Genomic DNA, 144179 nt, shown 5'->3' on the forward strand with positions numbered 1-144179 from the left:
GAGGATCCATGAGCATGTGGTAGTTTTTCAGATACCGAACTTCTCAAAGCTGGTGGATAAAGCCACTGTAGAGGAGTTGAGCATGTATAGAGGTGCAGAAACATCAGAGCGGAGGAAGAGACCCATGCCTCCCAGTTTCCATGCAGATATTAGATAGGATTCATGGGGGGGACACATAGATATTGCGGGTAAGAGGCTAGATAGGGAGGATCGAAGACGTTAGGGCAATTTGTCAGCCCCTGTTATGCTCGGTGCAATATGAGGCATTAAGTTGAATGTCGGGGCAGGGGTGTTAGGTGCTATAGGTCCAGCAGATATGACCATATAGCCTAGGAGAGTCAGGGACTGCCGAACAATACACCCGCTCCTGATCAGAACCAAAGGAACAATCCGGTGCCTCGCGGCGGCCCGGCACGTGTCTACACACTTGCCTCAGCTGAGACAGAAACTGCTAAAGGTGCAGGTAATGAGCTTATGTTTGGGATAAGCAATAATTTCATTTAATTTTAAGTGATGCAAAAGTTCACATGTTGGAGTATATTAAATTGTGTGAATGTGGTTAGTTAATGAACTTCTAGGTTGGTGAAAAATAATTCATTAACGAATTTCGAGGAAGAAATTTTGTAAGGGGTGAGAATGTATGAACCCGAAACCAGAAAATAAAATAAAAATTAAGTAAAAATAAAAGGGGAATAAATAAAGGAGAAAAAAAATAAGAAAACGGTGACGGACAGGACAAAACCGTCGATGATTTAGGCAACCCCAAAAAAAATCGTCGCTAGTTTCCTTCATAAATGCTCTCAGGATTCTCTAGCTCAGGTTTTCCGTAGACGGTGTCAGGGTGGCCAAAAAAATTGTCGACAGTTTAGTCTTCTACGGGAATTTTAAGAGCCAAACCGTTAATGGTTTCATCAAGCATAGAAAAGTCGTCGACGATTTCCTGCAGGGCAGCTCACCTATAAATAGAAGTTCGCTCATTTTTTTTTGGAAAAATCATTTCCTCTCTCTCAGCTCCGAATTTCCCTCTCTCTCTCTCTCTCTCTCTCTCTCTCTCTCTCTCTCTCTCTCTCATCCCTCATGTGACTCTCTCTCATTTCTACATGCACCTGGAGCTATCCTCGCTCCCGGATCACCTCTCTCTTCTCTCTCGAGTTGGCGGATCAATTTCGGCGGCGAGTGCAAAAAGATAGGGTTTCACTTTCCAATTCGTTTTGGGCCATTTTCATAAAAATAGGTAAAGGGAGTAAGTCATACCAATTTTTATTAATTTTGAAACTGTTAGTTTCGAGTATAAAAGTCGTATATTTATAGTATGCTTTTCTGAACGGTTTAGGCATTTTTCAAAATGATGATTTTGAATATAATTTATATTTGGGGAAAAACTGTGCAGCATGAGAATAACCCTTTATAATTAAATGGTTGTGAATATTGTTCATTTGAGAATACTGTCTGCTTATGGAAACTGTTTGTTTGTGAGTACTACTTGTTTGTGGATACTGCTTGATTGAGAATACTACCTAGTTGTGGATTCTGTTTGGTGGTGAATAATGTTGTAAATGCATTGGATGTGTAATGTGATTCATCTAAATTGTGATATAACGTTGGCAGTGGTATGAGGAGGTCGTTATATCGCACCTGATATAAATTACCATATAATGTTGGTAATGGCATGAGAAGGTCATCATTAGTCATTTATATAAAGGGGGTAAAATGTTGGCACTGGAATGAGGAGTTTGTTTTAACGATTTACTATGAACAAGGTTGTGTGTGTGGAATGGTAACCTGTGTGGTTGTGAATCCTGTGTGGATATGGACCCTGTGTGGGTGTGAATAAAGTGTGTAGTATTCTGTGTGGATGTGTTGTGGCATTGTATACGTAGATTTTCAGATATGTTAGTGTTGAATGTATGTGAGCTTATGTACATGTATTTAAATTCTTAAATAATTAGGGCGAAGTAAAATGCTCTGCTAAAGGTGAGTACCCTAATAAGAATCAATTGTAGCCCCACCTCAAACAAAAAGAGGAAAGTTACAAACGGTATTAGAGCAAAGGGAAGGTACATGTATGGGTGTGTAATCTTCCCTATCCTCAGGAACTTTCGCCCATAAATATTTATGTATGTGTGCATGGATATGTATTCTCTGTTGTGGTGGATTAAGAAACGACTATATTTTATATATATTGAAATTAATCTTCCACACACTGTTATAATTTACTTCTTCCTTATTTTATATCCTCTTCGGGCACTTGGATTTTATGTGCCCCTTTTTACCGCACTTAAAACACTGCACATCCTTCCTCTTTCTGAATTTGTACTGAACCCTATGGCAACTCGATCCAGCCCGAGACTTGGCTCTACGACGATCCTGATTTTTCTTCACTATAAGCCCTTCACATTGAGTATTATCGTCGCTGACATTCTTCCTCTGATGGAAACTCAACAGAGCACTCGTGATATCCTCCAACTCCAGGGTTTCTTTCCCCAAATCAAAATTATAACCAGGTTCTCATACGTTAGAGATGTAGACAGGGAGTTCAACAACATCAACGCTTTGTCTTCATCCACGAACTTCACATCAACCCATTTCAGTTCACTGATGATCTAATTGAAACCGTTGATGTGTTGATTCAGATCTGAATCCTCTGCCATCTTAAGCCAATAAAGACATTGCTTAAGACAAAACTTGTTCGATAAAGACTTGGACATGTATCGGCTCTCCAGTTTCCGCCAAACTGCCGTCGGCGATTCCTCATCTATAACATGGTACATCACGTCATTGGCCCAATGCAATCCGATAGTAGCCACAACTTTGGCTTCCAACCCCTTCCAACTTGTGTCATCCATGTCATCCGACTTCTTTCCGTAAAGTGCCTTCACTATACCTTGTTGCACCAACATGTCCTTCACCCTCCTTTTCCAAAGTCCGAAATTCCTCATTCCATCGAACTTACCGACATCAAACTTTGCCGAAGAGATCCCAGCCATTGCGAACCAGTAGCTCTAATACCAATTGTTGGAGTTGAACATGTAGCGGAAGCACGCTCAACTAAAACCAACCATGAAAACTCAGATTGATTTGGAATAATTGATGCAAACACACAATGATAAATATACAAATCAAGAGAGCACAAAAATCACAATCACACACACAGAGTAATTGAAAACAAAGAGCAAAGACATAAGATTTAGCGGTTTGGCAATGTTGCCTACGTCCACGGGAGCAACGACTGATTTTCCACTATATGATCGTTCAATTAGGGTTACAATAATATGTATTTACATCAAACCTATGCGCACAAGAGGCTCTAGGTCAAATCCTCGAGGAAAATCCCCCAAATCCCATTACACCGAACCAAATCGTCAATGGTTACAGCCAAACCATCGACAGTTACAGCCATACCTGTAACGACCTGATATTTGACTAGGTTTTTTTTTATTTTTATACTATGACATTTAACATGCTCTGATACCATACTGGATTAAACCTAATCATCAACCTAGGCAGCGAGAAGCAGAAATCAAATAAACATAACCATGTGTAATTATATACAATACCAGAGTGCTAAAGTGTTTCCCAAAATATACATATAAGTCTGTTTTTCCAAAATACCCTCAACTGGCTAGGGCTACACAAAAATACTCACACTACTGTCAAGGCAATACCGAGGCCCCTCTATCTGCAAGTCTGATCTGTTCGCCTACCTAGATCACCTGAAAAATGTTAAAGTAATTGGGATGAGCCAACGCTCAGTAAGACGAAATATGCTATTACTAGTGTGTGGAAAATGAGTTACTATGATATGAAAATCTGTTTCTATAAAATCATGTATAACTGGATCTGTAAATACAGTACAAGTGATAGAAACCACCACCATTACCATGTTGCTTAACATATCAGTATTTTAGGTTACTATTTAAAATACTTCTAATGTACATAAGTATATTCTCTATCTGTGTAAATCTGTATATACATAATAATAACTGAAAACTTCCCTGTGGATAACTGTGTGTCATGATTTAACCCCTCATGACAGGGTTGTGCGGCCCGTAGGCAGGATCTACCATGGCTGACCGAATAGGGTAAACCAATATACTCCCTCGGTTTGATTTACCCTCCTCAACCCATATCTGATGGGTAGCCTATCCACGTCAGGGCACTATATGATCAACCTACTACCACGTACTATCTAAATAGGTGGTTGCACCCTAAATTGAATATCTAGAGCTACGGTACCGTGCTCTGTAACTGTATGGTCCAACAGGGTCTGATACTATATAATATATCTCTATATACAACTATCTGATTTACCATGATTCTGAAATAACTGTATTAGCCATGACACTGTAATAAACTGTAATTGTATCATCTGTATTTCTGAACTGAACTGTAATTTGTAAGTCATGGTACTGAAACTGTATAATCATGGTACTGATAACTGTATAATCATGGTACTGAAAACTGTATAATTATGGTACTGAAAACTGTATAATTATGGCATTTTGCAATTACTATAAAAACATAACCACTGGTTGTATGTGCTGTAAATCATATCCTGAAAATACTGTAAAACATGTTTCTTTACTATACACATATTCTTAAGCCACACAGAAATTTTAAACATATTATACATAAATGATAAACTGTATAAATTTCTATCGTGAATAATCATCTGATAAAAACGAATAGTTTATACTGAAACATAGTAAAATTGCCTAGCATAACATATTTCCCTTACCTGATTTCCGCTTAAATCCCCCTACTATAACGGGTCCAACACCCGCAGGGTTCTCCACTTAGCACCCTGAAAACCATAAATCCCAGAAAAAAAAAAACATTACTATTTCTACATCTATTACATTTCTTACAACTATTGGAAACTCAAATTCTGAATAAAAGACCTTACCCTAGATTTGAGATGAATTCCAACTTCATCCCACCGACGATTCGCTCCAGCGGACTTGTAGAGAACTTCGCCAGGAGCGCCGTGGTGGCATCAGATTGTCATTCCAGCGACTGACGGGGTCGATATCGAAGGAAGAAGAGGGAGGAGCCGAAGGGGGTAGAGAGAGAGAGACTACGGCAAATTTCTGTGATTAAAATTAGTTTAGGACTATTTATACTATGGGCTTCGTCAACAAGCCACGTCATCTCATCGATGAGTCCTTAAGTAATTTCGTCGACAAACCTTACCCTTCGTCAATGAAATTCAGAGTAGCCCAAATTCTTCTCTCGATATCTTCTCGTCGACGAGTCGTAGCTTCGTCGACGAGGTCCTCTTATACACTCATCGACGAACTCCTTGTGTTCGTCAACGAGGCCCTGTGGAAACTCTTTCGAGTTATTCCATCCAAAATGCAATGTTGTCGACGAAGTCAGCTGCCTTCTTCTATCACTGTTTCCATTTCTCGCCCTCATTATTATTTAAATACTATTATTCTTTGGGTCACTACAATATCGCCAATGAATACAGCCAAACCGTTGACAGTTTCATATAGAGAGAAGTTCCCCTAAAGACTGCTTTGTTCAATATTTCATTATGCTTTCCCGGTTCATGCGATCCACTAAAATATGAACCACATCTCCAATAGTTTTAAACACTAAGAGCATAATCTAGAAATAAATAACGTGGTCAAAAAAATTCAATGAAACTCATTTCCAAAGATTCTCAAGATGAATATGTCCATAGTTTTCCTAAGACAAAGGATGCGCCAAGTCCTGAGACGGCAAAAGGCTTGGGGCATTCACATCAAGAAATACAGTTGAGGTTTTCTGCATCATATCAGCACTTTATAAATCGTGGCATCAATAGCAAAAATTGAGGTTAAGATATAGCAAGGCTGGAGTTACAGAGTTTTGTTCTCCCATAAGGTAGGTGTCAGAATCTCAGATAAAAAAAGGTTGTCATGCATTGCATGCACAACATCAGAAATGATAGGAAACAATAAGCATACATATCATCATATCATACACACACTCATTCATGACATATATGTATTCTTACATAGGCTTTGGATATCCATTTCCATTCCTACTTAGTCAAATCCTTATTCCTCATGAATTCAAATAGTCAGAGTTCTACTTTGGAACATGGGGCATTGTTATTGGTGTAGTCCCAAGAAGGGGATGAGATGGGTGTTTAAAAAATTTAACCTAATGCTTTAACAATTTTAACCACGGTTTGAGCAAATGATATAAATACACAAATGCAATCAATATTCACATAAATATGAACAAATATGAATATACTCAAATTAAAGAGATTAGGGAAGAGAGAATAAAATCCATGTTTTTACAAGGTTCGGCAATCCTTGCCTACGTTCTTGCCTTAAGCAACCCATTTGAGGATTCCACTATGCACTCCTTCAATAGGTGGAGAAACATCTCTCTTTTAGTAGGCGAGGATGTCTTTTACAAAACTCCTTCAATAGGCGGAGTCGCCTCTCTTCTTATGTAGGTGAAGTTTCCTCTCTCCTTTGCTTGGGCGGAGCACCCCAACCCTTCACAAGGCCGAGTCGCCCCTTTCCTTTCAGTAGGTTGAGTTACCTCTCTCCTTCAATGGGCAGAGACGCCTTTACAAGTGGAATCAATGAAAATGAAGTATGAATAGTACTCCTTAATTAAGAGAATAAGTACATTAAGAATACCACACTAATACACTCTCAAAAGATTATAAATGAAGCTCAAGGAGTAACTAGAAGGTCTCCCTTTAATCAATGATTTTCAAGAATGAATTTTCAGCAAGAGGGTAAGTGTGCACTTGAAAAAATGAACTAGAAAAGCAAAGTGCTTGAAAAGGATTTTCAATCAAGATAAAAAAAAAAACTTAGATGTGTATAATGAATGCATATATCTCTTTTCTTCTTGCTAAAATAAGTTAAAAACCTTGTATTTATAGGCAAGATGGTCTACTAGCCATTTTATGGCCGTTGGGCTTTTAAATATAATTTATCCTTTCGAACTAGCTGTTTTATGGCCGTTGCATCAATCTACGTGATTGTTGATCGACCGAATTGCTGGTTCGATTACCCGAGTTTTCTGGGCAATTAATTCGGTCGCCCAGATTTCTGAGCAATTTCACCCGCGAACACCTTTCACTATTTAAAGCATAACTTTTGCTAGAGAACTCCAAATAGAGTGATCTTGGTATCAAATGAAAGCTAAGAAAAACTCTCACTATTTTTGTGTTGAATACTTTTGAAGATGGGATGTTTTCTATAGATAAAATTGCTTATTAATGCGGCAGTAGAAAAAAATAAGTGGATTTGAAAAATCTTATTTTGAGGTTTTTCATTCCAAAAATGATTTTAACACTTTGAAATAATTTTTGTACATTTATAAAATGATTTTCAATGAAATATAGAGTGTCTAGGGTCGAACTAAGGTCACCTATAAGTTTCTTCACATAATCAATGACAGTGTACTTACATAGGTCCTATTTGCAAAATATATGAAATAAATTCTTTAAATTCTTCAAACGTGGACTTCATGAGCTCCACAAATATCTTCATAGTCTCCAGTGTACGCTTCATGACTTTCCAATTTGCATCTGTTATTGTACTTAATACCTTAATCCCTATAAACATACTTAGTAGCACAATTAGATGCCTTGGTTTGTCATTATCACAACAGGATGAAACCTAGAAACGCCAACAATCTCCTCCTTTTTGATGATGACAAAGAAGGAGTAAAATGAGGTAACCTTGACAAGACCCCCCCTCACAATATGCATAAAATAAAAATAACTAATGTAAAGCATGTAAGGTATATTGAGATTAAGACTATAATTTTTCAATTTATACTCATTTAAGCTCAATTAGCTTTCAAAATGTATTTTGCTCATTGTTCTCACAAATTTAATCATATTATGGTTTTGCTTATAATTCTCCCTATTTTGACATAATTAAAAGGTGTCATCTAAACATGATATCTTCAAAAATTACAATGTGGCTTTAGAAGAATTTTCAACTATTTCTTGTATATTTTGACTTTTGATTTTTATAACATAAACTTAAATTTCATAATATTTCTAATACCACATGTCATGAATGCTTTTAATTTTTCATCTTGCAGCTAGAACTTTTCTTTAGATATAATCAACAGATACGATTTCCATGTTTGTTCCAAGTTCTTTTCTTGCCATAAAATGTCCATTTTGTTCTAATCTCACCCAACTTTTGATTTCAAAGCATAAGATTTCCATTTTTCTTCTATGCTCACCTAGCTTTTGATTTCAAAGCATAAAATTTTCAATTTTTTCTTCAACACTCACTTAGCTTTTGATTTCAAAGCATAAGTTTTGCAATTTTTCTTCTATGCTCACCTAGCTCTCAATTTTGTTTTTAAGTTCTCCCCTTTTTTATCTAAGTCCAACTATTTTGCATTCTGCTCAACATTCTCTCCCTTTTCGATCCAAGATTATTTATTTTTGTAGTTTTGCTCTGAATTCTTCCTAAGATTATTCATCTTGTATTTTTGTTCTAAATTCTCCCCTTTTATCTCAAAAAAAAATTTAACATTTAACTACATTATCTTCCAAAAATGATAATATTGTTCTAACATAATTTTCAATCATGTTTTGGAGTAATGAAGTCATTTTAGATGCATTTTCATTTAAGAAATGATTACAGCATTCATCGAGTCATAGGTATGATCCAACCGGTATAACAAGCCATATGTATTCATAAATCCATAAAAGTTCAGGTCATATATAAAGATATTCTATTAAGTTTCTTCCCCCTAAGATTAAGCTCATTCTCCCCCTAATATTAAGTTCTTATTCTTTTTGCTTTCTCCATAAGATCATTCATTTTTCATTTTTGTTCTAAATTTTCCACCTTTTTATCTCAAAATAAGATCTCCATTTTTCAAAACTTTATTTAGCTTTCAATTCTCCCTATCATTAAAAGGAGTCTTATCATTATTTGCATTTAACCAAAAGTTTGAAGCCTAAAACACTTTCTTATATAATCAATGCAAATAGTCTCCATGTTAGTCCAATAATAACCAACAATTATAATCTTTGGTTTTGGGTTTCCCATTTATCAGTTGGAGCGCTTCATGGGAGTTAAATCAATCCCTATATACAGGTCAAACCTTGCTACAGAGACTTGCTTTGTAATATGATGCACTATTTCTAAGACTTTTTTAGTTTAAACACTTCATTTGTTTTCTTTGCCTAATTTCCTCAAATTGAGTATTATCCCTTTAAATTTTGAGTGTTCAAGTGAGGAGAGAAAGACCTAAAGATTTATTTTTCAGCGTGGGGGTAAGGGTTTTAAAAACCCGAGTAGCATCAATTTGATAAAACTTAAAAAAGGCAATATAATATGCAAATGGCTTTTAAATTTATCTACTAGTGCGTATGTTTCTTTGAAATTGATACCTTCTTCTTGGTTGAAGCCTAGTGCAACCAACCTAACTTAGTTGCAGCCAACAACACCATTCTAATAATATGAAGCTCTAATTGATTGATCAAAGATTGAGAGCTTATAAGGGAATATGGATAAATACTCTTAAAGAATAACTTAATGATGAATTCAGTAGAGTATTCAGAAGAGATTTTTTTTTTCCTTTCTTTTAACCATGTCACGACATCCCAGAGCGCGTGTGCCCTAGGGTGGCGAAATAAAAAATGACGTCTAAATTTTCTGGAAAAACATAGGAATAGAGTCGTCACTAACCTTTTAGTGTGGTTAGAACACTTAATTACTATTCAGTTAGGGGTTGAATGGGTCTACGTTACCAAAACTAAGGTCGGGAGTATGTGAAGCCCGAAAGAGCTTGTACCCTTTTTAATTGCAATCATAGGGATAAAACTCGAAAATATTTAATAAAATACACTGCCAAAATTTTGAAATCTTATAGGATTTTTCTAAGTATGAAAATACTAGTTTGGGAGGTTTTTAGAACTCAAATGGTGTCGAAAAATGATTTACAAGTCTCAAAACATTTTTTTCGATTTTTCTTATTTTTCTATTTTTCTAAATTTTTATATTTTCATATATTTTGTAGTTTTTTAAATAACCAAAAAAATGAATAAATAAAACAGTGAAATTCAATTCAAAAATAATTTCAAAATTTTTTCCTAATTTTCTATTTTTATGATTTTTCTGTAGTTAACCGAATTTTCAAATAGCTAATAGAGGAAATAATATAATACTAATACTATATATATATATATATATATATATATATATATCATAACACGTAAGTATCATAATACTCAAAATTTCAATGATAAAACCAATCAATCCATCCCTAATAATATAACCTAGATATACATATATATAAAAAAAAAACAAAGTAATGAATATACACCCGCAATGGAAACCCTAAATATGCATATATTATACATTAAACGTATCTTCAACTAAGTAAACCCTAAATACGAGTATAACACCAACATTCAAGAAAGTCTAATATGAATATCACACATTGAAATCAAGACTATGATAATAAAAATCTTATACATATTACAAGATAACCACCCAAATCCTAAGAATACATATTACATATTAAAACAATATAAACTTTACAATATGAACATTAATAAATACCATCATGATAAAATCTTACAATATGAATATTACCCGAATAACAACCACACCCTAAAAATACATATTAAACATATAAAAACCCTAAATACATACGATAATGACAAATACCCTAAATATTAAACCTATAATACAACAAAGAAAACCCTAAAATATTTTAATAAGTACAACGAAAACCAAAAGAATAAACATGTATATTTAAATGTAAAAATAGTATAATCCCACAACCATAATATTAACACTTTAATGTGTAAAATAAAAGCTTAAATATGAAAATTAAATATATATTACACTAAATAAAGCATTATAAGAAGAAAATCTAAACATTGAATATTAAATATACCTGCATAAACAATGAAAACCCAAACATTAGATATCAACACAAACTAAAACAAGAAAAGAAAAAAGAAAAAGAAAAGGAAAAAAATGCATGCATGTGTGTGCGTGTTGCTGTGTGCGTGCATGTGTGCGTGTGGTGTGTGTAGCTGACACACAGGGGCTTACCGCAAGGGTACCGCCGGAGTTAGGTGGTGCCATCCGACTGTGCAAGTGAGGTCTCTCCGGGAGACGGTGACAGCGAGGGCAACGACGGTGGGAGCAAACAACGGTGACGGTGTGGTGGCTGGTGGTTGCCGCTCTGAGAGGCGTTGCAGAAGGTCTCGGGTCTGCTGGTGCGTGGCTGGACAGAGGAGCTTCACGGGTCTGTGCTGCAGCAAGAAGGTGGCTGCTGGAATGGATGGTGGCGTCTCGAGTTCCAGCAGGAGCTGCAGCCAGAGAAGAGTTGCTCACGGTCGGCTGCAGTGGAGATCTCTTGGGTCTGTGGTAACAGCAGCAATTGGGAGTGCTGGCAGCAGCTGGAGGGGAACCGAGGGAAAGGAGGGCTAGGAGAGAGAGAGAGAAGCTGAGGAAGACAATTCAGGAAGAAATAGAGGGAGAGAAAAGAAGAGAAAACAGAGAGAGAAAGAGAGAGAGAGAGAGAGAGAGAGAGAGAGAGAGAGAGAGAGAGAGCGAGGTCTGGAGAGACAGCGAAAGGAAGACAATGGCATGGGAGAGAGAGGGAGACAAGGGAAAGGGAGACGCAGGGAAAGGGAAAGCGAAGGGGAGAAGAGGGTGCACGGGGGCACTGCTGTAGCAAAGTAGGTTTTTTTTTTGTACGCCCCGACTGTGTGTTTTTGGGATGGGAGAGTCATGCTCTTTTTTTTTTGGATTCGTCCGGGTGTCCACAACCGTCAACGACGCCCGTTTTACGGTCCGTCGCACCAGTCGTGACTAATCCCATGCCCACGTGACAGCAGCCCCACACCACCACGTAGGAGGTAAACTCAGGCGCTTGCCGCAGGAATCGAACCCGGGGTGGGAGAAATCCCTGACCTCGTGAAAGGCAATCCCGAAATCTGCCCTTGCCAACTGAGCTCAGCCCTGGGGCGAGTCATGCTCTTTTATAGGGGAAGGAGGAGAGGAGCCATAGGGTTTCCGCCTCTCCTTTGCTTCTTGCATCTATTTTTTATTTTTTTTTTCTTTTATTTTTTATTTTTTTATTTTTTTTATTTTTTGTTCTTGTAATAATAATAATAATAAAATAATAATAATAAATAAGTAGTAATAATAAGATTTAAAAATAATGATAATATTAATGATAATAATAATAATAATAATAATAATAATAATAATAAATATGATAATAGTAAAATAATCATAATAATAATAAAGTAATAATAATGATATTTTAAAAATAATGATAATATTAATAATAATAACAAAGATAATAATAATAATAATAGTAAAATAATAATAATAATAAAGTAATAATAATAATAATATTTAAAGATAATAATAATAATAATAATAATAATAATAATAATAATAATAAAAATTTTGTTATATTGGCCCCGGGTAAAAATGGGGTGTCTACAAAACCAATTACATTGCACAAATACTTTGAATTTCATGGTTGAGTGTAGGTTTCTTTATCATAAATATAATAAGATTTTTCTTGTGATAAGATTGTAGAAGTATTACATATGTTTTTATAGTGAAGAACGAGGAGTTACCCTATATAAATATTTATCAAGTATTTGATAGAGGGTTGAGAGCTAATTAGGGAGTTTGGACTTTTTAAAAAAGCATAACATTTTCATGCTTGTGGATTAAGCATGATGAGAATGTCCTTACTATTTTGAGCATTTAAGAGTATATGAATTTTTTTTATGATCAATGCTAAGGTATTTTTCACAGATTAAGCATAGAGGGAATATTTTATTACAACTTGAATTCCTTAGAAGATGCCTCTAATTTGATTATAGTGGGATGTTGTTAATTTAGGTATAATCCCAAGAGGAGGGGTGAATTGGGTATTTTAAAAATCTTTAAGATCATTTACCACTTAATCCCTATTTCTATATTTAACAAATTAATTGCAGGGGTTTGAAATTGGTTAAAATTATTATCTCAATAAATTCTATTTTACCCAATTAATCATTAAATGCTTGTGAGGCTATTGAACATACATACATGCAAGATAGGTAATGAAATGCGTTGCAGAAATTAAACGGAGTAAAGGAAGAGAGAAGGCAAACACAGTTTTTACGAGGTTCAGCCAACCTGACCTACGTCTTCGCATTGAGCAACCCACTCAAAGATTCCACTAAATCCCTGCTCCTTTAACTGAGACGGAGCTTCCCTTACATCTGCTACTTACAAGAGGCACAACTCCCTGCTCACCCAGTTCACAACCCGAACCGTGATTACAATATAGAATTTCAAATCTGCAAAACAACTCAATATTGCTTCTAACAAAGCTAGTGAGTACAATGGAAAACCTAACACATATCCATATGATGAAACTTGAAGCTCGGTATGTATGTAACGATGTAATCGTTATATGAATGATATGCTTCACAAAATTTCTCTTTGATCAAATCTCCCAAAATAATTATATAAGTAAATGCTTTGGAGAACTTAGGGTTTTAGTTCAACTTACTATGCAGGAATACCAAATGTGATCTTATTAAAAAATTTGTCTTGAATATTATAAAGATCTAGATCAATAAGTTTTATTCCAATATCCAAAACACAATATGATATTTGTATGTGAATATGTATATATATATATATGACATGTGTTCCAAAGATCAAAAACCTAATATAATATTTTTTAGAAAATATCCCTCAATAATATATATAGTTATGAGCTATAAGGATATTTAATGAAGTGATTTTGTAATATAAAAATGTCGAGTCTTTAAATGAATACACACTTGAATAAAAAATATTTAACCATTGGCAAAACTTTTCTCAAGTAGTGATCTTGTCAAAACAATCTAAATGTACATAAGTTCACTCAAGATCAATCTCTTAAATAATATTCAATAAAAGATTTTGAAATAAAAAACTCTTTGAGAATAAGTATTGATAAACAAATCAATTTACCAAACCTATACCAAGTTGAATGCACAATAATCGCTAGAATGCCTTTTGAAGATCAATATAGCCTTAGCTCAAATTTGAAGTATAAGCTTTGAAATCCCAAGCAATAATTCAGTAGTGTGTTCAATCCTCTCCCAAGTGCTAAACGTTCAATATACTCAATCTTATGCCAAAAGTTGGGGCACTAGGGTTTAGATGTTGATTATATAGGTAACTGTACCCTTAGAATGAATCTTAACCGTTGGATCAATTTGATTAAAAAATAACTCTTGTGTTCTCTCACTAAAGATTAAATTTTTAATCTTCCCGCAGGTTCAAACGACCGAAAAGTAGGGCTCAGACAACTGAAGTTCCTTAAAGCTTCGAAAAATTGAACTGGACACAGGGTTAAACGTCTGAAGTTGGGGTTCAGACTTCTGAAGTTGCGAGTTCAGACGACTGAAGTCAAGGTTCAGTCTTCTGGTGTGCTTCTGTTTGTTTCTGTGTTTCTCCAATAAATCTTCAAACGACTGAACTTAATATTTAGTCTTCTAAAGAAATTCTTTAGACGACTAAACTTAAACTTCAGTCTTTTGAAGTTGAATCTTCAGATGACTGAGCGTATACTTCAGTCTTCTGAAGTTGACACTTCAGACTTCTGGGCAGGGACTTCGGTCTTTTGAACAAAGCACTTTCTGGTTTTTTCATTTTAGTTTCAAAAATTTGTTTTGCTCCCTTTCTTTACTGTTTTATAAATTATTTTTCGAGATTTTAAAAAAGTCTCTAAGTCCATAAATATCCCCCAAAGATTTTCATGAGATGCATGAATCCTAAGGTAAGTCTAGGATAAATTTTGAGCTTCGAATTAAATCATATGGAATATGTAAATACATTCAATTCTGATACTCATTCCTATGACGGTCTTGAACTTGCCACTTGCATCTTCATTCTTCTACTCTTTTAGTTCCATGGATTGTGCCACGATGTATATACTTTAATCTTCATGGCTTCCATGACTTTCTAGTCTTCCGTGCATGCTAAATATTGTTCTTGTTCACAATCTCAATGCACAGATCAAATACCAAGTGATTTGTTATTATCAAAACGGGATTGAACTCATAAAGTCAATAGATGTCTTTTAGGAAACACTGGCAAATTTTTGCTTAAGAATTGACCATGATAATCAGTGCTTATAATCAAATTTAGGAAGGTTTTACTAGTAGAGTTTGACAATCTGAATTATAAGTGATGACTGATTTTTCATTTTTAAATTTTGATTAAACATTAAAGTTCCAAGATGAGTTTAGGGTTGTATGGTATACAGTACTTACAATGTTATGATTAACTCCCCTAAATCTCAATTATGTGTGATGGACAAAATATGTTATACTTTAGACATTCATATTTAAGCGTATATATAGCATTAATAATTATCTAACTAAGAAAGACACATTTCTCCATCGGAAGTGGATTTTCTAAAGCATGCTTCTGAGATTTTATTTTAGGGATGACCTAGGTTATTTATCCCATAAATACAAGGTTTCAAAGAAAATTCCTTATTGTAATCCTCTAATAGGCTAGTTAAGCCATTAACCTTTACTTTGGACATTTTGGAGGAATGATGTCTTTTGGATTTATGTAGAGACAACTGTCCCAATAAATTAGATGCTTTTTCATTCCTTTCTAGTCCTAAGCATGCTATCTTATTCCTTGAATTATAGCCAATACTTTCATATATTAACCAATCAACAATGATATATACAGTTAAAAGATCATATTGGATGTATATTTGAATTTCTCATGTTGGTTTACTTCTCTAAAGTCCTCAGTATAGTAAATGCATATACTATGATTTGATATCTTAAACACTATCCACTATCCAAGTACTTAGTCATCACTATCCCCTTTTACTTTGATTCTTATTAACTAAATAATCCTAAGATCTAAGGAAGAACAATTCTAAAAATTATGTAATTCGTTTTGGTACACATTCTTCCTTGGGTTCTAAGGGGTTTGTTTTCTTGACAACCCATACCATTTTCATTTTTTTGCCTCTAGCACCTCTAAATGGGCAAGTGTAATGAATGTGCCATTTTTTTTCACAATATAAGCATGTTTTGTTTGAGGGATTTGGTTTGTTAATCCTATTTTTGTAAAAATAATCATGACAATAGGAATTAGAAGAGGAACCCAAATCCCCTTTGAAAAAATTATTTTTTTTAACTCCTAAGGATTTATTTGAGCTATCCTTTTCACTTGTAAATTTGGAGATTATTCTAGAATAATCTTCCACCTTTCCCTCTAAACTAGTGATTTTCAAATCCTTTTCTTTTTCTAAGGTAGCATGGGATTCTTTTAAATCTTCTAATTATTATGTCAAACTTTTATTTTCATTTCTCAAAGTTATGTTCATTTTTGACATCTTTATTAGAATCTTATGAACCTTAAAGAACTCCTTTTGTATTTCTTCATAAGATGGCATGCTTTCATCAATAGATTCATCACATGATTTATCATAGAATTCATCACAATAATCATCACATGAATCATTAAATAAGGTAGAAGGATGGATGTCTACCTCTTCATCATTTATGGTATCAAGCAACAATTTGCCGCTTCTTGATCACTTGAGTTCAGATCATCCCAAGTGGTAGCCTTCCTCTCTTCGGTTCCTTCATATGTATTTTCTAGTTCTTCCCAAATTTCCTAAGCACTTTGACATTTCATGATTGTATTAAATTCATTAGTATCTAAAACACAGTATAAAATATTCATGACACTAAAATTGATTTGCATTAATTTAATGTCATTATCGTCCATTTCATTTTCTAGTTTGGGAATTTCACTATTATTAATAATTTTCATTGGCACAAAATTCTCTTGAACAATTACTCTCCAAGCTCTCCAATCCATTATTTGCATAAAAATGCTCATTCTTTGTTTACAGGAGGTGTAATTTACAATACAAAACATTGGAGGCCTTGTAGAGGTTTGTCCCTCACAAAACGAGAATACACCAATATGTTCCATGTGATCTTTATACAAAAAGCGGTTAAGCTTATTGTAACCAGACTCTGATACCAATTGTTAAAAATGGTGTAGTCCCAAGATGGGGGTGAAGTGGGTGTTTAAAAAATTTAACCGAATGCCTTAACAATTTTAACCACAGTTTGAGCAAGTGATTTAAATACGCAATTGCAATCAATATTCATAACAAATATAAACAAATATAAATATACTCAAATTAAAGATATTAGGGAAGAGAGAATAAAACCCATGTTTTTACAAGGTTCGACAATCCTTGCCTACATCCTTGCCTCAAACAACCCACCTGAGGATTTCATTATGCACTCCTTCAATAGGTGGAGAAACCTCTCTCTTTTAGTAGGCAGAGATGCCTTTTACAAAACTCCTACAATAGGCGGAGTCGCCTCTCTTCTTTACATAGGTGAAGTTTCCTCTCTCCTTTGCTTAGGCGGAGCACCACGACCCTTCACTAGGCCGAGTTGCCTCTCTCATTTCAGTAGGTGGAGTTACCTCTCTCCTTCAATGGGCAGAGACACATTTACAAGTGAAATCAACGAAAATGATGTAAGAATTGTGCTCCTTAGTTGAGTGAATAAGTACAATAAGAATACCACGCTAATACACTCTCAAAAGATTATGAATGAAACTCAAGGAGTAACTAGAAGGTCTCTCATCAATCAATGATTTTCAAGAATGATTTTTTAGCAAGAGAGTAAGTGTGCACTTGAAAAAATGAACTAGAAAAGCAAAGTGTTCGAAAAAGATTTTCAAACAAGATTTTAAAAAAAAAAAACTTGGATGTGTATAATGGATGTATATCTCTCTTTTCTTCTTGCTAAAACATGTTAGAAACCTTGTATTTAGGCAAGATGGTCTATTAGCCGTTTTACAGCTGTTGGGCTTTTAAAAATAAATTATCTTTTGAAAACTAGTCATTTTATGGCCATTGCGGCAATCTGCCGCAATTTTCAAACGATTGAATTACTAGTTCGGTCACCCGAATTTCTGGGAAATTAATTTGGTCGTCGGGATTTCTGGACAATTTCACCTGCGAACACTTTTTAGCATTTGGGGCATAAATTTTGCTAGAGAATTCCAAAATGGGGAGATCTCTGTATCAAAAGAAATCTAATAAAAAATCTCACAACTTTTGTGTTGAACATTTTTGAAGATGGCATGTTTTTTATAGAGAAAATTGTCCATTAATGCGGCACTAGAAAAAATAAGGGGATTTAGAAAATCTTGTTTTGGGTTTTTTCATTCCAAAAATGATTTTATTACTTTGAAATAATTTTTGCACATTTATAAAATAATTTTCAATGAAATATAGAGCGCCTAGGATCCAACTAAGGTCACCTATGAGTTTCTTCACATAATCAATGATAGTGTACTTACATAGGTCCTATTTGCAAAATACATGAAATAAATTATTCAAATTCTTCAAGTTTGGACTTCATGAGCTCTATAAATATCTTCATAGCCTTTAAGCTTAGTCTAAATATGCTCCATGTTCATAGCTAAACATCATCGTCTTGTATGCTTCATGGCTTTCCAATTTGCATATGTTATCGTGCTTAATACCTTAATCCCTATAAACATTTTTAGTAACACAATTAGACGCCTTGGTTTGTCATTATCAAAACGAAATGAAACCTAAAAAAGCCAACAATTGGTCCTCAGATCTAAGTGATTTTCAAAAATGATTTTCAAATACTGAGGTATCGATCCTCAAATCCAAGTGGTTATTGCAAAAATATTTTTTGAATACTGGGGCATTGGTCCTCAAATCCAAGCAATTTTTGCAAATGTATTTTTCAAATACTGGGGCATCACACCCACAAATTTCAAATAATCACTTTCAAAGTTGACCTGACTATTTCATTCATTTGAGTTGTCACATTTAAATTGCCTGACTATCCCGTTCATAGGAGTAGTCACATCCAAATTGTTCTAATTATCTCATTCATTCGAGTGGTCACATCCAAATTATCCAAACTACCTCGTTCATTCAAGTGGTCACTTCCAAATTGTCTAAATTGCCATTCATCCAAATTGTCTTGATTACTATTCATCCAAATTATCTTGATTATCATTCATCCTAGTTATTTTGACTATCTCATTAATTCGAGTAGTCTTGTATCGGTTATCTCGTCCATTCAAGAGTTATCATCGAAGTTATTTTGACTATCTTGTTCAGTTGAGTAGTTAATCTGGCCACCTCAAAAAGGTATGTCGCATTGTGGGTTCCCAAATCTAAGTGGTTCCCTTCTTTTGACTATTTTGAAGGCATGTGGCATTGAGAGTTCATAAATCCGAATAGTCTTGGCTGCTTCGTAGGCATGTGGCATTGAGAGTTCCCAAATCTTAGTAGTCACGTTCAAGTTATTTTGGCCATCTTAGAGGCATGTGATATTTATAGTTCCCAAATCTTAGTGGTCCCATCCAAGTTATCTTGGCTATTTTGGAGGCATGTGGCATTTAGAGTTTCCAAATCCGAGTAGTCCCCTTTCATGTTATCTTGGCTACCTCGGAGGCCTGGGGTATTGAGAGTTCCCAAATCTGAGTAGTCATCTTAAAAATTGTTTTGGCCATCTCAAAGGCATGTGGCATTTATAGTTCCCAATCTGAGTGGTATCATCTAAGTTATTTTGGCTATTTCGGAGGCATGTGACATTTAGAGTTCCCAAATCTGAATAGTCCCCTTTAAAGTTATCTTGGCTACCTCGGAGGCCTAAGGCATTGAGAGTTCCTAAATCTGAGTAGTCATCTTCAAAATTTTTTTGACCATTTCAGAAGCATGAGGCATTAAGAGTTCCCAAATCCAAGTAGTAGCATTCAAAGTTGCTATAATCATCCTGGCTTTGATTGAATATAGATTGAGCTAACATCAACAAGTCAACCTGGAATCACATGCATCTTTTCTATTTATGGCCTGATATAAAATTTGTGTGTTTTATCTTTATAGGCTTGTTACTAAAAGATAATAGAGGACGACTCCTACTATCATCTCAAAGCAACAAAGCTACAAAGAGGGGTAGTTGTAGACACCCAATTTTAATAGGGCACCTTTTTAAATATCATTCATGAAATAACATAATACAAGGGTATAGGGATACAGGGAAATACATCAAGGCTAGGAAAATGCAGGGGTATAAGGAAATACATTACATGGAATACATAAATACATAAAATACAAAGGGACCGAATAAAAATTCTGTGCATAAGAATATCCCCAAAGCATCTTCGTAGGTACTTGCATCCAAAAATAGAAAGAAGATCAAGCAGTAAAGGAAATAAAATTGGAGGGATTCTGTAATTAATTAGAGAAATTTCAAAGATTGAAATATATCACATCATATCTTCGGCCAATGACTCATAAAGAAAAAAAGAATCAGCCAAATCACACAAAGAATAGGATTACTTGTTGTAGGAAGGAAAGCACATGCGAATAATTGGATGAAAGGAAGGCACTTGGAAAGGAAAGCCCTATATGTTGCCTGTCTTAGCTAAAGCTCCAATCCTATAAATAGGGGGTTCACTGAAGGAGAAGAACACACCAACATATCGAGGAGAAAGAGAGAACTCTAAAAGAAAAAGAATGGAGAGGCAGCATTGATTGTGAGTTTAAGGATTGACTAGCGAAGTCTCGAGGGTAAAAACCCTAGAGAAAATAGAAGGGTGATTTCCTACCCTTCTTATGGAAGAAGGCAGCACAGCCCAGTGCCCTGCAACCCGAAGGCTTCTCTACCTACCAGAGGAGACAGATGCACAACCCAGAGGACCACCCAAATAGAGACGTAAAAGCCTAGAAATAGGAGAACACAGGGATAAGAGGACCCAAAGGAGTAGAAGACACCAAGTTAGTATGACTATTTTTGGCTTTACTCTTCTATAGTTATCATATATTATAGGTACTTAGTTGGAAGAAGGAAGGGTACATCTCCTATGTAGGTATGCACACATAGCATACTAACCATAGACCCAACCAATAGCCTCACTCTGCTAACCCAAGCCCAGAAGCCCCACTCTAAAGGCCTAGAAGCTCCGTAGCCCATCCATGTTTTAAAACTAGCCCATAAGATCAGTTAAAAAAAAAAAAAAAAGCCCTACAGCCCATATGTAGGAACCCGAACCCAAAAAATATAATAAAATGAAAAAAAGGGAGAAATAAAGGAAAATAAAAGAAAAACAAGGAATTTGGTAAGGCAGGACCAAAACCGTATATGGTTTTCTAAGCAGGAGAAAAATCGTCATCAATTTTGGGTCAACAGGGCGAGTCAACCACAAAACCGGCAACAGTTTTGTGGAGACAGGGGAAACCGGCGCCAATTTTTCTCTGGGCTTGCTCACCTATAAATAGGTTTGAGCTCATTTCTTTAAAGAATTTGAAATCTCTCTCTCTTCACTCTCCTAGGGTTTTAAAACTTTTTCATCATAAAGCCTTTCCGAGCTCATCTTTGCTTCCCGGTTGTCTCTCTCATCCATCGTCTAGCAAATACACGTGTTTTCACTAGTTGAAAGTTCTAAGGTTTTGTCGTTTCGAGCTGTTCGGGTATGTTTTCCGTAAAAAGGTAAGGGAATTTGTTTACATCAGTTATTTTTTAAATCTAATCCGGTAGAACTGTAGCTTATGATATTATGTATGATATGACTGCTTATTTGAAAAATTCCACCGGTGGTATTGCTGGTTTTTTTGATTTTACGGTTTTGGTAAAAACTAGGGTACGACCTCCATTTTTCCTAAAACTCATTTCTTTGTATTAAACCTAAAGTAAGAGGTGCTTGGAACCCTTGTTTTCAGTTTAAATTATATTTTACGAACCATATGCTATACTTTTGCTTACTAAGCCAAATGAGTGTGACATGAGATGTTAAATGGAAATATACTGAACTGAGAAATATGATTATGAGATATGGGAATTGGAGTTCCAAATTGTTATCAGGAAATGTAGAAAAGATATGTCGGTTAAATATCGAGAGATGTAAGTACCAAGGTTAAACCAAGAGCTGTGTGTGCCAGTTTATACCAATGAATGAAAGAATGAATGAATGAATTGTGAAAAGTATTGAAACTGCTTAAATTCTTTATGAATGAAAACAAGTTATTGTGCTTTCGATATAAATTGTATATATGATATATGAACCGCTCGAGAAAGCTTGTTACCAAGAGAGCACGATACCGTTGCTAGCATGAGAGATACAGTGCAACCACATGTTATTCTTGAGTGTGGGTATCTAAATAGTTGACTTGATATGAAGGGCCATTGGTTGACTTACAGATCAGGGTGGTGTAGGTCAAGTCGGACTGGAGAAAGTAACGTGACTAGCCTAGTGACCCTAAGTCTAGATCAGAGCATTATAAACGCATAACCCGTGTCATGGGAGAAGTAAATGGTGTAGTTATGATGTTTCAAAGCTGAGATGAATTCATTATGCATATACATGATTTAAAAAATAAAATGGGTGAAGTTACAACTTTGAGTACCGAGCCGAGGGATCGTACAGTGTATGGGCTATACCCTACTCCAACCTCGGGGACTCTCGCTTGTAATGAGTCGAATTATCTTATGCAGGAATTATATATATATATATATATATATATATATCTCTTCTATATTATAGGTTTGTGAATGATTTAAATGTGTAACTATTTTCTATTGGAATAAACTCATGTAGCCACACACTAATGTAATATGATCTACCTTACTAAGAAGTGTCTCACCCCAATATACAAATCTTATTTCAGGTCCTATAGGAAACCGATTCTAGCATTCTATAGGGATTCTGGAGCATAGTTGTTTTTGTTAGTTTATGTAAGTTCTTGTATATGTGTTGGGCTTTGGCCAGGTTGTCTTTTTGGGAACTATAATGGCAGGTTATGTTTTTAGCACATATGGATGTACGTGAGGAAACAGTTAGAAACTCTGGTAAGATTTATTAGATGATGTATGTTTATGTTTTCCGTTGTGTATGATTATGTTGATTAGTATGGAACACTTGATTTCCCTTATTTGGGCGGGTCATTTATATGTGGTATCAAAGATACGTATGTTATGTATGTATGGTAGCACTCCGGGCCCACTTATAGGGTTGGGGTGTTACACCATAAGCCTGGTTTTAAAAATCCCTGAAGCCTATGTTTTAAAACCAGCCCATAAGCTTGATTTAGAAAAAGCCCCAGAGGCCTATGCTTTTAAAACAAGTCCAGCTTTAAAAAGCCCTGAGGCCCACAAACCCAATTTTAAAATAGCCCACATGCCCAATTTTTAAAAAGGCCCACGCCCAGTTTTGAAAAGTCCTGAAGCACACATTTTTAAACAATCCCTAGGCCCAGCTTTGAAAGAAACCCTAGAGCCATTGTTTTTAAAACTAACCAGGCCTAGTTTGAAAGAAACCCTAGAGCCTGCATTTTTTTTTTTTAACTAACCAAAAGCCCAGTTTTAAAAAGAACTGAGAAGGCCCATATTTTTAAATAAAAGCCCAAATAGACCTTGAGCCCCAAGCCTCATTCCCAAGGCCCATCCAAGTCAGGCCTAACAATGGGCCTGAGTCCTCCCATTCCCAAATCATACCTAGCCCCCCTCGAGACTGGGTGAGTTAGCTCACTCGCCGAGCCAACCCGAACCCCACTCACTAGTTCGAGGATAGTTGACTCACCTTGAACCCCATTTGACTCAGAATCGAGAACCAAGCTCAACTCAAAGCACTGAACCCCAAACCCATAACACAAAATCCAAAAACCCCCAATCTAGGCACAAATCGAAAAGCTGAGGGGTAAAGGATACTCATCTAGAGTTCCTAACAGATCTGAGAGCCCCCTTACCCTTTGTATAAATCCAAACCTGTAGAAAAGATCATAAATTATAGGTTAAATCATTAAACTGGGAAAAATAAAGGGAAAAGCTGAAGAGAAACAATCAAACAGATTTGAGGGATCAGATCAAAGAATAACATCACATATCTGAAAGAAACTTGCAAATCGAGGAACTCTAAAAATAGGGTGGGGAGTAGGCAAGAGAGTGCTTCGTAACATAGGTGGGGAAAGGGACAAATAGAGAACAGGTAAGGGTAATAACAGAGAACATGTAAAGGTAGTAAACAAATAACAAGGAAGGAGAATGAAAAGAGAATAGAGAAGGTTCAAGAGAGAAGGGAGAGAACTAGAGAGAGAGAGAGAGAGAGAGGAAAGTGAAAAAAATAGTAAAAAGGAAAAAATGGCTTTATATTTGGAGATAGTTGGCCACGTGTCACCCCCATATGGTGACATGTGGTGACACGTGGCGCAGTCTAGACCAAGGAAGGTGGGGCAACGTGGCTCAAGATCAACCGTCCAATATGTGTTTTCTCTAGATGGTAAGATATTCGCCACGTCAGCAATCTGTGTTTCAAGAATAGAGTCAATCGAGTGTTGACACGTGTTAGGGTGATGACGAGAGTGATAAAAAAAGGAGAAGAATAAAACGTGGGCTAGGTGTCACCACAGTGGGTGGACACATGACACCCACTAGGTTGACTCAGTTCAAATTTAAACCCTTATTTTATTTTATTTTTATTTATTTTATTTTTATTTATTTTATTTATATTTTTAATTAAACTTTTTTATTTCAAAAAATTAGAGAAATTACAAAAAAAATTACAAAAAAATATCAAGAAAAATAGGAAAGTATTTTGGAAAAATATTTTGAAGTCCAAAAAAATAATTTTTTTTCAGTTATTTTGACTCAAAAAATGTAGAAAAATCTTAGAAATATTTGGAAAAATGTTAAAATGCTTAGAAAAATCTCCACAAAATTTTGAAAAATATGGGTATATTTTTTTAAAAGATATTTTGGATGATTTTCTTGATATTTGTGTGGGTGTGTCCTTATGATTTTAAAAAGGGCAGTAAGGTATTTTTAGACCTTGCTTGTTCGGCTTTGAGGGGGGTTTTTCTAATAATATCCCCTTTTTTGGAGGTCTTATTAGACATTTATAAGTCACGCCAGATTTTTTAATCTCCTGTTAATTTTGTACATTTATTCATTTATTTGTTTATTTATTTTAAAAGGAGTTAATTAAAGGGTTATTAAATTCAATTTGGGATAATTCTTAATTAATTGGGTACCATTCATAGAACGGGTATGTAGGGGGTGTGAATACCTTTCCCTCACATAACCAAACTCCCGATCCCAGTTCTGGTATAAGCAGATCGAGACTATTGGTTCCTTGGTCTAGGTTTAGTTTAGTGATTAATTAGATGAGTAGTAATTAGGACTTCTAACTGCACCAAGAAAAAATAGGTTAATGGTGACTCAAAATTCAAAATTTTAAAAAATCTTATTTTATTCCCTCGCCTCCTTGGGGTCCGCGCTCCCGAGACGTTGTGAGAGATGTTAATATTTGGATGAATATTAAATTAAAAGTTAGCTTAAAACCAACTATATCCCTTTTATTAAGATGCATATAAATATGACTTCATTTAAATTTATGTGGCAATAGTCTTATGACTGTAAAAGATTTGTAACGTAAAGTTGAGTGTGGGATTATTGAAAAGGGCTCTTTGATTGATAAATTTCTTCCTTTAAATTTTATGTATGTTAAAAATTGCAACGCTTTGGAAAGTAGTTGTAAACTTACAAGTGTAGAAAAAAAAAACGTTCTTGCACGTTACTTTACCAACGAGTTGGAATAAGATGCGGGTCTCCATTCAAAAACACTATATTAGACAAGTTGTATCCTCAAAATATATGAGGCAATCATTCTTTGTGTATAAAATTAGAATAATAAAAAATGAGCATATATTTAATAATGAAGGACCACATAATTAAAAGAAAAAAGAAAAATATTTCACTAGGTTAGTAAAAAAAGTGTTAATTTACATCTTACTATCTTAATTTATATTAGTTTATACTTATATATATTTAAAAAAAAAAAAAAAGCATCATAAGAAACATGCTAATGGTCAAAGATTGAGAAACACTTATTGAAAGTCTCATGTTTGTATGTTGGATATGTGGCTCATATTGAGTGGAATGCATGTGTCGGGAAAGTATGGTGAAGCAAAGAACAAGGAAGGAGGCTGCAAGAAGGAACCGTCGATGGTTAGGTCGATAGTTGCATCGATGATTAGGTCGACGGTTTGCTCTCGGTATTAAACCGTCGACGGTTTGCCTGAAATTGTCAATGGTTTCAGTCTTCAGGATTGGGCCTTGGTATTGAACCGTCGATGATTTGCCCAAAACTGTCGACGGTACTGTTCGGTGCAGATCATAGATTTTAAATCGGGAGATCAGTAGATTGGGAGATTTCAGAAGATTTTCCTCCGGGGATTAATACAATAGTGTTTTAGATACAGTTTAAGTTTTCTATATGCATAGGGTTAGAATATAAACAATATTTTGTAACCCTTGATGTAAACTTCGACTTATTGATAGTGAAAAACAGCCGCTTGCTCCTGTGGACGTAGGTACATTGTTGAACTACGTAATTTCTTGTGTCGTGTATTCTTATTGCTTTATTTTATTCTCTTTATGACTGTTTATTTCCATATTCATTCATCGTTGGTTGTTGCATTGCTTGTTTTGATTTGATTTGTTGGTTTTCGCTCCGCATTGATATACTACCACTTTTTAGAACATTGTATCTTTGAAGGATTGAGAAAGGCGTGTAATGAAAATAAATGAAATAAAAAGGTTATTTGATGGTAAAATACTTATTATTTTATTACATATTACATAGATTTAGAAAATCAATTTTGTAACGTCCCAAAAATTCAGCTATATTTTTTTTTCCACATAAAAATAATAAAAATAATTCTGATACCATAAAACATAAACTAAATTAATCCATACCCCAAAGGAAACCGGGGATATACCTGTCCATACATACATGACAACTATGCAGCGAAACCATGACTTATTCAACCTTATATACAATACTAGAGTTTTACTGTCACAAAAAAATACACATATACATCCCAAAAAAGACCATAAATATCCTAGGGTCATACCTCCAAAAGTCCATCCTGATTTCAACCCACCTACTTACCCTTCAGTCAAGGTAGCACTATCAACCTCCTTTATCTCGGAGCTCGGTCCGCTCACCTGCCTGGGTTTTCTAAAATGTTTGTATTGCTGCGGTGAGACACCTCTCAGTAAGGGAGACATACTAATATCAGTGTGTGACAACATGAGTATTATTGTGTTACATACATTTACTGTACATGATAAACTGTATATAATAAGTAAAGAAAATATGTACATAGTTTAATTGAGTTTGAAAAGTCAGGTAAAATTGTTCTATATAAATCTGAATAAATTGTAAATCAACATAGCATACTGTATCATACTAAATTTCTGTATACATATAAATCATCTACTATATCCGTATATCGCTAAAATTATACCATGGATGGATAACTGTATATCATGAATTCACCCTGTATGATTTGAGTTGTGCGGCCCGTGAGCTAGACTTAACTCTGGTTGGCCTACCAGGCTAAGTCAAACATGACATAACTACGCACGATTGCCCACCCAACCTGGTTCGCCCATCTTGCTCTCCGCAACACTTCTCGGGTCGGCACACGGTGGGTATCCTGGTCTCTGCAACACTTTGGCGCTAATCGGCCTCTGACCCAACACTTTTTGAATAGTGTGGTTGCACTGTCAGCTAACGCCAACCTGGTCTACTCATCCTACTCTCCGCAACACTTCTCGGGTCAACACACAAGGGTTACACTGTCTGATTTGGCTAGCTAGCTACGGTACCGTGCTTTGTAATCTGTTCTGGTGCATCAGGGATCTGATACTATATAATACTATGTCCGTATATTACTATTTTACCATGATTCTGTATAGACTGAAATATTGTGACGTCCTCAAAATTTCTCCATTTTTTTTATAAATATCTATATATCCATACCTAAGCAGCGAAAATATAAGTCATACAACCACATATACTATACAACACTAGAATTCTGTACATATAGACTATAGCCATAAAACATTTCCCTCCGGTATCATCTACCTCAAAAATACATCTCTGTGCAAAATTTACCCTACAACTAGGGCAACAAAGTAGTCACTCTATCTGCGAGCCTGCTCTATTCGCCTAACTGGCTCACTTGAAAAATGGTAAAGTAATAGGGTGAGACGACGCTCAGTAAGTGGAAATAAGGTATTATTAGTATGTGGTGACCGAATCGTACAACTATAACATTAATATATAAAATTGCATGATCTGACAAATCTGTAAAACACATGTATAATAGCTTAAAACATTTGTATCATCTGAACTTTCTGTCATTCATATTGTTATATCATACTATATATGACAAAAGCTGTAAAATTGTATACATATACATATCTATGCTCTTTCCTTGGGACTCTATATGTCATGATTTGACCCCTCATGACAGGGTTGTGCAGTCTGCAGGTGGGATTTAACCTGGTCGGCCCTCTAGGTAAGTCATCATACTCTACGCTACCTCAGCCCGACCAAACTGCATCCACTCCTAAGCTTGGGACTGGCTGCTACCTCGTCAAACTGGCCCCCTCAACCCAGTGAACTGGGGAGCTGCATCCTCTCCAAGCACAATTTGACGGTACCCACACACTATCTAAGATATGTGGTTGCACTCTATCTATATTAGCAACGGTACCGTGCTCTATAAACTATATCTGTCTGTAATCTTCCCATAGGGATATGATACTCTATATATATATATACTCTTTTTACTGTTTTCATTATGTTTCCAAAATAACCATAACACTAATAATCTGTATTGTAAACACTGTAATATCTGTAACATTTTGATACTATAACTGTATAATCTGTCTATATACTATAAGTGTTATGGCATTTAGGAAGACATAACATTCTGTAAATACTATATATACTGATCTAAATAAACATCTGTGTATGTATATATATCCATCTGTGAAACTATTTGAATAAAAGTGTATATGTACATGCATCTGTCTGTATAACATCATATATTGGGAAATATATATAAAATTCTACATCAAATAATATCTACTCAGGCCACACATACTTTATAATCTCATATTTTGTAAAAATAATATAATAATTGGTATATAACAGTAAAATTTCTATTAATATAATCAAATCTCCTAGTATAGCATATTTCCCTTACTTAGTTCTTGAAAAACCCTTACTGAACTCTGGCCCTACACCCGCACGGTTCTCCACTCAACACCCTAAAAACGACAGCCCCCAGAACAAAACATCAATATCTTCTTGCATACAACATTTCTTATAATTGCAGGGAAAACATATTCTGAATAAAACACCTTACCCTGAATTTGGGATGAATTCCAAACCACTTCCACCAACAATTAGCTCCAGTAGTTTGGCAGAGAACTTGGCCGGAAGCGTCGTGGTGGACTCAGATCTTCAATTTGGCGAGAAATGGGGCCAGGATCAAAGAGAGAAGGTGAGAGGTGCGTTTTTAAAAGAGAGAGAGAGAGGGTTTGCGCTGAATTTTCATCAAAAAATTCGGGTTTCAACTATTTATAGGGCCGAATTCATCGGCGAGACACATCATCTCATCGACGAGTCCTTAAGTAATTTTGTCAACGAACCCTACCTCCTCGTCGACGAAATTCAGACTGCCCAAAAACCCCTCTCGGTATCTTCTCGTTGACGAGGCGTGGCTTCGTCGACGAGGACTACTTATGCGCTCATCGACAAAGTCCCTGTGTACAAATCTTCCGGGTTATTACATTTAAAGTGCATCGTTACAAATATCATGATTCTATAATATCTGTAATAATACTGTTTCATGATTTTGTATAAAATATGTCATAATAATAATATTTCTGAATATCTGTTATAAATATAACTAGTCATGGAATTAACGTCGACTGAATATCACGGCATCTGCGCCGGCTGAATATCATGGCATCTATGCCCGTTGAATAACACAGCATCTGCGCCAACTGAATATCACGACATCTGCACCGGCTGAATATCATAATATATTGAAAATATAATTTATGTATTGTTTATAGTTTTTCTAAAAATTGTCGTCAATTCGTGCATGTACTGTGAATTCTTAAAATATTATGACATACGATTATTTACAATAAAACTTCTACTCATGCCACACACAAGTGAGTACTATTTTGTAATATATTATCTAGCCTAGGAAAACATATTTTGCTAAAAAAATAATATTAAATCTATTTTCAAAGTTTTCTCAGTTCAACATAAGTATTCCCAAAAACTATACTAATTCATATATATACCTTTATGAATCAAATACTATATATTCAATGATAAATTTACTGAAAATACCTAACTTAATCTATTTCCTTACCTGGCTTATTGAGAGGCCTACCAACAACCCTAAATCCACGTCCCATGACGTTCGAAACTCAAAACCCTGAAATTACATTTTCCTCAAACTAATCAACTCAACCACTAGAATATTTCTCATTTAGCATTTCCTAAGTCCCATATACTCCAAATTAACAATTAAACCCTAAAATACCTTACTTACCTTGGTTTTATAGTGGTGCCCCGAAACCCCAAATCGTGATTCCGCTCCGATTAAGTTGAAGATTTCCTCCTTAGATCCTTGTGGTGGTTCCTGATCATCTAATTGGACTTAAACAGAGCTGAAATCAAAAGGAGAAGGGAGGGGGTTTCGCAGGAGAGAGAGAGAGAGAGAGAGAGAGAGAGAGAGAAATTAGGTTTTGATTTAACAAAAATGGCTCGTAGGTTCTTTAATTTCAACACTACAGAGAAAATCGTCGACGGTTTTCTGTACCCCTCACAAAACCGTCGACGGTTTGGGTTTTTAACTCGCTCTTTAATCGTTTTAGTGTAACCGGCCCGTAGTAAATACAAAACCGTCGACGATTTTTTGTGCCCCTCTCCAAACCGTCGACGATTTGGTTTTCACCAAACCGAATTTCCTCCTTTTCCCGTTTTCTTATTATTTAAATTTCTCAGGTCTCTACAAATTTGGTTTTATGCCTGGGAGATCTACCACATAAGGTATTTATCTTTTAAGAAGATCAATGGAAAAGTTTAGGGAAAAGAAGAGGGAAATTTGATATTTATTGACCTTGAGAAAACATATGATAGGATACCTAGGGAAGTTCTATGGTGGGTTTTAGAAAAAAAAAAGTATATGTAGTAGGTATACCGATGTCATTAAAGATATGTACGATGGAGTAATGACTAGTGTAAGGACTATAAATGGAGAAATTAGAGAATTTCCAATCATTATAGGTGTACATCAAGGATTTGCTTTGAGTTCTTATCTTTTTGCTTTAGTGATGGACCAATTGACTAAGAGTATTCAAAAGGAGGTCTCATGGTGTATATTGTTTGCAGATAATATTGTATTAATTGACAAAAATAGGGACGGAGTAGAGGCTGAGTTAGAATTATGGAGATAAGCTTTAAAATCTAGAGGCTTTAGGATAAGTAGAAATAAGACAGAATATATGAAATGTAATTTTAATGATAGGCGGAATATTGGAGACAAAGTTAAAGTTGATGATGAAGAAATAAATAGCACTCGTAAATTTCGATACCTTGGATCTATTATGTAAGTTGAAGGAGAAATTGAAGATGGTGTAATGCATAGAGTTAAAACAATTGGGTAAAATGGAGAAGTGTTTCAAGTGTGCCCTGTGATCGTAGAATACCCTTAAAATTGAAAGGGACGTTTTTATAAGACGACTATAAGACCAGTTGTGTTACATGGATCGGAATGTTGGGCAACGAAGAAACATAATATCAAAAAAGTAAAAGTTACCAAGATGAGAATGCTTAGATGAATAAGTACTATAACATTGAAAGATAAATTAAGGAATGAACATATTCGTGGTAAGTTAGGTGTAACTTCTATAAAAGATAAGATAAGAGAGGGACGAGTAAGATGGTATGAACACTTGTAACGTAGGCCACATAGTGCATTTGCGAGAAAGAGTGACTTAGTTACTGTGGGGGGTAGTAGAAGGGATAAGGGTAGACTTAAAATAACTTAAGAAGAGATAGTGAGTAAGGATTTAATATCCTTAAATCTATCAAAAGAAATGTTCTCTGATTACATAAATTGGTGGAAAATGATTCATATAGTCGACTCCACCTAGTGAGACTAAGGTTTGATTTTATTGTTGTTGTTGTTGTTCTAGATTTTATTATAAAAAATATATAATAAATATTTTTATTTTTACATTATGTTTTTGGTAGATGGAACGTGAATGACTTTGTATTTTTTTTTTCACATATTTCTTTATTTTAGTAAGTTTAATATATTGATTTTGATGTCGAACACTTTGATTGATATTTGCAAATTTTAATATCAAATTGATTATTTTGTTATTTAAACTCCAATCTTTTATGTTGATTAATTATTTGAATTATTACTAGTGCAAATAAATGCAAACTGATTTGAAGATTGTGCATATGAAAATTTTTCTTTCACGTCAAAAAACACTTGTTATGTCCAAAAAATTAAGAAACTATTACTAGGTTTTCAATAGCTGACAAATCACCAGTATTTTGATTTTTCATTGAATTGAAATAACTATCGATGACACCAAAATTTGTGAAGTTGTTTTTCATGGTTTGCATATATTTGACGTCCATGGATTAAAAATAATTGTAATAAATTTTAGTTCGCTCTAAGAAGGTTGTTTCGAAGTATATAGAATTACATTAGAATTTTATAACTTAAATATATATATATTATCCAAAAAAATAAAAAAATACTAATAATATTTCAAAAACCCATATTTAATTACACAACTTAAATGTGACAATTTAACATAAATGAAAACTAAAAGGCCACTTTATTAATTGTTTCACATTTAATCTCACATATCACTTAAAAATGACACTATTTAATAATAATAAATGGCTCTCACATGATTTTTATTGGCTTACTTAAATTAAAAAGATAAATTTTAAATAAAAATAAATTATTTAAAAATACTTGAAAACTTTTTCAAAATGGTATTTTGATTTTCATTATTTAGATTGAATTTTACGCCAACTTATATTTAAACTAAAATTACAAAATGTTTATAAAGTAGTCATATAATTCATATAAAATTGTTAAAATGGGTTCAAAATCAAATCATTTAAAAAAAGAAAAAGCAGAATTAACTTTTAAATATAATATCTTAATTTGATATTAGCACATTTCCCTATAAAATCAATTGTGCTATAATTAAAAGAACTTTATGCTTAAATATAAAATATGATATTTTATAATTTTTTTTTCAAAAATTTGACCCTTGCAAAGCTCACTGAGTCTTTTTTTAAAATGCTTTTTTTTTTTTTTATAAAAAAAGTTATGTACAGTAATGGTTTTATAAAAAAAAATATATAATTTGCTCACTATGGTCTAATTCTTGGATAAAAATAAATGTATGAATTGTGTGATTATGATAATTAAAAGTAAAAAAATAAAAATAGGGAAAAGGAAAAGCAGGGAGTGCTGCCTGACATATCTCCGCATATGCTTCTTTGCTTTGTCTTAATTTCAATTTTTTTTTTCCGTGAAAATGAAAAAAATAAAATTATTTCATTTTATTTTCCCTCCTTCAATCTTCTTCACAGAAAAGCTCCACTTGTTTCTCTGCAAATCCGCCAGTCACTCTCTTTCACTCTTTCTCTCTGAGTCTCTGTATGTTCAAATGATCTGCATGTCTCTCCTTCTCCATCTTTGAACTTCCTTGCACACTCTCCCTCTCTCATGGACGGTCCCTGCGCAGAAGATTCTTCACAAAGCCTCGCTACAGACGACGGCCAACGAGTATACTTCGTGCCTCACCGGTGATTCTCTCTCAAGTCTCAACTCACTTCCATTTATGTTTTGGTTAAACCAACGGAATTTAAATCCAGCTCGATTCGATTCGATTCGATTCGATTTGATTCGATTTGGATAGGTTTTCTTCTTGCTTTTTGTTGTTCTTGATTTGGGTTTTATTGATGGAATCTATGCTGAAGGTGTCTTGTTGTATCGTGTGAATTGGGTTTCAGGTGGTGGAAAGAGGCGCAGGACCCTGCATTGGGGGATTCGGATGCGAAGAGAGGGGTACTGTACACAGCATCATCGGCGTCTACGTATATGGGGCCTATGAAAATCATCAACAACATTTTCAACTCGGATCTTATGTTTAATCTCAGGAGAGAGGAGGATTCTCGGCAGAACAATGACAATGGTGAAGTGGGGGTCTCCGGCCGGGACTATGCCTTAGTTCCCGGGGAAATGTGGCTGCAGGCCCTGAAATGGTGAGTGTTTAGATTCCTTTTTTTCACCTTTTTCTTTACTTTCTAACAATTGTCTAGTTTTGGTCACGCAGAAACTAGCGTCTGTTGGGTACTGCCATCTGTGCTTCAGATGCAGTTGGTTTTCAAGCTGCAAGCATGAGTTTTGGGTTAATTGGGTTATTGAAATTAATTGAAGCAGACAAAATAAGATTTTTTTTTTTGGCGCAATAAATGAGGGGGTTTTTAGCATATGTTGGATGCTAGATGTGATCTAGATGCTATTGATTTACAGGCAGGATCATGAAATTTTTGGGTTAATTGGGTTTTGAAATTTGATTGAAATAGCCAAAATAAGAATGTTGTTTTGCAATAGATTTGAATGGCAGCCCCTCGTTATTAGATGCCATTGATGCATCAGGTGACATTGCCTGGGAATTGGAACGGGTTGCCAATGAGTTGCTAAATGGGCTTTTGAATGCTTAGGAATTGGAATGGGTTGCTTAAAATGGATTGTCAATTATCTCTTCACGATTCCTATAAAATAGATAGTATATATTTGATTGAAAAATAGGATGGTGTTTGTTAAAATGATTCTCAAGAGACAAAGATTCTGCCTGTGCTTAATATCACAATTCTTGATGAATCTCTATTTACTTTTAATCATAATAAACAATGATCAAATGTTTACTTGGAAGCCAATTGAAATCAAATAACTGGGGATTCTTTCAATTTGAATAGCACATTTTTTTTTTCATGCCAATGTTTGTATTTCCAGGAGTAGAATATTTTTGCATGTGAGTTGTTGTTTGTTTTGTTTTAATATTGCCTATGCTTTTGAGCATTTGTTTCTGTTAGCGTAAGCTTGTGAGTTGAGAATTTCATTTTGGATGTATTTGGGCGTCTAATGGTATCTAAATAGCTCTAGTGTGTTTCTTGTGGCAGTTGAACATCATGAAATACAAATATCCATTTAGCCTTTAGAAAATATAGGAGACACATCCCATTTATTTATGCATCTGGAAGGCCAAAATCCCCCCCCCCCCCCCCCAAAAGGGAAATCAAGGCCTTTATCTTGTTGGTTTTGCTTAATAGAGCCAATACCAATAACTTGTTGCAGAGTAGGAGACCAATGAAGGAATTTGCTCCAAGTGTCTGTGTTCTTTGTCATAACAGCTCAGTAACAGCATCCCATTTATTTCTGCGTTTTGATTTTTCCTAGAAAGTGTGGAATAAACTATTTGGTTTAATGGAGAGATCCATTCCTTGGTGTTTGCTGGTTTGGGAAAAGATCCATTACTTGGCGTTTCTTCGGTATGTTGGCAATGAGTATTTTAAAGGAGTGAGCCTCTTCAGATATTCAATGGGATTGGTGTTACTGCTGGCTTTATTTTGTGTGCTGTGTTTTTGGTTTGTTTTATTTTCTTTCTTGTTCTATTTTATTTGCATTTCCTATCTGGTTTGCCCTGATTTTTTCTAGGGGGATGTCTTATTCTCCTTTTTGCATATTCCTAATATTTTAATGAGATTTCATCTTTTTCTATAAAAGAAAATGGAGACGCATCTTCATGAGAACTCAATATGAGATGCTTTCTTGAAACATCATTCTCAAGTTTTTCTTCACTGCCTATAAGTTGTGAGATTATTGCCATTTTTCAATGCATTTCCATTGTGAATAATGATGGAACTGGCTGATTAGTAAGAGCTATCTAGAACTCTAGATGCTCATTGGCTTATCAGTTTGGTAGGGCCTGTTTAGTTGTGAAAAACAACATTCATTTTCCATTTCCAGTTTTACAAAGAATTACAAAAATGCCAACGTGTTTCCTGTTTTCCAACAATTATCTGGAAGAACTTGGAAACAATAAAAAGATGTCTTCCAACTGTCCCATACAAACGATGAACTGTTGGAAAACGAAGAGACATACTTGTAATTCTTTAGAAATCTAGAAATAGAAAATGAGAACTGTTTTCCACCCTTAGGTTTTGTAGTGGCTCTTGTTTCTTTGCCTTATTCCTGCCTTTTAGAGGTGCGACGTATGCCTCTGGATGCAGCTTGTGGAACATTGTTAGTTTGGCTTTGACACACTAAACAAGGTTTTTATTCTCTTCTAACAAGTATTGTTCTTCTGTCCTTTTCAGGCACAGTAATTCTAAAGTTGCTATGAAGGAGGGGAGAAGCTTCTCAGCTGCAGAGGATGACATGGCTGATGTCTATCCATTACAGCTCAGGCTTTCAGTTTTGCGGGAGACAAACTCACTGGGGGTAAAAATAAGCAAAAAGGTTAGCTTTGTTAAGTGATTATTTTTTTTTTCTTTTAAATTTTCATTCCCTATGGTCTATTTTTATTTCCAGCTTATGTAATACTTTAATGGCCTATGGATGTTCTGTTATGTATGATATTTATACAAGTTGGCTCCTTAGACTGTGCTTTTCATAATTTTTGTTTAAAACATGGTTTTCAACTTTAATTTGATCTAATTTTTAAAATATTTTTCAAGAAGAGGGAGCCTGAAATTATGGAAAACATACATTTTCCCATTGAAAATGTAAAATTTAAGAATGAAAATCCATTGGGAATTGTGTTTTTTAATAGTTTATGGATTTATAATATACAATGTAAGTATGTGGTCATATATGAGGTCCAAAATGCATTTATGATGTGTAATCTTTGTGACAATCCTTTTGAGAAATTCTTTTGGGAATTGTCCTTCTAGTATGACAATAAACTTTAGTCTTTTAGTGAACCACATGGAAACAAAGTTTGGTATGTTGCATTCATTTTATTCATTTGAAATTGGTACATTGAAGAAATTCTTTTGCAAATCATCTTTCTAGCGTGACAAAGAACTCTAGTCTTAGTATGTACCATAATATGATCTTGCATTATTTTCTTAAAATTTAATTGACTTGAAATAGGTAGATATACATTGGAAGATTTTACTTACTAGTTGAACATGTTTGCTTTATAGGAAGTTTATAATTGTTATGCAGTGTTGATGCGAATGGCGTAGCAGAAACACACAATTGAATTCGGAAACAAGTAATGCACTTGCTCAATGATGAATATACGGAAACAAGTAATCACTCACAAAGAGAATAAACGAAAGCAATAATCAAAGACACAAGATTTACGTGGTTCAGCACTGTGCCTACGTTCACAGGAGCAGCGACTGAATTTTCACTATCATAATGTCAAGCTTATATCAAGGGTTACAAAATAATGATTATAAACGAACCTTAAGTGTACAGAAACCTTAGAACCTATCTAAATCATTCCTGTAGCAATCCCCGGAGGAAAATTCTCCAAACCCCCCAATCTTTTGATCACCAAATTCAAAAAACCGTAACCTGCGCCGAACGAAACCGTTGACGGTTATAGGGAAACCGTCGACAGTTACTGCAACCTACTTCCTTGTTCTTCGCATTACTATGTTTTCCTCGGCGTATGAGTTCCACTCAAATATGAGTAACATCTTCAACAATCTCTAACTTGGCAAATATTCACCACTTAGGAGAAATCTGAGAGCAGAACCCGCTGCTCCACTCGAGATAGTAGATTAGGACCGTCTCCCGTCTAGCACCTGGAGACGTTGATGAAGTCCAAGCAATGCTTGAACTTGTTCGTTGTGACAGTTTTCGTCAACATACCAACTGCATTCTCATACGTGTGAACTTTCTCAAGTAGAAGTTCACTTGAAGCAACTACTTCCTTGATCCTGTGAAACTGCACGTCGATGTGCTTTGTCCTCGCATGATACACCTAGTTCTTAGCCAAGTAAATGACACTCTGACTATTACACTGCAGCCGAACTCCACCTTGTTGGACACCCATCTCCTTAACCAATCCCGTAAGCCACAACGCCTCCTTGGTAGCTTCAGCCACTTCCATGTACCCCGACTCAGTAGTAGATAAAGCAACCATAGACCTCCAACTAATAGGTCCTCCCACAAGGGTAAATACGTACCCTGTGGTAGACGTCCTGTCATCAAAGTCTCCTGCGTAGTTAGCATCCAGGTACCCTAGTACTGATGGATCACTTTGTTGCCTATTGAATATGATGCCATATCTGGTTATATCCCTTAATTACCTGAGAATCCACTAGACCGCATCCCAATGCCGTCGACCCGAATTCGAAAAGGACTTGCTCACCACGCTGTTAGCCTGTGCCAGGTCTGGCCTTGTACATACCATGACATACATCAGACACCCCTCTACACTGGCATAGGGGACCTTCGACATGTTACGAATCTCATCATCCGTCTTAGGGCACTGGGCGGTAGACAGCCTGAAATGACTCGCCAACGGTGTGCTCACCGGTTTAGCATTAGCCATGCTAAGCCTCTCAAACACTTTCACCACATAGCCGCCCTGAGATACCTGTAGTCTCCCTAGAGCTTTGTCCTTGCGATTTACCTCAGTCATGTCTTTAGTAGCAATCAACATGTCGTCAACATAAAGCAGTAGAAATATGAGACCCATCCTCAGGACTCCTCACATGGACGCAACAATCGTACTCACACCTCCTGTAGCCAATATGGATCATATAGGCGCCAAACCTTTTGTATCACTGCCTCGGAGATTGCTTAAGCCCGTAAAGTGACTTCTTTAGTTTACAAACTAAGTGTTCCTGTCCAGGTTGGCAAAACCCTTCTGGCTGTGTCATGTAAGTCAACTCCTCCAAATCACCTAGAGGAATGCCGTCTTTACGTCCATCTGCTCTAGATGCATGTCATATTGTGCCACCAGTCGCAACACTACCCTGATGGAAGTATGCCTGATCACGGGAGAAGATTTCATCATAATCAACTCCCTTCCTCTGTGAGTATCCCTTTGCTACCAAGTAAGCCTTGTACTTCTCTCTTTCCTTTTCTGAAACTGCTTCTTTCTTCCTGCACACACCTTGCACCCAATCGCACTTTTCGTAGTTGGAAGCTTCAGCAAGTCTCACGTCTGGTTCTTATGCAACGATTTCATCTCCTCTACCATAGCACCCATCCAGCTACCTTTCTTCTGGCTGTGCACGACCTCTTGAAAGGTAGTAGGATTCCCGCTACTAGTGATAGGTGCATAAGACACTAGATCGTCAAAACCGTACCTGGGGGGTTGCTTGACGATGCGTCTGGGTCTGTCTACAGCTATACTGCGACGCGGCTGCTAGTCATCCAAGCTAGAACTCCTTGTGTTATGAATTTCATCATCTTCACCTTGAGTTTTTGACTCCACCTGCACCGCCGGCTGATCTCTCGAGCTAGAACTCCTTGCATTTCTGCCCTGAGTCTCCAACTCCACCTGAATCACATGCCCGTTGCTGTTGTGATTTTCTGGCACTTATTTCTTTATTTCCTCATGAGTATGCCGCAACATGGCTTTCTTATTGAAAACCACGTCTCTATTGATCACCACTTTATTTGCCACTAGATCCCACAACTTGAACCCTTTCACACCTTTCTGATATCCCAGAAATATGCACCGTTTAGAATTCGCCTCAAGCCTTGATCTCTCCTCACAAGGAATGTGCGCATAGCCTGGACACCCAAATACTCTCAATCCGGAGTAGGCTATCTCGTTACTTGTCCACATCTCCTCAGCAACTTTCTCATCTTGTGATGTCCTTGGTGATCTGTTTACCAAGAAACAAGCCATACTAACTGCATCAACCTAGAAATTCATAGTGAGCCCAACATTCAATCTGAGGCACTGAGCCCTTCCAGTTAGGGTTTGGTTCATCATTTTCGCCACACCATTTTATTGTGGTGTCTGACGTATTGTAAAATGTCTCCTTATGCCATGTTGCTCGCAAAACTCTTTGAAACTCGATTTCGTGTACTCAGTTCCATTGTTTGTCTTGAGGAACTTAATCTTTCTCTCGGTCTAGTTTTCCATCTCAACTTTCCACAGTTTAAACTTAGCAAACGTCTCGATTTGTGCCGCATGAAGTACACCCAGACCTTCCGTGAGTAATTATCGATGAAACTAACGAAATACACGTCCCCCTCGTGATGCCACTCTCACTGGCCCCCAAATGTCCGAATGAATGTGGTCCAGTATTCCCTCCATCTTGTGCGTGACTGTCATGAACTGAACCCTATTATACTTCCCAATCACACAGTACTTGCAGAAATCCAACTTACATGATTTGACCCCCTTCAAAAGATTTCTCTTGTGAAGTTCTTTCATTCCACGCTCACCCATGTGCCCTAAACGCATATGCCACAGAATAGTACTATCAGACTCAGACTTCGCAACTGCTGCTCCACCTACAACTGTAGTACCCAGCAGTGTGAATATATTACCCGGTACTCTTTTCCCCTTCATCACGGTCAGAACGCCCTTGTTCACCTTCATTATCTCACCTTCAGATTTGTAACTAAACCTGTTACAATCTAAGGTGCCTAATGAAACCAGATTCTTCCTCAACTCCGGTATGTGCCTAACATCACATGATGTCCTCACCCGACCATCATACATCTTGATTCTGATATTCCCTGTCCCGACAACTTTGCATGCAGCATTCTTTCCCATCAGATTGGAACCAGAACTCACCAATCTGTACGTAGTGAACCAGTCTTTGTTGGACGTCATATGATAAGAACACGCCAAATCCAAGATCCAAGAATCTGCGAACTCATCCAACGCAGATGAAACTGAGAGCATATCACCGTCACTGCTCCCAAAGTCTCCTTCTACTACATTCGCCGTGTTTGATGACCCTTCTTTGTTTTCAGCATTCCCATTATTCCTATCTGTACAATCGGGTTTTATGTGCCCCTTTCTCCCACACTTAAAACACCGCATATCCTTCCTCTTACTAGAATTGGACCGAGCCTTATTGTTGCTCAATTCACCTCGAAACTTGCTCCTCTCACGATCCTGATTCCCCTTCGCCACGAACCCTTCACCTTGTGAATTCTCATCGCTGGCCTTCTTCCTCTGATTGAACCCCAACAATGCACTCGTGATATCCTCCAACTCTAGGGTTTCTTTCCCCTATGTTAGAGTCATAATCAAATTCTTGTATGTAGGAGACGTAGGTAGGGAATTAAGCAGCATCAGTGCTTAGTCTTCTTCCTCGAACTTCACATCAACTCGCTTCAGATCACTAATGATCCAATTGAATACGTTGATGTTCTGAGTTAGGTCCGAACCCTCTGCCATCTTAAGCCAATATAGTTTTTGCTTAAGATACAACTTGTTCGTCAATGACTTGGACATGTACCGGCTCTTTAGTTTTAGCCAAACCTCTGCTGGCGATTCCTCATCCATGACGTGATACAACACGTCATTGGCCAGAGATAACCTGATAATAGACACAGCTTTCGCTTCCATCTCCTTCCAACTCGTGTCATCCATGCCTTTTGACTGTTTTCCGTAAAGAGCCTACACCATACCTTGTTGCACTAATAGGTCCTTAATCCTCCTCTGCCAAAGTCCGAAATTTCCTGTTCCATCGAACTTGCCAATGTTGAACTTCGCTGAAGAGATCCCAGCCATTACAACCAATAGCTCTGATACCAATTGTTGATGCGAATGGCGTAGCGGAAACACACAATTGAATCCGGAAACAAATAATGCATGCACTCAATGATGAATACACGGAAACAAGCAATCACTCACAAAGAAAATAAACAAAAGCAATAATCAAAGACACAAGATTTACGTGGTTCGGCAATGTGTCTACGTCCACGGGAGCAGTGACTGAATTTTCACTATCACAATGTTAAGCTTACATCAAGGGTTACAAAATAATGATTATAAATGAACCCTAAGCGTACAAAAACCTTAGAACCTATCTAAATCATTCTAGTAGCAATCCTCGGAGGAAAATTCTCCAAACCCCCCAATTTACTGATCACCAAATTCAAAAAATCATAACCTGCTCCGAACGAAACCGTCGACGGTTAATGCAGAGAGCTGAATCTTGCAGACTGAACTGAAACCGTTTGACAGTTATTGCAACCAGGTTCCTTGTTCTTCGCATTACTATGCTTTCTCCGGTGTATGCGTTCCACTCAAATATGAGTCACATCTCCAACATGCAGCATCCGCAATTGAAATATGGCCTAGGGATCTTTTAATCTAGTAAGTAAACCTTTTTCTACATTGCTGGAAGTATGTGGTCAGATTTTCTCATATTTTTAAGGGGATGTTTTAAAAGGCCCGCTTATAATATCTTTAATTAATAAGGCCTCATATTTACTGTTATTGCATTGGTAGCAAGTTTAGCACAAAACTTTTCTGAATATTTATCCATCAAATTGTAAGGTAAACCATTGCTTCAGCTATCGTGATTTTCACTTGCTTGGACATCAAACTAGGTAAATATTTCATTATTTTGTGTGGGAAGAGATTTTTCCTTTTTTATTTTCCCTGAACAGTTGAAACTGGGACTTAGTTCGAAACAACTTCAACTGTAACTTCAGTTATCATCGTGTCAAGTTGGGGTTGGTGAAGCAATATTTTCCTAAGGGAGGGTTGGAAGTGAAAAAGGTCTTGTTAATTTCAACCAAGCCATCCTAGGGTACAACTCTGAGATTTATGGGGAAGAGAGATGCTCTTTGGAGGTCGGTTGTTCTTGGTGGATTCTTTCTTCTGATGTGATTCTAGGAAACAACACTGGAGATTCATGGTGACGAGGGATGCTCTTTGGAGTTGGGTTGTTATTGGTGGATGCTTCTCTTATGATGTGATGAATTCTGTGGAGAGGGCCCTCTTAGTCCCCACTTATTTTTATTATTTTTTTTATGCGTTGGCTATCCCTTAATAGACTTTGGTTGGGGAATATTTTCAATTGGAGAGTATTGTGCACTTGTGCTTTGTGATGCCCTATTTTCTTAAGAGATGCACATTGAGACGGGGAGGAGTTTAGAGCATTCTTTCTAAGGCTCTGTGGGGTCGTAGTAAGGGAAGGGTTTAAAATCAAGCTTGTTGCAAGTTGGGTAGCAGTGGACACTTCTTGGACAAATCCTTGATGAAGCTATGCTTAATGGAATTATGATATGGTTCATAGGGATGAAATGTTTTTTACTTTTTGTGGAAAGCTCTGTTGAAGGTAATTTGGAAAATTGAGGAACTCCTTAAGGTTTCTTTCTTAACACGGGAAGCCATATGGGAGTTTATTTTGACCATTGATGATTTACTGTGTGCTCCTTATGGAAGAGAGAGAGGGAGTATGCAAGTCTTATGTTCCTTCATTGCGTTATGGCTGGAAGTCTTTGGGAGATGGTGTATAGCCTTAGTATGGGTTTGTGCAATGCCAGTAAGAGTATATTTTCGCTTGGAAATGTCTTTTTGTGAAGAAAGACGAGGAAAAGGCTTGGAGTTTCATCTTTAATATTTTTTTTGGAGACATGAATTAGAGAGCTTCTGAAGGATAAGAATTATATTACCTAGCTTTGAAAGTCAAACAGATCAAAATTTCTTCAATTTTGGGAAAATGTTTTTTTTTTCTTGGTATTTCTAGTGTTTTGATTATAGTAATTTTTTTTGACAGTTTAGACTTACAATTGATGGGGCACATTGTGGTATTCTAATTATAATTTAGTTGGTGGGGATTTTTGTTGCTTTTTTTGTGATATTTTTCTTTTTGGGTGCTTTCTGATGCTTATATCATTCCCCACTGTTTAGTGAAACTTTCTTCTTTGCTGATTGAAGAAAAGCTTTTAGGGTGTGTTTGGTTCAGTGGCTAGGCTAGGCTATGCTAGGCTACGGACCCTTAGCCCATGTTTAGTGCAACACATAATGGGATGGACTGGCCAAGAGTGGGGGTGGGGGGGCAGCTTAGGCCATTTACACGGCATAGGGCTTGCTAGGTCTCGCCCACCGGTCAGAAGCAGCTAGGCCAGCTGGCTAGCCCGAAAAATCTAGAACAAGGACTGCCCTTCTATTTCCTTGCGTAGTCCAAGCTTGGCGCTGCCATTCTATCTCTTTTTTGTTGGCCAGTTGTTGCAGCCCTTCGACCTCCAATCGTCTTCTCCGGCAATTTTTTCATGAGTTCCTCTACTATTCTTTTTTGCTCAACTTCTCATTTGCTCGCCTCCGGTTGTCTTGTCTGGCCATTCATTGCCACACCTCTTTCTCTCTGTCTATCTTATTCTCTCTCTTCTGCTCAGATCTGGTTGATCTCCTTGTTTCTCACAGTTGAGCAAGGCCAAAGGAAATGTAGAGAGTGCTGGGAATTCCCTATTTTTTTTGAAAGTAATTTTGTACTATTTTGGAAAATGAATACAATCAGGAATTTAAAAAATATATATACGTATCTATATTCAATTTTACAGGTTGCTTAATCAGAATTATAGTTTCTCAGAAAACGAAAATTTAAAGAAAAATAAAATTATATATATATTTTCATTAAAGGGCATTTTGATCTTTTAAATCATTAGCTTATCCAATGTGTGTTGCCACAGACATATTATGGTATGCAATTGTGGCATACTCTCTTAGCCAGTCGAGTCTTGTCCAGTTCTATCCTGTGAACCTTAGCCACTGAAACAAATGCACCCTTACTGTATAATTATTAGGGTCAATTGTTTTAAAAGACTCCATCAATGGTCTTCTCAAGACAAGGCATCCTGATAACGCCTCAAGGCTTATTCTAAAATGCCAAATCCCAAAAAGGCCTAGACAGTAGACTATAAGGCTTACATTTGTATAAAAGGCACACCTTTTGCACCTTTTCAATTGAGGCTTGCACATTTTGGGTGTGCAAATCTTAAGTTAGGTTGGGTTATAAAATCTTAATCACATATGGTTATATGAAAGGAATGTCCTAAAATGAGTTGATCTCTAGAACTCCTGAACCGCAACCTTTACAAAATAATTAAGAGTTGCATCATAGATCATAAAAATTGTTAGATTACCACTTCACCTAAAAGCTTAAGCTGTTAGTTTGTTGGCCAACAATGTATATAAAGTTTTAACACTCCCCTGCACGTGCAGCCGAACAGCACATGGAGAGATAAACAAATGAGAACAAACAAGAAATTGCACCCAATACAGAGAATACAATAATTTAAAACACCACATAATAAACCTGGGCAACAAGACTTGGAAGGTAGGACCCTAGGATCTGGCTCTGATACCATATTAGATTGCCACTTTACCTAAAAGCTTAAGCTGTTAGGTTGTGGGCCACCAATGTATATCAAGTTTTATCAAAAATAATTTGACCTTTGTAAAGTTACAACTATCTCTTAACATTATTTACTTAATGAATTCAAAATAGTGTTATTTGAATGGCCAACAAGTAGTTTACAAATTATATTTAACTTTTTAAATTTCATTTGTAATTTTCTTAATTTTTCTTTGTTTTTAGAAATATATGTATTTTATATACACATTTTTATCCAAAAAATAAAATTCTCAAAAACGGCTTATGCTTCAACACCTTGCCTTGTATGGGTTGAAACACCTCGCCTTGTGCCTTTACATTTTAAAACCTTGATTAGGGTCAACCATATTGTTTGAATCTGCCTGATCATCCTGTTTATCAAAAGAGCATGAAAAGGTAATTTGATCATCCTAAATTAATGTTGTGTAATAGTAAGGAGGTGCAATGAACTGCTCGGTTGTGATCCCGTATTTTAACTAGTCACTACGTAGCATGTAGAATGTGGCAAATGAGTTGAGTTCTAAACTTTGTTGGGATCTCATTTTTTGGTGTTAAAATAAAAAAAAAAAACAACACTGCTATATTGACATGTATTTTGGTTTTTCATCAAATATGGATGACCAAAATAAGTTGCTTTTTAGAATTTAAGATACGTGGGTTACATTTTTAGTTCATATGTTTTAACATACAAGGATTTCACAGAGATAAATATGATCCAATAAAATATATGATTGTTACTTAGGCATTGCCAATTGAAGCCTAATCTAGTGATTTAAATGTGGATTGAGAACGAGGTTATAAAGTTGTGAATAAATAATTTTGCGGTGGTATTGCAAAATTTAAGACAATTTGGAAGGAAGAAGAAAAGCTAATTTTTCTTTTTTATCTTAACTTATATGTGTATTTAGGGTGTTAATATGCAAATATTTCACCAAGGTTAATATGCATTGTTGTATAGGCATTGCCAATGGAAATGTATAATCTTGCACTATTAAATGTGGATTGAGGTCTGGATTATAAGTTCGACTAAAGTGTTGTGGATGATTGGGTTAGGAAAATGACGACTTGTAGCAAGAAGTAAATGATAGTGATCTTTGTTATATTAGTGTATGATTGTTAGATAATGTTCCTACTCATAGAACTTGTTTTACATGTCATAAAAAGTTTTTTTTCATTTTTTTTTTTAAAGGACAATGCAGTTGAGCTCTTCAGAAGAGCCTGCAAGATCTTCAACATTGAGTCTGAGCTGGTAAGCAATCTAAGTGATCACATTTTTCCCTTTTAAATTTGACCAACGTATAATTTCAATCATAAATGAATGACGTTTAAACTTGTTTTATTCGACAGTTACGCATTTGGGATTTTTCTGGTCAGACGACACTATTTTTTGCAAATGACAAAATAAAGCTTCCAAGAGACTGTCAACGGCAGTCAGATCAGGAGGTAAGTGGCAGATGTTTTGTTATGAGTTTATCATGTTCTTCTCATCAATGACTGCATGTTTTGTTATTAACTTCTATATGCATTGAGAAAATGTACTCTTACATCAAACCTAAATAAAATACTAGTTTCACTTGCTCCTTTCTTGAAAATACTATCAAGAAAACCATGGTTGTGGGCCAATTAAATTTCTCTACCATAATAGCTTGAATCATAAATGGCAGCTGATGCGCATTATTTCTTTTAAATTATGAGCTTTATATATATTTGGAATTTGGTTAACCCAAATGATTATGTTTTGAATGAGAAAACTGTGTTGAAAATGAATATAGGAGTAGTTGATTCAGTGATCTTAAAGTTACTTTGTTATATATACATCTTTTGGATAAGGTTGATCACCAACCATAACACTGTTATCTTGTTTTTCTTGATTCAGAACCAAAGCTGGCAGTACGTATACTGTTTGTGGTGCATGCATAAATGTAGCTATTTTATTTGTTTGACATTGCATTTGAGAACTGAGCTTTTTTTGCTTCAAAGGTGCACTAATTTTCTGAAATTGAAGTCTGCAAAGGGTCTAAATACTTTTCCTCTGTTTCCTTTTTTTCACCCACCATTCCTTTCCTAGGTGTAAAGTTTAAATAAGCTGATATGAAACTGTTCTTGCTCAATGTTACTTATTAACGCTTTATTTGTTTTGTTTTATTTTTTCTTGTTGGTGCAGCTTGTGGCTTTCTTTTCATGCTAGACCATTCCTGCACAAGAAAAAATGATTTATTAATATCAGACTATCAGTATCAAAATTTAGCTGAGCTGATTACAAATTTTTCGCTTTTTTTTTTTCCAAAATCGTAATCCAAGAGAATTCAGCAGTTTTTTAACAGTTGATAAACTGTAAAAAGCCAAAATATCTTCATTTAGTTTTTTTTGTTGGTTTTCTAGGAGATGTGCTTTGCTTTCCTTTTCCAATCTTCAGGATTTGAAGTTTGTTTCCGTGTAGTGGGTTGTGGGATGTAACTTGGGTTATGAGTCAAAATAGGATGTAGGATCTAATATGGGTTACGATTCAAAAGTCTCATTCCTATTTCTACCCAATTGAGTATGAGAAGGCATTTCATGTACTTGTTCATAGCCTGTTACCAGCTCTTTATTTTTTTTATTTTTCCTTTTGGTCATTCTGTTGGATAAAAATTGTTTGCTTCCTTTTGGAAATTTTTTAACAGCTTCTCCAATCATAAAATGTATAAGCAAGTTACCTTTTTGTAATTTTTTCCTTTGCTTTCCTTGGGAGGGCAAAAGACACTCACCTCTCCTGAGGTTTGGCAAAAAGACAGGGACCTCCCCCGAGGTTTTAAAAATTCCATTGACCACCCTTGAGGTTTCAAAAATGCCATAAACCTCCCCTGAGATTTGCTAAAAAGACACAAACCTCCCTTTGTATTTTCAAAAAGACCAATCTTTTTGCAGGGAGGTTTGTTTCTTTTTGGTAAACCTCAAGGGAAGTCCTTGGAATTCTTGAAACCTTAGGGGAGGTTAGTTTCTTTTGTCCTTCTTGGGAATTAATGTAGGAAAAGTAACGAAGTCAACTTTCAGCATCTTCTTGAGCTTCTTGTTGATGTTTGGTCAGCACATTTAATACCATTCTTGATATCCTGAAAGTATACTTAAAATTTGAAGTAAATTGTTGATATCTCAATATATAGTCGGTATCTAAATTTTGTGATTTTCAGTCTGAAGAAAAAATAGCTACTGTGGGTGTTGTCAAATGATGTACTATGACTGATATATTGATAATATCAAAGATATTTCAGTCTATGGAGGTATTGATTAGTATTATTTAGTTCTATCAATTGATTGATCTAAGAACTTCCTCCATGTGTCTTTATTCTTTTTCTGTGCAAAGACAACAGAGGGATTCATGGCTTGTTTCACATATTTTAGACATGCTGGTGCTCAATCAACAGCAGGGTTCATGTTATAATTTTCTAATCAATTCACTGCAATTGGTCTTTTGTTTGATTCTTGTGATCATTTTTTTTATAATGATAGTTGTAGTTGCTATTTTGCCTTATAGCCAAATCACAAGTGCACATAGTTTTGAAATCTTTAAAAAGAAATTGAAAAGTAAAGGATACAAAATGGAACTACAAATAAAAAAAAAGAAAAAATTAAAGAATTTTCATTTAACTTTTTGCTTCTTAATTTGTATTCCTATTTGACTCTCTGATTTAAGAAGTGCTTCTTCTTTTATTTGGTGAATGCAGTGCTAGTCTTCTCTTATTTGCAGAAGCTACAGTGAGGGTTGGAAGATCGCAGAGGAATAAGGGTTTTAAGGGCACATGAGCATTTATTGGTGGTTTCAATGCCTCCAAAGGGTAGTACATGAAAATAAAAAAAATGAAAAACAATTGAAAGGGATTGTGCTCTTTATCTCTTTTATATAGTAGATGACAGAATGCAGAGGAATAAGGGTTTTAAGGCACTTTAGCATTTATTGGTAGTTTCAATGCCTCCACAAGGGTAGTAATGAAAAAAAAAATTAAGACAATTGAAAGGGATTGTGCTCTTTATCTCTTATATATAGTAGTCAATGTGTAAGCTAATAAGTACTGTTAACTTATACCACCTTATACGTTGCCTGCATATTTATTTATGGGCATTGATAAAGCTTGATATACATTGTTGGCCCATGACCTAACAGCTTAAGCTTTTAGGTGAAGTGGTAATCGAACATGGTATTAGAGCTGTGGTTGCTAGTGGGTCTTAGATTCTAGTCTTGTTGCCTGCATTTATTGTCTAGTGGTTAAAAATTATCTTATTCCCTGTAATGGGTGTTATTTTTAATTGTTTATCAATCAATGTGCTATTGGGCTGGATTTGAGGGGGAGTGGTAAAGCTTGATATACATTGTTGACCCACGACCTAACAGCTTAAGCTTTTAGGTGAAGTGGTAATCTAACAAGTATAAATTTAACTAGAATTTGACAAGTAATAAAAAAGGGCGGCCTGGTGCACAAAGCTCCTGCATATGTGGGGTTTGGGCAAGGGGCGGACCATGATGGGTCTATTGCATGCAGCCTTACCTTGACAAGCATAAACTTGTCAAATGTGCACTCTTTGATTAGAGTTATATGAATTATTTCTTTTTAATGAAATCTGTTTGAAAGCAGCCGCTCTGTGCAAATGTACTGATGTATAGATCTTTCTATGGTTTATCCCTATTAGGACTTTGCTTGCCAGGACTAGTATTGCATAGTGACAATTTTTTATTTTTAAATTTGATTGAATCTGTACTTTATAGTTGTCTATTTGAAAGCATGGCTGCTAAGTCAACCAGTCATAAGGCCAATTTAAATTTAGAAAAGAAGAATCTGATAATGTAGCTGATTTCACATTGATCAGATATTTAGATGCCATATATTGATGATAGACTTGAAATTTGGCACCAATTTTCAATTAATTAAAGATTTTATGAAATTTCATGTAAAATATCACACCTTCGCTGTAGTCACTATAATGGATCTGGATCAGCCTAGTTATTTGCCTGACCTGGTTATGAATTGTCTAATGAGGCTTTTAGGTGTCAATCAAACCTTCGCTATATTCACTATAATGGATCTGGATCAGCCCAGTTATCTGCTGACCTGGTTATGAATTGAGCCACAGGCCATAGGTTGGGTTCATTCTAAATATTCACTATAATGAGGCTTTTAGTTATCATTGAGCCACAGGCTGTAGGTTGGGTTCATTCTAAATATTTTTTCCCCCAGTTTTGAATATTGTTGAAGAGGAAGAAGCATTAGCTTCTACGAGCAGCCACCAGGTGACCATCGTCACCACAGGCTGCTGGCAGCTTCTGTGGCGTGCTGCACCTCATCCAGCTACCTCTTGCCATTGCTGAAACAAATGTCCAGATTGAGAAACCTTCAAATATACTGACACACCACAGTCACCTCTGCTGGAACTCTTGCCAACAGGAGCATCTGCAGAGTTTTGCATGAGCAGTTTTCTGAGCCCTAGTGCAAGCAGTGAGTGTCTTCAGAGCCCTACCTGATGGACATGATCTCGCCGATGGACCAGATCTCGCCGAGGCCTTGCTGATTCGAGCCACTCCAAGCTCCAAGGAGTATTTGCCACTTCAGGGCCCTAGCCTGCTGGGCCTCCCAGCTTTGTTCTATTGTTCTTCGAGGCTTCGAGTTCTTCATCTTCGTGCTGCAAGAAATCGTCAATTTTTTTAAACAACATGGGCTTTATCTTTCATTTGCGAAACAACTCTCAATCTTGCATGAATACGACCATGGCTGTGTTAGCAGGAGGTGATGTTAAAGCGCTTGGTGCAGATCGAAGGAAAATCCTTCAATTTGATATTGGATGAGGAGGAGGAGACCCCTTTATTGTGTATGTTTGAGAACAATATCTCTCAAAATATGTGGGTTACATTCATGGAGGCAGTTTCCTAGCTTGCTGATGGTTTATCAACTTTCATTTGGCTAGAAAGGGGCTTCAGAAATGTTTGTAAGGGAAATCTTCGCTGCTGGATGGCGAGTAGGTGGACAAGGGTGGGGAAGTTTTGGAGTTCAGGGCCGAGAGGGAAAAGGTAAGAATTTTCCAGTGTTTATTCCTGGAGGCATAAAAGGAAGGATGGAAAATTTTTGCTAACAAGTTCTACGAATTTGTGATGGAAATTCATCTTGATTTTGAAGAAGCAGGTGTTGCAAAGCACTTCAGCTCCTGGATTTTGGAGTCAGGTGGTGATGGAAAGAAAGAAAGGAAAAGGCTGCTCAAGTAGTCTACAATCAGAAAAATTGTCTTCGGTGCAGGGGTGACTTGTGATTGAAGGAATTGGGGGTGCCGTTACCAGATTACTGTGCCGCTCAATTGGAGGAGAATGTCCATAAGGTGCAGGGATCTTGGGTTTTGGTAGCCGCTGCTAGTCTTGCAGAGGAGGCTAGGGTTGGAATCAGGGACGATGAGGTTATGAAGTCTGAGCTGGGTTCTGGTATTCATCTTGGATTTGGGCCAGATATGTGAGAAAGGTGTTTCTTCCTTTTTAACAAAGTTTGGCCTCTTAATAGAACAGGTCCAATGTTTAAACAAGAATGTTATGGGCCTTTCTTTGGATTCAAAAGAAGGCTCATTCAACAGGCACTTTCACACATGGGCCTCCTCTCTAAAAAGGCCAAGTGCAAGGATATGGGTAATCAGGCCCTTCCCTTGTCCGACCATGTTACTGAACAGCTCTATTATCGTAGCCAAAATTCAATGAAGCCAGATATGGGAGAGGCGGGTATCCAGCCAAATGCTAATGAAATTCAAAATCTCTCTCCAGTTCTCAAATACAAGCCTAGAATGGATCAACATTCAGAGCATAATCAGGACAAGTTTAGCTTGGTTTTGGAAACTGATCGTGATGGAAATGATGATAATAATAACTCCCAGATTGGTTGCTGATTCTGGTTTTGCAGAAGGATTAAATGCTGGTGTCTCTTGGAACAATAAAAAAAAGAAGCTGGATTCAAAGGAAACTTGATGTTTCTGGTTTCAACTCTGAAAAATCTAGGAGTCCTAAGGTGCATGCTAATCAGAAGGATGCTCTAGCGGGTGCAGAAATGAGGAAATTATATGAAGCAAAGAGAGCATTCGGTTGAGATAAGGCCAAAGATTATAAGGAGATATTTTGAAGGAGAATTGAGTATTGTGGAAGATACACTTGCTAAGATGAAGGATATAGAAAGTGATGGAGTTAGCAAGGAAAAGGAGGCTATGATATAATTGATAAACTGTATTTAAAAATGTGTGATGCTGGTGGAATTGAAGTGTGCTTTGATGGGGGTAAGTTCAACATGAAGAAGGGTCAAAGGGGGCTAGCAAATTTAAAGTGCTCAGTGAGCTACGACAAAAAGAGATTGAAAAGGGGTTTTCTTGGTTAATTGTTCTATTTGTTTATTTTTTGTTTTATTTTAATATTTTTTAATATATTTTAAATATTTTTATTTTGTTTCTTCTTTTTATTTTTTTTGGGTGGACTTCTTGCCCACTTAGGTTGTATTTGTAACTTCTCTTTCTCAATCTAACACACCTTTTTTACTATCAGAAAAAAAAACAGAACAAGTATTGTTGAGAGCTCATTCACTGCTATTTTTTTACTGATGTTAAAATGGAGGATCTTTCTCTCTGATTGGCAGCATCATTAGGCAGTGACCTGTTTGCCACATAGGATATTAGGTCAATGGCAGCTTCTAGGTTGATTCAGTTCTATTGGGCATTTTCATACCACTACACATTTTGATTGTTGTAACTTGCCTAATGATTTTCCTTACCATTTTCCTATGTCATGTATATGTTAATTGATGTATGGGCATTACTTTTTTGTCACTTTGGGTCAGATTCTTCTGGAGTTGCAAATCTATGGGTTGTCAGATTCTATGAAATGCAGAGAAGGAAAAAAAGATGAAGTGGCATTACAACATCCTAATGTTGTAGGTTCTGGGGCATCAGTTATGATTAATGGCAACTCTAGCAATGTGAGCTCTTGTTTTCCTCGGACCCATTCTTTAGCAAGCGCTGGTGAAGCTGGTTCTTTGGGGTTGACAGGATTACAGAATCTTGGAAATACTTGTTTCATGAACAGTGCTGTCCAGTGCTTAGCACACACCCCAAAACTTGTTGACTATTTTCTTGGAGATTACAGTAGAGAAATAAACCATGAGAACCTCTTGGGTATGGAGGTATGTTATTACTTGTTCCATGCTCGTTTTAAGTAGTGGTGTAGCTGGTTTTTTTTTTCCCCACTGAACTTGTTTCAGTGAATTCCTTACCAATGCTTGGAGTATCTGCTTTTTCCACATCATTATTTGGTATTAATTTCTTGGCTAGGGCGAGCTTGCTTTAGCATTTGGAGATCTTTTAAGGAAGTTATGGGCTCCTGGAGCAACTCCAGTAGCACCAAGAATATTTAAGTCAAAGCTTGCTCATTTTGCTCCTCAATTCAGTGGCTTTAATCAGCATGATTCGCAAGTCAGTGAAATTCTTGCTCTCTGAAGAACTGTTTTATCTTTTCTTCCTTTTCTTTGAAAACAGGGGTTCATAAGAGTTGTAAAATTCAAACATGCATTCACACATGTATGTATGTATGATAATATTCTGAAATTAAAGAGTTCTTTTACTGTAGGAGCTTCTTGCTTTTTTGTTGGATGGACTCCATGAAGATCTGAATCGTGTAAAATGTAAGCCTTACATTGAAGCTAAGGATGGAGAAGGTCGGCCTGATGAAGAGGTAGCTGATGAATATTGGCAGAATCATTTGACTCGCAATGATTCTATCATTGTTGATGTATGCCAAGTAAGTCTATTTTTCAGGTTTTCTCTGCATCATTATTCTAAATCTGTGTATGCAATGAATGTGGAAATTTACTACGGCACACATATGTAATGATCTTTATAGCGCTTCAGTTGTACTTGGCACTGCTTTTCAGAGTCTGGTATATATATATGCTTCATATGGTTTTAAAATTTTTTAAACTTGAATGCATGAAATTTTCAACAACTTTAATGATTAATATCTCAACTCATATACAAAGATCATAAGCATGAAAATTTTACCAGAATTTATTCGTTGAAAAGTTTTTGGTTCTATGCTATAGTAAATGGGTGCGTTGTAGACCAATTAAATGATCAGGGTTGGATCTATGAACATAAATCTGTTGGCAAATATTGGTCATGACCTGGGCACTTGTACTAACAAATTGAATATGCATACATGTTGAAATTCTGTTGATTGCAATCTTTGTATCAGGTTAGAGTTTGGGAAGTTCGTGATAAATTGCCTTCATGTATACCTTGAGCGGATTTGGATTCAGTCTCTCCCTCATTCCCTTTGCCATTTTCTGGGCTGTGTGGAGAGAAAGGAATAGAAGAGCCTTTAAAGGAATTATTGCTCCTATTCAGGCTGTCATGGACCATTGGAATGCTATGATCTCTAGCTAGCATTCTGGGCTAGTTGAAAGGGACTCCTTTGTAATCTTTGATTTTCTTGTTACTTTTCAGAAGGGGTGTTTCTTTCTTGTTGTTTCTTTATACTTGGGTGGCATCCCCTTGATGCCTCGTTTTATAACTTCTCTCTGCTGATAAAAAAAAAAGAGGGTTGAAGCAATATAACTTGTTTATGATAATTTTATTAGATTTACGATCTCACTGGCCAAAACTGTTATGCTGCAGGGACAGTATAGGTCAACACTAGTTTGTCCTATTTGCCAAAAGGTTTCTGTTACATTTGATCCATTCATGTACCTGTCATTACCTCTTCCTTCAACAACAATGCGGACTATGACTTTGACAGTCGTGAGTACTGATGGAAGTGCTCAGCCTTCTCCATTTACCATTACAGTGCCCAAGCATGGAAAGTGTGAAGATCTTATTCAGGCCTTAAGCATTGCATGTTCTTTGGGGGTTGATGAAAGTTTGCTGATTGCTGAGGTATATTGCAATTGTCGTACTCCCATAAAATTTTCTCACATGCTAATGCAGTTCAATTCGTACTCGACATATTTACATCTATATATTTCAATTTTGATCTCTTTAGCCATGAATTCTCTGCAGATATATAACAGCCGTATTATACGTTATCTAGAGGAGCCAACAGATTTGTTATCCTTGATTAGAGATGATGACCGATTAGTTGCGTATCGGTTACCTAAAGATATTGAGAAAGCCTGTTTGGTCGTGTTTATGCATCAACATATGGAGGAGTAAGTTAAATCTGCCTCTTAGTTTGATAATATTTAGTTTACAGTTTTCCTACTGAATTTAATTTTCATTGGCATGCTACCAACTACCAACTTCTAGCTCTTTTTTTTTTTTTTTTCATTTTTCTTAATTAAGAGAGATATGTTTTAAGATAGAAGAAAATGGAATTACAAACTAATCAAGTTATAATTTATATCCCATTAGTAGAGGTGGTCTTAAATGAAAAAAAATTGGGGATGGAAGAAAACAATATATAGCACATCTTACAATATGGCGTCTCTGCCTTCTCAAAAAAGAAGGGCAAAAATTGGGATTAAGAATTTATTGGAAATAATAGTTCCTTCTATTTGAGAAAGTTTGATTTTAAGATTCTATTAGCAAGAACATAACATATCTCCATGTGTTTGATGTTTGGAGCTGAAAATAAGATGAGGAGTTTGGGAGATGGGGGGACTTTATCAGCATTTCATTTTTGAAGAAGGAAGAATAACCATTAATCCTAAACAGAGGAGATTCTTGCAATCAATACATATCATTTTATAATGCATTGTTTTTATTATTTAGTAAAATTTGTAGTAACAATATTATATGAAAATTTTCCTGAAACCTAATTTATGTTTTTCAAGTTTTTTGTAGTATATATTTGTCACTTTATAAATTCAAATCGGTGGCTGGTGTGAATAATTATTGGAAGGTAATATATATTCAACTTTTAAAATGAAATGACTGTATTTGAAGAAGAAAAGATAAAACATTGGGATAAAAATTTAAATGCAAGGATCATGAGCTTGTAGCCTAGTGGCTCGTCTCCTAATTTCCCATATGGAAGGTTTGGGTTTATATACCTTTTTTCATTTTTGATAAAAAAAAAAGGTATATAAAGGTCAGATTAAGAGAGAAGGAAAAACAATCAAGAGAGTACAAGAAAAGTTCTCAGCTAAAGAACTAGAAAAACAAATCTAGAACGAAAAAAGAAAAAAAAGAGAAAATAACAAAAGGTTTTGTAGACACCTCAATTTGTCCAGGGCTTATATAACAAAATTTAACAAATTTCATTTCATGAAAAAAAAAAAAATACAATAAAATGAAATACAGGAAAAATGAAAATATAGGGAAAATTTTGAATACAACAATTTTACATTGAAAAGAATAAAAACAAAAAAAAATACAAAAAGGAAAAATAAAAAAAGAGTTACTCTCCAATTCCATGCTGGCACCTGCATACACGCGCAAAGGAAGGAATTAGGAAAATCAGCAATAAAGATTGATCAATTTGTTTCTTAATATGATTGATCCGCAATAAATATTGAGTGACCTGTTTCTTAATTGGATGGATCTGTTTTTTTATTTGATTGATCAAATTTAAATGCTCCCGAGGCGCACATGGAAGGAAATCAACAATAAAGATCAAGTCTCAATGCTCCCAAGCCTATAATGGAAGTTTTTCTTGAGAAGGATAGGACACACATGGAAGGTTAAACAATTACGAAATCAGCAATAAAGATTGATTGATTTGTTTCTTAATTTGATTGATCTGTTTTGATTTGATTTTAAATGCCGAGCAATGCTCCCGAGCCTATAAATAGAGGCTTTCTAAGGCACTCAATGACAAGATAAGAAGACAGACAGAGAGACAAAATCATGGAGAGAAAAAGTCATGTGAGCCATTGTGAGAATTCTAATTGAGGGTGAGTAATAGAGAGTGTGAACTGGAGATACTGCGAGGGAGGAAAAGGAATTCAGAAAGCTATTGAAGGAATTCAAGAGGATAGGGGAAATTGCAAAGTTGGAGGAATCGAAGGCTTAAAGAGGAGATTCAGGCAAAAAGAGTGGCAGAAAAGAATCGAAGATGGGTGAGAAGACTGAAGGAGTTGAAGAACTAAGGTTGGTTTTGTTTTATTCTCATGTTTTGTTTTGCTCAATTTTTGTTTTCTTAAATTAAACAAATCCAACAATTTAAAAATGCAAAATTTTGTTCTGAAATTGACCTGACTCAGTAGATTAGATCCAACCCATTGACTTGACCCTTCGGACTGGGTCCAACCCATTGACCCATAACCCATGACCTACTACCCGGAGTTGACTTGAAAGCCCAAGACCCAAGTCCAATTTGGAACTGGGTCCATTGCTCAATTCCCTTAATTAGACCCGAAAGCCCATCAAACCAAGCCCCTAGGCCTGCCCCGGTTAACAAGCCCAAAGCTCAAGTCTCAGACCCAATTGGCCTTCAGCCCCACCATAGACTAGGCCCAAGCAATCAAACCAAGCCATTAGGCCTGGCTTGGTTAACAAGCTTAAAGCCCAAGCTCAAATCCCACGACCCATTAGCCAAAGCCCAAGCCCAAGGCCTAAGTCTCGGACCCAATTGGCCTTTAGCCCCACATAGACTAGGCCTAAGCAATCAAACTAGCCCAATCACAGATTCGACCCAATTGTACCTAACCTGACTCAACACTAAAACTAACCAAAGCCCAAATTAAACCCGGACCAAACCCAAGCCCAAGCCCAAACCTAACCCAAGCCCCTAACCTAACTCTAACCTAGGGTTAAACCTAACTTAGGTCAAGTCAATGAGCATGTTTGGCTTATGGGAAAGTGGTGGAAAATTTTGAGAAAAAAGGAACATTCAAAGTAAAAAAAAAAAAGCAAAGCACACTTCTCTTCACTAGCTGCAGGTTTGGTGCTCCCTTCTCTGGTTCAAACTTGCAAAACCAAAAAAGGGAGGTGAGAACTTAAAGCAAGAAGTAAAGAAAAATAGGAAAGAAAGAAAGAGTAGGGAGAGAGAGTCTGTGAGAGAAGAAGAAAAGGAACTATAGAGAGATATGGGATAGAATAGGAATCAAAAGAGAGAGAGAGGGTCTTCGAGAGGAGAGGAAAATAGAGAGAGAGGAAGAAAGAAAGAAGAGAGAGAGTTTGTGAGGGAGGAAGAAGTGAGAGAAACAAAGAGAAAGGAGGGGAAAAAAAGGAGAGAGAGAGTCTGTGAGAGAAGAAGAAAAGGAACTACAGAGAGATATGGGAGAGAATAGGAATCGAAAGAGAGAGAGAGGGTCTTCGAGAGGAGAGGAAAAGAGAGAGAGAGGAAGAAAGAAAGAAGAGAGATAGTTTGTGAGGGAGGAAGAAGTGAGAGAAACAAAGAGAAAGGAGGGGAAAAAAAGGAGAGAGAGAATAGATGAAAGGGGAAGAAAAAAAGGGGGGTTTTTATATGGGAGATAGTAGAACACGTGTCATCGTCCGTATGGTGACACATGGTGCAACCAGAACCAAGTGTATATGGGAGATAGTAGAACACGTGTCATCGTCCGTATGGTGACACATGGTGCAACCAGAACCAAGTGTTTGGAAGGCGACGTGGAGCAATCTCAGCTGTCCGATCTGTGTTTTCTTTGGACGGTCGTACTGATGCCACGTTAGCAATCCGTGTGAAACTTTTCGAGCTACTTAGGATTTGCCACGTGGCAAGGTGACATCAGCCTGCTGCAAAAAAAAAAAAAAAAAGAAGAGAAAAATAGAAGGTTGCCACATGACAGGGTGACGTTAGTGTGACGCCCCGATTTTTCATACATTTTTTTCCCCCCATAAATCATCAATAATAATTAAATCATACACATCAGATATCAAGCATCACATCGGCCACGTCAACAACTCTGATGCCATGCACACAACCCGACCCACATTGGGTACCGAGTAAACGGGCACTTTATTCACATTAACCTAACAGTGGAAGACATAATGTACATACCATCCAGAATACATTACCCAGAGTATCAATATACATATTCACACATTTCTATCATACCCAAAAACAACATAACTCTAGGGAAATTACACCTCCCTAGTCCAAAACTCACTTTGTATATCAGGGTATCCGCTCCACACTATCTTGGAGCCCTATCACCTGGTCTGTCTTAGTTTCCTGAAAAGTTTAAATAATTTGGGTGAGGCACATCTCAGTAAGACGGAATAAATTATTTATAATGTGTGGCAATATGAGTTCAATTATAACACATTTTACTTTTCAAATCATCAATTCATCTGAGAAAATTCATTGATATATATACTCATAATCATATAGATATAAAACACAAACTTTTATAAGCTTTAAAATCATTTCTCAAGCTCTTTCGTATACAACCCATATTTACTAGCGAAGTTTGTGAGGATAGGGGAGATTGCACGCTACATGCAGCTCCCCTATGCTCTGATATCGTTTGTATCCTTACCCGATTAACTCGGGTTCGACTACAACTGATACTCATTAGGACACTCATCTTACTCAGTAAGCCCTCAGGCGGAGAGTTTTACTTCGCCTCAATTATTTATGTTATTAACTCACACATATCCATTTCCATTTCCATTTCCATTTCATTATCCAGCACATGAGTATCCTTGGTACTAGTACCAACATCGCGTCTGTAACTCATGGCTGCCTTGAGGATCTCTTTTCCACGCCATGCTTCCCGCCTTGGTCAGGGTTGTGCATCCTGAAAGCTGGATCTAACTGCGGTTGGCCTACCCAGTTAGATCAAAATAGAAATCTATCTATGCGTTTGCAATACGACTGACCAACCTATAGCCCTGATCCGGACTCAGGGGGCACAACAACTCTACTAAACGGCTCAGTCGACTACCCACACCACACTCTCCACGAGATCATGTGGTTGCACTAATACCTCACTAGCAATTGTATCGTGCTCAATATCACAACCCATCATTATAACCATCCATCAGGGTTATCATTACCACATAGCCACAATCATTATGCGATATTGACATTTCATCATTTACATTTCAATGATCCCATTGCAGTTTTCGCACTTTGCAATGTTCACATTTCCTAGAATTTACAATCAGTATTCTCAATTCAGTATTTATATTTCAGAAATCACATTTCAAATTCCATATTTCAATATTCATATTGCAGAATTTACTTTGCAATATTTCCATTTTTAATATTCACATTTCATCTCATACCAATATATATATCATTTCACACATTTTAGCATTTCTCAATAAAGCATTTCATTATTTTTCCAATATACATATCCATGTTTCTCTTTTCGTCATTTCTCAAAAAACTCTTCAATATACATATACATATATTATTTCCATTGTTTCTCAATAAAACAATTCTCACTTTATAATCATTTTCTTGTAAACATATCAATGTTTCACATATCAGTATTTCTCAGAAAATACTCATTAATATTTATCACTTTTCATCACCTCTTGTATTTCAGAAGCCAAAACACCACAATTCAATATAAATCATATGCCACACAACTTTATCTGATATTCATATCATAATAATTTCAGGCCAAATATCATATACTCATTTTCACGTATTAACTAAATCAATAGTTTTCAAAATAACTATAATAATTTATTCCCTTTACCTGGTTTCTTGAACTACGCCTGCAGGGATCTCGAAATTTTACTCGCAGTGCTCATCCGAGCCCTGAATTCTAAAAATCCTACTTACTCAATTCTACTCCAAAATGCGCAATATTTTAGCATTTCCAAATCTACAATAATTAAATAACAATTAATCTCTAAATAACCCCTTTATCCTAATTTTGGGGCTATGCTTACGACTACTCCATTAGAAATCCACTCCGCTAGACTTGTAGAGAATCATTCCTAGATTCTCATGGTAGTGTCCGATCGTCTATTTGGCTTAGGATTTAAGAAAAATTGAGGTAAGAGTGAAAATTTACCTTATTCCAGGGGATATGCCTACGTCACTCCTACGACAAATCCGCTCCAGTAGAAATGTCGGTGGCGGATAATGGAGTCCAGCAGTATTTTTTGATTTCCGATCGGCCAAATATTTGCCGAGAAATTGAAGTGAGTGGGAGAAAGAACAATGAGAGAGAGACGACGTTGAGGGGGGGGGGAGGGGCGTCTCTGCTTCTCTGCAATTCAAATAGCAGATGCATCCTAAAGGAAATCCTTCAGGAAGATTTAAACTTATTATATAATATATTATAATAATATTATATTATATACTTATATATATATTAATATTATAATATAATACAATATAATATTATATTAATTATTATTATTTAATTAATTAATTATTATTTTTTTTTAAATTTAATTTTTTTTTAGGATCATTCCACTAATCTTGTTTAACTATTTTTGGGGTTATTACAGTCAGCTTGTTGCAAAAAATTCATAAAAAATGAGAGAAACATAAGGTTGCCACGTGGTAGGATGACGTTATGCTAATGTCAGCCTGCTGCAGAAAATTCAAAAAGAAGAAGAGAAAATCAGAAGGCTGCCACGTGGCAGGTGATGTTAGGACAATAGTAAATTCAAAAAAAAAAAAGAGAAAAGAAAAAAGAAAAAGAGCCATGTGTCTCCACTCTGGGTTGACACGTGGTCCACTAAACCCAACCATGTTGAGCCTGGTTCAGATCGGTTGAGCCGGTCCGATTTTCTGAACCAGTTTATTTATTTGTTTTATTTATAATTGATTTTTAATTTTTTTGAAAAAAAATGAGAAAAAAAAAGAAAATCCGAAAGAGATAAGGAAATATCAGGAAAAATATTTTAGAAAATCAGGAAAAATAATAACCAAACATTTGAGTTATTTTAACTCAAATAAAAAAAAATGAAAAAAATAAAAAAATAAGGAAAAGTCTTTAAAAATCCCAGGAAATTTTATAAAAATGTTGGAAAACTTCAGAAAATTTCTATAAAATTTTAGAAAAATCTAGGAATGTTTTAAAGACCTTTTTTGCTTAAATTTGGATACTTTTTGTGTTGTGTGTCCTAATTATTAACTAAAGGGTAGAGAGGTATTTCAGACCTCACCTATTTTAGTTCTGAGAGGGGGGTTTATCTAACAAGATCCCCTCCTTTGGAGGTCTTATTAGACATTCCTAAATTGCACTATAGTTTTCATTTTCCTTTTAAATATCTATTTATTTATTTATGTATTTGTTTGTTTGTTTATTTTAAAGGAGTTAATTAAAGACCATTAGATTCAATTTAGGGATAATTTATGATTAGTTAGGTACTGTTTGTAGAGTGGGTGTGTAAGGGGTGCTGATACCTTCCCTTCGCATAACTGAACTCCCGATCCCAATTCTGGTTAGTACAGACCGAGACTACTGATTCTTTGGCCTAAGATTAGTCTAGGAGACCAATCAACAAGTAGTAATTAAGTGATCTAACTACACTTAGGAAAATAACAGGTTAGTGGTGACTCCATCAAATTTTAATATTATTATTATTCGCCATTCAGGACCCTTTCTTCGAGATGTTGCGATAGGTTTAACTACCCTTAAAGGAAGGCGTGTATGACTTTTTGTGGTGCTAGGGTGTGTGCACATTTACCTATTTGAAAAATGGTAAATGCAAGAAGTGTACTTGGGTAATTCTCTCTCTAGAGTCTTTTCTCAAGAGGAAAAAATAAATTTAAAATAAAATGTAAATGTAAACGCAAAAGTTTGGGACAAAAAAGATACAACAACTTTTTTGTGCCATTTTAATCTGTTAATGCTTATTTAGTCTTTTTGCATTATTATGTGTTAAGAGTTTTGTTTGTAATAAGTGTGAGTAAGTAAGGGTATTATGGTCATTCTTATTATACTTACATATATTATAAATAGAGGGAGAGACCTATCATTGAGTTTAAGTCTTCCATTTTACCTAATTACTCAACATGGTATTAGAGCGTGATCCAAACTAAACCCTACTCTCCTCAGCCGTCGCCAGAAAACACCATTCCTGCGGCTGTCCTTCCTAGATTCACCTCCATCCCATATTATTTCACAAAACCAACCATACACCTGTAAAAAGAGCCCCTTGACGACTCACCCCACAAAACCTCATCACTGGAGGAACCCCCACACGCCCCCATGCGCCAGCTAAATGCCGACAAGGTCGACCCCACGTGCCGGCACGTGAGTGAATCTCTGACCATGTTTTTTTTTTCTTCTGCCATGCTCTGATTCCTTCTCTAGACTATATTATCAAGCTGTTAGATAAGTTTTTTACTAAAAAATTCAACCTTTTCCGACTATGCACTTGCGGAATTTCGTTAATGTTTGTTCAAGGCTTCTGAAGGCTTCTTTGTGAGTTTTTTTGGAGCCGTGGCAGCATTCATATGTTCAGTTATGAGTCTGTGGCAGTGCTATATCCATCGGTGAGTTGTTCACCTCGTCCGTGGCAGTGCGGCACTCAAGGAATGGTTGTTTGATGCTTTGTGAAGCTGTTTATCAATTGTTAATGAGTTTATTGAGTCTGTAACTGTTGGATTTGCTGTGTTTTTTGATTCACTATTCTAATTCCTTCCATATACCAAAATATCAAGCTGTTGGGCATGTGTTTTTTTCTCCTAGATCCAATCTTTGTTGTGACAATGCACTCATGGTAATTTGTTAGTTGTTGTTCGGTGTTAGTTACGGTCATTGGTGACCTTCTTGGGGCAGTGGAAGTGCTCATAAGCTGGTTTTTTTTTTTTTTTGGTGTGAGGCTGTGGTGGTGTTGCTTTTTTGGGGCTGCATCTGAGGTTGTTGGTGATTTGTTCATGGTAGTTTTGGTGGTTCACCTCTTCAACTGTTGCAGTGCTAAATGTTGCTTTCTTGGGGCTGCATGTGAGTTTCTTGGTACTATGGCATCCTTGTACTGATTTATTTGTGGCTTGTTCATTGTGGGTCACCTTGGTTGTGGTTGTTCCAATTGTTCCAGAAATTAATCTTATGATCATTGGTCTGAGTTTGTGAATGTTGGGATGGTGTTTGCAAATTCCAAAAGTATGATTTCTTTGTTAGTAACTTGTTTGAGTGAACCACGTAGTGTGACTATATTAGAGGAGTATTCTAGGTTTCTGTAGTATCAATTGTCTTAACTTATCACATTGCTTCTTTTGCCCAGAAAGGTAATCCTACAGTTTGCATGTTTTCTGGTATCCTTCCTACTAGTCCTTGGATTATTGATTCTGCTGCCACTAATCATATAATTGGTGCAACCAACTTCTTTTCTGATCTCCAATATCCTAAAAATCTCCCCCAAGTTACCCTTATTGATGGGTCCACTACTGCTGTTTAGGGGATAGGAACAGTAAATCCTAATCCTTCTATCTTATTTTCTTCTGCTTTATACATTTTTAAATCTCCTTTCAATCTTATGTCAGTTAGTAAGCTTACAAAGTCACTAAATTATTCTATCACATTCCTTCCTGATTTTGTGGTTATTCATGATTTGAAGACGAGAAAGACAATTGGCTTAGGACGTGTGGCTTGTGGACTTTACTACTTTGAGTCGCCTTCTCCACCCATTGCCTGCACAGTCGCAGCTACACCACTTCAAATACATTGTCGTCTTGGTCATTCATCCTTGGATAAGTTGAAACAACTAGTACCTACATTGAGTTTTGTGTATAATCTCGAGTGTGAGTTCTGTCAATTGGGTAAGCATCATTGTGTTCCCTTTGCTCCCTAGGTTGACAAACGGGTGGTTAGTCCTTTCATGCTTCTCCATTCTGATATTTGGGGTCCTAGTCGCGTGACATCAAAGTTGGGGTTTCAGCACTTTATTGCATTTGTTGATGACTACTCTAGGATGACTTGGTTATATTTAATGAAAGATCGTTCTGAGTTGTTTAATATCTTTTGTGCTTTCTGTTCCCAAATAAAGACTCAATTTGACATGTTGTTTAGGATATTTCTTAGTGTTAATGCTAAGGAGTTCTTTAGTATCCAATTCAGTACTTATATGACCAACTTTGGTATGATCCATCAGTCCTCTTGTGCCCACACTCCATAGCAAAATGGAGTTGTAGAGCAGAAAAACAGACATATTCTTGAAGTCACTTGTACCCTATTGTATCAAATGAATGTCCCCAAAGTCTTTTGGAGTGATGCTCTGCTCACAACTTGCCCCCTCATCAATAAAATGCCATCCTTTGTCCTTGGTGGTAAAATTCCATATCCAATTATCTTTCCTAAGGCTCATTTGTTCTCCTTTCCTCGTGTATTTGGTCGTGTGTCTTTTGTCCATTAGTAATCTCCTGGAATGTATAAGTTGGATCCTTGTGCTATAAAATGTATTTTTTTGGGCTATTCCTATACTCAAAAGGGATATTGATGTTATAGTCCTACTTTACATCGATTCTTTGTCTCTGTTGATGTCACCTTTTTTGAGTCTACACCATACTACTCCGATTCCTTGAATTTGTTGACCTTGATGAGTCTTCCCTTCCTCTATCTTGCCTTCCAGATCCAAGCCTAGTATCTGTGCCCAATCCTCCTACATCTTCATCTAGTTTGAGTAATTCTCATTGCTTGAATCATCCCAATTTGCAGGTATACACATGGCAACTCAAGGGGGGAGTGCCTCCTCTAGCTACTATTGTGTTTTTAGTTCCCTCGTTGGATGGTCTTATTTCTCGTGATGTTGATCCTCCAATAGCTGTTCGAAAAGGTAAACACACTTATACCCAACGTTCAATCTCTAATTTTGTTTGTTATGATTTCGTGTCACCCTTATATAACTGTTTTGTTAGTACTCTGTCAAGATCTATTTTTGAAGCCCTATCACATTTTGGGTGGAGGAAGGCAATGGTTGAAGAGATGCGTGCACTACATGATAAGGATACTTGGGATGATACCTCTTCCTCTTGATAAGTCTGTGGTTGGTTGACGCAGAGTGTACAATGTGAAAAGTCAATCTTGATGGTTCTATGGCTCATATGAAGGCTCGCCTTGTTGCTAAGGGGTATACTTAGGTGTATGGTTTGGATTATTCAGACACATTCTCCCCGGTTGCTAAACTTGTCTCAATATGTTTGTTCATTTCTTTAGCCACCACTTGTCATTGGCCTTCACACCTTAGATGTGAAGAATGCTTTCCTACATGGTGATCTTCATGAGGAGTTATATATGGACCAAACCCTTGGGTTTGTTGCTCAACGGGAGTCAGGCTTAGTACGTCGGTTCAAGAAGTCATTGTATGGATTAAAACAATCTCCTAGAGCATGATTTAGCCATTTTAGTGTTGTAGTACTTGAGTTTGGCCTTCATCGGTGTGCAGTAGATCACTTTGTATTTTATCGTCATACTCCATTGGACATTTTTTTGCTCATAGTATATGTGGATGACATTGTGATCATTGGTGATGATGATCGTGGCATCCAGGACTTGATGCTTTTTCTACAGAGTAAGTTTTAGTCCAAGGACTTGGGACCATTGAAGTACTTCATGGGTATAGAAGTATCGAGATCTTGTACGGGAACTGTCTTGTCACAGAGTAAGTATGTTCTTGATCTTTTAGATGAGACGGGGCTGTTGGGGTCTAGACTTGTTGATACACCCATGGATCCCAATAGTAAGTTAATGCCAGATACGGGTGATTTGTTGCCTAACCCAGGTCGGCAACAGAGATTTGTTGGAAAGTTGAATTATCTCATAGTCACTCGACTTGATATATCCTTTGCAACAAGTGTTGTGAGTTAATTTCTCGATTCCTCGAGAACAAGTCACTGGGATGCAGTAATTCGCATTTTGAGATATCTCAAAGGTGCATCAGGTAGAGGTCTCTTATATCAGGATTGGGGTCACACTCATATTTAGGGATTCAGATTGGGCTGGATCACCATCCGATTGAAGAACCACAACCAGTTATTGTCTCTTTGTTGGTGGTAATTTGGTGTCTTGAAAAAGTAAGAAACAAACTGTGGTTGCTAGGTCGAGTGCTGAGTCAATATGGGGCAATGGCGCACACTATGCGTGAACATGTTTGGCTCAAGAATTTGTTGAAAGAACTAGGTTTTCCACATTCTCAACCTATGGAATTGATGTGTGATAATTGAGCTACTATTCATATTGCCTCCAACCTAGTCTTCCACAAGCGGACAAAGCACATTGAAGATGATTGTCACTTTATTTGAGAGAAACTTGTACAAAAGCTCATTATGACCACTCATGTGAAGTCTAAGTTTTAGCTTGCTAATTTGTTCACTAAAGCCTTGGGAAGTGCTTGTATGAAATTCATTTGTAACAAGCTAGGAGCATACGATATATATGCTCCAGCTTGAGGGGGAGTGTTAATGGTTATTTAGTCTTTTAGCATTATTATTATTATTATTATTATTATTTTGTATTAGAGTTTAATAAGTGTGAGTTAGTAAGGGTATTATGGTCATTCCTATTGTACTTACATATATTATAAATAGAGGGAGATACCTATCATTGAGTTTAGATATTCCATTTTACCCAATACTCAGCATAATCCAATATTTTTTTGGACTAAAACTATGATGAGAGGTGTTTTTAAAAAGTAAGAAAGTTGACACTGTTCTAATTAGAAGGAAAATAAATAAATAAATAAATAAATAAAGTGGAATTCAAGTGACATTGTATGGCCTACTATGCCTTGAGAGCTAGATGGCAAATGATTGAGGTGTGGAAGGGAGATCTAGGTTTCAAATCTTGCCAAAATGAAAAGAGAAAAATCCTTGAGGCTGACAACTGTTTTGCAAAAGAATGTGTTAAATTTGGGTTTTTAGGTTTGAAAAATAATTAAGTTATTGGTGTTTGAGGGTTGAATAGTAGCATGGAGATTGAAGAGTAAGGGTCTAGGCAATTATATCTTTAATGCTCAGTAATCTTACTAATTACCATGAGTGTGTTCATTCCTTAATTTATCTTGTAGAGTTATAAACTCGTCTATCTTGCATTCTCATTTTAACAACTTTGCTTTTTGGATATGCTGTTTCTTTGTTGCATAACATTATGATTCATATAGTATAGCTTCCTTTAATGTATCGAAATTCTGTTATAGTATAATATTAGACAACAGGCCCAAAGGAATCTATTTTACCAAATTTGCTTTAATTCTTTGTATTACATCTTCAATTTCTCCTTGTGTAATGGATCTGAGGTATCAAAATCTACTAGTGATAATACTTCCTTGACCATCAAGGTTAATCTTTTGCCCAATATTTCTCCTAAAATAACTAAATTTATATTTCACATGTTCTGTCTTATTTCTACTTATCTTAAAGCCTCTAAAGTCTAAAGCTTCTATCCATAATTCCAACGTAGATTCTACTTTAGCTCTAGTTTCATCAATCAAGGCAATATAATTTGCAAACAACCTAAGCCATGGAACTTGCTAGGGCTGTGCAATTGTTGGTACGGTGTATTAACTGAATTAAGTAAAAAATTTTGGTTAACCATATCCCTTAACTGAACCAAACCAAATTGAAGGGTATAAGTGAATCCTCACCCGTCCGAATTTTATTTGGGTTAATTTGTTTAGCCGAAATTAATTGAAAATATGATGCATTTCAAATTTTTATATATATATATATATATATATATTGTAGAAATCCCATGTATATTGGAGAGATCTTGTGTATATTGGAGAGATTTAGGGGGTATTTATTGTATATTATTGAGTGAGATTCTTTGAGGAGATTGTTTCCATATTTAGAGTAGAGATTGTATTATAAGTAGTTTGTATTGGCCTGTACAAAATAATTCAAGAAATAATTTGCTGGACGATGACCGGGATGGGATTCTCAGAGACCGCCCAATCTTGTGTCGCAAAGCTTCAATTTCACCAATGTCTTCATCATCAAGGATGATTCCTTCCATGCCAAAACCCTCTCCAAGCACGCAAGAGAGAGTGATCCTTGAGTTGTCTCAGGCGGACACGAAGTAAAGAAAGGCCGAGGACTTGTCTGGTTCGTTCGAGAGATTGCCAGAGAGGCGAAAATACAAAGACCTGGAGACTGACAGGCTTGCCCTAGAGGCCGCGGATGAGGGCAAAGTCGAGGTGAAAGCTGGCAGCCGAGGAAATGGAGTTCGGGGGGGATTCTCGACAGCGGAGCAGATGGGAGTAGAGAGTGGAGACAGGCCGAATCCGGTGTCAAACACTGAACCTGACCTCTTTCGTGATGACGACGCTCTCTTGCTCCGAATTGTTGGATCGCCATTTGGGGGAAAAGCACTTCTGAGGCCTGAGGTAATTTTTCCACATAACGGGCTAACTGAGGTATTTGCTTCTTCCTAAAAAATTTCTTTGGGTTCTTTAGCCCAAAGAGGCAATTTTTTGCAAGCCTTGAGTATAACTTCTAGATCCAAAACTCCTTGGATTATTGATTCTGGTGCTTCTGACCACATGACTGATGTTTATCATCTTTTCTCATCATATTCATCCTGTGCTGGAAATTTGAAAGTTAAAATTGCAGATGGATCACTCTCGTCTATCGCAGGTAAAGGGAATATTGAACTTTCTGACTCCATCACACTAGAGTCCGTTCTTCATGTTCCTAATTTATCCTGCAACTTACTATCCATTAGTCAATTGACTAAGAATTCCAATTGTTCTTCTAAATTTCTTCCCTCCCATTGTGTTTTTCATGACCTATCATCGGGAAAGACAATTGGCAGTGCTAAGAAGTGTGAGGGACTCTACTACTTTGAGGAGGCGAATGTGAGTGAACAATGTAAAACTACTATTTGTGATTCTGCATCTGTTTCTAGGGATAGTGAAATTTTGTTATGGCATTCTAGGATGGGTCATCCAAAATTTCAATATCTAAGACGTTTATTTCCTTCCATTTGTTCAAATAAAACGTCTTCTGAATTTCAGTGTGAGATTTGTGAACTTGCAAAACACCAGCGTAATTCCTTTCCAAAATCCACATACAAACCATCCAGACCCTTTACTATGATTCATAGTGATTTATGGGAGCCCTCACGCTCTCTTAATCGCACTCACACGAGATGGTTTGTTACTTTTATTGATGATCATACTCGTATTTGTTGGGTTTACTTGTTGAAAGATAAGATTGAAGTCCATTCTATTTTTGTCAGTTTCCACTCCATGATTCAAACACAATTCCAAACTCACATTCAAATTTTACATACTGATAATGGCACGGAATATTTCAATGATATCTTGGGACATTATCTTCAAGAAAATGGAATTGTTCATCAAAGTTACTGTGTAGATACCCCTCAACAAAATGGGGTTGCTGAACGTAAAAATAGGCATATTCTTGAAGTAGCTTGGGCATTCTTGTTTACTACAAATATGAAAAAATATTTTTGAGACGATGCCATTTTAACAGTTACATATCTCATTATTCAAATGCCTAGTCGAGTTCTTTCTTTTACCACTCCTCTCTAGAAATTCTAGGAATGTTTTCCCAACTCTCGGCTCCACTCCAATCTCTCTCTGAAAATCTTTTGATGTACTGCCTTTGTTCATGTTCATGCTCACAATCGGGATAAATTGGAACCTCGTGCCATTAGATGCGTTTTTATTTGTCACTCTCCTACTCATAAAGGCTACAAATGTTATGATCCTATCACAAAAAAAATTGTTTGTTAGCCTTGATGCCACTTTCTTTGAAACCATTTCTTACTTCCCAAAGCCCTCTCTTCAGGAGGAGAAAGGGAGTGAAGATCGGTTCTTTGATTTCTCTGTTGGTGAATTTGTGACATACACTGAGTCTACCATTGCATCATTTCCTGACCTGTCATGTACAAAAGACCACTTAAAATCAAGGGGAGATGCAAAAAAACAAAATAACACTGAAATACTTGTTTACTCAAGAAAGCCAAACACAAAGAACAGGGAGAATCTCATACCTGAGGCACCAAGAGAGTTGGAACTGGTGATAACTTCAAGAAATCATGAGTCCACGCCCAATCCTGATCAGGTAATAGATGGCCATGAGCTCCCTTCTAATAAGCCTGTACCTGATGGCATTAATTTACCCATTGCAGTTAGAAAACAAACTAGGTCATGTACTCAATATCCTTGGTCAAAATACATGTCTTATAAAAGTCTGTCTACAAAATATCGTGCTTTTACTTCTAACCTTGACAGGATAAAAATTCCAAAGAATATCTAGGAAGCCTTGAAGATTCCTGAATGGAGGGAAGCTGTAATGGAGGAAATGTGGGCTCTAGAAAAGAACGGAACTTGGGACGTTATGAATTTGCCGAGAGGGAAGAAGCTAGTTGGATGTAAATGGGTCTTCACAGTGAAATATAGAGCTAATGGGACAGTTGAACGGAATAAAGCCCAATTTGTTGCAAAAGTGTTTACACGGACTTTATGACATTGACTACACGGAGACATTTGCACTAGTGGAAAAATTGAATACAGTTTGGGTCCTCCTATCCTTGGCAGCCAACTTGGATTGGCTACTGTAACAACTTGATATTAAGAATGTGTTTTTAAATGGCGAGTTACAAGAAGAAGTGTATATGACGATACCTCCAGGTTTCAGTAAGAGAGGTGAAGAAAACAGGGCTTGTAAACTCAAGAAGTCCCTGTATGAACTCAAGCAATCTCCTAGAGCATGGTTCGACAGATTTGTGAAGGTAATAAAAAACCAAGGATACCAACAAGGCCAATTAGATCACACTATGTTTTTTTATCAGTTTGAAAGTGGTAAGAAAACAATTCTGATTGTGTATGTTGATGATATAATCCTAACTGGAGATGATACAATGGAATTGGAAAGATTGAAGAAAGTCCTCGCTGCTGAGTTTGAAGTTAAAAGACTTGGGACAAATGTGATAACTTTTTAGGAATGGAAGTTGCTAGAGCAAAAAAGGGTATCAGTGTCTCTCAGCGAAAGTATATCCTTGATCTCCTAATCGAAACTAGCATGCTTGGATGCAAACCTAGTGAAACCCCCATTGAAGTAGTAAAGAGAGTTGAAGACTGCGGAATATCAGTGGAAAATGAGAGGTATCAGAGATTGGTTGCTAAACTCGTCTATTTATCACATACCAGACCCGACATTGCATTTGCAGTTAGTGTGGTAAGCCAACACATGCATTCACCCAAAAAGACTCACGTAGATGCTGTGTACAAGATCCTTAGGTATTTCGAGGGTTCTCCGTGCAAAGGACTCTTCTTCAAGAAGTGTGAAATCAAAGAAGTATAAGTTTTCAAAGATGCAGATTGGGCAGGATCAACAGAAGATAGAAGGTCTACCATCGGATATTGCACCTTTATATGGGAAAATTTGGTGACTTGGAGGAATAAAAAACAGAATGTAGTGGCTCGAAGTAGTGCTGAGGTTGAATTCAGGGCAGCTGCACAAGCATGGATCGAAATTGTGGTCGCGGGTAACGTTGTGTAATGGTCGCAGGTGTTGCGGGTTGCAAGTGTTACGTAATGGGAAGCGGGCGTAACGGTCGTGAATTTTTTCCACGCATGCACAACCATGCCAAAATCGAAAAATAAGCATGAAATCCATTAATACATGATTTTTAATGCATTTTGAATCATTCAACCTACAAATGCTTTTTAATAGGTATTATGATTTTTATATTAATTTTAGTACGCTGTTTACAAAAAACAGCATATTTTTGTTGTAGTTTACATTACTTTAATGAGTAAAAAGATATAGACATGTAATTAAAATGAAGAATCAATTAATTAAAGTCATAAAGTTACTAATAATGAATCAATAGACTTAATACTCAATATACACATTACACATGAATTTAAAAAATGATTAATATCTAAATAGTTGAAAATACATGAATACAATATTACAAATTTATAACATAACACATGTCACCACCAAAAAGAATGATGTGGAGGGTCTTCATAATTTGCATCTGTATCTTGAGATTGGGATTATAAATTGTCTCCCCACCCTTGTGGAAATACATAGCTGAATAAACCCAAGTTTGCGTCATTTCATTGTTGCTCTTGAAAATGTACTGGTGGTGAAAATCCAACCAATATAGGGTGTGCATAATCTCCTCTTTGACCATATCCTCAATAATGTCCATAAGGGTAGTGTGTAGAAGAAGACTCACTAGATCCTGAGATTCCTGATCCACTAGGATAAAAACGTGAGTCACGAGATGCATAATGTGGATATGCTGGATGAGATCCATATGATTGTAATGATGAACCATCTAAACCAAAGTCGCCAAAACTACGAACCACGCCATATGAATTTTCAGCAGAATCACTAGGGTCACCACAGACACTCCTTCTTCTGGGTTGTGAATATTGGTTCCCTAGAGGAATACCTAAGTCATAATTTTCAGGTATGTCATGTACTTCATAACGATCAGAAGGATGTATATCCCTTACAAATGATGTTCCTATGTCATATCCATAATTATATTCTACACCGCCGCCTCTACCACCACCACTACCACCCCCCTAACCCCAGCTCCAGCACCACTATTACCATCATCATCACTTGGTGGGCTTAAACCAAGATTGTTATCATTTTGTGTACGTTCAGGACTTGAACTTGAATCATCATGCACATTTATTGGTGGTTGATCACCTCCTTCTGTAGTACCACCAACTTCTTCATTTAACCAATTTAAATTGTCCTGACCGTCGAGTAGTGGTGTCGCTCTCTCCTCTAATCATTGACTTAAAGAATCATCTTCTTCGAAAATGTAGTCCAAATTGATAGGATTGAAACCCCCTTCAATTTCTCGTTGGCTTCTTCTCATTGTACGTTTTAACTTTAACCTCATGTTGTAATGTACGAAAACAAGTTTTTGTAGTCTCATGTACTTTAATCTATTTCTTGTTTTCGAATGGATGAGGCTAAAGGTGCTCCAATTACGCTCACAGTTTGAAGCTGATGTGGTTTGGCTAAGAACTCTGATTGCTATTCTTTGGAGCTCAGGAGCACACAAGCCATAATGAATCCACCATTCGGCTGCATGAATAATTAAAAAGAGTTTTATGTCAGTGTAGCGTATATTTCAAAAGTCAAATTTGAACATAAAGAGAGAAAATAGAGCCATTCATCCATTATTTAGCTATATAGCCTATATTTACCTGGATTTGTTTGTTTCACTGCCCTTTGAGCCAACGGGGTTCCAAAAGTCTCTTGCCTATCTCGATATAGCAACAACTAAAAAAGGATGATTGTGAAATATAATTAATTAATTAGATGTATTAATAATTATTCTATAAAGTATTACAGAATACTAGAACAATTCATTATTTAATTTAATGGAACCAATACTTACTTGTTTAATAGCCTGAATTTGAGTATCTATATTGGGTACCAACTTGGTTATCACTTTTTAAACTCCATCCATGACTTCTCTAGCAACTTCAGGAGGGGGTGGGGCACCATAAATAAATTGTAGGTTCAAAAAATATCTTACAATTAAATTTAGAAACATATTAATCAATAGTTTTGTAATGCAACTATGCATAATTTAAAAGTTAAAATAATAAGAAATTGTATTTGATTTACACTTACCAGCAGCGTGCAAATCTTGGTGCAACTGAAAACTCTACCGGTTCTCAATAATTTTCCAATAGTCTTTGTAAAACCAGCAATCTTTCTGAATGGCCAACTTCACCCTATCAATTGCCTCGTATATGAAACCCATGCTTGGTTTTTCATCACCATCAACCAATTTAAGAACTTTCACCAAGGGTTTTTGCACTTTAATTATATTAGAGGCCTTTTGCCAAAACTCTTTCCCTAAGATAATCTTCTTCGAATCATATGCTGCGCCTAATTTTGCTATTCCAAACCTTAAGTTTTTCCAAGCATCAGATGTAAACATTTCTCTTAATGCTTGTTTATGCCTGACAATAGTCTCCAAAGTAATGAAGTTGGTGGCAAATTGAGTGATGGCACGACAAAGTAACTCTCTATTATTTGTGAATTTCTTCATGAAATTCACTGTCTATGCGTGGTTGTAAATAAATGAGATTATTGTTCTTGCATCTTTTAATACCTTCTTCATGTTACTTTTCTTACCAATATCTTCAAGAATAAGATCTATGCAATGAGCTGTGCACGCTGTCCAATAGAAATTGAGTCTCTTCTGCATTAATAATTTTCCTCCTGCCTTCGTTGCAGCTTCATTATTAGTAACTACTTGGACAACATTCTCTTCTCCAATTTCTTCAACCATCTCGCCCGTTAATTTGAAATGAAATTATAGATTCAATAATTACTACTATTTAATTAAAAACATGCAAGTCCATAATACTATTTCCATATACAATTAAAGTTAGAAAATTACCTGAAATAATATTCAGCTGTTCTGCTTGGCACATCAAAGGCATCAACTGATTTATAAAACACGGTGCCTCTATCGCAATAAATTAAAAAGTTTATAATGTGTTTTCTAGTTGGTCTTGACCAACCATTACACATAAGGGTTACACCTCTCTCCTTCCAAATTCCAGCAAAAGAAGCTATATAATATTTCATTTCTTGATACTCTTGCTCCAAATAAATTTTAGATATCTTATAGGGTGATGAACCCTTCACCCCCTTTCCAACCTCTGCGGCAATATCAAGCATAGGCTGCATAAATGGAGAGTCAGTTACATTCGCTGGAATCCGATTATAAATTAGGAATTTTCCAACTGCTTTTCCTAATTTACTTCGTAAACCTTTTAGTAACTTAGTATTGATTTTTGGTTATTTTGCACTCTTGCTTCTTTCTAAAGTAGGATCCACTGCCTTTAGTGTAGCTTCAGGGGCTTCAGGATTGATCCATTATCATCCACTACCTCCAGCTTCTCGACCACTATAAGATCGAGCTCCTGCTCTATTGAAACCACTGGTAGCACCATTGCCAGAGCCACCTCCTTTTTCATAAATATTACCCCCTCCAGTTGTTCTTGCTTGAAATCTTTGTCTCTTTTCCCATTGTTGCTGTGATCGTATGCTTTCTTGTCAAGCAAATCTCATACTTTCTTCTTCCAAGTCTTCTTCATCGCTCAAATTCTCAAAATCTCCTCTAATTTGGGCTTCTGCTTCTTCTTGCCTTTTTTGTTTATCTCTTTTCTTCTCAGCATACTTTTGTAGATATTTCATCATTTGTTCTCTTACTTGTGTGGTCACATTTGGGCATCTAGCTACTTGACCCTTTTTATGTGCCAAGTGTTGTTTCAAGCGTGTAATGCCCCCTTTAATTATCTTCCCACATAACTTATACACATAATAACATGTCTATTACCGTCTACCACAGTACCAAAATGCCATCCAATATCCTCACTAGGTAAGTTCTCATTTCCTCTATCACGTGATATATTGATAGACTTAATTTGATGATCTCTACACAAAATATAGAGAAAATACAAAGTTACAACCTTTCTAAAAAAATGATAGGTATAATATAATTAGTAATTTAGTAAATATTAAATAATAAGTACTAAATAGTCCTTCTCATTTTAAATACTTATTACGTAAAAATAAAATATAATATTTAATTAAAAATAATAAGTAATGTTTATTTAAAATATTTAAGTAAAAAAATTATAAAATATTAGATATTTTATTACAAAAAAAATATATTCCTTTATCTTTAAAAATATATTTTCATTATTTTTTATAACTTGATTTTATTTTCATTTATAACTATATGAAATTAACATTGTAATTTTAAAGGTGAAAAATACTTTTGCTCTACTTTCATACACATCACATCATCACTAATAGAGATCCATACAATGCAATTTGACTATTTAACTTTTTAAGCATTTTCTCAGTATATGGATTAAAATAAAATTTTTCTACAAATTCTAGTAGTAAAAATCAGAATTATTAATGTATTAACTATTAGGTTAAAATTTCGTTTATTAAGTTATCAATTTTTACTTTATTTGATAACTAAAAACAAAAAATAGATCTTGTAAAGATTTATTTTACTTAATTTTAAATTTAAGGTCAAAATGATGTTTTAAAACTTAAAAAATATTAATAAACAGGAAATATGTGATGGAAGTAGATTTTCACAATTACCTTTCAAAAAATATAAGACAATTAAAATATTTATAAATTAAGAAAAAATTATTTTACATAATTATTATTGATTTCTAATTTTATACTCTATTAAATTACTTTTTTTAATTCAATTTAACATACATAATTTACAACAAAATATAATTTAAAAAAAAAAACATAATGAAAAGTTTAAGACTTAAGTGCAGTGGGTGTTGAGTGTTGACTAATTTTTTAAAGTTTATCTCATACGTCGGAGATGAGCAAAGAGTCTGAGACCGAGAGGGGAAACTCAGAGGAGTCTCGAAGTCTTGAAGGAGTCAAAGCACGAACGGCCGATGACTCCAAGCTCTGAAGCTGGAATCGAAGGGCTGGCTGGTGGCGAGTGGCAACGACTGGCAGAGGGAACTGCAGAAGGGCTATCGGCGACTCGCAAAGGCGGCGGAGCTGCTGCAGACCTATCGCCGGTGACTCGCCAAGCTGCTGCAAGTTTGCAACTCCTGCAAGGCTGCGAAGATGAGTAGATCTGCTCACTCTCAGGCTTCGAAGAAGTGAAGCCTTCTTATTTAACTTCGGCCAACAAAATTTCAAGGTAAGTTTTTTACTTTGTAGTTTGCTCTTTGAATGTTAGACTTAGATAGTTAGATTGAATGGCAGATAGGTGGTTGGGAGAGGGGGAAAGCAGCGCTGCAGCAGAAATCCTGCTTTAGGGATTCATATTTCTGCAAGCTGTTGGCCATGTAACGGTCCGTAACGGACCGTTACGAAGTGTAACGTTGGGTAACTACCATTACGGACTATTACGGAGACGTAACAGCCGTTACGGCTATGAATTTTTTCCGAACCGCATTATCGGCCCATATCAATTTAGGGGCCTTCGATTTCTGTTACATCTCGGCCGTTACGCTACGTAACGGTCGTTATTTAAAATCATGTGCACAAGGGATATGTGAAGGACTGTGGTTACAAAAACTCTTGGAAGAATTACTGATCCCGGTGAAATTCCCTATCAAACTTTACTGTGATAACAAAGCAGCCATCAATATCTCTTTCAATCCAATTTAACATGACAGGACTAAGCATGTAGAAGTGGACTGACACTTTATCAAAGAAAAGGTTGAAGAAGGAACCATTTGTATGACGTATGTACCTACCAAGGAACAAATTGCAGACATCTTTACCAAAGAGTTTGCCCAACAGAGTTTCGATGATTTCATTTGATTAATATCTATGATCCAACTTGAGTGAGATTCTTTTAGGAGATTGTTTCCATATTTAGAGTAGAGATTATATTATAAGTAGTTTGTATTGGCTTGTACAAAATAATTCAAGAAATACAGAAAATTCTAACCTAATTTCATATATATATATATATATAATATAAATAAATATATTATATTTATATATAATATAAATATATAAATATTTATAATATATATTTACTTATTTACATATATATTTATACTTTATATATTAATATATATACATTTGGTTGGTTAATTCGGTTAATCGAAAAAAAATTCTCGTAAACTAAACCGATCAGTGAACATGGAAAACTAAATTTCATAAAAAACTAAATCGAACCAATTGAAATTCAAATCTTAACTGAATTGATTTAATCGATCTTCTTAGGTACGATCGATGAATTTAGTATTCATTGAATACTGCTCAACCTTAGGACTTGTCTCGTAGGAGATAGCCCAGTGGTAAAAGTGTAGGACTTTCTATGTTGGATGCCTTGGGTTCAGATCCTAGGCATAGGATGGGAGATGGGCTACCCGCCATTGTGTAGCCTAGGCGTAGTGTGGGCCTCCAATCAACATATTCCATGAAACCTCAATTGGTATATTATTTAAAGTTCATCCATTACTAAAACAAAAAGATAAAGAAGTCCTTTGATAGACTGATGTACACTTGGAAATTCACTAGACTTGGAGATTGGTAGTGCTAATACTAGTTATTATTGTCTTGTACATATCCTTAAAGACTTCTGCATATCCTCTACTAAGCTACTGTATGCTCCTTTCTTTTCCTAGAACTCACGACAGAACTTACCTAGGTACCCTCTCATATGTTGACTCTAGGTCAATCAAAACCATCTGCAAGTCCTCCTTTTTACTATACTTTTCCAATAATCCTCTTAATAGATATATAGCTTCTGCATTTGATCTCCTAGGTATAAAACCAATTGATTGTTTTGAAACCCACATTTCTGACCTTAGTCTTTATTTAATTACCATATCCCAAAGTTTTATTATGGATAATACCATGACAGTTATTACAATTTTATATCTTCTTTGTTTTTGTATATAAGTGCTAATGTGCTTTTTTCTCCATTCATTTGGCATTTTCTTAGTCCTTATAATTTTTTATTATGCATAATACCATGACAGTTATTACAATTTTATATCTTCTTTGTTTTTGTATATAAGTGCTAATGTGGTTTTTTCTCCATTCATCTGACATTTTCTTAGTCCTTATAATTTTGTTAAATAAATTAGTTAGTCATGCTATTTAATTATCACTTGGGGATTTCCAAACTTCAATTGGTCATCCTCTTCAATGCATTCTTGACTTCATCAAGTCTAGTTTTGTGAATAAATCTTGAAGTTTAGTCTTTTCTTCATTTGTTAATTTTAAGTTTGAGCATTTTACTTAGTTTTGGTTAAAAAGCATACTAAAATAAGTTTGCCTTTTAAAAAAAAAAAAAAAACATATCTTTAACTAAAACATTATCGCCATCACTTTTTATACATTTGATATTACCTTGTCTATTCAATTTCTTTTTCTAGCTTTAGCAAGTTTCGATACATCCAGTTTGGTGTATAAATTATAGTAGGCTCTAAGTTTAGCTTGACTAACAACCATTTTTGTATCTTTGCTTGCTTCTTTATACTTTTCAAAGTTTTTCATATTTTTTCATTTTTGCCATGCTCTAAACCGCAATCTTTTCGGCTTAAGTTTATGTTGGATGTCTTGATTCCACCACCAACTCTTTTACTAATGCATCTTCCTCTTGATTCACCTAAAACTTCTTTTGCTTTCTCTTTAATAGAACTTGCTATTCTATTCTAAAGAGTTCTTTTTTTTTTTAATAATATTTTGTAAAAAAAATTTCTTTTAGGATAAGAGACGACAATTTATAAATGTCCAAAAAATAAAGCACAAGTTTGGGAGGATGAGTAGTCCTCACCAAAGATCCAAAGAACAGAAAAAACAAGAGAAATACATGTATTTACTTGCAAAAGTGCTGCTTCCAATCCCTTTTGAGATTGAAAACGGTAACATGCCCCAACCCTCCTCCCTCCCCCGGACAAAAGAAATGAGAAGAGTGCACCTATAAGGAAGCAAAAAAGATCACTCTATCCCATAGTAACCAAGAGCAGGTTGTGCAACGTGTGGCTTTTAAAAATTCTATATTTCTCTCAAATCTCAATCCACAAGGTCCAAAGAATGCAAAAACTGCTGCACTTCAAAGAGCTCTTCCTTTTCTATTATTGCCTAACCCCTATACTTAAGAAGTAAAAGCTCTCCCACCTTCTGCTGCACCACCCTCTCTTCCCCTATGTAGGAAAAGAGAGCATCCAAAGCTGCATTTCCACCATGCAGTGCATCAAGAGATGAGAGCATTTGTTAATTTCATTCAAGACACATTATACACATGTTGGGATTGAGAGCCTTGTAGGGCGAAGCAGATCATTTGTGTTAATACTTTCCAGGATCACAGTTAGGACAAAGGTCTGAATCTTCTCGGGAACCTTAGCTTGTCAAAGGATGTGGTTCCAAGGGAAGAGGAGTACCTGAAGAATCACCCTCTCACACTGGCTCTTCCTCTTTATAAGAAGGAACATAATGGGCCAGCAAGGAAAGTACAGTCATGAGCTCATTGACCTCTCTTTCATTGAGATCCTTGAAAAGTGGAAATCCCATAAAGAGGAAGCCCTCTCAAGAGAAATGAAAGAGCTGATGGGAGTGTTATGTTATTAAGAAAGTTTAGATAGTTGAGGTACCTTCAGCTCCATCAAAGTCTCATCCACCCACACATGATCCTCCTAGATACAAACCTTCTTACCACTACCCACCTTGAATTGGATGAGAGGAAAGAATAGACTAGCCACCTGGGACATGAATTTCCAAGGTCACACACGTGAAGTTATACTACTATTTCTTGTTTCCTGAAGAGTGTTTATCTCTAAGTTGTCTAGTGATCGTCTTTATCATTTTTTAATCCTTAAGTTTTCTTATATTTTCTTCCTTTAGCTCCCACTACCTAGTTCTCTTGTGTTGATCTATGTTACTGTTTCTCTTCCCTTTTTTTTTAGTGCATATATATCTTAAACTAAAACTCTATGTTGTGTAATTAAGCTTTCACGTGGAATAATTTTACAATCCTTACATGATAAACAATCTATCCTCCTACTGAAAAAAAAATATATTTTGATTTTATTTTTGAAGGTTATCAAGTTGTCTTCTCTTCTCTTCTCTTTAGGTGCTTGTTCATTGTTATTAGATCATATCACGTAGCAAACTCTGAGATGGACTCATTTTCATCTCCATATCCATGTCCTCCATGTATCCTCTCATAACCCGAATTGTACTTTCCAATGGAGAGTAATCAAATCTGCTTCTATGAATATTTTCTCTCTTTGTGATATCCTACTCTTTTAACATCTACAACACTATATTTAGGTTTCTGCCTACAATGATGCCTACCCCATTCTTTTAAATTTTTTGAGGGCATGTCACTGTCTGAACTTCAAAGGGATTGGAGGGCAGCGCTTTGCAATTAGCTAGTTCCCTACTCTTTTAACATCTACAACACTATATTTAGGTTTCTGCCTACAATGATGCCTACCCCCATTCATTTAAACTTTTTGAGGGCATGTCACTGTCTGAACTTCAAAGGGATTGGAGGGCAGCACTTTGCAATTAGCTAGTTCGTGGATGATGCTTTATCCTCTTATTTTTTATTTTGTACTTTTGCTTAGTTATTAATGGATTTTTGTTATCTAAACTGATTCTTACTGCATTCTTATCTTTTATTTCCTGGGGTGCCAAAGTTTAAATCATATTTTTTGAACTTCTTTTTACTTTCTTCCCTATCCTCTTAGTTTCCTGTAGGAAAATTATGTTAAGTTTTGTTCTAATCATTGCGTCAACTACCTCCATGCTTTTACCCCTTTGGATCCCTATACTATGTTTTGCTAATCTAACCCAAGTTGTTCTCGAACAAGCTTCTTTACCCACCCACATCTAGGATGACGTAGGAACCGTTACATATTTGATACTGTAATTCAGCACCAACATAATGCCTTGCTTTGGAGTGAAGGCCTAGCTGACCCTAGCCAATTTTTTACTACACTTGGGTGATAAAGTGCGATACATTGCTTATAGAGGACGCCCTAGTGATTTTTTTTTTTAAAATTTAAATTTTATGGAGGGGTGCAACATTATGATTTCCCAGGATGCCCCAGTGAAAGTAAGGATTTATATCATAGAGATTTGACAAGTTTTACTTGCCAACTACCTAATGCAACCCTTTTTGTTTACCCAAGCTTGGAATAGACTATGTGTGGAAAGAGTTGACACTATGCATCACATGCATAGTTGTGCTCAATAATCTTAACTCTAAAGCTATTAATCAATTTTTTTTTTTTTTTAGATACTTTAAGTTTGTTTTGGTACAGGGGATCTTATTTATAAGATCTTGTCAACTATACGAGTTAGAAAAAGGACTTCTTGGAAAAGGAGAGGAAAACTGGAAATTTTTGCAAGTGATGGTTCTCGATCTTGCTTTTTCTTCTAGGTTTCTTTGTTTGCTTTGATGGGTTTGTTGAAAACTAGCTATGGAGGAGAATCCATAACTCGTTGCAGATTGAAAGAAGCAACTGGACAAGGTTGCGGAAGAGGGCTTTGAACATCTGGAGGAGAAGATCTCAGAATTGTAGCCAGTGGACAAAGATTACTTATCGGCTGCTAGATGGGTATGAGAGTGTTTTTCTTCAGTTATATTGAGATTGGAGCAGTTCATTTGTTATAGGAAGTATGGAAGGATACAATATTTTGAGTGGCGATTAAATCATATCAGAAGGGTAACTTTCTGGATGTGGGTCTATGTTTTGAATGGCAAGGGATATTCAATCTTTTTTTGTGCATGGGGAGAGTTGGCAAAGGTGTATGCAAGTGTTGCAGGCGATTTTGTGATTGGAGAAGATGAATGAGCCACAAGCAAAGGTTGTGGCTCAATCTTTTAGGGATTCATGATAGTTGGAGCTAGAAGGAGGTAACCTTTGGTAGTTTGGAGGCAACGAAGGGTAATTGGGGATCCTGGAACTATGGAGGATTCCAACCCAATTGGTGCATGTTGGAGTGGTGGCGGCAGTTGGAGGTTTTGGGGAAGCTAGGGTTTGTGAGGGAAAGGGGGGTGGCAGCGGAGTGTGGAGAGAATTTGGAGTGGGTCGAGCTAGGGATTCATAATATTACTGTACACTTGGCCTAGTTATTAGTAGGGGTACCGACGGGTGACCCATGACTTGCCCGTTTAAACCAGGTTTGGGTTGAGGCAAGCTGACCCGTTTATAAATGGGTCAACCCGAACCTGACCCGTTTATCAAACAGGTTAGGCGGGTTCGGCTCAGGTCACCTGACGGGTGACTCGTTTGTCTGCATAATATATATATATATAACTTTATATTCTAACCCTAGCAGGCAGCAGCAATGTAGGCGGCACTTTGTAATTTTCAGAGATGTAGAACGATTGAATGAAAGCTGGGTGGGGCGGTATCTGCTTCTGCTGTTCCGTGAAGCAGGATCTTCATCCCAACTCTTGACTGAGGACCTCATGGACCAGCTCAAGACTCAGCTTGCCTAGGAGTTTCTTGAGATGATGAGGGGAAAGTGCTTTGAGAAGTGTATCACAAAGTCGGGGTCAAGCTTAAGCAGAAGTGAGAGCAGTTGCATATCCAGGTGTGTGGATCACTACATTGAAGCCACTGGAATCATTAGCAGAGCTCTTTTTAGTGCACCTTTCTAGAAATTGATGGAGGGGGGAAATGGGTCCTTTCAGCTTACAGGAAATGAATAGGCTGCTTATGCAGCACCAGCAGGTCCAGCATGTGGCGCAGAAGCCTCTCCCTCCTCTCTGTTTCTCGCCACTGCTCTCCCCTCTGCAGATCCTCTCGCCTCTCGCCGCTGCTCTTGCCTTGGGCCTCTGCAGATCCTCTCGCCTCTGTTCGTCTCACTCTCAGTCTCAGTCTCCCTCTCACGGTCTTACCCTCAATCTCCCTCTCGATTCTCACTCTCAGTCTCCATCTCAGCTCTCACAGTCTCACTCTCAAATGTCTCAGTTTCTCTCTTACTTTGAGCTGTGCAAACATATATTTTTTTAAATTTTACGTTTTTTTTAAGATTTAATAAATAAAATAAGGAGTACTTTTTTTTTAAAAAAAAATTAAGAAATATAAATTATTTTTTTAAAATGGGTCACCCATTTACGACCCGTTTATTAAACGGGCGAGTTTGGGATCTTTGGGTTTATATGTTAGTCACCTGTTATTAAATGGGTCAGCTTGAACCTGAACCCGTTTATGACCCGCCCGAACCTGACCCGTTAACCTGTTTGCCACCCCTAGTTATTAGGAAATAAACCTGTTGGTCATTTATGTGGGCCAGCACATTACCTCTATTAGCTAAGCTGGTCGTTCCTATTGTGCTTGTGAGCTCATATTAAGGGCCTCAAGGATGGGCGATGGTCAAGATTGGAATGCAGGGGCTATTAAGGGAGATATGGCCCATTTGCAAACAATAGATGGCAATGCATTTGATTGGGCCCAGAGTAAGATTTCTAAAACACAAGGGAAATCATGTGGCCTGAATGGACTGCCTTAGTGCTGGAGAATGGTAGATTAGATGCTTTTTCTTCACAGATGCTTGGGAGATTGGATGCTTCTTCTTTGCAGGCACAGGGGGGTTTTGATGCTTCATCTTTTTAGGTGCCAGGGAGATATATTGCACCACCATGGCAGGCCCATGTCACTGTCCAGCAGAATTTGGGGGTCCAATATACTAGTGGAGAGGGAAAACAGAAGAGTACATCCCAAGCCCAACAAATATCACAGCAGAATGGGAGTGTGGATGAGGCTCATGCAGCGGAGGGTTTGGAAAAGATGGGTACAGCTCTGGTTTCAGCCAAAGCATGCAGGTGGAGGAGAAATAGATTCGAGGCACGTCTTCTTTTGTGAGAGATGTTAGTGCAAGAGAAGGGGGAAAGAATGTTTTGAATACTGATGAGTTTTCTGGAGGTGTTTCCATGGATGTCAGGCAAAGGTTTCAGGGTAGCAGGAAGTGCTGATGGAGGTAAATTTTGTTGCTAATCAAGTTGGAGATTAAGACGGTGCAAGTTCTAATACTGCTAGAGTTGGGGTGAATGGAGTGACAAAATCTCTGGTTATGCGAAAGTCAGTAATATCAAAGATATACTTGTTGGGAGCAGAAGAGCATTAAAAAAAGGAACTCCTCAGTTGAGAGGCAAATCACCGCAGGTGCGAGCGTAAGTTTTTGAAAGGACATATCAATGATAGCTTTGTATATTGAGGAGCTTTCAAATGGGTTGAAGGTAGATGCAACAAAGAAGGTTAGTGAGGAGAACCCCATCAAGGAGAAGAAGAAATAGGGTTATGTATATGATTATAAGAGTGTGCTGGATGGTGATTTTGATTGTGATGGATCATGGATGGTTACTTATAGATGAGGTCGGTCTGTGACTAATTTGGGTTTGGACTTTGGATTAGGTTCTTATTTATTGGGTGATTTACCTATATTTCTCCATCTCCAATGGATGCTTTTTTGAGAATGATGGCAAGGAAAGGATAAGATTGAGCAAATTGAGGCTGGTATTTTGCCTACCCTTGGGTCTTGTTTCCAACATTTGTTGGATAAAATGGGTTTATTGATAGCTGAACCGGTGGGTAAGAAAGTCTGTTTGGATGGCTAAGAAGGGACAACGGGAATTAGTTAATTTGGAGTGCTTTACTGACTATGATGGAAAGGAATTGAAAAGGGATTTCTTTTAGGTAGCATTTGTTAGGTTTCTTTTGAATGGTGGACAATACTGTTTGGGTTTGTTTTTTGGTTCTCTTTTTTAGTTTTCCATATTGAGGATTCCTTGTCATCTATCAATTGTATAATTCTCTCTCTCTTAATATAACTTCTTTTTATTTATACGAAAAAAGGAAAAAGATAAGGGAAATTACATAGTTCCTTCTATAAGTATTTGGAATCATTTATTTAGTTTTATTTGGGGGGCACTGGGTTTGTCCTTAGTTGGCTATCATTAGTAATTTGTGCCTTCTTGAGTTTTGGTGATTTTGAGTATAAGGAAAGCTCTTTGGAGGCTTGCTGTTTTTGCAGCTATCTGGTGTATCTAACAGGAGTGTAATGGTATTTTTTATGGTTCTTATACTTCCGCCTCTTTAGTTTGGTGTAGAGTGGTCGTCCATGCGTCGTTGGTGCTCTATATAGATCATTTAATATTTTACATGCTAGATTAGATACGAAAGAAGGGGAAAGAGACATATTTAAACTTGCTAGAGCTAGTGATAGAAAGAGCAAGGTCTTAGGTAATGTAATGTAAAATGTATAAAAACTAAGGATGATATTGTGTTGATTAAAGAAGAAGACAAAAGAAAATGGTGAAGTTACTTTAGTAAGTTGTTTAATGAAAACTAAGTAGAAGACTTAAATTTAGAATTGACAAATGAGGAAAAGACTAAAAATATGAGATTTATTCACAAAATTAGAGTTACTGAAGTTAAGTTTGTATTAAAAATATGAAAAATGGAAAAGCTATAGGACCAAATAACATCACAATTGAAGTTTGGAAATGCTTAAGTGATAACGAAATTATATGGTTGACTAATTTATTTAATACGATTATAAAAATTAAGGGGCTGTTTATCACTATAAAAAATTACAAAAATGAAAACTAGAAACGAAAACCAAAAACCAAAAATAGAAACTAAAAACCAAAAACTATCAACTTGTTTTGTTAATAATTGTAAAGCTAAAACAAATTAAAAAAGTTAATTAAAAAAAGCTCATTTTTCATTTCTAAAGCAAATAATATTATAAAAATATGATTAAAATTATAAAATTACAAAATAATACAAATTTACAATATTATAAAAATAAAAATATTATAATTATATTTACTTAATTGTTATATTTTCAAAATTTACTTTACAATAACAATATTATTGTACATGACAACTGGAAAATAGTAAAAAAAAGTTTTGTAATTGGCTTTTATTATTCATTATTTATTTGAAATTTATGTATATTTTATTTTAATTATATTTTATTTATATGATCATTTTATTTAATTTTAATTAAAAAGCTTATATAAAATGAATGATTTAATCCAAAAAAATTATTTTTTCATATTAAAATTTCTAGCAACAAGTTACCAAAACAATTGAAAACTATAAAATCTAGTTTCAGTTTTTTTGTAAACAGTTGAAAACCAACAATATAAACAGAAAATTAACAATATAAACAGACGCGTTATTACATTATGTTTCTTCACTATGCTGAGATATAAACATAAAACAAAAAACAACAATACTAAACATGCCCTAAGAGAATGCGAAACAAATGGAGGAAAAATACTTTAATACCTATATACAAAAATAAAGTAGATATTCAAGATTGTGATAACTATTGTGGAAATAAACTTAAGAGTCATACAATGAAGCTAAGGGGAAGAGTAGTTGAAAAAAGAATAAGGTTAGAAATGAGGGTCTTAAAAAATCAATTTGGCTTTATGTTTGGGAAATCTACTGCAGAAGTTATATATCTTTTAAAAAGATTAATGGAAAAGTTTAGGGAAAAGAAGAGGAACTTGCATATGGTTTTTATTGACTTAGAGAAAGTGCATGATGGGGTACCTATGGAAGTTTTATGGTGGGTTTTAGAAACAAAGGTGTATATAGATGGCATATTGATGTCATTAAGGATATGTGTTGGATTAATTACTAGCATTAGGTTTACAGGTGGAGTGGCTAGGGAATTTCTAATCACAATTGATGTACATCAAGGATTTTTTTTGAGTCCTTATGTTTTTTCTCTAGTGATGGATGAACTTACTAGGAGTGTCTAAAATGAGTTCCATGGTGTATTTTGTTTGTAGATGATATTGTCTTGATTGATGAAATTAGGGGTGGAGTAGAACTTAATTTAGAATTATGAAGAGAAGCTTTAGAATCTAGAGGTTTTAGGATAAGTAGAAATAAAATATAATATATATGAAATGTAATTTCAATCATAGTATGAGGAATATTGTCGACATTGTATTTTTTGTAGGGGTTTCTTCGATTGATTTGCAAAGGGACTGGAGAGCTTTGCTTCATTTGTCTTGGGATGTAGTCAAGTTCTTTTTGCTTTCCGTTGTTTCTTCCTTTCTTATTTTAATAAAATTATTTGTTCACGTGTGGACCCCAACCCCTAGAGCCCACCTAGCGATAGAATACCTTTTTGTTTTGAAAATGTTTTTAAGTTTTTAGAAAAAAAAAAATGATTTTATTACTAGGGAAAATGAGATTTTTTTTGGGAATTCTAAAAATTTTTAGTTGAAAAGTAGTTTTGGATTTTAAGTTTTTTTGTGAGATAAATGAACCAGAGTCCCTCAGTCATGCAAATCATGTGATAGGAGCCTTGGGTCATGAGCTTCAAGTCCCTGCCTCCATATGAACAACAATCTTGTATAATAGGAATTGCTCTACCTTAGTGTATGGACTCCCACGCTTTTCATGGATAGCAGGGAACTAGGTTGGACTGTTGCTCCTTTGTTTGCTATAACGATAGGGGGGACTTGGGGCCATCATCCTAAGCAAACTAAAGTTGGACAATAGGAATCCATTAATCTATTTATGGAGTTTCCATATTTTATTTTTAAGAAATATAAGCTAAAAAAAAAAAAAACTTTATGCTAACTTCAAGACTTGGAAATGCATCCTAAGGAAGACTAGGATTTTGGAATTAGGTTTGAATGGAGAAGGCTAATGAACCCCATGGGGGACCCATTAAGCGCCTCAATCTGCCCTCTTTTGTCTTCTATTTTGGCAAATTGGCAATGAAAATATCCTTGAATTTTAATGCATTATTCAAGCTAGGAAATATCAACTCATTTTGATTTACAGCAAGAAATCTCCAATCAAGCAAACAAAGCAAGAAATTTTCCTTTTGGACAATGATTCTGCTGTTGCACCTCTGTAGAAGGCCCGAGCTGAGCTGGTCATGGGGGAGTAGTGGAATAGTTAAATTTAGAAAACAAACTGGAGACTTTTTTGATCATGGGGTGGACTTGGGCATTTAGTAGCAAATTGTCTACTTATCCTGATTTGGAATTGGGAATTAAATCCAAAGCAGTTCATATCCTGGTGAAGGAGGTGATCAAACTTGTCCTAGTTGCATGCACATGCACATGAAATGCACACACAATATTTTATGATGTAAACACATTGTAATGCAAAGAACAATTCACATTATCAAATTCTCATTATAGTACAAGACCACATTACGTGTGAGAATTTAGTAGTGGTGGAGGAAGATTTACCTCATTTGAAAATCGTTGTCAAAATCTCGCTTTGAGGCCTCTTTGACCTTCCTTTGAGAATCCTTGATGATTGATCTTCAATGCTGAAGATTTTCTTCAAATTTCTAAGCTTTATGCTACTTGACCCAGAGTTTTTTCTCTTTCTTTTCTTTTTCCCCCCGTTCTTTTCTTTTGTAGGACCCTTTCTAGTGGTACTCGATGATGGATGGGGCTTTGAAGGAGGAAAAAAAGGTGGAAAGGGAGTTTGGTCTCAGAAATGAACCAGAGGGGAAATTAGAGGCACCAGCGTGGCAGGTGGTGCCTACTTGGCTGGTTCTGCTGTTTGACCCAATTTCAGGTCCTTTTCCTCTTCCTCTTTGTCATTTGGACGCTTGGCAAGTCATGGACAGATAGGGACCTAAATGCCTTGTTTTTGGCTTCAAGAAAGTTGCTGTGGCTTCCCAGAAATTTCAACTATGCCTCTTTTCAAAAAAAAAAAAAAAAAAAAAAAACTCTATTATTGCTAAATTGCACTAACCTTATTTTTGAGAGTATGAAATTTTGACTTTGGATTTGAATTTGTGTGGATTTGGACAAAGCTCAAAAATCATATTGAGTTTTTATCAAGTCCAAATCTAAGCTCCAAAAAGTGCCCAAGACCCCTGAAAATAGGTGAATTCACTTTTAATTTTTTTTCCTTTGCTTTTTGGCTGCACCCTTGTGCACTGGTTTGCTATTCATCAAATTATCTTGTTTGACTATTGATAAGAAGGATTTGGATCAGAGAGAGAGAGAGAGAGAGAGAGAGAGAGAGAGAGAGGGAGGGAGGGAGGGAAGGAGGGAGATTCCAAAGGCCTCCTCTTACAGACAGGCGCAAGGGAAAATGAGGAATAGGTCAACCATTGACACCCAATTCAACAAATTAAGGGTCTGGGTTGATTATTGACACAAAAGGATTTGGATCAGAGAGAGAGAGAGAGAGAGAGATTCCAAAGGCCTCCTCTTATAGACATGGGGAAGGGAAAATGAGGAATAGGGTCAACCATTGGACCCAATTCAACCAATTAAGGGTCTAGGTTGATTCTTGATACAGAAGGATTTGGATCAAAATGAGGAATAGTGTCAACCATTGGCACCCAATTCAACAAATTAATGGTCTAGGTTGACTTGATGCAGAAGGATTTGGATCAAAATAGTCCTTTTTGTGCTTGAAATAATCTGAAAAAGAAATAGTAAAGACAACACAAAGAATGAAAATAGTAAAATCTATTGACTCGGATTTCCCGTCCATTCCTCTCCTTTACATTTTCACTCCCACTAACAGACTTGGAGTTAGATTTACAACAAGCATCACCTAAGCAATTCCTTTCCCAAAACCTTTGGATCTCAAGTTCATGGCTTTGCCATGGTGGCTAAGTCTATTCAGGACTATTGGTGATGATTTCCAGTAAGATGAAGCAAGCCTTAAGCTAAAGAGATTCCACAAGAGTCATTGGATGAGCCTTGATTACTCTATTCTACTATTTTCAATCTTTTTTGTTTATTCTGTGCTTTTATGGACCTTTGAACATGGTTGTAAGTTGGAACAAAAGCCTGATGAAACCAAATGGAAAATTTTGATTTTTGAAGAACTTCTGTTTTTTACTAAGTTGAAGAGCAAGTTTCGAATTGTTTTGTTAATTGAAAAAGAGGAAAAAAGATATTGGAGTTATATTCAACAAGGGTGTTTATTGTTTTGCTATAGTAACTCTTTCAAAGGATGTGTTTATTACTTGTAGTATTCATATTTTCATTTCCCCGTGTGGCTTCATTATTTGATGCTTGTATGTACCTGACATCATATAAATTGAGATTCACTTGACATCATTCTGACTGCAGTTGCTTATCTTTTTCAGTTGTCAGTATTATATTTCTCTTATGATTACAAAGAAAGTGTAATTTATTAAAAATAAATTCATGAAATCTTCAGATTTTAAAGGATGCTTAGTATCATGTGAACTTGTAGAGATGATGGGAATTGTTTGATATCATCGCGAACTTTGGGAGAGGGTCAATAGATTCTACCAGATTAGAAAGCAGGATGGCAGGAACCAATAGCTCGGTGCTGCCCAGGAGGCTTGGTGCTCCCCAAACACTGAACAGCATTTAGGAGAGTGCTGTACCCCCTGCTTCGCCCCATACCAGTAAACAGAGGGGGTGTATTCCTCCTTGCTCCCATTTTTTCACAGATTTGTTAATTTCCAATTTTCACTATTTTTTGGATTGGGAAAGTGTATTTTGACTGAAAATCTTCAAAATTTTTCATCTATTTTTGTCTCTGGATTGCACCCCATATCTAGGTCTATTTTGGTAGGCTTTTCTTATGCCAAGGTTGGTCATATTTGGGTTTGAATGGGTTTGAATGAAATCGTGGCTTATCCCTATACGATTTGGGCTTGGGCTTAGTTTTAATTGTGAAGAGGCTCAAAATGGGGTGTCTGCATCTATTTTATCTTATGATGGGCCAAATATATTATCTTTTTTTTTTTTTGGTTATTCATGCATTCAATTTTATTATCTTATGATTATCAAAATGTCCGTATGTTCATTGTCTCTGTGTTAGTTTGCCTAATATTTCGTGTAACTTTATTTCATTTTATTTTATTTTTGTGGTTATTTTCTCCATCCCATCAAAACTCTAATAAACACGTTATTGTCAGGCAGTACATCCATGGGAAGCTGTCGTCAAGTTTTAAGGGATTTGGAATTCCTCTTGTGGCGAAACTTTGTAATAATGTTGATGGATCGCATATTCATAACCTGTATCTTAAATTACTTAGTCCATTCTTAACACAAAATGAAAATGCCTTAAAAAAATATGATAATTTTGGAAGCACAACAATTGAAGAGGTTTCGGAGAGCATGAATCCCAAATTGGATGGAGTTGACTCTGGTGATGGTAAAGGGCTTGATTCACCCTTCGATGCTGAATTCCAGATGCATTTAACAGATGAAAAGGGAACTGTCAAGAACTCCAAGATATTAATGAATGAGCCACTAATAATGGCAGAGATGCCCAGGCGGTTGAATGTGCTTGTGTGTTTGCCAGACAAACAGATTGAACAGTATGATACCCAACTTCTTAGCTCATTGCCTGAAGTTTTTAAGTCTGGATTTTCAGTTAGAAGACCTCAAGAATCTGTTTCTTTGTACCAATGCCTTGAGGCATTCCTGAAGGAGGAGCCTCTTGGGCCAGAAGATATGTGGTTAGTCTGTACATTCTTAAGCTTTCAACTTTAACTTTGTAAATACTGTTGCATATTGATAGCTATCATTTTTCCCTGAGACAGTGTTTACATTGTTTTAGTCAGCTAGTGGTTCAGTTTTTCTTTGGTGGTTTATTCCATCCTTGTCTCTGTGAACTGGTTTGATTTTTGATAGAGAATTAACTATGTGTTTGGTACATAGGAATGAAATGTTGTTGAATTTATAACTTTGATTTCTTTATGTTTTTTCATTCAACTCCTTTCGATTTCATTCTGCAAACCAAACATGATGTTAACAGTCTTCAGTCATGTACTGTTAAAATGTTGGACATAGCTTCTTTAGCTATTTATGTTTTACATCCAATGCTATACTGCCAAATTCAGATTTTATTGTTGGACTACTCGTGAACATATTCATCATCAGTCAAGTGTGCTTTTTGTTTTGTTTTTGTTTTTTTGTCTTTTTTTTTTGTTTTTTTGTTTTTGTTGTTGTTTTTTTAAAGATTAGCATTCCTATAAACTTATTATTGAATTCAAATTTTAATGTCATTGCATTTACTTAATCCTTTTTGTTGCCTTTTAACTTGTACTCTGCTTGGGAGGGGGGAGTGGGGAGAGAAGGATGAGCATGTGTATACTGTGTGCATATATATATTTGCCTAGGCCATATCGATTTTATCATTTATCTATCATGACATTTTTGTTTAAGCTACAATTGCTCTAGCTTAATTTTTATTGAAATAGCTCAGCTTATCCTTTTGCTTAATTTTGATATACCTTCCCAGCATTAAAATCTCTTTTGTGGCATACCATATATGTTTACAGGATTCGTTGCTTCTGTTAAGTTACATGTGTTTGTCATGTTTCTCTTACCTTGTAGAAACTGTTGCCTTTTGTATCTTTCTTAATGGGGGTATTATCATCGCTATTTTAGGTACTGTCCTGGTTGCAAGAAGCACCGTCAAGCTAGTAAAAAATTAGATCTTTGGAGACTGCCAGAGATTCTGGTTATTCATTTAAAGAGGTTCTCATACAGCCGGTTCACAAAGAACAAGCTGGAAACATATGTGGACTTCCCAGTTGATAATCTTAATTTGTCAGCATACATTGCCCAGAAGGATGACCAGTCTCCTTACCATTACATGCTTTATGCAATTAGTAATCACTATGGAAGCATGGGAGGTGGTCATTACACTGCATTTGTCCATGTAAGTGGCATTTCATCTTGCTCATTTAAAAAAAAAAAAAAAAAAAACTAAGGTTGAAGTTGGTGGTGAACTTTTTGATGCTTTCCTTTCTCTTGTAGTCCATATCTTATTTATTGACATTCAACTTTAATCTTCAAATGGACTTGTATGATTTGATTTTGCTATCAATATCAGTGCATGTAGCATACATACCAGAACACCACATGTAAAACTTGTATTCTTACCCTGCTTCATTACTGTTTGTAATTTTTTTAATACTTTTTCTTTTGTCAATTGGAGGCCCACATGGGCCTCGGTTACACTATGGTGGTAGCCCATCTTATTTGCCAATGCCTATCCTTATAAACCGAGTATGCAAAAATTCGACGTTATCAGACCTATCAAGCATTCCATTATTTAGGGGTCTCTTAATTAAACTTTTAGATGTTCCCATAATGTCTATTCCTTGGTGTAGAGTGGAATAGGATGGGAATGTAATGAAAATTGTATAGAAATATAATAATTTAGAAAAAATCTCTCATGCAAAAGTTTGTGTCATTCAATTCAACATGGATAGGAATACAAATAGAATAGGAATAGACATTCCTGTGATAAATTTGGGAATAATTATTTTTTTGCTATTCCATATTATGGATTCATAAAAATTTTTGCATAACAAATCCTTATATTAGGACTGTTCTATTCCAAGGAATCAACTTTCTCTGAACCAAATGTGACTAATTTTTATGCACTTATGGAACCTTAATAGACTTGCATGATCTACATGTGCAGAATAGTATATTTGTAAGTCCATCCATTGGTTACATGGAAATTGATTTGATGAAGAGCTTCAGAGTGGTGTAAGGATAACTAGTTTTACACCTGGCTCATTGGAACACTTTTCAGGGCATTGCAATAATCCAAAGCATGCAACAGTTTGGTGGTTATGTTCAGTTAGTGATGTTGATTTTGATACCGGACACCCCTGCATAACTTCCCATACTATCGTTTCTTTTTATCAAATCTTACTCTTGGCATGACTTTCAGGTACTCCTTTTAGAGGAGAAAACGGTGGTTAATGCTTCTTGGATCCCTTCCCCATATGAGTTGTGTATACGTGGTTTCTTTGTGTCTGTTAAAAAGGAAACAACAAAACAAAAATTGTGCCAATTTTAATCTGAGTGGTGTTTTAATTCAGCCCTGAAATACGCATATTACTTTGATGAAGTTGCTAGCAAGGTTGTGGTCCTGTACCCATTAACTTTGATTACATTCTGTTCTTAATTTAATTCATATGAATATTACACCTCAGTGTTGTTGGGAGCTTGTTGCCTGTCCATGTGGTCTACCTCAAATTGCCTGTAGTAGGGCACCTGCAAATCCCACTCAATGGGCTTGAGCATGGATGTCACATGTCCACTGCACCAAAATCCCAGGCTGCTTGACTTATACACTATTATGATTTTATCTTAGGCAATATTGTGTGCCAGTCTGATATCAAATAAAACTGGTATGCCTTCCACAACTTCAAATTGTGAAATCATAATGCAGAGTCTCGGGGAAAAATTTTGTGCAACAAGATCAATTTAATAAATATGAAAGTGGTGGCTCTTTTAAGTTCTTGCCCTGCTGCATAAATTTTGTGCTTGTGAATTTGACTTGGTTCAGTCAGAGTATGTCTTTTGTCTTTGTTGTGATGTAGCACGGGGGTGATCGATGGTACGACTTCGATGACAGCTATGTTAATCCCATCAACAAGGAGAAGCTGAAGACTTCAGCTGCTTATGTGCTTTTCTATAGGAGAGTTGCAGATGTGTGAAGGTATTGATTGTTGACAACCATATTGAAGCTAGAGTAGAGTTACAAATTCTTTCTACAATTTTATCGTCTCTATTGGAAGTATAAGTTCTGTATGGTGGCATTTTTTTGTCCGCGGGATTATTTGAGATTTGGATTGTAGAGTTTGCTGGATAGATGAAAATGGGAGGGGGAGGTTATAGACTTAAAGATGGTACTGAGGAAGACTGTAACATAGTGGCAACCAAAAGAGGCAGAGTCAAACCAAAGAGGCTATCTTTTAGATCTGTTACCCTTTTGTAAACAAAAAAAATTCTCTAACCATTTTCTTTTGGGGTAATTTTTAGAATATAGGAAATTTTCTAGGAGGGGATTGCCTCCCACTCTTGTGGAAGTGTATTTCTTGACTTGTGTATCTGATGAATGTAGTTGATGAATTTCACTTGTTTGAAGTTTCATTAGCCGATTTACTATTTTGGTTTTCACTCTGAATGTTGCCCAACTAATTTCCCTTTGAATTTGTTTCTTCTCGGCTTGCAAAATCAAATTGCGAGGAAGATGGCAATCACATTTGCCAAAAGACTGAATATTGTTACTTCATCTGCTGCTTATGTTCTTGTCTTTCATTCTAAAATAAATTTATGCTAATTTTTCAAGATGCAGCTCCAGCTCTCTCTCTGTTTCTCATGTTAATTCAGATGATCATGGACCAGCTATGCAACTTTAAAAATTTTTCATTAGGTTTCCAGAAAATTTTGGACTCCTGCTTCGCAAATTTAGGCAATGTTTGGTCAAACTTTTGGGGGATTTAGTGAAATTGTTAAAGCCAATCTAGGCAATTAACAAAAAATCTAAAAATGAATGAAAAATATATATTTTTTGGCTGCCAATGCTTATTTCCCTATCCGCATTCAGGAAATCTTAAGATTCTTCACACATTTGATTATCTTTTCTAGGGAGGATAGCACCGCATTGCATCACTTTCCTTTTAGCTGATAAGTTGTAGCTGGACCACTACACAGTGACTTGTCTCACTCTCACATCACTCATTCTGCACCCTTCACAATTCTGCACTCTATTTTTTAAGTGAAAGAATGTGGCACTCATCCTCAAGGATCCCATGCTATGTTAGATCCATGTTTAGAGTCTCTTGTGATTTGAATCTTTAAAATTTCAAGTTTGAATCGACTATCTTACCATTGAATATTAGTTTACCCGAAAAATTTGTTCATTGAAAATTTTCCTTTTGATAACGGAGTAGTTAGGGATGGCAAAACGGGTCGAAATTCGACGGGTGACTTGTGACCCGCTCGTTTAAAATGGACTTGGGTTTATGCAAGTCAACCTGTTTATAAAGAGGGCAACTTGTGATCCACCCGTTTATAAACGTGTCAAGCCGGGTTTGGGTCGGGTCACACTAAATTGAAATTTTTTCTTCTTCTTCTTTTGCTTTTGCTATTTGGATAACAAGAGGATTTTTTTTCTTTAAATGTCATTTTATATGAAAATTTTAAAAAACGTTCAAATAATAAACAGGTGGGGTTAGGGTTTGCATGGTTGTGACCCATTTACGATCCGACCCATTTATCTAGCCCGCGAATTCATTTTGTCGTAAAATTGACTAGCTATGGCTATATCATGTGCGTCCATTTAAATACATAATGTGACAACTCAACACCGACTGGCCCAGACGTTGTACTACTGGGAGGGGTGAAAGCTCTTATTTGTTATATACTAATGAGTGGAGGCCAACTCTATCACATCTGTCTTGTTTATTTTATTTTATTTTATACTATGGATCTGTAGCAATGTCTGGAGGATCATAAACTGCCTAGAGAAGGGGCTCAAATGTGCTAAATAATATCCCACTTTCTTGAACTTGATAATAAATTTTTGAAAAGATAAAGTGTCTTAAAAATTAAATGTGTATGAAGGTGCGTTGAGTTTTGAAATCTCAAAAAATATTCAACGTTCAAAAGAGATTTTGTAATTTTTGAAGAAAAAAAAAAATTGCATCTATTTACTAAGTTCAAAGAGAAGTTTGAAGACAAATCAATTGAATCAGAGGGACTATTTAAGGTGATTTAGAGTCACCCTTATAGTGTCCTTTATGATAAATTTGGATTGTACTACTTTGATTGAATTTTTGATTGCTTGTTTTTGTTCTCAGTTGTTCTCTTTCTTTTGGCCTCTTGGCCCCTAAGTATGCCTAGGTTGATCTGTATCTAGCCATTGTCTAGTTTTGATTTGATCTTTTGATTGGGAACTTGACTTCCCCTTGCCTGGGTATGCCCATTGTATATTGTACATATCCATTTTGATTAATACAATTTACCATTAACTGATATAAAAAAAAAGAAAAGAGAAGTTAGTATTTTGTACCTTAATTTAAATTCTAAATAAGTATTTAACTATTTCTTGATGTTCATATTTTACTTATTTTATTTATTTAATCTCTCTTTACTTCTCAACAACAACTTCCCCCTTTTATGTGTCATTGCGCATTTTGGTTCATTTTAATTTGGTAATGGGTATAGTGATATTAACCTTCATTTGCGTCCCAATTGGAACTCACATATATTGATGTTGATCACTAATGTACAAAATTGAACTCTTTCTAATTGAATTAAACTATCTTCTTATTCTCTTATGAGATTAATACTTCTATCAACCATGGGTGACACGTAATACTATATCATGATGATCAAAAGTAGATTGTTGTGATACATCTTTCAATCAACTAATGTACTTGATTTGAATCAATAGGGTATGAAATTACTATTACGTTTTAGTATATTCTTATGTCCATTATACTCATTATGTTACTATCACATTGTAATATATTCTTCTGCCCAATATAATCAGTTTGACTCCTTAAATTGGCTTGGAAATTCTTTTCTAGTCCTTATTTTAACTTGTTCGAAAACTTGAATAAGTTGTATTAGAAATAGTGATATTGGATATTTTGCCTTCTTTGCATTGAGTGTAAATCATATATTGTACTACGATCTATCTCTATACTTAACCATTAATCATAATCCATGTTTTTTTTTTTTTTTTTTTTTTATTTTTAATTTTCTTAGTTGTAAGTACCATATATAGTGAAAATTCGAAGTTCAAATACATGACAACTATGAAACCTTAATCTAGGTTTAGTATACAAAACTATCAAAACCTTAGGTCTAGGGTTAATTAGTTCATTAAATTAAAATTAATAACATCTAATTTATAATAATAAAATTTCATTTAGATATTATTAATAATGTCACACTTGGTGTACTTGTTCTTTAAGAAGCGCTCATATATATATATATATATATATATATATATATATATATATATATTTGTATACAAGTACCTTGAAGACAAGTCACTTTATGAGATAGAGGTAATATAAGCTAATCTTTGATTTTTAAACCGTCAATGCCGCTAACTCATAATTATATGATAAAAATATGAAGAATTAAGTTCTAAAAAGCATAATTTTCTTATTCTTAACTTCCTTAGAACACATATTTTTGAACATAAATTCTTATGAGTTATTCAAGAAAATATTTATATATCATAACTAATTAATTTTCCTTTTGATACTTTCAAATAGTAAAGTATTTTTTTTGTTCAATAATAGGAAAAGGGAGAAAAACAATAGTTCCTATGTTACTTCACTCGCTAAAAATAAACTCTGGAATTTTTGTTTAATTTTCATATTCTCTCTCCCAAAGTTTAGATGACTAGCATCATATCATATCTGTAACTTCAAAATTGAAATTTGTAATCAAGGACATTTCAAATTTTAACATACAAGAACTAATATATGAGAGGCGTGTCAACAATTAGTTAGTGGTCAATGACTATTTCCATGAACTCAAATAAGGGTTGGCGGGAAGTGACATGGAGTGATGGAGAAACAAGTTTAAGTGGATGACACAGGAGTGACACATGACCAATGATTTTATAGGAGCTATCAAGTACGGGGAGGAGTAAAGAAAACATTATTCATGAAAATGCTATTGAGCATGATTTTAAAGTATGAGATTTTAACTTTAGAAGTTATAAATTTTAAAACTATAAGTATAGTTTGAGGTTAAATTATAGTGCAATATAAATAGACACTCATGTTTGATTGGATGCATCAAAATAATTGAGTTTAACTTTTTTTTTTTTTTTTTGGGTAGGTCTAAATTTTCAGTTCTTGAATAAAAGATTCTCATAGATTCTTGAGTCATCACCATTAGTCTACAAATAATATATTATAATTAATTAAGAGATATATATATATATATATATATATATATATGTATACGACTGTTCAATGACATAATTATGACATGAGAGCACAACCCATTGACTTGGACAAGTGCCAAGTGTCTCCTTTATTGGTGGATGAACAGGAAAAGCTTCATTATTTCAGAAGAGGTTTCATTTCATTGAGGCAAATAGATGGAGCAAGGGTTTGACCATAAAAGGGAGAGGGAGATAAAGGTGGATTATGGGATGGGGCGTAGTGTTATCAAATCCCAAAGCACATAGAAAATGGAAATCTGAAAGGATCTCCATCCACCATATGCATTGATGTTGGCAACCACGAAAAGGCTACTCTATTCATTGCTGCCTTCACTTTCTTTCTTTCTTTATCTTTATCTTTTTCTGTTTTGTGTCTGAGAAGTGAGAGGGCGCTGTTTCACATGCCTCTTCTATGCTTATGTTGACATGACAGATGTTCCTCGCATTTTATTTTTTTTCCAAACAGCAATTAATATCAGCAACATGACTTGACATTTCAGATTCTGCATGTAAGCCCCCAGCTCCCCATCCCAACAACAATCATCTCTCTCTCTCTCTCTCTCTAGCATTCTGTGCAAAAGATTATTATTTTTATTATATATTTAAAGTACATTAGATTAAAATTACACAACGGAATAGTCAATTTGCCATTTTAGAAGAGGAGAAATGGGGTATAAGTTTGGATGCCTACCATTAATGAGTCCTCACCTCATGTTCCTCATGTTTAAAAAACAAAAGAAGTAAAAATTTGGTTAATAAGGAAACAAAGAGTTTGAGATAATTTAGGCATAACAGCGGTTGAAAACAAGATAAGATCGAGAGGAACGACTTAGATGATTTGATATTTGAAACACAAGTCTAGTAGAGCACTTGTAAGGAAAAGAGAGTTAGTTATGATTTCTGGCATGAAAATGTAGAAATAACAATTGAGAAAATGTTGCAGAACAAAAAAGGCTTTAAGACACGTTACAATGTTGTTTTTCTTAAAATGTTATTTGCCCCCCACCAGATCATTGTGTATTGAGTCAGCAAATACGTATGTTTTCAGGATACAATGAAGTCTAGAATATGATCTAACTGATATCAGTTTGCGTTATATACAAATGAAAAACTGATCACAAATACCCTTAGAACAATTCGAACAAATTTATGAAATTCTATTCTTGTAGAAAATAGAACTCAGGAAATATAATTTATGAAAGCGTTACGAGATAAAGAGAAAGAGAGAATGATTGAATATTTCTATTATTTTTGGATTTAATTCTGTCTTTAAATAGACATAATTATGCATTTTTTGAAAGGTTACATCCATTCGCGAAGCAAAATTTTGAAATTGACCAGGCGTCGACCTAGTCGCACCCTGATCGAGCCTTGTTCGACACGGTTTGGAATATATTCAATTCTTTATTTGTGTTCAGTAGACCTGGTCGCACTTCCTAGGTCTCCTAGTTGCGTTCTGGTCCAGACATTTTGGAAAATCAATTATTCTGATCTTTAGATTAATTATACGGTTAAGATCGCACCATGCCACTTGATCTTATAAAAAAATATATAAGATTAATTTTAAGCCATCTTATCATGATCAACGGTCACGATCTCGCCACTAGCACCCTACATCATTAGTTTGTATGTGAGCAACGTCAAAACAAACTGACTCATTTATTCCATTTATAAATAGAGGATATATGAGATATATTAGTATATGCGTGTGTGTGTGTGTGCGCATGCTATAATCAAATTTTATTTAAATTTTTTCAACATTATTTGATTTGTTGACTGTGATTAGTTCGAATTCTTTTAAATAGGTTATATGAATAAAATTATAGGACAGTGTACTGGATAGATCTTGGTCATATGGACACATGAGAGAGAGAGAGAGAGAGAGAGAGAGAGAGAGAGAGAGAGAGAGAGAGAGAGAGAGAGAGAGAGAGAGAGAGAGAGAGAGTTAAAGTAATTTTAATTTTTCTAAGTGAAAAACCAAACATAAAAAAGCAATATCGATCAAAACTCACTTGGGTAGTTGGACCCATTAGTATGATAGCACATCAATTTCAAATTTATGCCAACTTCCTAGAAATGGGTAGAGTTGAAAAACTTTCTCTAAGGGACGAAGTAGGACTTATAGGTTATAAATGTTAAATCTTAGGACCGGCTAGAGTTTCCTAGCTCTCCTTCTACCATTGGTTCTGCATTAATAGTATACGAAAATATGCTTTATCGGTAATTTAATATTTGATATGTTAAAATGAAAATACAATAACAATGGAATAGAATGAAAAATTATATTATACAAAATTATGAAGGCTGATTCTATTATATTCCATTTTATTCTATTCTTGTTTAGAAAAAAAAAAAAAATCAAAAGCTTTGATGCATATTACCAAAATAAAAATAAGATGAGTGAGGTTATCTCAGATAGAAAAATTTAAAACTAGTAAAGCCTCATGAGTTTATAAGCAATGGTAGATCAAGGGATTAGATTGAGGGGGATGACCATACCTTAACTTCCAAACTTTTAGATGTTACTATCATCTTAATGTTTTTGAGTTTATTTAAATAACTATTAAAAAGTAAGTAGTATAACAAGAGTTATACAGATAGTAGTCAACTTCCTAGAATTATCGAAGGTTTGTATAAATTGGATAAGATGGGTACGACTTATATGAGGTATGTTTAGTTGGTTTCCTTTTGGTTTTGATATAAGTTTGTTTTCTTTTTTTGTTTGGTTTGATGCATGATGTGTTTTATTGGTTATTATGTAAGCCCCAAGTGTCGTTTTGTTTCCATGGTATTCTTCCGCCATAAGTGAGAGTTATTAATAAACTTGGTACGGGGCCGCTATGTGGGTGGCTTCCAGCTCTTTCCAAATAAAAAAAAAAAAAAAAAAAGAGAGTTGTAACCTTTTTTAAAAATCTACTCAATTCTTATATCAAATCTTGAATCTAATATCTTTAGTGATTAAAGTTTTGTGGTATTTCTCTAAATCCTAAAGAATTGTAAACTATAATTTATAACACTCAATCTCATTAGTACTACCAAATCCAATTCAGGTGTTTACTCAATTAGTGAATTTTCAAGTTCAACCAACCCATTTTAAAATATCAAGCGAAGGCATAAGGTCTTGATAAAATCTATAATATAAGAACATAATTAGTGGTGGGCATGGTTTGATTTATTGAACCATTACACCTGAACTGTTAATTGAAACAAAGTTCGTTAGAAAATTTGAATTAAAATCAATCGTTTAAAACGGTTAACCAAAATTCGGTTAACTAGTTTTTATACCAATATCGAATGGTTAATTGAACTGTACTATTAAGTACAAATCAAAATTTTATAGTCACTACAATAATATTTTTCTTTCATAATAATCAATATGTAATTTTAAAAAATTCAAAATTAAAATTTAAGCATGAATCGTAGTGCAATACAACTTTTTTTTTCAATTTAAATTATTAAAATGTTATAATATATATATATATATATATATATTATATTGGTACGCCTAGGTTAATTAATGTGGTTATTAAATAGGCTAAATTGATAACAAAAAAAATAAATAAAAATTAACTGATTTCGTTGTTCGTTTTTCCTGTTTGGTTCGATTGTTCGATTTTTCTTGCCCACCCCTAAACATAATTAAAGCATCCTATGAAAGATGTGTAAGATATTCTTTTATTCTTTTTTCCCATCAAATAATAAAACTCGAATCCTTCACCAAACCTCAAAAAATACAGTTTCTTTAATTTCATGTTTTCTAAGCGTTTCATACTTCAAAAGATTTTTTTAATCAAGACAATGCAATAAATTGAAATAAGGAAAATTGAAAAATAACACTTAATAAAAATAATTTTAATAAAATATTTATATTTCTTTTTTACTTCTCAAAGAATGGAGTATAGAAATTGGCTAGATTTTGATAATAACTTTGTTTTATAACTTTATGTAATTTACCCTTTAATGAATATGTTTTATTTTATTTTTTTTATTATATATTACATGCATTTTTTATGAATATAATACATATATTATTTACTTGATACAGTAACTTTTTCATTTCATATGTAAACAAACTAAAAGCATGTTAAGGCTAAAGCTCATGCAAGAAATAATTTGTCAAGTCTGATGGAAGGTGACCATTGCAGTACTTCTGAACCAAACTCCATTAACTTCATTGAAGCCGAAGCTTTGCTTTCAGTACCCTTCTTCATTCATTTGAGCACAGAGAGAGAGAGAGAGAGAGAGAGAGAGTTTGTGTGTGTGTGTGTGTGTGTGTGTGTTTGCCATTGGAGTGGTTCTCTTTCAAACAATATACATTTGGCCTTTTTGAACAGAGCAAAAGAATATTATCATTTCGTTTGCCAACCTCACCCTTTAAAGCTGCTTTCTGCATCCTAACGTGCTTTCTTTTCATCTGCCATCACTGCATACACACAAACATATGTATGTATATATAGACACAGACACAGACATATATCATAAAATTATTTAATATTAATGCGTTTCCTTGCCCCCCACCCTAATTTGGTTAGTTATCATCTGGTGTTTTGCTTTTGTTTCATACGATAGTATACCAGAATGGTTTTTTTTTTTTTTTTTTTTAAATATTAAAAATACTTTTAAAAAAATATAAAATGTGTGACATATATTGATATTTTTTTTTCTATTTTCTAACAATATTTATGTAGAAAAATTAGAAAATAAATTTTTAATTATTTTTCAAAATTTTTATACAAACTAATATTAGAAAACTCGAAAATAATGGAGTATTTATTTATTTTTTTGTAATTTTTTGAAGAATAAAAATAAAAAAAATTATTTTTCACAATTGAACAAATCATTAATATTTATTTGAAAAGTATTTTATTGATAGGAGTTATGATTTGATCAACCCTAATAGCTAAATGGACAGGTGAAAACAAGAACTATATATATTATAATTTTTTCTTAAAAAATCCTTCTGTCTTCATTGTGGAAAATAATTTATTTGATTAATTAGATAAATAAATTTTATAAGCAAACTGTTTAAAATATTGATACATAATTCATTTGTTTATATATCCTACATAATCCAAGTGCATTGCTAGATAATATTTTTGTGTAAGTTTTACAGTATTTTTTTTTAAGAGGTAAAGATTGTATTAAACTGAAAGAGCATACAAGCTCAAGCCAGAAGTTCGAGAAATGGAAAAAAACTGCCTCTCACGTACAACACCAGAATTTAAACCATAAGAGAGACTCCCTGAATATCAAAAAAAACAAAACAACCCCTCTTTAAAGCAACCACAAGCTTACAACATCAACCAACATAGAGCAGCGATCAACACAACAAGCATCAGCCAGTAGAACCTGAGCTGAAGGATGCTCAAGTGCTTCCAGCTAATACATTGAAACTAGAGAGCTGCATGGGACAACAAGCGATGCCTCAGAGTAGCGCTGCAGAAGACAAGAAAAAAAACCGCACACCACTGGAAGTGCCTCCAATTAACCTCCTAATTCAAACAAACTTAATGCATTGAAATTCTTCTCAATCCAAGTTCGAGAGAAGGGGGGAGGACCTAGACCAAAGAAAGAGGCTAGCAAAGCATCTAGAAAGTACTTTAGAGGTTGAAGAGAAGGACTCCCTAATCAAGATCCTTATATTTCTTTCTTTCCAAATCTCCCAACAAACAACACCCATAATGGTCGCTCTAATGTTCTTCAAGAATCCTTTGAGGCTAGTAGAATTCCATAAATTGTAAAATGAGCTTAGCTTAAAAGGCATGACCAAGTGCAATTGCAAATAACAGCAAATGGAGGCCCACAAATTCCTACTGAACTGATAATGAAGGAGAAGATGGTTAACGTCCTCATAGTCCTTGCAAAGAACACACATCGGGGCTAAATTCCAACCTCTCTTTTGTAAATTATTAACTGTCTAAATTCTATTATTCATTGCCAACCAACAGAAGAAATTGACCTTTGAAAGGATGAAGATGTTCCAAAGCTTGGCAACCAGTATAAGGCATCTGAAACAAATTTTCTGAGAATGAGTTTTGTAGAAACTGGCAACCAAGAAAATTTTAGAGGTGTTGAGTTCCTAGAAACAAGAATCAAAGAAGCCTCTTCTGATTGAAAGTTTATAAATCAACTTCAAAAGCCCAACCATTTGATTCACCTCCTTTCTTATAATCTGCCGATTAAAAACCAGATCCTAGAAGGGTATGTCATTGGGGAAATGCAAAACGTCTGCAATTTTTACCTTTTTCTGAGTCACCATAGCGAAAAGGTTTGGGTAAATATTTTGAATGGTGTCCTTGGTGGCCCATTTGTCGGTCCAAAAGTTTGCTTTTCTTTTGTCACCAACCAAAATCTTCATGTGCTCCCACATGTTCGAATTTAGTTTGAGGAAATTTAACCATAGATTCCCTTCGATGGGTCTTGAAATCTTGGGAGAGTACCAAATGGAGGTACTGATTCCATACTTTATACAAATCACCTTTTTCTAGAGATTCTAGAAAATCTCCATATTCATTTTTTAAGAAGAGTTTTATTCATGATCTCCAAATGTTTGATTCCAAGACTGCCCTTATTTTTGGGATTGGGATGAGTCATCGAGCACCATTTGACAAGGGGATATTTAAAACTCTCGACGGAGCATGGGTCGAGGCACGGATCCTCCCCATGGAGCGCTGAGGTCATGCTGAGAGAAAAAAAAAAGAATTTTTTTTTAATGGCAAGTACTTCGACGGCCAAGTTCAAGGTGGAGCCGTTTAATAGGAAAAATAATTTTAGTCTGTGGTAGAGCACTGTGAAGGATGTGTTGGTCCAACAGGGACTGATTAAGGCACTGTATGGAAATACAAGAATCCAGAGACCATGTTAGATGATTAGTAGGAAGATCTGGAAATGAAAGCGGTAAGTACCATTTGCTTAAGTTTAACTCCATAAATTAAATACAATGTGTTGAATGAAACATCACCAGCAGAGCTTTGGAAAAAAATGGAGAATACTTATATGTCCAAGTCCCTAGTTAATAGACTGCATTTGAAGAAACGGTTGTATCAATTGAGGATGACTGCGGGCACAGAACTCAGAGACCACCTCAATTATTTCAATAAGATAATCACGCAATTGCTGAGTATTAAGGTAAAAATTGAAGAGAAAGATAAAGCACTGATTTTGTTGTATTCGTTTCTCCATTCACTTGATACTTTGAAAATCATACTACTGTTAAGTAAGGAGACTCTTACAATTCATGAGGTGACTACTGCCATTTTGGAGAGTGAAAATTTCTACAAACTAGATCATCCGGGACATGGAGAAGGGTTGGTGGCTAAGGGTGAGTCTAGCCAACAATGGGCCAGGAGTTCTAGTAGGGGTAATTGGAATCAAGGGAAATCTTGATCCAAGTCCAGGGGTATGAGTGGGAACTGGAGGAGTGGTTGTTTTTATTGTGGGAAAGAAGGGCATATGAAGAAGGTCTGTCTAAGGAGGAAAAGAGATTTAGAGGAAAAGAACAGAAGAAGACTGAGTAGGTTACTGTAGTGTAGAGCAGTTCATCAATTTTTGATGGGGATCTTTTGGCTGTTACTGTAGGTTCTAGTTACTTAGTCAATACTTGGACTTCGGATTCAGCGTGCTCATATCATATGTGTCCATACAGGGATTGGTTTGACTCCTATGAACCAATCTCTAGAGGGATGATGTTGATGGGTAATGATGCTTCTTGTGGCATTCTTGGTATTGGAACGATCAGAATTAGGATGTTTGATGGTGTGGTTAGAACCATCAAGGATGTGAGGTGTGTTCTAAATCTGAAAAAGAATCTGATTTCTTAGGCTCTTTGGGCAGTATCTCTTTTTCAGTTAGGGATGATGTGCTGAAAGTGGCTAGAGGTTCACTGTTAGTAATGAAGGGCTATCTGAGGAACAATTTGTACACTCTAGTGGGTAGCATAGTGACAGGTGGAGCTGCAGCCAGTACCTCTTTAGATACAGATACAGATGATACTACTCTGTGGCATATGAGGCTGGATCACATAAGTGAGTGTGGTTTGCAGGAGCTGTACAGGCGAAACTTACTAGGAGGTAATTCTTGTTGTAAGCTTAAGTTCTATAAATACTGTTTGTTATGTAAACAACGCAGGGTGAGTTTCAGAACAGGAAAGTATACGAGCAAGGAGGTGTTGGAGTACATTCATTTAGATGTATGGGGTCCAGTATAGGTACAATCTCACAGTGGTGCTATTTATTTTGTCTAATTTATTAATGACTTTTTCAGGAAATTTTAGGCGTATTTTTTGAAGCACAGGAGTGAGGTATTCAGTAAGTTCAGGGAATGGAAAGCTTAGGTAGAGAAGCAACCAAGGGAATAGGTGAAGTTTCTAAGATTTGACAATGGATTGGAGTGCAAAAACAGCCAATTCATTGACTTCTGTAAGGAAGAGGGGATCACTAAGCACTATACAATTCCACATGGGCCACAGTAGAATGAGGTGGCTGAAAGGATGAATAGAACATTACTAGAGAGGACAAGGTAAATGAGGATTTAAGCTAATTTGCCTAAGTCATTCTGGACAGAAGCAGTGAGTATAGCATGCTACCTGGTAATAGGTCTCCTTTTGCAGCTATTAACACAAAGGTTCCTGAGGAGGTATAAACAGGTAAGCTAGTAGATTACTCTTTGTTGAGAATATTTGGTTGTCCATCGTATATACATGTGTAGGAACATGACAGATCAAAGTTGGACTCTAAGTTCAAACTGTGCGTATTTCTTAGTTTCCAAGAAGGAGTGAAGGGATATCAGTTGTGGGACCCTATAACACAGAAGGTGGTCATTAGTAGGGATGTGGTCTTCGATGAGGAAGTCATGTTGAAGGAAAATGCTGATAAGAAGGTGGAGTCTGATTCAGTGGGAGTACCTATTTAGGTGGAGCTGGATAGTATTCAGAATTCAGGTATGGGTAATACTCAAACTACTGTTGTTGATTCTATTGCACAGGATATAGTGAGACAAGCTATAGTTCCTCAGGAAATGCCTCAGACAGGTGATAGACATGAGCCTTACATGGCTAGTCACCGGCAAAGAAAGGAGAAATGTAAAGCCTCCGGTCAGGTATGCGTTTGAGGACTTAGTTGTATTTGCTCTGATTACGAGTAGTGGAGATCCTTTTGATTTTTAGGAAGTAGTTTAGAGTTCTAAACGAGATAATTGACTTGGAGCCATGGTTGAGGAGATGAAGTCTCTTCATAAGAATGACACTTGGGTGTTGGTTCAGAAGTCCAATGATAGTAAACTGATTGGTTGTAAGTGATTTTTCAGAAAGAAAGAACCTACTTCAAAATCAGAAGGGATAAAATTTAAGACCAAGTTAGTAGCAAAAGGATACAAAAAGGAAGAACGTATAGATTATAATGAAATATTTTCTCTTGTTGTTAAGCATACTTGTATTAGATCCTTGTTAGCATTGGTTGCGATGCATAATTTAGATCTGGAAAAGATGGATGTAAAGACAACTTTCCTTCATATGAGTTGGAGGAAGATATCTTTATGGAGCAACTAGAGGGGTTTGTGGAACAAGGTAAAGAGCACCTGGTATGTAAGTTGAATAGGTCTCTTTATGGTTTAAAGCAATCCCCTAGGCAATGGTATTAGAGGTTTGATTCTTATATGCTGAGGATTGGGTATGTTAGAAGCAGTTATAACAGTTGTATTTACTTTAGATTGCTTAAGAGTGGTGTATATGTGATCCTTATGCTATATGTGGATGACATGCCGATTGCCTCTAACAAATACTGATGGGTTGAATGTGTTGAAAGGCACGTTACAAGATGAGTTTGAGATGAAGGATCTTGGTGCAGCTAAAAAGATCCTTGACATGGAAATTAGGAGGGACAGAGAACAGAAGAAGCTGTGGTTGTCACAGGGTAAGTATATCGAGAAGGTGTTGGAAAGGTTTAACATGGATAAGGAAAAACCAGTAAGTACACCTCTAGCTGCTCATTTTCAGTTGTCTGCTAAACTGTGTCCTTCTACTGATGAGGATAACTTGGATATGACTAGTGTGCCCTATGCTAGTGCAGTAGGGAGTCTGATGTATGCTATGGTATGTAGTAGACCAGACTTGTCATATGCAGTTAGTTTGGTAAGAAAATATATGGCTAATACAGGTAGAATGCATTGGAATGTGGTGAAATGGATTTTCAAATATATGCGTGACACTTTTGATTATGGTATCCTATTTGAAAGTACTGATGATTGTAATGTTCAAGGTTATGTGGACTCCGATTATGCAGGTGATTTGGACAAGAGGAGGTCTACTTATGGCTTTATTTTTACCATGACTGGTGGTTCCATTAGTTGGAAGGCTATGTTGCAACCTACTACAGCTTTGTTTACTACAGAAGCTGAATACATAGCTTTGGCAAAGGCAAGTAAGGAGGTTTTGTGGTTAACTAGACTGATTCAGGAACTTGGTGTTATGCAAAATAGGTTACACGTGTTTTGTGATAGTTAGAGTGTGATCCACTTGGTAAGGAATCAGGTCTACCACTCTCGCATGAAGCATATTAATGTGTGGTACCATGCAGTTAGAGGTTGGGTTGAAAGTGGTAAGTTTTAGTTATTGAAGATCCATACAGATGGAAATGCTGCACATATGCTCATGAAGCTTGTTACATTAGTTAAGTTCAAGCATTGTCTGGACTTAGTTAATGTAGTCCCTTGTTGATTGTTGACAGAGCATTCCAAAGCGTGGGGATGGAATGTTGTGCTTGGCTGTGATTAAAAGCTAAGGTGGAGATTGTTAAAAAATGTATTTATTTTTATTTATTTATTGTGGCTTTTATCACAGTCGTTGGATCGTCTCTAAATCCAACGGTTGTGTGGTGTCATATATATGTTTGTAAGCCATGGGAAAATATAAGGATTGTTTGTCATTTTGTGCAAGGAGAGTTAGAGAGGGGTTCTCTTTAGGAAGAACTTTTCTTCAATGGGTTGAAGGTGAAGGGGTGTACAAGGGATCTGGGATCGGGGAGAGACTAATCATATCTTGTACTGTCATCGTTTCATAGTGGATTTTTTTGCAGGTGCACGCTCCGTGGACGTAGGAAACCTTGCCGAATCACGTAAAATCTCTCATCTCTATTTTCCTGTGAATGTTCTTTGTGTGATTTATTTTATTGATCGGAAGATTAAAATCGCTGCGCGTCAACATTTTTCCAAAGGAAACTTATTTACAATCTTTCGATGAGAGTAACAATCCTTTTTTGCAAAGGGAAAATTGACATGTAGTAAATGGGGAGGTTGGAAAGCATTGAATTAATCAAATTTAGTCTACCTCCCATGGAAAGAAAGTTTGACTTCCATGTAGTGCGAGTTTTCTAGGCATTTTTTTTTTCTTTCTAAAATCAGGTTCCAAACATGCCAACATGTTATCTTTGAACTCAACGGGATACCGAGGTAAAGAGAGGGGAGGGAACTCGTTAAGCAACTCAAAATATCTAATGCCTACCTTTTAATCTGCATCCAAAATGTTACCGATCGGATACATTCGACTTTTAGACAATTTAATTTTAGACTCATAACCACCTCTAAGCAAAGCAAGATTGCCCTTAGATTTTTGAGTTTCGATGAGGAATTACTGCAGAAAATTAAAGTGTCATTGGCGAATAAGAGATGCGAAATGTTTATGGAGTGTGGTCAGTGGTGGATACTCTGAACCCCATGATGCCCATGATATTGCTACAACAATTCCAATTAACATGGTCAAAAGCCTTTTCCAGGTCAAGCTTGTAAACAATGCTTTTTTTTTTTTCTAAGAGCCAGTAGCCCCACACATAGTGGCCCCATCCCAAATTTATTAAAAAACCTTTACATATGACGGAGTAATACCGTAGTTACAACCTTGAGACTTGGGGATTAACAAAATCAAACCTTAAGAATCTAAAATTGACTTAACCAACTTATTCAAAACCAATAAACCAATGACCAACAACCAGACAAATAAATAAGAACTATACAACTATAAGTGGAAAACGAACAAAACTACGGAAGATCTCGAGAAATAAACCATCCATTGCAACCTTCACAACTACCAGCACAAAACATCACGAGCGCAAGGAAGGAAATCCCAACAAATCCAATCGAATCATTCCCCTGACTTGCTGTGGAAGATCATCTTGGCAACTATATGATCGAGATATACCAGATTCACCTTACTTGGCAAAGAAATCCGAACTTTGATTCGCCTCTCTATAAACATGTTCTAGTTTGTAATGTATGCCTCTCAATGCAAAAACAAGCTCTTCCCACAATTTCCATAAGTTCCAAGCCGAAAACTTCCTAGAATTAATCCACTGAACCAACAAAGTAGAGTCATAAGCAATCTCCACTTGATCAAATCTAAGATCTTTGCACAGATTAATCCCTATGATAATCGCTTTCAATTCAGCCATATTATTGGTTCCATAACCCACTAATGAGGAAAAAGCTGCTGTAAATAATCCTCTTTCATCTCTTATCATGCATTCACAACCACAATTATTTGGGTTACCTCTAAAGCTTCCATCCACATTCAATTTAACCCAACCTATCCCAAGTTTACCCCATCTGACTACATGAGGAAGACGAACCCTCACATTTTTTACTTGCATATCTAAAGCACGAAAGACTGCAATATTCGTGCAAGAAGTAGGTACACATTTTGTTAACTTATTCGAAATGGATCTCATCCAATATTTAATATCAAACCACACAATTCTCACTAAATCATGAATTGATTCCATCCTGACTCTACATGGACGAGTCCAAAGTCTCCAAATGATGAGACTAGGTATGAGACCTACCAAAATGCCTAAGTGTGAGGCCCGTCTTGCACAACTAAACCAAAATTTAACTCTGGCTTTCCATGTGTTCGTTGCCATACAACTAACACCCAATGCCACCGCTGCTTGTTTCCATACCTCCTGAGCAAAAGATCCCGTGCAAAACACATGGTCTAGGGATTCAATCTTCGCATTTGAACAACAATCACACCAAGAGGCCATCTGAACACCTACTTCTTGAATACGAGTATCAGCCGGATGAAAAGGGAACCAAGACTTCCACATACAATTTAACACCCATTTTGGCAGCATAGGATGCCAGATCCATTTTGAGACTAAGAATTTCTCTTTACACTCCCTTATAATTTCCCAAGTACTTGCCGTGATAAATTTTCCATATGTTGAAGGTTTCCAAATTACTGTATCTGGACCCTCCTTGCAAGAAATAGCAGAGTTCATTACTTCCTCAGCTTGTTCTTCACCCAATAGATCCACTAATAAATCAACATTCCACCCATCTCTATCCCAACAATCTCATGTTCGTAACTTATGGTTTCTAATTTCCTGAACCTTAGCACAAAGGGGACCAGAGGCTAACCATCAATCAAACCAGAAAGAGGCCAGCCCTTCTTTAATTTGAACACGAACATGCTCCAATACTTCAGGTATCACACGTGCAATCGATCTCCAAAATCTAGTTCCTTTATTGGGCTTCATTTCTCTCAAGCGTTGTCTATTATTCAAATACTTGGCTTTAAAGAATTGAGTCCACAAATTATCCATAGTTAACAATCTCCACACAAACTTCATATGCAATGATTTTTTTACTTCATCAAAATCTCTAATACCCAAACCATCCTCACAAATAGGCTTACATATATTAGGCTAGGAACACCATTTCCTTTTCCTCTTATCATTTACTCCACTCCAAAAAAAAATTCGATAACAGATAATTTATCTTTGTGAAGAAAATATTAGGAATGTCAATTACTGCTAATTGATGAACCGCCATTGATGATAATACATGCTTAATTAAAGTTAAGCGGCCCTTTTGATATAAAAGCTTAAATTTCCAACCCGCTATTTTTTCCTTCAATTTAGAAACTAGAGGCTCTAAAATACAGGCCGTAAGACGACCCGATACTAAAGGAACACCCAAGTATATAGAAGGGAACCCTCCTTCCACAAAGCCAGTCATCCTTAACAAGGATCGCTTCCGAGCATAAGTAATTCTCTTTGACAAAAAAAATACTTGACTTTTCTTTGTTTATCATTTGACCAAACCAATCCTCATAATTCTTAAGAGTCTTGATAAGCATTCGAATGGAACTTCTCTTACCATTGGCAAAAATAAGAATGTCATTTGCATAGAGTAGGTGAGTTACCAAAGGTGCCCCACGAGGATGATAGCAAGCCCTTATCTTATTCTCCATAAAATTTTTCTTTAGAAGCCGAGAAAGAACTTCTTGCAAAATAATAAACAGATAAGGAGATAGAGGGTCTCCTTCGCAAAACCCTCGAGAAGGTTTAAAGAAACCTTTATAAGTGTCATTCATCATAATAGAGAACCAAGGAAAGGAAACACATTCCGCCACTAAACCCCAGAATCTCTGGGAGAAACCAAAGCTTTTCAGAACCAAGTTTAAAAAATCCCAATCAACCGTATCGTATGCTTAGTCATGTCAACTTTGATCATTACATTACCGCCATTAGACTTCTTATGCAGTGAATGAACCATTTCTTGTGCCAATGTAATATTTTCAAATATACTTCTACCGGAAATGAAAGCTCCCTGCTCTGGAGAAATCAATGAAGACAATAAACTTGTCATCCTTGCAACAATAAATTTTGAAAATTTTTTGTAGATAACACTACAAAGACTAATAGGCTTGAACTTGTCAAAACTTTGGGGATTCAGAACTTTTGGGATTAGAACAATGTAAGATGCAGAATTAAATCTAGGAAGAAGAGACCCAGGAAAAAAATCTCTAGCTGTATCGATTACCTTTTCTTTTACAATATCCCAACAATCATGGAAAAAAGCTGAACCAAAACCATTCGGACCTGGGCTACTATTTCTCGAGATAAAAAGAATAGCATCCCTTACCTCCACCTCGGATGGTGCATGACATAAAGCAATATTCTCCTCTTCAGAAACCATAGGAGATATAATATCATCAAGGTAAGCTGTTCAATTGGGTCCTACACGTGTTAAGAAAGTTTGAAAATACCTTACGACACTCTCATGAATAGCCTTCATAGAATCCAACACTTCTCCATTCGGAAGCTTCAATGAGTGAATCATAGCCTTCTTCCTCTTTTGGTTCACAAATGCATGAAAGAACTTTGAATTATTATCCCCCGCCTCTAACCACTTCTTTTTGGCTTGCTGAGAAATACAAATCTCCTCCCTCTTTTCCCATGCTTCCAACTCTTGAGTTTAGAAATGAAGAAATCTTCCTTAATTTCTAGCAAATACCCTTCTTGAAGCCGAGTCTCTAAAACCTCCATACTTTCCTCCAGTTTTTTAATGTTTTGATGCACATGTCCAAATACCTGCCGGTTCCAATTTCGGATTGCAACTTTCGTATGCTTTAATTTAGCAGTAAGTCTAACTAAACCCGTGCCAAGGAATTCCTCCCTCCAGGCTTCCTTCATGCAAGACTTAAAAAATTGATGAGTGCTCCACATTTTCTGATACTTGAAAGGAGAAAGACCATATCGATGCAAATCTCTATGAAATCAAATAATCAATGGGTTATGATCTGAAGTCCTCCTATTTCCATACTCAAAATAAATATTTGGCAAAGATTGGAGAAGAGTCGAATTATAAAGGACCCTATCCAATTTCGCCCAACTCCGAGAATGTCCACTATGACCATTACACCAAGACATGTTGCTGCCAGAAACAGTCTAATCCATAAGACCACAGTTATCCAAGCAAGTATTAAATTCTTCCATAGCTGATAACGACGATCTTATGACCACCAGTACGTTCCGAATCTAAACAGATGATATTAAAATCTCCCACCACTAACAAAGGGAAATCATCCCTCTTTACAAACTCCAAATCATTCCAAAGTTCCCAGCGATCTGTTTGACAACATTTAGCATAAACAAATGAAACCAAGAAATTCAGGTCCGCAGAACATAAAATACCCAAAATAACTTGATCAGACATATGTTGTAACTCAAAGTGCACTTCTTCTTCCCAAAACATCCAAAGTTTACCCCCCACTGATGCATTCGCATAAAAATTCGAAAAATTTAGAAAGCCAACTTATCGCAACATCAAACTTTTATCAGAAAATGGCTTTGAAAGAACCAAAATAGAAGCCGAAAATTTCCTCATTAACTTTTGTAAATGACTTTTAGACGTGCCTAAACCTTGCACATTCCACATTAGAATTGTATTAATCATAAATCAAGTTTCTTTGGACGGGTAATAACCCGTTGAGACTTCTTCTCACTTTACCCATTAATATCCTTCAACTTAACAAGTGGAACATGTAAATCATTATTCGAACAATAACCTTTTTCCAATGGGAGTTTCTCCAAAGTATTTGTCTCCACCTCCTTATCCGATTCACAATTATGTAGGACATACCTGGGCATGATTGTACACTCTTGTTCTAAGATTTTTGAGACCATGTTACAAGATGCCATCAACTGATCACGCACTACTATAATATCTTCTACTATCAAAATATCGGCGTCGGGAGCACCCAAGACTGGTTCAACAATCTCCTCCCTCTGCTTAATCTCATACTGTTTTGTGTTCATCTTCAAAATATCTACTTTAGGCCTTGATACTTCAGGTACAAACTCCCCCTCTTCCATCTCACTTTGTGGAACTGTCTCAACCACTGGCAAAATTTGTGATGTCGTTGCACCTTCTTGAACATGATCCACCTTTAAAAGTTCTTCAACAATGCATGGATCTATCAATTCTCTCAGAACTTCTTTCTCTTTATCCAAATGCTTCACACGCCAAACTTCTCATCGATTTTCTTGTCTAGTATTTTTCGTATCCTTACTTCTATCCCCAAATTTCTGTTTCCTTTCACCTACTTGACATACCACTTTGGAATGCCATTTTCTATGACATTTCTCACAATAAAATCCTTACTTTTCGTACCTCACTTCTTGCCAAATTTTTTGATTTACAGAAACAACAATCGGGAAAGTATCCACCTGATCTGCCAATAAATCCACCTCCACGCACATTCTCGCACCCATAGCCCTAGTTCAGTTAAGCGTAGCACTGTTAATTCCTAGATATCGACCAAACCACGTGGCTAGAATTTGTAAACAATCAGGCTTGTACATGTGCATAGGAAGATCAGAGAGAAATAACCATTGAGGGGCCATGGATGGTTCCTGTTTCAAATTGAAATCCTTTGTCCATCGAAAAAGACAAAATGGGAACCCAGCCAAAGTTCTTCCTTCACGTGACTATCTATGAAGAAAATCTCGTTCATTATTCATTTGAACCAGTACGTGAAAATCATCCATGAAACTAACAGAAGGGATTTCCGAAAGGCTTGAAGACTTTATGATATTCAAACGGATAACGTCAATGGATGGCCTAGAGTGCAAAATTTTAAAACAAACGCAAACCAAAAATCTTCCGCCATTTTGTTCATCTCAGCTTCAGAGAAAATGAATCCAATATCTCCATCTGCATCGACAAGATATCTCATGGTTAGTTTGAAAGAGGAAGACGACGGGTTAACAGCATGAGACCGTGATACTACATGGGCTTATGACAAAAGTCCTGAACCACCTTTAGAAAGAGGTCTCACTAGTGGAGGACCCACCAGGCGGGCACTGCCATCGAAACCCTAGGCCCGTAAGTGCCTAAATGAACAAAAAGAAGGAAACTGTGTGTCACAAACAATGCTTTCATATTTTAATAACCACACTATTCAATTAGATGCACTAATGACTCTCCTACTCACCAAAACAAATTAAATTGATCAAATACTATAAACCTAACAATTACTAGTAGTTGTCGTTTTATTAATATATAAATATTAATTAAAATACCAATGCTAGAATAATATCCAACTAACATAATTTTTTATCTTCATGTTAAGTATAGTGACTCCCTTCTATTTAGAAAGATAACCTACTTGAAGCTTGTAAATGGATAAGAGGTTCTTTGAGGATTATGAGAGGCTCAAATGTCAGGTCTTAAGCTATGTGTTTGAGACAATACATAATCTCATTATATTATTATATAAGGGCATATTTATCTCTTCACATAAAAGGGTAAACACATAAAACCAAGGATTGAAATCCTAAGGTAGTTCTCCTCATAGTATAATTGAGATTAATTTTCACAACAATTCAATGGATGCTGGCACAATATTGTTCATGAACCACGTAATTTACTGAGTTTTTTTCTTATATTTTTCTTTTTTCACTTGCCCTAGCTATGTGTGTGCATAATCTTATGATATATTTCTTGACACTCTAATTGCACTGAAATTTGGAACATATTACTATTATAAGATGCTAATGTAACCTAACAATTAAATATTCAAAATAGTCAAATCCTACAAAATATTAAGTTATTAAAAGATATTGTAAACAATAAAATTTTTAGAAAACATACATATAAATGAATTTTGATGATGTATAGAATGAGATTCTGACATCAATTTGAGAGTTGAGCAAAATTCTATTTTATAAGATTGAGACTTGCCTAGCCAAGTAGGTTTTTCTATGAACACAACTAAATACTCATGAGCTAGAATAAATGCATGCGCATACAGACCAGGACTTTTTTTTTGATTATTAGTTAAAAGAACTTTCGTTAGTTTTTAACTAATATTATTTGGTCACAACATTATGGCATTCACGTACTTAAATTTAAATATTCAAAACAAGAATACACGAGCAAATATCAGAGAGAGAGAGAGAGAGAGAGAGAGAGAGAGAGAGAGAGAGAGAGAGAGAGAGAGAGAGAGAGTTGATGGAAAAATGCAGATTATTCAATGGTACTCTTTACTTTATTACATGGTATTCAACACATATTACATGCAAAGAATACTAGTTCCTTCACATATAGTAAGGTTTTGGAGATTTGAAGATGCAGTTGATGGAAAAATGCAGATTATTCAATGGTACCCTTTACTTTATTACATGGTATTCAACCCAAATTACATGTAAAGAATACCAGCTCCTTCACATATAGTAAGATTTTGGAGATTTGAAGGTCATACAGTTTGATTAGGAGAGATTTCCACCAATCTCAATACGTAGTTTTCTCTCTCTCTTTATATATATATAGGCAATAAGTTTGAAGCAGTACTGCTCATGACGATGATAAATAAATACATAATGCATATATGGTATCTATATAGTAGCTAGCATACATTTTTAAATAGGTAGCTGCTAGTAGAATCCATGAGACTTTGGAGCCCCTTGATCTCCTTCAAATGCCTCGTTCAACTTTGACTGCTTGTTGCCTTCAAGTTTTAGCCCAAACTGAATGTGAGGGAAATGCGCCCACTGGCAAATACACAACATACACCCATTCTCTTCATTAATCCTCTTTAATATTCCTTACCATTTCTATATACCATTCATGCAAATATGTGTGTGTGTGCGTGTGTGCTCGCACTCGTGTACGCAGTTTTCAATTCCCACCACATATATCCATACCCATGCAGTCCCTATATATATATATATATATTGCTAATTCAGTGAACACATGCATCATGAATATATGATAGCTAGCTGAGTTTCTAAACTATATCTAAATGCCTAAAAAAAGATCTCATAATTCTGTTCAGCAAATGACATTTAGTTAATTCGATATGCTAGAAATGAACACGAAATTGGGGCAAAAAAAATTAATTTGAATTCATTAATTGTATTTTTCAAATCAAAATCGCAATATAGTTATCATAGATACCAAACTCGGCCTAACCGAATCAACCACGTTCACCTCAGTACTTCTAATTTAATGAGTACATGTTTGAGGTCTTCGGATCGACTTGTTGTAGAAGATGGCTCTAATGTATCTTTTTGGAATGACTGTTGGGCGATGAACAATCACTAGGATTCTGTTTGGGTTAAAGATTTTCTTTAAGACAAAAAAATAATTAGAACGAAAAGTAAAAATTTATGCCTCAAATATGAATGACGTATAAAATCAAACATGCATGAAAAAGAGGGTTGTTTAATTTGTACTTTTTTTTTTTCCCTTTTCCTTAATACTTTTCAACTTCCAAACGAGACTGATTCCGATGAAGCACTTTCTTGCAATGCAGAAAAAGTGTTCTTACTGTATGATCGAACTACGGGGATGTATTGGTAAGCTAGGCTGGCTGCCTAGATTAACTCTGAATCAAAAGCTTCTTTCACATTTCACAAGCTGGATGGGCGGTACAATTAATGAGGAGGAATTTTAGAGAGAGTTGGTATTCAAGCACTACTCTCTGTTGCTTCTTTTGTGCATTTGGTTATATACTAAATAGTGAAAAATAAAATTCAACAAGAAAGAATCTTAATTAGCTAGACATAAGTTGTTGATTTGGTCAAAATTAGGGTGCCATTTTTTTTGGTGGAGTAAAATGGCAAGACCGATTGCTTTCTCCAATTGAACAGTTTTTATTGGCTAGGGCGGCGAAATGGGCAAGCTAGAATCATTGCAAGTGAGTAGTTATTAATTAGGTCTCAGCGGATTTAGTCTCCACAATGATCTCTAAGAAGGGTAGAGTGATCCAATATTGCTTAGAAACCACAAGGGTTTTTATCAAGCTGATCTAATCAGGTCTTCATACTGTTTTGGGTCCATGTATTTGGGTGGTGTATTTCTTGGGGCAGTTGTTGTCTTTGCTTACTGGATATATTATTAATGAAGTTTCATTATCATGTGTTCATGCCGATTAGAAATATAATGCTAGCTAGAAATGATTAAAACTTTGTAATATGTATACCTTGAAGCCTAAAATGTACATATATAGATAACTAAGCAGTCATTATAAGAAGATACATTGTGCAAGCAACAACAAATTTCACAAAGTCATTTATTCATCATCATTTTGTGAATGAAATCCTCAATTGTTTTTTTAGAATGCATGGTTCATTGGGCTCATACGTAGATTTCTTCTACTTCTTTTGGCATGAGAAATTAAAGTCATTGCTTCAATAATTAATTAACTAAGGTCCTTGAGATTGAAGGTGCTAGATACAGCTAGGAATTAGGAGAATTAAAGTGAAGAAGAACATGACTTGGGTCTAGGTCTACCATGAATGATGCATGCTGCTCTTATTGTATAGAGAAAATTCTGTCAATTAGCCCAAATTAGTAAACATGCATATAATTAATTACATGCATACTTCCTGATATTGAAGGGAAATCAAACCCTTCGCCTATGACCTTGACCATTTAACCAGGAGAGCTGAGTTTACCACCTGAGCCATCATCCTTGGGGGATAGCTAGCCAAATAATTAATTAAATATATAGTTGTTAGAATCAAGTAGTTAAATAACTTACATTCTTTGCTGCTGTGCTAAATGCTTCCCTGTGGCTAATTTCAGGATTACTGGCCTTTATCCTTTGGATTTCCTCCCTGTAAAATAATAAGTAGATGCATATATAATTTAACAAAACAATTTGTATGCAATCATGTAAACCTAGCTAGCTACCTTCCAGTTGGAAGACCAGCACATTCTTGCTAGTACTATTCAACATCTCCCATCACTTTGTGTGTATGTTATTATCAGAGAGAGAGAGAGAGAGAGAGAGGGGTTTAAGTCAAAAGAAGTTAAAAAGAACGCTGAACTTACTTAATAAACCGGTTGTATGCGGAAGGAATGCGTTGTCTCTTCTCTGGTGCTGTTTATTAAATTATGGCAAAAGTAAAAAATGTATATATGAGTGGAGTTAATTAATTAACATTTTAGAGCTGTTGTTTATTAAAAAAATTTAAAAAAAGAAGACAATAGAAACACTAACTCTTCTACAGCCTGCTCTACCAAATAAATAAATGCACTTAATCAGAACAAAAGCATATCTATCTATTTATATATAGTTATAATTGAGCCGGCAGATACAGTAATCGACATTTGGGGTGTATAGTACTAGGAGGTGTTCTTTGATAGTTTATGGAAATAGCCCACAAAACAAAAGATTGCTCTCTCATTCTTGATTACTGTGTCTATATATTTATGCATAGAGAGAGAGAGAGAGAGAGAGAGAGAGAGAGAGAGAGAGAGGCTCACGGCGTATGGGAGGCATTCTGGGTTGCTCAATAACATTCTGATGGGCAGACTGATAATCATATGGAGAGAACTTGTTGCATTTGGAAGATGATCCACCATCCTTAGTTAATATATCTTCAGAATTCACCTCAACTTGCTTCTGCAGCTTTGTTTAATTAATTTCTCAACCACAATACACACACACGCACACACATTTAACTTGTACTCGAACCAAAAGGGAAAAAAAAGAGCAAATATCCATTAATGAAGCCCTTCAAACAATAATTAATTAATTAAGAGCAAATAAATTACTATCCATTAATTTTTTTAGAGAAAGTAAATTCATTAAAAAAGGGGAAGAAACAAGCAAGCAGCTTGAAACTTCCAAGAAGACAAAATTGACAAGAGGCTACAAGCAAGGAGCTTGAAAGTTCCAAGAAGACAAAAGTGACAAGAGGCTAGGCCGAAGCCCCACAAGTTGGGATCAAGCTTAAAAAGAAAGAAGGCCCGGTACAAAGATCACCCCCAATTCTGATATATACATATACGAATATATATATATATATATATATATATAAATACCTGAAGATCTTGATGAAGAGGAAGTGTAGTTTGAAACAAAGCTCCCATATTAACAGCCAACAAATTGGCACAATGGCCACATCTCACTGTAACAATGGTGAACAAACTATTGCAAGGAACATTAACCTGCACCCATCAACGACAACAACAACAAAAACAATTTTTATTTATAAATTAAATTAAAATACATAAGCACAAAATTTGTCGTTAATTTCAATATAAGTAGCATAGCTTAATTATCACTACTCAGTGGAGTATTGCACAGAAGCAATGCAATAATATATATGAGGATCTCCATCATCTTTAGTCACCATTGATTGATAGAAAACCCAGTTTGGTCATTGATTAGGGCTTTTTTAATTGTGAAAAATATTTTGTATTTCAATTTTTTTTAAAAAAATATTACAACAGTACCACTTTATTCTTCCTTTTACAAACTTAGAAAAGAATAATAAATTTTTCAAAACTATACATTTAAATTATTGAACACATTATTTTCGAAAACTAAACACACTCTTAATTAATTAGTTTCTCCAGCTAGGTGCATTACATGAAAGCAAGAGAAAAAATTAGCTGGATGCAGGAGAAAGTTAAAGATGAAAATGGAATTGAAAGGAGAGGAGGTCTAAACTTAGAGATATTTAATTATTGTTGATTAAAGAAAAGCTTGTGAATTAAAGTGCATTGCTAAATTATGTTATATTTTACTTTACTCCATTAATGTCTATATATATGCAAGGTGATTAAGGTATGAACCAATTAATTAAAACAAATTTACCAGTAGGAGTAACCCTAAATGTATGTATATAGATGAGATCTAATTAAGAGGGCCTAGCTAGCTAACATTAATAATATGGGTAATTAATTCCGTGCTAATTTCAAAATAAAAGGCTACTAATTGGCATGTGCCTTTCTTCTTTCGGTGCACTGGGCTATCTGCCATGACACCCCTACCTATGCATCAAGAGATTAATAAAGAGAGAGAGAGAGAGAGAGAGAGAGGAAAGCGACGTGACTGGAACAGAAACCACAAAAGGAGATGAGCTATCAGCTATGTCCAAAATGGACGATTGGGAGCCAGTAGATATCACTGCTACCTCTCTCAAAAGCAGTTTCAGGTTTGAAACAAGCAATAACGTTATGATGAAAACAATTATACAGAAAAATAAAGCATCTCCATTGATTTTTCTTTTGCACCTTGCACCTCCATCTGTAATATATATGTTAACAGCTAGCTTCTTGTAAAAAAAAAAAAAGGTGAAAAATTGCACACCCTTTATTTGTGTGTACTGTGTATTTGTATGACATATGCATCGGTTGCTGGAGTTAGTCAGTGGGAACAGAAGAACCCACCGAGAGAGAGAGAGAGAGAGAGAGAGAGAGAGAGAGAGAGAGAGAGAGAGAAGAAGAAGAAGAGGAAGAAGAAGAAGAAGAAGAAAAGTTTTGATATATATAATTGCTAATGAAACATGTATGGAAGTGGGTATAGTTCTTAAAGGGTAGAAATTACAAAAGCTGCATGTGGGCTTCTAAATATCGTCTCTTAGGTATATATACATTCAGAATTTTAAGAACCCTAATCTTCTACCCACCAGCTAGTCCCTGGTACCCCCAAAATTAACCTGCTAACTCATATATATATATATATATATATATATATATATATGGGCGTGATTGGCATATATAGATATATATATATTTATATATATATATATATATATATATGGGCGTGATTGGCATATATAGATTTTTTGTCTGGTGGATTGAGCTGCACTGCCAGAACATAATATTTAATTGCTTGCAGTAGCTACCTTGTACTTGTTGCCAACATGAATGAAGGTAGTGGAGGGTTGGATCTAATGCATTGTACAAGGAAAAGGTAGATATACATACCCAGTTCGATCCTCATTTTCCTTCTTTAAAAAGAAAGAAAAAGAAATTAAGAATAAAGATAAAAGGAAAGAAAATTAAAGTAATTGGGTTATAAGAATTGATTTGTGTTGATGCAGTTAGAATAGTAGGTAGCTAATAGCTAGCCAAAGCATAAAGCTACTTTCATATCATATATATAATTTCTTTCTTTCATTCAAACTGGGCTTTGGAACCGACTTAATTTGCTTCCATATATTTGTTGGCTGCTCATATAATATATATATATATAAACTTACACGCAACTAAACTTGTTCAATTTCATAGACACGCTGTTGTTTCTTCCATATGTAGAGAGAGAGAGAGAGAGAGAGAGAGAGAGAGATACCGCTAGAATGGTGTTGCAGAGATTGCAGTGGACATAACAAACACGGTCTGAGGGGGTGTCCATTGTTGACATTTCAGGCCAGACTTGCTCTAGCTAGATCGATCTCAGCCTGAAGAATTTCAACTTTTTGTATATACCAAGATTGATTTATTGAACTTAAGGCAAATGGGAACAGTAGGAAAGAAGAGAAAATGATGCTCAATTCTCAGATCAGAGCGAGAGAGAGAGAGAGAGAGAGAGAGAGAGAGAGAGGGTGCAGAAGGAGAGAAGTATGGTGATGATGGCGGGGGAGTGGGAGTACGGATACAGAATAGTGCATATATATATATATATATATATTGTATGGTGGATTTTGAATTAATATATAGAGTTAGTAAGTGTTTGGGTGGGTAGGAATCGAAAAGCGGTTTCTTGGAGAAAGGTGGATTTATGAGTGAGTCAGTGAGTGAGAGAGCGAGAGAGAGAGAGAGAGTTAATAGAGAGTAGTGAATGAGTGGGTGGGAGGGGGGAGGAGGCAAGGAGCTAGGTCCCTCTGACCCAAGTTGGGGGCTTAGTTTCTAAGTGTGTAGCGGACGAGGGGGGCGAAGTTACATTAAATGCGTCAATGATCCCTTTGGAATGTTTAGCCCATCACACATCGCATTCCCTCCAGCTCCCTCCCTCCAAATTCTCTAAAACCCTAATAATAAACAGAGAGAGAGAGAGAGAGGGTTTCTTCGATCCCCTTGTCTCACTACATTAATTTCACGGACAACGCAGCAGCGGCAGCAGCTTACTGCTGGCTTGTAGCTGCTAGCTGCTAGCTGCTGCAGTTGCCATTATAGTTTACAGTATTCTTAGATTTTTTTTTTTTTTTTTTTAAGAGTTAAAAATTTGGGTGTTTTCGTCCGCAAGATGAGAATCTCTATCCAAAATTGTACCCTCTCATACTTATCCCTTCCCTCCAAAAGAAAAGGAAAAAAAAAAAAAAAACTCACTTACATAATCAATCCGATCCATAGGTTGAACCATTCAATTTTAGATTTTACCATTAATTCTTTATTTCTCACATCATTCTCTCTTAGTTAATACTGAAACTTCCAAATTACACATTGTTATATTAATGTTTGAATCCGCACAAACAACATTTTTCATTTTATTATGGACGTATATATTAATATAATATTATGTAATTGATAGGTTTTAAATCATATATTTTTAAAGAGACAATTTGTCTTATTCGTGGAATCTTTCAATATTTATTTGTAGAATAAAAAATATCCAAAGTGCAGCAGGTGGGTATGAATTTAGCTTTTCAGAATATCATAATTAGTAGAAATTCGAGAGGTTTGGAGTTTGCTAGCTCACTCTAAGTTGCTAACTTGTTGTATGCTTTGAAAACTAATAACACGAGTTTACTTTCTTGTAGCAATACATAGTTCAAAGGTCACAAGCTAATTAGGACTAAAGTTAGGGGTGGCAAAAAGGGTCATGATCTAATGGGTGGCTCGTTATCCACCCATTTAGGGATTAATGGGAGATGACCCATTTAATTATAAATAGGTCAATCCAAACCCATTCTATTTAATAAATAGGTTAGACGGGACTGAGTCGGGTACCCGGTCACTTTTTCTTTTTTTTTAAAGAAGAGCGACACCTTCATTTATTTATTGATAAACCCTGACTTTTGGAGAATGAATACCGTGATTACAAGACAATCAAAGGGAGAAACAAAAGATAAAACTTTAAAGGTCTACCAAAAAATAACACCAACATCTAGCCAATACAGGATTACAAATTGAAGCAAAACAAAACAAAATAAGGACCTACAAAACAAATCTCACGCAACAAAACAAACAAAAGATAAATAACATAAAGCATAAACCAAAAGTAACAAAAAATCAACTAAACATACCTCATAAAAGCCGTACCAATCTTCTCCAGTTTATACAACCCATTGATAACTCTAGGGAATTCACTGCTATTTGTAAACAAATAATTCCTCCCCATAGTACCTTGACGTGCCAAGGCATTTGCCACTTTGTATCATTCTCTATACCAATGCTTTATCGAAAAGTCTACTCCCTCCAATAAACCAATCCGCTGCTCTCAAAAATCCCACAAATACCACAAGGAGCACCGACTAGATCTTATCCAATTTACAATAATATTCAAATCACATTCAATATCAATATTAATATGACCCAAATGTTTGCAAATCTTTATTCCCTCCAACACAACTCTCAATTTAACTTCATTATTTAAACAATAACCAAAATATTTTGAAAAATAAAAAACAAATGAACCTGTATGGTCTCTAAGGATGCCACCATCACCCGCCGGCCCTGGGTTCCCCAAGTTACTCCCGTCCAAATTTAGTTTCAACTTCTCTTGCCCTGGTTTTAGTCATCTCACACATTACATTGTTTTCATTCTTTTATTCACAATTTACACTTCCAGATTCTGTAATATCCGAAAATCAACATCCTTTAACTAAGTCATTTCTGTCATGCTCTGGGTACTTGTCAGGTCACATGTTTACTTAAAAAAAAATATTTTATAATTTTTTTCTTTTCTTTGGGCATTTAGATAAATAATAATTTTTTATAATTACAAGTTATATATTGAAAATTTGAAGAGGAAAAAATGATACACAACATTAGTAATAGACTATATTAACATTATTTTTTTTTAAAAAATTAAATCATATTTTTTTCAAAAAAATTAAAGAGATGTATTGTTTTTAAAATTTTAAGTTTTTTGTTAAGATATTAATAAATAAAATAAATGGCTAAACGAGTGTTGTTTTTTTTTTCTTTTAAAAATTAAGTCATTTTTGGTGAAATGTTCGAGAAAAAATTAAAATAAATAAATTATATTTATAAATGGGTGCTTAACGGGTACCTACTTATGACCCGTTTATTAAACATGCGAGTTTGGATTTATAGCTTATTTACCCATTAATAAACAGGTCAACTTGAACCCAAATCCATTTAACCCTCACCCATTTATGTACCATTTAAAAGCGGCCGTGAACCCATTTCGTCACCCCTAACTAAAGCTTTCAATTTCGGCTGCAGTTTCATGGGAAATTTGGAACGAAAAAAATTACAAAACATTTAATGACAAAGCTTTAAATAATGTGATGCCGAAATGTAATGTATATGGAGCATGACATCACATTCCCACTTTTGCTTGCGTATGGGAATATTCTATCTCACGTTCCGAAAATGTTCTCATTCTTGAGAATGAATGAAAAGATTCTCACAAAATATGAACAACTTATTCTCATGCATCCTCTGTACATGTCTAAGTTTTTTTTTTTTTTTTTTCTTGATGACCTTGACTCCAGCCACCATTGTGCCAAATTGGACACCCTGGTGCTGCACCAAACTCGAGAGATGTTTAGTAGACCCCACCACCAACATCTTGTTAATATTTTGAGTGTGATGTTAGGGGCAACAGGCTCGAACCCTCAACCATGTGGAAGACAAGACCCTCACCTTACCACTTGACCAACCCCAAGGGGGTTTTGATATATGCATGTTTAAGTTTTATCAGAATCCTACTCTTTGGACTAGTTTTGATGGGTTAGACAACAATGTCATATAGTATATTCCTATCACACTCAATTGCTATATATTTAAAATAATAAATTACGAATACAATAAAAAATTATTATTATGTTATAATAATAATAGTTAATATTTAGACAAAATTGCTCCCTTAATTGATTATTTCAATGTTAATTTTTTAAATTTATGATTATTAAAAATGTTATGACATCAATGTAATTAAGTACATATTTTTAGTTTGTTGAGAATATGATTTTTTTTATTACATAGGAATTTTAGCCACCAACAAGTCGTTTGGACCCCCTGGTGCAGCACCAAACCTACGGATCATCGTCCTCCCCCTAGGTTTCATTGATCAAGTAAGGTCTGGAATGTAAACACTACTTCCGTGCATCAGTTGAACGCTCGACTAACCCAACCCCCGGGACACATCTCCATTACCATCCACGGTCCCCGCTGGCTCACAGAGTTAACTCTCACCATCCACGGTCCCAGTTGGCTCACAGAATAAATTCTCACCATCCACAAGTACCCTTGGCTCCATGAGTGTATTTACCTAAAATTGGATCCCCGATACTCCTTCTTACGTACTGATGTCTTTCGACTGTGCCATACTCATGGGGATAGAATATGATTATTCTTTATATATATAGTAGTCAATTTCTTAAAATGTTTGTCAAGATTCCAATATTAAAACAAACATTGACATGAGAATCTTGTCTATATTTCTTACAATGCAAACTAAATAAAAAATATATCAGTATTTAAGATGTGTAGTTTCTTTAGAAAATAATCATCAGTTTGGGAAGTTTAGAACTTTCATCTTGTAGAACTCAACTTCTAATTTTGGGAGGAATGAACAAAGGCGAGAGACAAATAACCTTTAGAGAGAGAGAAAAAAAAAAAAAAAAAGCAAAAGAAAAAGAAACCTAATTTTGAGCTATATTTGAACATTATTTGATGTTGACATTGTAATTTTGCTAAGATTTCTCAAGTAACATTGATTGCCCACTAGGTTTTGTTCTTTGACCTTACAGTTGGGCTTTACCTCCCAAATAGTTTTGATAGGCCTCTTTTACTTGTATGATAATTATGTCACTTCATAGCCAATGCCATAATTTCTAGTAGCATAGAAGGATATATAGTTTAGAGTGTTAGATACTAAAACTTATTTTCAAGTCTTACCTAACTAGTTTCCAAATAATAACTTTGGAAGTTTTTTAATTATCTATAAATTTTACTAATGCAATATATTAAAATATTCTAATTAATGCAAGGCAAGTTTGGCTCATTTTTCTTTAGTGGGTGTTAGCAAATCCAATTTAATCAATCAAACGTACTAAATAGGAATCAAGTTAAATTTTTTTGGACAAAAACAACAGACTTCTTTTGAGATATGACAAAAAAATAGACTTTTCCTAAAGTTTAAAATACAAATATAAACCTCCTCTTAGGTTTCAAAATACTTCCATAATATTTACAAATCTCAGGGGAGGCTCATGGAACTATTGAAATCTCAAGAGAGAAGTATGTTTATATTCTTTACGTTAAACATTAGGGAAGGTTCTTAAGATTTTTAAAACTTTAGGAAAGATCCACATCTTTTCAACAAGCTTAATGAGAGGGGAATTAGTGTCTTTTATCCTATTCTTAATTTTTTATGCAGGTTAAACATAAATAATGTCGATTTCTCACATTGAGATTTTGTTGGTTTAAATTGAACTAACTTTGATACAATAACCCTATTTTGTATTTGATTTGCCATTTTAACTCAAACGATAAGGACATGTTAAAAAATTTCTCCTTTTTCTCTTTTTGGTTTCTATGGCCTAGTCTTCCATAGCTTGGGGAGGGACTAATTAGATCAAAAGCCTCCTTTTAAGCTTAGATAAATTTGATCTACCTAGTCATTGTCATATGAAATTTGGGGGGGAAAAAAAAAAGAAAGAAAAGGGAAGTGACCGACACATGTGGAAAAGCTTTATTTTGGATTGGGAAGCTTTATTCCATTGAAAATATCTTATTCTAACTCACTTTCTCTGTTTTTTGATAAACATTTGAATCAAGTTGAGAGAAAATATGTATGTATTTTTTTATCTTATTAAATATTTTTAGAGTTAGATTATTTGTTATGATATAGACAAATAATTTGTTTAGTGGTTGCGCGACTAAATAATTTGACTTCAAAATAAAACAATACGTGAACAACTGTTTAGATCAAGGATTTTGCTTGGGAAAAAGAAAGGAAAAGAAAGAAAAGGAAAATAAGAAGGAAACTCATTTTCTCTTATGTTATTTTTCTCTATTCAATATGATAAAAAAATGAAAGTTTGTTTTAATATAATTAAAAATTAAGAAAAAATAAACATTAATAATGATGTGTAAAATCGAAATTTTGTTTATAGATTTTGTATATATATATATATATATATATATATATATATATATTTACTTTTCTCAGTAACCAAACATGAAAATGTACATTTCTTGATATTTTCATTTCATTTTCTCAATATTTTCTAAGTTCCAAACAGAGCCTAAGGGTGCGTTTGGATCAAAAAGTTTACGCCGGAAAAAGAAATGAAAGGAAAAAGAGAAGCAAACTCATTTTCCATTGTTTTTCCTTCCACGTTAAATACTATTAAAAATGAAAATTTATTTTAATATGATTGAAAATATGAAAAATTCAGATATTAATGGTAAGTAGAATCAAAATTTTGTTCATAAATATGATGAATTTTTTATTTTTTATTTTTATTTTCTTGATAATCAAATATGAAAAAAAAAAAAATTCCTTCATATTTTCCCTTTCCTCAATGTTTTCTCACTTCCAAACATACCCAAAAGGAAAAAGAAAAATTGGAATAAGCAAATTTGGGATTTCTCTTTCAAGGGTGAGGCAGAAGAGGATTGGACATATTTTGACATGAAGTGCAGAAGGAGAAATTGAAGGTAGATGCTGTCCTTCCCCCTGGGGACCAGCTAGCCTCTTCCATTATTGCACAGCTCTGCACCTTCAGACAAAACACCTTCACCCCATTTGGGCCACCCCCACCTAATTGCCAAAATCACATTTTGGGCTCTAATTTGGGCCCAGCCCATTTTCCATTGAGAGAACCTTTACAAATTTGTTTTTTTTCCAAATATTCATAATTTGATTTTGAAGGGTAATTATGGCAAGCCCAAGGTTAACCTACTTTTTTTTTTTTTTTAATGATAGATTATTTTATATTTTATAATAATTATGGTCAAAGACATATATGAGCATAGTTTTTACAGCATGTATTTTGTTACTCAACATTCATAAATTGTTACATTTCAATTTATGTGATCATACTTACAATAATTTAAAAAAAATATCAAAATAATTAAAAGGTTAATAATATTTTTATTAAAGAAAGAACTTATAAAATTAGTTGGGAATTAACTAATGTGATTTTTAACGACAGTAGATGTGAGTTTTCATCAACTAATTAAGTGGAAGAAATGCATAAATTTCTCTTTTATTATTATCTCAAAATCATTTGAATGTTTTTGTATTAAAATTTTAATGTGTGAAAAAAAAAAATCATTATCAACAAATGTGACTTTGTTATTTAACAATGATGAATTGTTTTCAAAATAATTAAATTGTTAATAATACATTTTCGTAGAATATAAACACAGAAACGCATGCAAAAGCTTTTATCAGCCTATAAAACTTCAATTCTAATTTTTTTAAAGGTAATTTTAGACTAAAAAGTAAACTAGTTATCGTAAATCAATCAAGTACTTTGATTTGTAGCTAGATGAAGTCATAAGTTATACAAAATTGCTTGAATTTTTGTAATTTTAAAATATATGGGAAATACCCCCAAAGAAATTAGGAAGATGTCAAAACTTTAGTAGCTCATAATTGATTGTGTGATTTGACATAAATAGAGTTTTTTTTTTTTTAACAAATGGTAATTATATGTAATTAACAAAATTCATTATTACTAGTTTTATTGTAGAATCATAAGTTCCAAGTAGAGGGATCAGTTATATGAGGTTGCAGCTCTTTCACTATACACTTATATGACTAAGATCTCCCAATTTGATGCCCAAAATGGGATCATTACCATGCTTAATGGGTAAATGCAAACATTACCTCACAAACGTTGACCTAAACAATTATATTTTGTATCATAGTGTTAGCATTGGTAGAGTCTTCAAGAGGAATTAATACACATGGGTAAGCACTGACTTAACCTAAAAGCTTAAATCTATGGTATCTTGGGTCCGATCATATATATAAACATTCATTTTTCAATCTAATTTTTTAATGTGTGGCAAACTCCCAAGTGAATTTTTCAATAATCTCCTTTTTTGGGCCTCAAGGACCACCCAAACTGCAATTTGTAAAGAGATAATGAAATTGCAATAAATAAAAGAACATAAAAAATTTATGTGGTTTGGAACTAGGCCTACATCCATATGTAATCCGACAAAAATTAACTAAGACTAATTAATTAGCCTTAAAGCAAGCTTGATACATATCGCAACCAAGCATTTATGCCAGCCCCTATGCAAAAGTGAACTTCCAACACCCTCTTCCTTCCTTGTTATTTAATTTTTATTTTATTTATCATTTATATTAGTAGAATCCCACCACATGGGCAGGACCAACTCAATGATGGGTGGAGGGGACTTACTCAGTCACTGGTTGTGATTGAACTTAGTGAGGATTGCACACAATTGCACACAAAACACTCAATTGATTTCAATAAATAATCTGAAACAAAATACAGAGCAATTCTCAAAATGCAAATCTCTCTTCTCACTAGTTATTATCTCTCTCTAAACCTCATATTACATTACACACACACACACACACACACACATACACACACCTATTTATAGTAATTGCTAGAACAGTAGGTTGGAATTAATTTCAACGGAGGTGGGCTGGTAGGTGGAGTAGGTTGCCTGCAACTTAATAGATTCAACATAAATGGCTAGGTTGGTGGAGCTGCCACCGTCCCACCATCAAGTTTAATCTTCAACATCCCCCCTTAAACTTGACTCTCCTGGTTTTGTCATTTCGAGCATTGTTTTCAGTCTTACAAAAATATCTTGCTTGAGTGGCTTTATGAAAATATCAGCAATTTGATCATACGTTCTGTAAGATATCAATTCCACTTCTTTCTTCTTGATATGCTCCCTAATAAAATGATACTGAGTATCAATATGTTTGCTTCTTTCATGGTAAAGAAGATTCTTTGCAAGTGCGATCGCTGATCGGTTGTCGATGTAGAGTTTTGTGGGGTTATCTCGAAGAAGTCTCAAATACTTTAGTACATTCCTGATCCATATACCATGACAAACAGTTGATCTGGCAGCAACATACTCAACCTCACATGACAAACAGTTGAGCTGGCAGCAACATACTCAACCTCACATGATGATAGCGTTACGATGGGTTGCTTCTTTGATGACTATGTAAATATTGTATCTCTCATTAAGAATGTGAATCCAGTTGTGCTTTTTCTTTCATTGAAATCTCTTCTCGAATCGCTATCTGAATAGCCAATAAGTTTGCAATAACCTCTTGATAAATAAAACATACCGTCAATGATGGTACCCTTGACTAGGGGTGTACAAAATTACCGAAAAACCAAAAATCGGACCGAAACCGAACCGAAACCATAAATGGTTCGGTTTTTTGGTTTTTGGTTTCGGTTGCGGTTTTCAAAAATAAAAAAGGTTCGGTTTTGGTTTTGGTTTCGGTTTTGGTTTTATGTTGAAACTGAACTGAAAAAAATCGAAAATCGATTTATATAAGATATACATATATATATATATATATATATATATATATATAAAATATAGCTAGTAAAAATATAGCATGCAATATAGCCATATAGCCACTATAGAAAAAAAAAATCCTCAATAAATTTTTAAGAACTTTATGAAAAATAAAGGTTATTTTTGTTAAAAGTGTCCAACAAATTTTATTTTGTTAAAATTATGAGTCCCTATAAAAAAATTAAAATGCTCAATAAATTTTCAACAATTTTATGAAAAATAAAGGTTTTTTTTTTTAATAAAAAAAATCGGTTTAAAACCGAGAAACCGCAACTGAACTGCAAAATTTTTGGTTTTCAATTAAAGCATAATTTCGGTTCGGTTTCGATTTTGGTTTGAAAATCCCAAAATCGAAAATTTTGGTTCTAGCCAAAACCGAACCGAACCGAACCGAACCGTGTACACCCCTACCCTTGACATAGTGGAGAATCCTCTTCGCTGCATTCAGATATGACTAGTCAAGAGTCTCCATGTACCTACTAACAACTCCAACTCCATAGAGTATGTCTAGTCTAGTGCACGTCAAATGCACCAAGCTTCCAACTAGACTCTTGAAATATGTGGGATCGACATCTCCTTACTCATTCTTTTTCAATTCCAATCCCGTTTCAACCGGAGTTGTCAAAGGGTTGCATTTTTCCATCCCAAACTTATTCAGTATTTCTTTTGCATAGTGGTTCTAGGAGATGAAGATTCCCTTCTTACTTTGCACGACTTTTATGCCAAGGAAATGAGCCATTTGGCCAATATCCATCATTTAGAATTCTTTGACCATGCTCCTCTTGAAAGGGACAAACATATCTGGATTTTTGCTGGTGAAGATCAGATCATTAACATATAGGCAGGTAATCAGTATGCTTCCGTACTTCTCCATCTTCATGTAGTGCATGCTCGTAGGGACACTTCTAAAATCCATTATTCTGGAAATAGTCATCAATCCTCATGTTTCATGCATGAGGTGTAGTAACCCGGATAATTATAGAAATTAAATAATAAAGAAAGGAGAGAGAAAAAAGAAATTTCAAAGGAGTACTCAACAGGGTCACGTCGACGAGCGCAGAGCGGTCGTCGACGAACAAGCTTCTTGGGCACGCTGACCTGGACACGTGCCTTGTCAACTAGAATTTACCAAGAAGGGTCTTTCTAGGGCTTGCAATTCGTCGACAAGGGTTAAGTGTTCTTCGACGAATCTCTTTTTGGACTTGTCGACGAGGCAACATTGTATAAATATGCTTAACTCGGGTTTTCAGCAAATTTTTCATGCAACATTCCTCTCTCTCTCTCTCTCTCTCTCTCTCTCTCTCTCTCTCTCTAAAATTGTCCTCCCCATATTCTCTCTAGATTTCTCACCTCATTACTCCCTGGTTCGATGATTAGAAGCCATCATGTTGATCTTGGGCAGTTTCTCTACAGGTCCGCTGGAACAGATTGTTGATTGGAGCAAGTTGGGCATCATCCCAAAATCAGGGTAAGTAGATTATTTGGGTATTTTTAGTTTTATCAAGCTTATTTGACTTTAGATTTTGAGTTATATGATAATATACTGGAGTTTTGTGAAGTAAAACTAAGGTGTTATATTTTCAGGGTTAGAGTGTTTTGGGACCCTCCAGTCATGGGTTGAGGACCCCAGCGGATATCTTTTCAGGAGTCTAGGTATATTATAATTTAGGAAATTATGAGTAGGTAGGTTTTGGAAATATGAGTATGATAATTTTTTGGAAAAATTCAGTGTTTTATTGGGGAATATGTTTATATGCATTATTGCAGGATTTTGGGTATAGTACGCCGTGAGCATGAGAATAGAGTTGGAGGCGAGCCTTCTAGTTAATTAGGTAAGGGAAATTTGCTAAGCTAGATAAATTAGAATTTTTGCCAGTAAAGATAGTATAAGATTATGGGTATTTTCAGAATAGATATTATACAGTTAAGCAAATTATATTTAATGAATTATTAGCTGTTGTGTGGCATGAATAATATGAGTACAGTACTGAATTTATACAAATGTTATAGAATCATGAATGGGTATACAATTTTATAGAATTATGACATACATGATATATAGTCATTTACAGAACAGATTATACAATATTTATTTCAAAGCTATGACTATCCAGTGTCTTACAAAATTATGTATTTAACACAGTTCAATAGAAAATATAGTATACAATTTTATAGTGAGCATGTTATATATAGTTTACAGAAATCAGTTATACAGTTTTCAGAATACCATGATATACAGATCTCAGAGCCATAACAAACAGATATACAACTATACAGATAAGTTATTACAGTAAAAATTCAAAATAGATAGTACAACTTATACACAATAATTATTCTAGTGTTATGGTTATTACAAGAGAAACAAAATCATGGTAAACAATAAAATACATGTATATACTAGAGTATTATACACACACACACACACACACACACACATACATACACACACACACACACACACACACACACACACACACACACATATATATATATATATATATATAGTATCAGACCCTGATGGACTATTATAGATCAGATACAGAGCACGGTACCGTAGCAATACAGTGGAGAGAGTGCAACCACACATCTTAGATAAAGTGTGACATTATATGGTCGATTGTGCCGTTGGAGAGATTGCAGACTTCTTGGTAATATGATCAAGGTGAAGGGGAGCGATTGCAGTGCTCCTTGGACAGACCCAGGTTGAGGGGCCAATCGTACCTTAGTGGAGTTTTAGTTGACTTATTCTGGAGGACCGACTAGGATCAAGTCTCGCCTACAGGCCGCACAACCCATTCATAAGGGGATTTGAATCATGACATACAATTATTCATCTAGGGAAGTTTCACAGCTATTATATACGTACAGAAATCAGTAGAATTATTTATAGTTATTAAAAGTATGTTCAAATAGAAAAGTTCAGTAACAGATGTATTTTAAGAAACACAGATGTGAGTTATACTGTATATCTTTGTTACATACCATTTAGGTTTAGTTATTTAGAGTATATTTATACTTTAGAGAAACTTTTATGTCACACACTAGTAATAACATATTTCATCTTATTGAGTGTTGTCTCATCCCAGTGATTTAATATTTTTCAGGTGATCTAACTAGACGAGCAGAACAGACTCGTAGATAGAGGAGTTATCAGTATTGCCCTATTTATAGGGTAAGTTATTTTGGTAGGTATGCATTTTATATAGATCCTAGAGGATTTGGTATCTAAAAATAGAGTGATGTGTATAAGTATTGAGAAATTCTGATATTGTATTTCTGGTTGTACACTTTATATTTTTCCGCTACCTAGGTATATGAATACGTTGCAAGGTATCAAAGGATAGGTTTCTTACTAGTTAGCGTCATTATTATGGGTAATAAAAAAAATTGCATGAAAAAAGAGGTCATTACAATTTGGTATCAGAGTCTAGGTTGCTAGGTTCTATAGAATTTAGAATGTAGTGGAAACAATACCAGAATATAGGAAAATGATTTAAGGTTTTGTTTTGTAGTTTGGGTACAAAATTTTCGTGGTGGTTAAAATGTCTATCCTGGGGTGACGATTTCAGGAAAGTCATAGTAAACTATTTTCGGGTTGTGTGTGTAACGCCCCAAACCCTTAAACTCGAGTCTGGTGCATTATCCCCAATAAAATCCTGTTAATCCATAATCCATAATATATGCAGCGTAAAACATATATAAAAATAATCTCCATATATATAATACTATAATACCAGAGTTTACTATTTCTATCTATCATCCATATTAACTATCCATCACCTGCATTTTCATATATACATATATCTCCAAAATATCTCAGTATTCACAATCATTCTTTTCTCAACAGACTTAAGACATAAAACATAAAACATAAACTTTATACAACCCCACAGTATTATCAGAAATATACCCTTCCTCTTTATAATCCTAAAAAACGCTATAAACCCTCGAGCTCTCTAAGCCCGACCACGAGGATGTCCTGAAAGAGAAATAGTCATATTCGGGTGAGACACATCTCAGTAAGGGAAGAAACAATATATTAAAAAAGCGTATGGCTAACATGAGGTTTATAAACATCAATAACATTTGCAAAACGTTATCATAAATACTGAAATCATTCTCTGAACCTAATCAATCACATGCAAAAGATTTAACCCACGAGATTACCTAAGGATAGGGGTGATTACCCTCCCATACAAGTAACACCCATGTGCTCTAATACTTAGGCAACCCTAGGGTCTTGACTGAAGCATACCAGGGCACTCATCCTATTCAGTAAGCCCTCAAGTATTAGATTGATCTCGTACTCACACAGTTCAAATAAAGGTTTACCAGCGAAGGCCCTAGGGATAGAGAAATCTACCTATCCATACAAGTAGGTTCCCTCTGCCCTAGTGCGTTATGTAGCTACTGCCATATCTAAAGTTACTAGCGCACTCGCCTTTCTCAGCAAACCCTTAGGTGAAGAGTACGCTTTACCCAATTGTAACATGTTCTATTAGCATAAATACTTCTAATAACATAATAAAATATTCTTTCTGTCATTACTCAACCATTCATATCTATTCATGTACATAACTTAAACATTGAATTTCATTTCACTTTAAGTGATTCTTTCTCATTTATATCGTTCACATTTCACATTTCATTCCATTATCATTTCATTGCCATTTCATTGTGTTTTCATTTCATTAATTCATACTACAGTTGCTCTTTAGTTGTCATCAGTTAGTTCACATAGAAATGTGCTATAATATGCTAATAGAGCTCCTTTTAACTGTCATCAGTTAGTCCACATAGAAATGCGCTAGAATCTGCTAACATGACTTTCAACTGTCATACATTTATATGGTTGCATTAACATACACAAACAACATGGTTCATATCATATTTCATTCTTAATACTTTACTTACTTAACTTGCATCTCATACATTTAACATATATTTGCACAAAACTTACATATACTCATGCCACACAATTTAGCAGTAAAATTCATACATATCCTTTGTAAAATAAGTCAATCCACATTTAGCATTTAAATACTGAAAATATAATTTCCATTTCTCACATAATTTGTCATAAAATACCTTTCACTTTCATCAATTTATTTTCTCATCTACATAGCTATATAAGCGGCCCTAGGCTCAGAAAACATAATTTACATGGTTGGCTTTTTATACCCACATGGAAACATGTATATATATATATATATATATATATATATATATATATACACACTTAAATAAAACATAATCCATTTTAATTCATAAAAGCCTGATTTAATATACAATTTCCCCTTACCTGACTTCTGAACTACGCCTGTAGGATCCCCGAACCGATACCCACGGCGTTCACTTGGACCCTAAATCAAAAACCCTAGTTTAATTAAAATAAACCCCAATTGGCTCAAATCTTAAGAAAAATACTTATTTAATACTTCCTAGACTCCAAATAACAATATTCGTTACGAAATTTCCAAAATAACTCACTTACCGTGATTTTGGGATGTTTTCTAAACCTCTTAAACCAATGATAAGCTCCTACAGCCATGCAGAGAATAATGCTACGAACCTCATGGTGGTTCCGGATCGTCAAACCTGGTCAAATCCAGCCCGAAATCGAAGAGAGAAGGCTAGGGGTCCTTTTTTTTTAGAGAGAGAGAAAGAAGAATCCTGAATTTTCTTGCTGAAATGAAAGAAAACTCTATTTATATGCAAGATTTTGTCGACGAGACATGTGGGTTCGTCGATGAACCACTGAAAAGACTTCGTCGAAGAGAAGATACATTCGTCAACGAAATTCAGAGTTTTAAATTTACTCTCTCGGGATTCCTTCATCGATGAGGAACTAAATTCATCGATGATCTCTATAAGGACACTCGTCGACGAAGATAGAACATTCGTTGATGAGACTTGCTATTCTTCCTCTTATTTCTTTCCTTTTCCCTTATTATCCATTAATCTATTTCATTTATTATACTTTCTAATTATTTTAATAATTTCTAATTTTTGGGTCATTATAGTGTGTTTAGGTTGCAGGATTGAATCTTGAATTATGATTAGAGGGGGCAAGTTAATTAGAAATATGAGATTTCAATTAGATATTAGATGTGTATGGAGATAGGATCCCTAAGTTATGTTTATTGTCTTTTCAGCATGGACCCTGGGGGAAACAACACCCACACTAGTGGAGATGATGGAGTAGGGTCTTCTGGCACGAGAGGCGGGGATTCAGATGTTGTATTATGTAGCATAGCTCAGCAGGTCATTGCTGAGATTGCTCGGAGCTCCAAGGAGCAGGGAGGTCCATCTACAGTGCAGGGCTGTACGATAGAAAAATTTACAAAGATGAACCCTTTAACATTTTCAGGAGTAGCTGATCCTACAATTGTTGAGAATTGGATGAAGGAGATAGAGAAAATATTGACGGTGCTCTAGTGCACCAACGAGCAGAGGGCCCTTTATGCCTCGTACAAGCTGATAGGCAAGGTTGAGAGATGGTGGGTAGCTACGAAGTTGTTGGAGGAACAGAGGCCTACGCCCGTGGATATGACTTGCAGCAGATTCAGGGAGATATTTTCGATAGATATTTTCCTGCCATCATCAGAGAGGCGAACATACAGGAATTTCTGAGCTTGTCCCAGGGATCAATGACCGTCTAGCAATACGAGGCAAAATTCATTGAGTTGTCGTGTTTTTGCCCTTATATGGTCTCGGATGAAGTTAAGAAGGCCAGGATGTTTGAGAGGAATTTGAGGCAGGACATTTATAAACAGGTGGTAGTTCTTAAGGTGCAGGACTTCTCAGAGTTAGTGGATAGGGCCACACTAGTAGAGGAAAGCAATCAGGGAGATGCTGGAACGTTGAGCCAGAAGAAGAGGTCTATTCCCTCAGGTTTTCAAACTGGGTCTAGTTGAGGCCTATGGAGAGGAGGTAGATTCGGTGGTGGACAGAGACATATTATAGGACATAGTGGATTTCAGGGTGGGCAGACTTATCCCGCCAGCCCCAGGTATGGTCAGAGACATTCAAGTGAGTGTCGGCTAGGTGAGAATGTCAACTACCGATGTGGGAGATCTGACCACATGGCTCGATCATGTTAGGGACTGCCGATCTATGCACCAGCCCCTAGACCGTATTGGGGTGGACATCAGGCTCCTTGTGGAGGCTAGTAGAGGAACACAACACCAGCGATGGTCTATGCATTGACGTTGGGAGATGCTGAGACTACTGGAGACTTTGTCATAGGTACACTTACTGTATTATCATATAAAGTTATTGTTTTGTTTGACACAGGTGCCACTCATTCCTTTGTATCGTCAGGGTATGTTAAAGTAGCGGGGGTAGAGGCATAGTTGTTAGATGTTGAGGTATTTGTAGTCACACCAACTGGATCTACTATGAGGTGTAGAAAGGTACTTAAGAATTTTTTAGTCGCCATTCAGGAGAAAGTACTACCAGCTGATCTCATGATACTAAATATGCAGGGATTTGATGTAATATTGGGTATGGATTGGCTAGCAGCTAATCACGCCAATATAGACTTCTATTAGAAAGAAGTGATTTTTAGACCCCTAGGTGAGCAAGAATACAGATTTGTGGGTACGTGTGTGCGCCTCGCTACAGCTAGTGTCTACTATTCAGGCGAGGAGGTTACTTCTGGGTGGTTACCAGGGATTTTTTGCCTACATAAAGGAGTTGCCAAAGGAGGAACTGTAATAGGCCAACATTCTAGTGGTTAGAGAATTTCCAGATGTCTTCCTAGAGAAGTTACTTGGCTTACCACCAGATCGGGAGATAGAATTTGCAATTGATCTATTTTTAGGGACGACACCAATGTCTAAAGCACCTTATAGAATGGCTCCAACTGAATTAATAGAATTGAAAGACCAACTACAAGAGTTGTTAAATAAAAGCTTTATCAGGCCAAGCATGTCGTCCTGGGGGGCACCAATCTTATTCATGAAAAAGAAGGATGGGACCATGAGAATGTGTATTGATTATAGAGAAATAAACAAAGTAACAATTAAGAATAAATACCCTCTTCCTAGAATCGACGATCTATTTGATTAACTCCAAAGGACCCAAGTCTATTCCAAGATTGATCTTTGATCCAGTTATCACCAAATGAAAGTTAAAGTAGAGGACATTTAAAAAATGGCTTTCATGACCAGATATGGGCACTACGAGTTTCTCATTATGTCGTTTGGTTTAACAAATGCATCGGCAGTGTTTATGGACCTGATGAATCGGGTGTTTCATTAGTATCTGGACCAGTTTTTTGTGGTTTTTATAGATGAAATACTAGTCTACTTAAAGAGCTTTGAGGAACATAAGCATCATCTGAGGTAGGTGTTGCAGGTACCGAGGGAAAGAAAGTTGTACGCGAAATTCAAGAAATGCGAATTCTAGATGAGGCAGGTCACCTTTCTAGGGCATGTGATCTCTAGGGATGGTATATCAGTTGACCCAGGCAAGATAGAGGTAGTGGTAGATTGGGCGAGGCCAAAAAATGTTCAGGAGTTCAAGACTTTTCTAGGGTTGACAGGGTATTACCGACGCTTTGTAGATGATTTTCCAGACTATCAAGTTCCTTGACTTGGCTCACCAAGAAGAATGCGAGGTTTGAATGGTCTGATGAGTGTGAGCAGAGCTTCCAAGATTGAAACAACAATTGGTTACTACCCCAGTGTTAGCTATTCCATCAGGAGATGGTGTATTTGTCATTTACAATGATGCGTCTCAAAGGGGGCTCGGGTGTGTGTTGATGCAGCACAGGAGATGTGACGACCTACTTAATTTCCACATTTTTTTTATAAAATTCAATATCACAAATCTTAACGCAGTAGATCATAATCCACCTGGACTCGTGGATACCAGGGATACATCAGAACACATAATAGAAGCCTAAGCAGCAGGAAACGTAAATCATAAACACCTCATTGTATCATACATCACAATACCAGAGTTACTACAATCACTGTATACATAAATACACAACACTTAACCCAAAAAGATGTCTTAGGGCCATTTCCATAAAATACATCCGACCCTATCAAAATACTTACCCTTCTGGAAGAGCAGACCAATCGTACTAGATCAGTGGGGCTTTACCCGCTCTCCTATCAGGCGCTCCTGAAACGTTTATAAAATTTAGGGGTGAGACACCTCTCCATAAGGGAAATAAACAATTACCAGTGTGTGGCAACATGAGTATTCCGTGTTATACATATACCATACAGAACATAATCAGTAACTGTTTTGTCAAATTTGGGAAAACGTACATATCATCAAAACATGGCAGAACATACTACATTTTTATAAACATATTTCATCTCATATAATAATAATAACACAAAAACATTTCTAGTAGGTTAGCTGGCTGTTGTCATGTATTACCCCCACATAACTGGGTTGTGTGGCCTGAAGGCAGGACATGACAATGGTTGGCCGACCATTGCCAAGTCAAAAGTATAGTCTATAAGTCTAATGGGTCTGCCAGACCTGGTCCATATACTAGGGGCGTTCACACACTTCTTAAAAACCACATCGACCATCCAACCTCACACCACTCTGTACAGCGGC

General features: G+C 35.6%; 2 protein-coding genes and 1 pseudogene across 6 annotated transcripts; 2 read left to right on the forward strand and 1 right to left on the reverse strand.

Annotated features, from left to right (window-relative positions):
• The first annotated feature begins 33486 nt into the window (after window positions 1-33486).
• Window positions 33487-96517, forward strand: LOC131148568 (ubiquitin carboxyl-terminal hydrolase 8). Of its 4 annotated transcripts, none has more exons than XM_058098356.1 (13): window positions 33487-33788; window positions 33996-34247; window positions 36366-36507; window positions 46525-46584; window positions 46683-46778; window positions 53162-53503; window positions 53652-53792; window positions 53947-54117; window positions 54993-55250; window positions 55374-55522; window positions 92536-93081; window positions 94016-94289; window positions 95971-96517. In XM_058098356.1, exons 1-13 carry the CDS (start codon window positions 33709-33711, stop codon window positions 96085-96087), a joined length of 2628 nt encoding a protein of 875 aa, XP_057954339.1. In that variant the 5' UTR covers window positions 33487-33708; the 3' UTR covers window positions 96088-96517. The 4 variants fall into 4 exon arrangements, with proteins under 4 accessions (XP_057954339.1, XP_057954340.1, XP_057954341.1 ...); XM_058098357.1 differs by having other exon boundaries at window positions 33576-33788; window positions 95581-96517; XM_058098358.1 differs by having other exon boundaries at window positions 33576-33788; window positions 95937-96113.
• Window positions 81783-84280, forward strand: LOC131149832 (mitochondrial import inner membrane translocase subunit Tim13-like; annotated as a pseudogene).
• A 22633-nt stretch (window positions 96518-119150) lies between the features above and the next one.
• LOC131148570 (putative axial regulator YABBY 2) lies at window positions 119151-126032 on the reverse strand. 2 transcript variants are annotated; one of them, XM_058098361.1, is made up of 6 exons: window positions 125215-126032; window positions 122958-123083; window positions 122397-122532; window positions 121962-122010; window positions 121669-121744; window positions 119151-119674 (listed from the first exon to the last, which is right to left on the reverse strand). In XM_058098361.1, exons 1-6 carry the CDS (start codon window positions 125284-125286, stop codon window positions 119558-119560), a joined length of 576 nt encoding a protein of 191 aa, XP_057954344.1. In that variant the 5' UTR covers window positions 125287-126032; the 3' UTR covers window positions 119151-119557. The 2 variants fall into 2 exon arrangements, with proteins under 2 accessions (XP_057954344.1, XP_057954343.1); XM_058098360.1 differs by having other exon boundaries at window positions 122397-122535.
• Between the last annotated feature and the right edge of the window lie 18147 nt (window positions 126033-144179).

This window comes from Malania oleifera, chromosome 2, assembly GCF_029873635.1.
Source record: "Malania oleifera isolate guangnan ecotype guangnan chromosome 2, ASM2987363v1, whole genome shotgun sequence".
NCBI lineage: Eukaryota > Viridiplantae > Streptophyta > Magnoliopsida > Santalales > Ximeniaceae > Malania > Malania oleifera.

Excerpts from the sequence above, each read along its gene's own strand:
- LOC131148570 (XM_058098360.1), bottom strand. The coding sequence starts at position 125,286 with ATGTCAACAATGGACACCCCCTCAGACCGTGTTTGTTATGTCCACTGC. Across the intron at positions 123,084-125,214 it reads TCTGCAACACCATTCTAGCG|GTTAATGTTCCTTGCAATAG; the intron begins GTATCTCTCTCT and ends TGATGGGTGCAG. Across the intron at positions 122,536-122,957 it reads CTCTTCATCAAGATCTTCAG|AAGCAAGTTGAGGTGAATTC; the intron begins GTATTTATATAT and ends ACAAAGCTGCAG.
- LOC131148568 (XM_058098356.1), top strand. The coding sequence starts at position 33,709 with ATGGACGGTCCCTGCGCAGAAGATTCTTCACAAAGCCTCGCTACAGAC. Across the intron at positions 93,082-94,015 it reads CTTGGGCCAGAAGATATGTG|GTACTGTCCTGGTTGCAAGA; the intron begins GTTAGTCTGTAC and ends TCGCTATTTTAG. Across the intron at positions 94,290-95,970 it reads ATTACACTGCATTTGTCCAT|CACGGGGGTGATCGATGGTA; the intron begins GTAAGTGGCATT and ends GTTGTGATGTAG.